Source organism: Jaculus jaculus, chromosome 20 (genome assembly GCF_020740685.1).
Source record: "Jaculus jaculus isolate mJacJac1 chromosome 20, mJacJac1.mat.Y.cur, whole genome shotgun sequence".
Classification (NCBI taxonomy): domain Eukaryota; kingdom Metazoa; phylum Chordata; class Mammalia; order Rodentia; family Dipodidae; genus Jaculus; species Jaculus jaculus.
The window spans coordinates 22,168,571-22,312,749 of record NC_059121.1 but is presented as its reverse complement, the minus strand read 5'-3'; the positions used below and the strand labels follow the sequence as shown (position 1 = coordinate 22,312,749).

General features: G+C 44.2%; 1 protein-coding gene and 1 pseudogene across 3 annotated transcripts; both read right to left on the bottom strand.

Moving 5' to 3' along the window:
* Positions 1-46,544: 46,544 nt before the first annotated feature.
* Positions 46,545-128,056, bottom strand: Slc38a9 (solute carrier family 38 member 9). Of its 3 annotated transcripts, none has more exons than XM_045138979.1 (15): positions 127,957-128,056; positions 119,987-120,133; positions 96,286-96,418; positions 94,027-94,148; positions 93,434-93,497; positions 92,470-92,563; positions 89,455-89,625; positions 82,442-82,501; positions 77,747-77,941; positions 74,951-75,058; positions 63,231-63,337; positions 57,010-57,123; positions 55,182-55,330; positions 51,987-52,076; positions 46,545-49,072 (listed from the first exon to the last, which is right to left on the bottom strand). In XM_045138979.1, the coding sequence occupies exons 2-15, from the start codon at positions 120,097-120,099 to the stop codon at positions 48,907-48,909; spliced, it is 1,686 nt and encodes a 561-aa protein (XP_044994914.1). In that variant the 5' UTR covers positions 120,100-120,133; positions 127,957-128,056; the 3' UTR covers positions 46,545-48,906. The 3 variants fall into 3 exon arrangements, with proteins under 3 accessions (XP_044994914.1, XP_044994913.1, XP_044994912.1); XM_045138978.1 differs by lacking the exon at positions 127,957-128,056 and adding an exon at positions 123,008-123,375 and having other exon boundaries at positions 55,182-55,261; XM_045138977.1 differs by lacking the exon at positions 127,957-128,056 and adding an exon at positions 123,008-123,373.
* On the bottom strand, positions 123,374-128,059 carry LOC101613264 (annotated as a pseudogene).
* Positions 128,060-144,179: the final 16,120 nt, after the last annotated feature.

Below are 144,179 nucleotides of genomic sequence, written 5' to 3'. Positions count from 1 at the left end.
GTGTTCATACAGGGAAGAAGAGCTCAAATAAATTAAGATGGAAAGTCACATAGCAGTGACTTCAGCTTAACCCTAGCATTCCCTAGTGGGATTCAGACATGTTCAGGGCCCTGAACTAGCAGCAGAAACTTCTTATTTATTTATTTTTTTCCCGAGGTAGGGTTTTACTCTATCCCAGGCTGGCCTTGAACTCATAGCGATCCTCCTACCTCTGCCTCCCAAGTCCTGGGATTAAAGATGTGCGTCACCATGCTTGGTAGAAATTAATTTTTTAAAAAAGTTTCTGTTTATTTTTATTTATTTATTTGAGAACGACAGACAGAGAGAAAGAGGCAGACAGAAAGAGAGAGAGAGAGAATGGGCTCATCAGGGCTTCCAGCCCCTGCAAACGAACTCCAGACGTGTGCGCCCCCTTGTGCATCTGGCTTATGTGGGACCTGGGGAATCGAGCCTCGAACCGGGGTCCGTAGGCTTCACAGGCAAGTGCTTAACCGCTACGCCATCTCTCCAGCCCCAGAAATTAATTTTTAAGAGGTGCAATGAGCTTGGGAGAGGGACAATTTAGTAGAAGAGAGGTTGGCTTCAGGCAGGAGGCACTGTCCTGAAGACAATGGCCTCCTCAGCCTGTAGATCCGCCTCCCCGTACCGGCACAGATGAAGTCCTGCTTCGGGAATCCGAAAGTGTTTTCATTAAACACAGCAAGGCACCGGACACCCTGGATGCATGGCCCCATTGCCTCAGCAAAGGCTGTTTCCCATGACCTCCGGAATACCCACCTGGATTCTGAGCATCAGGGTGGCAGAAATGGCTTTGAGAAGGCTGTTACTGAGGGGCATCAGAGACACTGCTAAAATACCTTCACAGAACCTATAGGCAATTGACATCACTGAAAAGGGACCCCTCAGAAGACAAGCATGGTAGCCATGGTGATCTTGAATGTCTTTCTTCTTTTTACTTGTTTTTGTTTGTTTGTTTATGGGAGAGAGAGTTGGTGCGCCAGGGCCTTAGCCACTGCAAATGAACACCTTGTGGGCATGTGCCACCTGTAAACATGCATCACTTTGTGCACCTGGCTTACCTGGGTTCTGGGGAGTTGAACCTGTGTCCTTAGATTTCACAGGCCAGTGCTCTTAACCGTTAAGCCTTCTCTCCAGCCCTTGAACTTTCTTTTTTTTGTAAGATGCTCCCTGGAGGCCCCCAGAAGTAACATTGATGGGGACTGTAGATCTCTGTCAATAAAAAAGACCGAATGGGGCTGGAGAAATGGCTCAGCAATTAAGGCACTTGCCTGCAAAGCCCAAGGACTCAGGTCCGGTTCCCCACACCCAAGCAAATCCAGATGCACAAAGTGGCCCGTGCTTCTGAAGTTCATTTGCAGTGGCAGGAGGCCCTGATGTACCCATTCTCTTTCTTTCTCTCTCCTTGTAAATTAATTAATTTTTTTTAAGAAAGAAAAAAAGAAGTAAAGAAAGGACAAAAGGAAGAAAGGGGGCTGGAGAGATGGTTTCATAGTCAAGGTGCTTGCTTGCAAAGTCTAAGGACCCAGGTTTGCATCCCCAGGACCCACATAAGTCAGATGCACAAGATAACTCATGCATCCTACATTCGTTTGCAGTGGCTGGAGTCCCTGACATACCCATCTCTCTCTCTCTCTCTCTCTCTCTCTCTATTTTCATCTTTCTCTCTCTCAAATAAATAGAAACAGATTTTAAAAAAATTAAAAAAGATAAAAGACCAAGAGACACACAGATCACTGCTGCTTGTTTTTTAACAACGCATAATCTCCTGGCTGGGAAAAGTTGTCTGTTAATGAACTAGAATGAAAAACAACTGGGTAGCAGAGGGATGAGCCAGAGAAACTTGAATTGAATGACCTAAAACATGTTGTTCCTTTTGGGATGAAGAGAAGGCCCATAAAATGAACTTTGTTTTCCATTTTCGCAGTCCCTGTTATTGTTACGGCTGATGTAATAAACCTGTTCTGTGGCCTTTCCCACCATAAGTTGCCAGGCAGGCCTCATAGTTAGGAACTTTCCGTAGCTTTAGAGATTTAATTTTCCCACAGTTTTCCATTCCTGTGAAGTTTTGGGGTTATAGAAGAATATGTATCTGATGGTTAATGGCAGGAAAAGTAAATAGCGGATACAGTGGGAACAATTAGAAAATAAATGATGCAAATTTAGCTGGATCCAAGAAGTTGAATGAACATAAAGCCATTGCAGAGGGCCTGAAATCGCAGCTGCATCTTGGGGGTTCTAACATCCCGTGTGTAAAGGGGGGGGTCGGTGAGAGCTGCCTTCTAAATATCACAAAAAATGAGACCGTACCTTTATTTTTCTAATAGGATGAAAGGCATTAATTCAGGCCAATACTCTTATTTTACTTTATTTTGGTATTTAGAGGCAGGGTTTCACTCTACCTCAGGCTGTCCTGGAATTAACTATGTAGTCTCGGGTGGCCTTGAATTCATGACGATTCTCCTACCTCTGCCTCCTGAGTGCTGGGATTAAAGGCATGCACCACATGCCCGGCCGGCTCCAATACTCTTTTTTTTTTAAAAAACTATTTTGTTTATTTATTTGACAGGGAGAGACAAAGAAAGAGGCAGATAGAAAGGAGACAGAATGGGTGCACCAGGGCCTCCAGCCACTGCAAACGAAGTTCAGATGCATGTGCCACCTTGTGCATCTGGCTTTACCTGGGTCCTGGGAAATCGAACCTGGATCATTAGGTTTTACAGGCAAGCATCTTAACTGCTAAGCTGTCTCTTCAGGCCCCAATGCTCTTCTTTTTAAAAAATAATTTATTGGAAACTTCCATAAGTGTAGACAATGTACCATGATCACAACCCCCTCAGGAACAAAACACCTTCCAATTTCCCCCTCCACTGGATTTCTTCTTCTCTCCAATTAGTCTTTCTTCTATTTTCATGCCATCATTTTTTTTTTTTTTTTTTTGGCTTCCTGTTATGTAGGACTTGAGTAGGTAGTGTCAGCCACTGTGAAGTCATGAATATCATGGCCACTTTGAGTCTGGAGGACAGCATTGTAAGCACTCCTTCCCTTCCTTTAGCCCTTACGTTCTTTCCGCCACCTCGTCCGTTATGGTCTCTGAACGCTCTTAGTTTGACCATATGAATTATGTATTCCTCATCAAAGGACTTTACATTTTTTAAAAAATTTATTTGAGAGCAACAGACAGAGAGTGTAAGAGGCAGAGAGAGAGAGAATGAGAATGGGTGTGCCAAGGCCTCCAGCCACTGCGAACGAACTCCTGACGCGTGCGCCCCCTTGTGCATCTGGCTAACATGGGTCCTGGGGAACTGAGCCTCGAACCAGGGTCCTTAGGCTTCACAGGCAAGCGCTTAACCACTAAGCCATCTCTCCAGCCCAGGACTTTACATTTTAAAAAATATTTTATTTATTTATTAGAGAGAGAGAGAGAATGGGCGCATCAAGGCCTCCAGCCACTGCATACAAACTCCAGACGCATGCACCACCTTGTGCGCCTGGCTTATGTGGGTCCTGGTGAACAGAACCTGGGTCTTTAGGCTTTGCAGGCAAGTACCTTAACTGGCTAAGCCATCTCTCTAGCCCAGCTTTCCAGATCTTTAAGGAAAACCTAGCAGACCTCATCTGATGAATTTTTGGTGTACATCGAAGCATCTAAAAAGCTTGGGTGGAGAACCATGGGAAGAACACACCATTTCCCTCTAGGTGTTGGAACAGAGCTTGAGACAACATCTTCAAACCCTGGTTCCTTAGTCATTTTTCTCTTGCCATGTATATAACCCACCCAGGTCCAAGTGCTTTATAAAGAAAAGAAGTTTATTTTAGAGTATTGGTGTCAGCAGTGGTTCAGCTCCGGTAAGGGTCTCATGGCGGGCGGAATCAAAACGGCAGGGGTGTGTGCAGAAGCCAAGATGACGAAGTCAAGAAGAAGCAGGCAGAACTGGGCGTACGCTCAGGAGGCAGGAGGATCACTGTGAGCTCAAGGCCAGCCTGAGACTTCGTAGAGAATTCCAGGTCAGTCTGGGTGCGAACAAGACCCTATTAAAAAAAAAAAAAAAGGAAAGAAAGAGAAAGAGAGAGAGAGAGAGAGAGGAAGGAAGGAAGGAAGGAAGGAAGGAAGGAAGGAAGGAAGGGAACAGGGAAAGCACCAGGCTCACTTTGCCAATTCTCACTGTTTCAGGAACTAATCCCATATCCATTTTTTCATGAGGATGGAGCCACCATAACTTAATTATCTTTAAGCCCCATCTGTTTTTATAAACTTATTATTAAAGATTTTTTTTTTAATTTTTCATTTATTTATTTGAGAGCGACAGACACAGAGAGAAAGACAGATAGAGGGAGAGAGAGAGAATGGGTTCGCCAGGGCCTCCAGCCTCTGCAAACGAACTCCAGACGCGTGCGCCCCCTTGTGCATCTGGCTAACGTGGGTCCTGGGGAACTGAGCCTCGAACCGGGGTCCTTAGGCTTCACAGGCAAGTGCTTAACCGCTAAGCCATCTCTCCAGCCCTATAAACTTATTATTGACAGGTTCCATAATTATAGACAATGAACCATGATAATTTCCTCTCTACTTTCCCCACCCCCACTTTCTCCCTCACAAATCCACCCTCCACTAAAGTCCCCTTCTCCAATCAGTCTCTCCTTCATTGTGATGTCAACTTTTCCTCCTATTATGACGGTCTCGTGTAGGTAGTGTCAGGCACTGAGAAGTCACGGATATCCAGGCCATTTTGTGTCTGGGGGGAGCACGTGTGAGGAGTCCTACCCTTCCTTTGACTCTTACATTCTTCCTGCCACCTCTTCCGCAATGGACCCTGAGCCTTGGAAGGTGTGAAAGAGATGTTCCAGTACTGAGCACTCCTCTGTCACTTCTTCTCAGCACTGTGGTGCCTTTTGAGTCATCTCAGTGGTCACTGCCATATGAAAAGAGAAGGTTCTCTAACAGAAAGTGAGAGCAGCATTAATATATGGACATTAAGAAAAATGCTTACAGGGCAGTTTGGTGTGCATAACATATACATTTAGCCAGACAACAGCAGGCTTTACTCCCCTAGAGCTCATGACCTCCCCAGCCATAGGCCTTTGACTAGGTTTTCAGCAACATGCATGTATTCTGTCCTGTGGAACAGGCCTCCTGTCCAATTAGAGTGGCTGGTTTCCTCCATACAGACATGCCACTATTGTACCCGTTGGCCCATTTGGCCTGGCTGGCCAACCTCAAGGCTTGCAATGTCCACTGCTATTTATCACTGTTGATGACTTCCCTGTCCCCCATAATGCTGCTTGCAGCATGGCTTTTTCCCAGCTTTCTGTCAGCTGCTCTACACGGAGGAGGTTTTCAGCTCGGCTCCAGCTTGATTTCTCAATGACCTTGCAGCCCAAGTGTGCGGAGTCTTCAGCAACGGGGCCTCACCATCTAGATCCGGTGTACGGCGCACCTCTCCGAGTGTCTACTGCCCCAGCCGAGGCACACTGGGATCTGAACTCCCAACACACATGCCTTTGAGTAACAAAACACCTTCCAATCATTGTGCCTGGATTCTGTTTGGGCCCTTATGATCCTTTTAAGTGTCCTAGGCTGGGGGGTTGGTGCTAGGAGGGACCACATAGATCCAGTGTCCCCACAAAAATATCATGCAAACTGAATTTTTTTAAAAAAAAATTCATTTATTCTTTCTTTATTTGCAAGCTGAGAGATAGAAGAGAAACAGACCAAGAGAGAATAGGTGCACCAGGACCTCCAGCCACTGCAGATGGACTCCTTTGTGCATCTGGCTTTATGTGGGTACTGGGGAATTAAACTCAGCTCGTTAGCCTTTGCAGGCAAGCACATTACCTGCTAAACCATTTCTCCAGCCTTGGTTGGTTGATTTTTTGAGACAAGTTCTCATGTTGCAAAGGCTAGCCACAGACTAGACAAACTGAATTTTGATCTCTCTCTCTCAATCTCTTTTTGGCTTTTCAAGGTGGGGTCTCACTCTAGCTCAGGCTAACCTGGAATTCACTATGTATGTAGTCTCAGGGTTGCCTCGAACTCACGGGGATCCTTCTATCTCTTCCTCCCGAGTGCTGGGATTAAAGGTGTGTGCCCGGCTTTAAATATTATATTTATTTATTTGAGAGAAGGGGGATGGTGGGAGAGAGAGAGAGGAAGATAGAGGTAGATAGAGAGAGAGAGAGAATGGGCATGCCAGGGCTTCCAGCTATGGCAAACAAACTCTAGAGGCATGTGTCACCTTGCTCATCTGGCTTACGTGGGTACCGGGGACTCGAACCTGGGTTCTTAGGCTTCGCAGGTAAGCGTCTTAACCAGTAAGCCATCTCCCCAGCCCTGATCTCTTTTGTATTAGCTCTATAACTTACATTTGAACATAGGAATCTGGGCTTGGTGGGGTAGGGGATGACCCTAGCATTTAGGAGGCAGAGCAGAAGGGTCTGGAATTCAAGGTCACCCTTGGCTACAATAGCAAGTTTGAGACCAGCCTGAGCTATGGAAGACCCTGTCCCAGACAAAACAAAACAAAGACTTGGGCTGGAGAGATGGTTTAGTGGCTAAGCGCTTGCCTGTGAAGCCTAAGGACCCTGGTTTGAGGCTCAGTTCCCCAGGACCCACGTTAGCCAGATGCACAAGGAGGCACACACGTCTGGAGTTTGTTTGCAGTGGCTGGAGACCCTGGCGTGCCCGTTCTCGCTCTCTCTCTAACTGCCTCTTTCTCTCTCTGTCACTCTCAAATAAATAAATGAAAATAAAAAATATTTAAAAAAAAAAAAAAAACAAAGACTCAACATAGACTGGGTGTGGTGGCGAAAGTCTTTAATCACAGCACTAGGGAGGGAGGCAGAGGTAGGTGGGTCGCTGTGAGTTCGAGAGCAGCCTGATACTATAGAGTGAATTCCAGGGCAGCCTGGGCTAGAGCAAAACCCTATCTCAAAAAACCAAAACCAAAACAAACAACAACAAACAAAAAAAAACCCCAAAACATGGGAATCAGAGAGACATTGACAGAGACAGAGAAGGGGTTGGAAAATCGAAACCAGCGGAGTCTGTTTGAATCCACTTCTGCCTAGGTTGTGATTTCTCCAGAGCAGCCATCCCCCGGCTGAACCCTGCACATTCCCCATCACAGCTGCGGCAAATTGGCGGAGTCGGTTGCTGTTTTCTTTGCTCGCCCAGGGAGTTCATCCGACCCTGGACTGCATCACAGGTCTTTTGGCACACTTGTCCCGGCTCCTTTGTTACTGAGCCACATGGCGGAAAGTGAACAGAACTCGGCTTTGCTGGATCTCCCATGGTACCCCCTGGCTGATCTCCTGCTCTGTACACCCCCATACAAGGGGGAGAAGAAACTCAGAAGCCCCAGAAACTGATGTCCTTTCCAGAACCCGGAAAGCTCTGCAGAGCTGGAAGAGTGACAGGAAGGAAAAGTCCACCAAGGGCCAGGCGACTTATGGAAGGGCCCAGAGTCTGACAAACACCATCAGGCTTGGAAGTTTGGTCCCCGTTAGCACTGGAGCTCCGTGACCTTTAGAAACTGCATGTCCCAAGCCAGCCCTGAGAGATTTTATTTCATCTCTGTGCTCAGGCATTTCTAAGACAGTGTAGAGAGGGCTCCTAATATTTTCCACACATCACAATAGAAGAAAAACCAGACGAGAAACACAGGGGCAAGCCAGAAACAATTACAAATAAGAGAACAGAAGACAGAAAAGGTGGAAACCGGTGACTTCTGTGGGCTCCATTGGTACCGTCACCTGGCAATGCAAACTTTGATCAGTTCAGGCGAACAAGCATCCAGCGAGGTCCCTGCCCCCCATCCCCCAGGAGCCCCCATCTCCACCTCAGGCAGAAGGCAGATGAATCAGTTCCTGCTGGCTCCAGGCCCGTCTGGCCTCTTGATCACTCAGCATTTCCCAAGCCTGGAGCCTTCCTCCCAAGGCCCCACGTGGCATGACTGGAGAGCCTTGCTTGTCAGTTTATTGGCACTTGCCTGCTGCCTGGAGCACCTGGTCCCCAGATGGGGGCCACTGACCGGAGGCTTCCAGGTGAGCTCCGAGCTGTAGACTCCCCGCGCTCCAGACGGCCTCCGCCTGGTTCTGCTTTTCCCCTGCATTGACTAGAACTAGCTGTTTGATTCCCCAGTACCCATGTCCCCAGTAGCCACATAAGCCAGGTATATAAGGTTGCACATGTGTGTGGAGTTTCTTTGCAGCGGCTAGAGGCCCTGGTGTGCCCATTCTCTCCTTCCCTCTCTCTCTCTCTCTCTCTCTCTCTCTCTCAAACAAATAAAACAATTTTTAAAGTTCTTATTTATGTATTTTCAAGCAGAGAGAGAGATGAGAGAGAGAGAGAATGGGTGAACTCCAGATGTATGTGCCACTGTGCATCTGACTTTACGTGGGTGCTGGGGAATCAAACCTGGGCTATCAGGCTTTCCAGGCAAGGGCCTTAAGCACTGAGCCATCTCTGCAGCCTGAATAAAAAAAAAAAAAATCCTTTCTGACTTAAAAAAAAGTGTGCGTGTTTGTGCAAGCGTGTGCATGTGTGGAAGTCAGAGGATGACTTCAAAGCGTCCTGTTTTTCCACTTTTTTTGAGACAGTGTCTCTTTTGTTTTGATATTTTTTTAATTTATATTTATTTATTTGAGAGAGAGAGAGAGAGGCACAAAGAGACAGAGAATGGGGGTGCCGGGGCCTTTAACCGCTGCAAATGAACTCCAGACACATGCGCATCTGGCTAACGTGGGTCCTGAGGAATCGAACCAGGGTCCTTAGGCTCTGTAGGCAAACGCCTTAACTGCTCAGCCACTTCCCCAACCCGACAGTGTCTCTCTCGATGTTGTTTTGCCACTGGAAAGGCCACACGAGCTGGTCCGCAGCTTTAGGATTCTTCTAGCTCTGGCCGCTGTCGCCCGGGGTGCGTTGGGATTACAGGCGAATGAGCGACGGCTGCCTGGCATGACGTGGAGCCTGGGTGGGTAGCTCTCGTGGGTTGGCAGGCTTCCAGACAAACACCTTCAGCTGACTCCCAGCCCCTACTGTTTTTGTTTCCTTGGGACTTTATTTATTTTATTGGTTTGATTTCTGAAGACAGAGCTTCCCGATGTAGCCGAATCAAGCCTTTAACTCTCTGTCCTCGGCCTCAGCCACACTGGTGATGGCATTGCAGCTGTGCACCACGCTTGCCCAGCAAGCACGCCTTTTTTTAAAAAAAATTATTTATTTATTTGAGAGCGACAGACACAGGGAGAAAGACAGATAGAGGGAGAGAGAGAGAATGGGTGCGCCAGGGCTTCCAGCCTCTGCAAACGAACTCCAGACGCGTGCGCCCCCCTGTGCATCTGGCTAACGTGGGACCTGGGGAACCGAGCCTTGAACCGGGGTCCTTAGGCTTCACAGGCGAGCGCTTAACCACTAAGCCATCTCTCCAGCCCAGCAAGCACGCCTTTGAAGAATCAGGCCAACTGTAGATAGAGCTCACATTTGAGTCTCTCCCCACAGTGGGAGTCCGGTTAGACGCTTGGACAGGAATACTCCAGAGGTATAATTGCGTCTTAGGTGTAGGCTATGCCCAGTGCAAATCGTTCCTCTGTTCATCGCGACAGTGAACACCCTCCGCGCCCCTTCTTCCATTCTCCTACTGTGATGAGGTAGCAGAGCACCAAGGTGGAGGGCTGCAGTTAGTTTGGGCAGACCTGAGCTTCCAGACTCCCCGACAAACAGGTCTGTTGCCACTGCTGACAATTCAGGCACTTGGATTGGCTGGAAAGAGAAGCAGCTGGGCTGGAGGGAGTGCTTCGAGGTTAAGGTGCTCGCCTCCAAAGCAGAGATCCAGGTTCGTCTTAGAGGCTCCATCAGCCCCAAGACTCTTGGACTTAACCTCCCCCTGTGGACAGCTTCCAAACTCCCACGGAAACTCCAGGCACACGCTTGGCCGGGCTTGGCTCTAGGCAGAAGCAGGGAGGATGGGGAGAAGACGGGACTGGAAGTCTGGTTGGAGACAGTGATTTGGCAGATAGGCCTGCTCTTTGTTAACAAGGAAGTCAAGTTCTTCCTTGAAAAGGAAGCAAGCATCAGGACTGCATGTGGAAAAAAAAAAAAAAAAAAAAAAAGTTAAGGTCAAAATGCAAGTCCAGAAGCCACCATGGACTGAGACAGTGGACCAGGAGTTCCTCTGAAGCAGGAAGCCCTTCCTGTGGTTTTGTGTGTCCCTGACTCACTGTGTTTGGTAGACGGGAGACAGGCAGTTCTTGCTTTTGAATGAATGGATATGGATTTCCAAAAGGTCAGCTTCGATATATCGCAGGGTCCTAAGCAGTCGAGGAACCAAGAGAAGATAGATGGGGAGAGAGAGCGAAACAGCACTCGGAGGTCCATAAATCAAGGCTAATCCAGCTGAGGGAGGGAGCTGAGCCATTGTACATTGTCCCATGTACTACAGTTCAGCCTCAGTCTGCTGACACCAGATTTTTCTTTCGTGATGAATTCATTAGCATTCTGGTTTTCTCTGCAGAAACCCTTTGTCCAGCTCTGCGTAGCCCTGGTGGGTCTTGAACTCTCGACCCTCTTGCCTCAGCCAGGAACGTTCCTGCCTTGTTGGGCACACATCTGGCAGCTGTGTGTGAAGCCTCTGTACTGCTGCAGGGTTGCAACAGAAGGAAAGAGTGCCCAGGCATCTCCAAACCCGGAGAGCAACAACGGGATCCATCGCTCACTCCTTAACATCCTAAAAGCTGGGAGTGAAATTCCAAAAGTGGGAATTTCTCCAAACTGTGTGGAAACAAAGCCAAGACACTCCTAATAAAACAGCTTAAAACATAAAGGTTTGGCACTTTTTTTTTTTTTTAAGGACAAGGAGGACGGTTGAGGTCAATGAGGGAGCTGTGCGCCCAGCACTTGCAACATGTGGAGGGCTGGAAGCTTCCAGCAAGATCTAATAGCCTGATGAAGTGGCTCTGGGAGACCCTTTACTGGCTTAGAAGCAGGCTTGTGGGGGGGGGGGGGGGAACGGACACTTGTCAGGTGATTCAGAGGAAAAGTATTTTAAGTTCAGAAAAGCACAATGGTATTACCATCTCTACATTTAGAGAGGTGAATTAAAAAAAGGCACAAAGAAAGGAAGTGGGCTGCTCTGGCCTCCAGTTAACTACAGCCCAGCGCTGCTTCCTTATATAGGTCTCTTAGGCGCACATGCTCTTTAAAGTTTCTAAAACCGATGGTTTTTATTTATAGGCAAGCAGACCCCAATGTTTCTGAATTCTCACTCAAGATGCTGCTGCCCAGACCTTAATTTGTGTCACCCACCAGACCTCTTCTCCCTCTCTCTTCCTGAGTCCCTTCAAACTATGGTTACCTCCTCAGGTCTATAAAGATTTCCTTCTTCTCCTTTCCTCCCTCCTTTCCTTCCCCTCTCCCTCTCTGCCTGGCCATCCGAGGCCTCCCAACCCCTGCTGGCTGCGAGGCGGGGCTCGATTCCAGTTCTGCCCTTTCCTGGCCGGACGACAGCCCCGTTACCGTCCTGCTGCTGCTGCTGATGAATCGGCCCTGGAGAACAGAATACCTCAGCTCTCCTGGAACTATTTTGTCATCTCCACTTGGAGTTCCTGAAACCTTGCACTGTGGAAAAGACCAAATGCCATTCCTGTTTGCTTATTTGCTTTAGGATGTCAGGACCCCTGCGACACCACACCCTGCTGTTTGTCCCATTACAGCTCTACTGCAAATGACAAAAAAGCTAAGGGAAAACTCCACCCTTGTAGCATTTCCTTACTCATTTCCCCTTGCTCCGGGACTAAGCTGGCAGGACCAAGGAAGGAAAATTCTTGTATTTAGAGCTGAGAGGATCACGGGGGCCAAACTTGGCAGCTGTAAAGGTCTGAGAAAAAAAAATCTTGGAACACTGGGGCTGAAAGAGCCAGCGTTCTCTCCTGTAACGATCAGAAAACCAAAGCCCGGAGAGATGACCTGGTGTTTAGGTTAAGTTGTGTCTCTTCAACGTGCATCTACTGAAGTCCTTCAGAGCATGACCCTGTTTGGAGACAGGGTCTTTACAGAGGCAAATTAAGTTAAAACGAAATAATCAGAGTGGCCTCTACTCCAGTAGTGGGAAGAGGGAAGTTGGACTCAAGGATGTGCACAGGCAGGTCACGACAGGAGCATGAAAATGCACATCTACCAGCTGGAAAAGGACCAGATCCTTCCTTCGCAGCCTTCGGAAACTCCAACCCTACCGACCACCAGCCACTCATCCTGGGTCAGTAGTTTGCGTTACCAAAGCCACCCAATGATGCTGTGTGGTAGCAGCCATAGTAAACAGATACCCATGACTTCTGAACTCTCGGGTGGTCAAGGATCCCTCCCTTTCCTTCCTCCTTCGTTCCCTCCTCTTATTCCTCACCTTCTCCTTCTCTTATCCACTGCTCCGTGCAGATCCCCTGCCCTGGACTAACCACGTATGGCATGATGGCAGAAAATGAGGGTGCTTTCTGGGCTGGAGAGATGGCTTAGTGGTTAAGCACATGCCTGTGAAGCCTGAGGACCCCGGTTCGAGGCTCGGTTCCCCAGGTCCCACGTTAGCCAGATGCACAAGGGGGCACACGCGTCTGGAGTTCTTTTGCAGTGGCTGGAAGCCCTGGCGCGCCCATTCTCTCTCTCTCCCTCTATCTGTCTTTCTCTCTGTGTCTGTTGCTGTCAAATAAATAAATAAACAAAAAAAAAAATGAGGGTGCTTTCTACGAGGGACTATCTGCCTAAGAGTTTGGAGCACAGCACCTCCATCTTGCATACTAGAATTTGAGTCTCTGGATAGAGGCCAGAGCTGCTCCCAAGAAGAAAGGGATCCGTGGGAATGGGAGAAGACATGGCAGTATATATATATGTATATATATATGGGGCTGGAGAGATAGCTCAGCAGTCAAAGGCACTGACTTGCAAAGCCTGATGACTTGGGTTTGATTCCCCAGGACCCACGCAAATTGAGACACACAAAGAGGGTCATGCATCTGGAATTTGTTTGCAGCTTCTGGAGGCCCTGGTGCACCCATTCTCACTCTCTGTTTGTCTCTTTCTCTGTCTCTCTCTCAAATAAATAAAAATTAAATTAGCAAAATTAAATAATAAACTGAAAAGAATAAAAATAGGTTTTGTTTTTTCTTCAGAGTTTAAAACTTTGAATTTGGCCTAAAGTCACTGGAAAAAAAATTAGGAATAGAGAGAGATGGACAGATGGCTTAGTGATTAAGGCATTTGCTTGCAAAGCCTAACAACCCAGGTTCTATTCCCCAGTACCCTTGTAAAGTCAGATACACAAAGTGACGCATGCATCTGGAGTTAGTTTGCAACATCTGGAGGCCCCGGGCATGCCCATTCTCTCTATCTCTCTAGCTCTCCCTGTCTCTCTTCTATCTCCCTCTGCTTGCAAATAAATAATTTTTTTTTAATTTTTATTTATTTATTTGAGAGCGACAGACACAGAGAGAAAGACAGGTAGAGGGAGAGAGAGAATGGGCATGCCAGGGCTTCCAGCCACTGCAAACGAACTCCAGACGCATTCGCCCCCTTGTGCATCTGGCTAACGTGGGACCTGGGGAACCGAGCCTCGAACCAGGTCCTTAGGCTTCACAGGCAAGCGCTTAACCGCTAAGCCATCTCTCCAGCCCAAATAAATAATTTTTTTAAATATCAGGAATTTAATATTCATATAACCCTTAATGCAAAAACAACAAAACCCTATTTGCAGGGAAAAATGGTTTTGTACATGAGATGAAACAATAAAAACTCAAAACTTACAGGTAAGGGTTTGTTCTCATCTATTTAAAAAAGTATATATGAATATATATATATATAAAAGTATATATGAATATCCCAGTCCAAAACACCAGAGTGTTGGGTGTGGGGGTACACCCTTTTAACCCCAGCACTCAGGAGGCAGAGGTAGGAGGATTACCATGAGTTTGAGGTGAGCCTGAGACTACATAGTGAATTCCAGGTCAGCCTGGGCTAGATCCTACCTCAAAAAAAAACCAAAACCAAATAACAATAAACAAACAAAAAAAGCACCGGAGTATCTTGTTTTGAAATGTTTTCCGTATGGATTCCAAGTGGACCGTAGGACTACATATCATCTTGGAATGTCTTAGGAATGTCCTTGAAGGGTCTGTCATTGAACAGGTGATAAAGTCTTTCTTACGTAAAAGAAAGGCTATGACGTCTACTTCGGCTTTTCTGGAGTCTGCCTTAGGGAAAGAATCACAGCTTGCAGGTGAAGTGCTAAACACTGGTTTTGACCATTGCCCAATGTGCACATCTGAGCACCGCCTTTTTCTCCGCACATGCACTATGTATCAATTAAAAATAAAGAAATCCTAAAAAAAAAAAAAAAAAAAAAAAGATGTTCCCATCCCTTTAGCTATTTTTTTTTTTTCTTTTAATGAAAGGGACAGTTGGTGCCAGGGCCTCCAGCCACTGCAATGCAGCTACAGACACATGTGCTGCCTTGTGCACATACGTCACTTTGTGCATTTGGCTTACGTGGGTTCTGGGGAGTAAAACCTAGGTCCTTAGGCTTCACAGGCAAGCACCTCAACTGCCAAGCCATCTCTGTAGCCCTCTTAAGTAATTTTGAAAACTATCCCCATTAAATCCACTCTCACAGAGCCCAGAAAACAGGCTGTCTCATTTATTTTCTGTGCTTAGAATCACATTTTTAGAACTTGCATTCAGTTTCTTTAAAATGTACCTTGGACTTTCATTATTTTGTAATTAATTATTATTTTTGGTTAATTTATTTTAAAAATGTTTTTATTTATCTATTTGCAAGCAGAAAGAGATAGAGAGAGAGAGAGAGAAGGAGAGACACAGAGAGAGAATGGTACAATAGCCTCTGCAAATGAACTCCAGATGCGTGCGCCATTTTGTGGGCATCTGGCTTTATGTGGGTACTTGGGAATTGAACCTGGGGTTGTTGGGCTTTGTGGGTAAGCGCCTTAACCTCTGAGTCATCTCTCCAGGCCCCTTTCATTCTTTTTTTCAAAAAAAATTTTTATTTATTTATTTGAGAGTTACACAGAAAGAGAATAGGTGTGCCAGGGCTTCCAGCCCACTGCAAACAAACTCCAGATGCATGTGCCATCTTGTGCATCTGGTTTACATGGATCCTGGGGAATTAAGCCTTGAACCAGGGTCCTTAGACTTCACAGGCAAGCACTTCACCACTAACCCATCTCTCCAGTACCCCCCTTTTTTTTTTGAGACAATGCTTAATGCATTTCAGGCTGGCCAGATCCTCATAGTGTTGCTGAATCTGGGCTGGAACTCGTCCCCCGCCCCCCGTGCCCACCTCCCCAGTGCCCGCATCACCCATGCGTGCCAACACAGCTAGCTCATCCTTTCAGCGGTCTCTCTGGGCGGGAATGTTCTCAGCCACTTTCACCTTCTGCTGCATCCAGAGCTGTGCGAATGGCGAATGGTCTCTGTGGTCTTCAGCAATTTAAAATTATGAATAGACTGAAATTTTATTTTTATGGAATAAAGAATGACTTAATTTTTTAAACTAGAGGCACTTTTTTTGTTTTGTTCGCTTTTGTCTTTTGAGACAAAGACTCACTGTTTTTCTCTTCCTTTTGTGGTTTTTTGAGGTAAGGTCTCACTCTAGCCCAGGCTGACCTGGAATTCACTATGGAGTCTCAGGGTGGCCTCGAACTCACGGTGATCCTCCCACCTCTGCCTCTCAAGTTCTTACTATATGTCATTTTTTTTAATTTAAAAAATACTTTTATTATTTGTTTTAGAGAAGTAGAGCAAAAGGCACAGAGACAGAGAGAGAACGGGAGCACCAAGGCCTCCAGCCACTGCACATGAACTTCAGACGCGTGCATCACCTTCTGCATCTGGTTTACCTGAGTTCTGGGGAATAGAACCTGGGTCCTTGGGCTAACCGCTGAGCCATTTCTCCAGCCCCGAGACTCACTATATGGTCTAGCGAGCCTAGAATGATACACAAGTGGGATGGCCTCAAACTTTGTCAATCCTTCTGCCTCCTTCTCAAGAGTGTTCAGATTAAGTGGGGTACAGTGGCTCATGCCTGTAATCCCAAGCACTCAGCTCAAGGCCAGCCTGGGCTACATAGTGAATGCCATGCCAGTCAGCCTAAAGAAAAAACAAAACAAACAAACAAGAAAAACAGGGCTGGGGAGATGGTTCAGTAGTTAAAGGTATTTTCCTGCCAAGTCTGGCTGCCTGGGGTCTATTCCCCAGGACCCACCTAAAGCCAGATACACAAAGTGGTACATGTGTCTATGGTTCATTTGCAGTGGCTAGAGGCCCTGGTGAGCTTATGTGTACTCTCTCTTTCTTCTCTACTTGCAAATTAAAAAAAAAAGAGTGCTAATATTATAGGCGTGTACCCCCATGCCCAGTTAGAAGAACATTTTTTTTTTGGTTGATGTTTTACAAAAATATATTTTTTAATTTATTTGAGAGAAAGAAAGAGAGAATGGGTGAACCAGGGCCTCTAGCCACTGCAAACGAACTCCAGTCATGTGCCATCGTGTGCATCTGGCTATGTGGGTACTGGGAAATCGAACCTGGGTCCTTAGGCTTCGCAGGCAAGTGCCTTAACCACTAAGCCATCTCTCCAACCTGGTTGTTGTTGCTTTTTTATTTTATTTTATATTAATTTATTTAAGAACAACAGATAGAGAGAGAGGCAGAGAGAGAGAGAGAGTGGGCACACCAGGGCCTCCAGCCACTGCAAGTGAACTCCAGACACATGCGCCCCCTTGTGCATCTGGCTTATGTGGGTCCTGGGGAATTGAGCCTTGAACCAAGGTCCTTAGGCTTCACAGGCAAGCGCTTAACTGGTAAGCCATCTCTCCAGCCCTGCTTTTTGGTCTTTGGAGGTAGGGTTTCACTCAGTACAGGCTGACCTGGAATTTGATATGTAGTCTCAGGGTGGCCTTGAGTGATCCTCCTACTTCTCACAGTGATCCTCCTCCTTCTGTCTCCCAAGTGCTGGGGTTAAAGGCATGCACCACCATGCCCAGCTAGAAGAACATGTTAAAAAAATTTTTTTTTTTAGAGATAGGTAAGAGAGAATTGGGGCACCAGCGCCTCAGCCACTGAAATCAAATGTCAAACATTTGCGCCACCTAGTGGGCATGTGTGACCTTGCGCTTGCCTCACCTTTGTGCATCTGGCTAACATGGGATCTGGAGAGTGGAACATGGGTCCTTAGGCTTCACCAGCAAGTGCTTTAACCACTAAGCCATCTCTCCAGCCCCAGAAGAACATTTTCGAGGTCTACAGGGATATGGATATTTGGCAATGACTGTCCAGTAGAAGGAAATTCTAACCTGAAGGACTTATATACACATCACCATCAAAGACAGCCTTTACCACTCAAGCAGGCTCTCTTCTGAAGTGAAGCCTTCTTGGGGGCACCAGGTAACTTTAGAAGGCTCCGTTACCCCTGCGTGTTGAAGGAATAGTAGGGACAGTAAAGCCTTCTATCTGCCTGGCACAGGCTTGGGAATTTTCCGGAGACATCCTAGTGGACAGGTGAAGAGTGGGGGCCAGCACTGGGCACCAGGGGACAGGGATTAGCCAGCTGGTCCTAGGAGGGCACCTCATGACCAGTCTATGCTTGTGCTAATGCCTCCAAAGCCTGTCACTCAGGCTGATTGATGTCCTACGCTGGCTTTCATCAGTGTAGCTTGTATGAACAAGTCACAGAAGGCTGTATCCGAGTGTGCTAGGATTTCATGACCCTTCTCACAAGAAGGGGGCACTGAAGGTAGTTGGCAGCTTGTCATTTTACTGAATAAAGATATTATTAAAAGCCAAGCATGGTGACACACGCCTTTAATCCCAGCACTCGGGAGGCAGAGATAGGAGGATCACTGTGAATTCAAGACCACCCTGAGACTCCATAGTGAATTCCAGGTCAGCCTGGGCTAGAGCGAGACTTTACTTCAAAAAAATTTTTTTATTAAAAGAATCCCAGAACTGGGAGGTTGAGGTAAGATGTTTGCTGTAAGTTCATAGCTAAGTGGGCTTTAGAGTAAGTTCCAGGTCAGCCTGGGTTATAGTGAGACCCAGCCTCAAAAACATATTATCTATTAACACATTTTCATAAAAATATGGACATGTTAATATTTTTTTTAAATATTTTTATTCGGAGCTAGATAGATGGCTTAGCAGTTAAACCACTTGCCTATGAAGCCTAAGGGCCCAGATTCAATTCCCCAGGACCCACATAAGCCAGATGCACAAGGTGGTGCATGTGTCTGGACTTTATTCGCAGTGGCTGGAAGCCCTGGCATGTCCATTCTATCTGCCTATCTTTCTCTCTCCAATAAATAAATAGAGTATTTTAATTTACTGAGCATGGTGGCATATGCCTTCAATCCCAGCAGAGGTAGGAGGATCACCATGAGTCTGAGGCCATCCTGAGACTACACAGTAAATTCCAGGTCAGCCTGGGCTAGAGCAAGATCTTACCTTGAAAAAAAAAAATTTAAAAAAGTGATGTTCCTCCTTGTCTCTGGTCACGTTCTCTGGGAGACAGACTCTGAGACAAGGACTGAGGTTCACAAAGGTTCTGTGGAAGAGATCCTAGGAGGGGCGCGCGGATGTGAGAGTGACAAGGGAAAGCAGGACAGGCCACAGTTGACGCAGTGGTGGACAGGCTATCCTTGGAGCAGCTGGGAGACCTGGGGGCTGCGGAGCACTCTGGGATTTGCACCATTGGAGGCTCACTCCAGGATTCTCACCTTTTTTTCACCTGAGTTCTGTTACTGAAGGCGTGGACCACCCAGAACTTTCCATGTGCTATGCACAAGCCAGGTAAGCACCTATAGCCAGCCCATCTGTAACAGCGTGGTGGAAGCCACTCTCAGGTAACCATGAGCACCTGCAAGACATGGCTGGTGCATCAAAGACATCTTCTGCAAGCCCCTTTGCTATCTCTGGAGTCTTGCTCTGAAGCTACATCGCAGAAACTGTCTACCACAGGGAGCCCTGCACCTCAGCTCTTTAATGGAAAAAGGAAGGGCTGATGGCCTCTTCCTTTGTCTCACCAAAAGTTAGAATTAAAAGAGTCTCATGTAGCCCAGGACGGCCTCGAATTCACTGTGTAGCCTAGGGCATCCTTGAACTTCTGACCCTCTTGCTGGGATTACAGGCCTGCATCACCATGACTGGTTATGGAGTGATGGGGTTCAAACCCAGGGCCTTGTGAACAACAGGCAAGCACTCTACCATCTGATTGATAACGCTAGCCCACATTTTACTTAAAAAGTAGAAAAATAGGGGGCTGGAGAGATGGCTTAGCAGATAAGGCATTTGCCTGCAAAGCCAAACCATCCTGGTTCGATTCTCTAGAACCCACATAAGCCTGATGCACAAGGGGATACATGTGTCTGAAGTTTGTTTGCAGTGGCTGGAGGTCCTGGTGTGCCCATTCTCTCCCTCCCTCCCTCTCTCTCAAATAAATAAAATAAAATAAAATAAATTCTTAAAAAATAGATAAATAAGGGCTTAGTGGTTAAGGCATTTGCATGCAAAGCTAAAGTACCCAGATTCAATTTACCAAGGACCCATGTATGTCAGAGGCCCTGATGCACCCATTCTTGCTTTCTATCTATCTCTTTCTCTCTCTCTAATAAATAAATAAAATATATTAAAAAAAAAACAGCTGGGTGTGGTGGCACACACCTTTAATCCCAGCACTCAGGAGGCAGAGGTAGGATTGCTGTGAGTTCGAGGCCACCCTGAGACTCCATAGTGAATTCCAGGTCGGCCTGGACTAGAGAAGGATCTTGCTATATAGCCAAGGATGGCTTTGAACTCACCATCTTCCTGCCTGAGTCACTCGTGTGCAGGGGTTACAGCGGCACATCACCACGCCTAGCTACTTTCTGCTGATCCACAGGGTGAGGTCACTTGCAGACTGGAGGAAGTGGACCATCCAGGGCATGTCCCCGAGGGATAGAGCTCCTTGTTTCTTTCTGGTTTATGCCCCCATGAGATGAGTGGCCTCGGCCACACGCTTCTGCCACTGAGATGCTCTGCCTCATCTTGGAACAACTGCCAATGGAGCCGACCACTCTGGACTGAGACCTCTGGAAACAGGAGTGAAAATACACCCTTCCTTGTTCAAGTTGCTATACATTTTTTTCCCATAGTGATGAAAAGTCTGACTGACACAACTCTTGCTGCTGAATGAGGAGTTCCCGAGACTGGGTTATTTTTAAAGACAAAGGCTTTGGAGTCTAGGAAGGCTCAGATCAGGAAACCCTGTCTGGGGAGGGTGGTGTGGCAGAAAAATGGAAAGGAAGGAAAAGAGGCAAAACACAAGGAGTGGCCTTGGTTAAATATTAAATTAATATTAATATTAAAATGGCGAGGCTGGGAACACCTGGAATGAGAAATTAAGAGGGCTTCGGCTGGAGGGATGGCTTAGCGGTTAAGGTGTTTGCCTGCAAAGCCAAAGGACCTTGGTTCGATTCCCCAGGACCCACGTTAGCTGGATGCACAAGGGGTGCATGCGTCTGCAGTTCGTTTGCTGAAGGCCCTGGTGTGCCCATTCTCTCTCTCTTTCCCTCTTTCTGTCAAATAAATACAGATAAAATTAAATATTAGAAATTTAGAGGGCTTGCAGCTGGGTATGAGATAACCAGGACAGAAGAGGGTCAAGGCTCTGGGAAAAAATCTGCCAAGCCCTGACTCAGAAGTTTCCAGCTTCCACAAAGCCCCTCCTTGAAGAGCTTGTGCAAGACACGACTGCCTTTTCCTCTTTCCCAACTTTACGACTAGTTACCTTTACCCACATTCCTGTATCTTTTGCATCAAACTGTTGGCTGGCTCAGTGAAGCTCTAGTCTACCCTGGGGGGTGGACTTTCCACTTTTCCTTCTCACCTGCTAGAATAAGCCCGAGGACTTCCTTATCTACCGTGTGTCACACCGTAAATTCCTTCGGGGATCACTAGAGACTGTTGGGGTTGGTGGGAACATGGGGAGAAGGTTTATCTCCCTATCTGGAACATTGACATATCACCTCTGAATGATAGCAGGGGCTGGAGAAATGGCTTAATGGTTGAGGCGCTTGCCTAAGGACCCAGGTTCGATGCCCCAGGACCCACGTAAGCCGGATGCGCAAGGTGGCGCATATGTCAGGAGTTCGTTTGGAGTGGCTGGAGGCCCTGGTGTGTTTTGTCTCTATCTGCCTTGCTCATATATATATATAAAATGTCTAAATGATAGCAAGATGAAACAAAATTCCAGCGGTATCATTCTCAAACCACAATATGAAGAAACGTGGAGAAGCCTGTATCTTGGAGGTCCTCTCAGGAACACAGGATATGTGCATGCATGTGATTGCCAGGACCCATTAGGGTCCACTATCATTGTGGAAGATAAGAAACACTATAGACAAATGGACATTTGAAAAATCTCTTATCATGTTCACCCTGCCAGCCTCTGGCTCTTAGGAGTATCAAAGCCAGACATCATCAAACCTCCAAATTAATCCAGCATATGTAACCCTACTGCGACCGTGTATGGTCCCCAAGAGCCACTGGCAGGCTAGTCACCTGGGGGGCTTTTATTTGCACGGTGGTTTTACAACCTTGGCCGTTCGGCCGGCTTCTTTAGTCCTCTGACCTGCAGGGCTCTGATCCTTCTACTAAACATTGGACGGAGAGAGAAGGTTGGTTCCTTTTAATAAACAACAGTAACTTTCAGATACATCAGTGAAAAAGATTTTTTTTTCCCCTTCTGGTGCTGAGATTAAAGCCCAGGCCTTGTGTATGTGAAATACACAGTCTCCCACTGACCAGTAGCTCCATTACCTGATCCCCAAAACTCAAGTGGGGCTAGAGTGATGGCTTAGTGGTTAAGGCGCTTGCCTTTGAAGCCTAAGGACCCAGGTCTGATTCCTCAGGACCCACCTAAGCCAGATGCACACGGGGTGCATGTATCTGGAGTTCATTTCAGCAGCTAGAGGCCCTGGCACATCCAATCTCCCTCCATCTGCCTCTTTCTCTCTCTCAAATAAATAAATAAAAATAAAATATTTTTTTAAAACTCCAGCAGAAAGACTAACGGGTGTTGGCAAGGACATAGGCCCACAAGCAGAATCTCACAGGAGAATTATTTCTACAACTAAGAAATTTTGACTTTATTCCTGGCGTTCATTCCGTAAGTGAATTGGAACATTGAGCTACATGCACACATAAAAGTCAGTCTGTTCAAACACTATTTGTAATAGTGAACACTGTACCCAGCCAAGATAGTCCTCTGAGAAAAACAGCTAAGTCAATTAAAGTCATCCTAATAGAATGTTATGCACCTGTTTAAAAGACAAGTTTATATCGCACAGCAACATGGAAGTGGCTCTTAGACATGTCACAACTTATTTGAATTTATTTTTTTTTCATCTATAAAGATAGGAAAAAAAAATCTCTTAAGATTTGGGTGAGAATTTAGTTCAGTGGTAGAATGCTTGTGTGGTTTGACTACCAGCATCTGAAAAGAAATTCCTAAAATTATTTAAAAAAATAAATATTTTTTTGTGGGGGGGAGGGGTCCGAGGTGGGTCTCACTGTAGCTCAGGCTGACCTGGAATTCACTATGTAGTCCCAGGGTGGCCTCAAACTCACGGCGATCCACCTACCTCTGCCTCCCAAGTGCTGGGATTAAAGGCGTGCGCCACCACGCCCGGCTAAAAAAAAAAATATTTTTATTTATTTATGAGTGAGACAGAAAGAGAGAAAGTATAGGTGTGCCAGGGTGCCCTGCCTCTGCAAATGAACTCTAGATACATGTACCACTTCGTACATCTGGATTTACCTAGGTAATGGGGTATTAAACTTGGCAGCAGGCCTCACAAGTATCTTTAACCACTGATCCATCTCACCCATCCCTAAAATTCTTTTTAATCTCATTGTATAAAAAAAAGAAGTATTGGGCTGGAGAGATGACTTAGCGGTTAAGCGCTTGCCTGTGAAGCCTAAGGACCCCGGTTCGAGGCTCGGTTCCCCAGGTCCCACGTTAGCCAGATGCACAAGGGGGCGCACGCGTCTGGAGTTCGTTTGCAGAGGCTGGAAGCCCTGGCGCGCCCATTCTCTCTCTCTCCCTCTATCTGTCTTTCTCTCTGTGTCTGTCGCTCTCAAATAAATAAATAAAAAATGAACAAAAAAAAATGCTTTTTAAAAAAGAAGTATTGTTGGGCATGGTTGTATGCCTGTAATCTCAGCATTAGGAAGGTAGAGCCTGAGCTACCTAGGGAGGTTGAGGCCAGCCTGGGCTACAAAAGACCCTGCCTCAAAAACAGTGAGGGCCAGAGAGATAGCTCCGTGGTTAAACGCACTTGCTTGCAAAGCCTGAGGACCCAGGTTCATTTTCCTAGTACCCATGTAAAGTACCCACAACGTGATATATGCATCTGTGGTTCATTTGCCCTGGCAGGAGGCCCTGATACTCCATTCTCTCTGTCTCTCTTCTAGCTCAAATAAAATTTAAAAACAAACACAGAATTCTCTGCTCTTAAAACATACAAATGTCGGGCTGGAGAGATGGCTTAGCGGTTAAGCGCTTGCCTGTGAAGCCTACGGACCCCGGTTCGAGGCTCGGTTCCCCAGGTCCCACGTTAGCCAGATGCACAAGGGGGCGCACGCGTCTGGAGTTCGTTTGCAGAGGCTGGAAGCCCTGGCGCGCCCATTCTCTCTCTCTCCCTCTATCTGTCTTTCTCTCTGTGTCTGTCGCTCTCAAATAAATAAATAAATAAATAAATAAATAAAACATACAAATGTCAAAAAAAAAAAGATATGTCTTTTTTCATCGTTGTATTCCCCTTAGGAAAACTGAAATAACACCAACAAACACCTTCTTTCTTTCCTCCTTCATCAAGGTTGAATCTGCTTCCTTTGCTAATTCAGATGATCAGCGTGTCTTGGAAGCTAAACCGACAGGAGCAAACTCCCCAGGTAAAAATGTTGAAACAGTTTTCCACCAAAGGAAAATGCCTGAATGCGCAGGTTTCCGAGATGGTATCTTTGGAGGCAGAAGTCCAGTGAAGGGTCCCTTTACTCTATCTACAGGACCACACTGCTGAAACCCACCGCCAGCCATTAGACCAGCCCGGGTGTGCTCATCACGACCCCTCCTGACTCCGTGACTGGCATCCTGCCCTGAACAGCTCCAAGTAGAGGGGATTCCCAGTTTGCCCGGGGTCAAAATTGAGAAGGAGGGGCGCGAGAGATGGCTTAGCCATTAAGGCGTTTGCCTGCAAAGCCAAAGGATCTTGGTTCGACTTTCCAGGACCCACGTAACCCAGATGCACAAGGGGGCACACGCATCTGGAGTTCATTTGCAGTGGCTGGAGGCCCTGGCGTGCCCATTCCCTCTCTCTCTCTCCCTCTCTCTCAAATAAATAAATAAATAAAATATAGTTTTTTAAAAATGAGAAGGAAGCCTGAGTGTAGTGGCCCACGCCTTTAATCCCAGCAGAGGTAGGAGGATGGCAGTGAGTTTGAGGCCACCCTAAGACTCCATAGTGAATTCCAGGCCAGCCTGAGCTAGAGTGAGACCCTACCTTGAAAAACAAAAGTGGTGGGGAAGGATTTCATTTCTAAACAAACTGGAAAGATCCCCCAGGGAGGAGGAAGTTGCAATCCCATGGTGACTAAATTTTGGTGACCGCTGGAGAACTTTGTGTTGGCAGCGTTGAGTAGGACATTTGCTTCTGCTCTGTGGGCCTCAGCTTCCCCATGTGGACGGCGGGTACAAAACTTTTTTTTTTAATTTTTTTGTTCATTTTTATTTATTTATTTGAGAGTGACACAGAGAGAAAGAGGCAGGTAGAGAGAGAGAGAGAGAATGAGCGCACCAGGGCTTCCAGCCGCTGCAAATGAACTCCAGACGCGTGCGCCCCCTTGTGCATCTGGCTAACATGGGTCCTGGGAAATCGGGCCTCGAACCGGGGTCCTTAGGCTTCACAGGCAAGTGCTTAACCGCTAAGCCATCTCTCCAGCCTGGTACAGAACTTTTGACTCACCTTTCAGGGTCACTTTAAAGAAAGGTGACTTTCAGAAAAACTTCCTGAACACAGAAGAATAACACCCCAGTTCCAGATGGACCGTGGCCCCAACAATAGATCATCTACCGTGGCCCCGGGGTCCTGGATCAGGTCTTACAACAGTTGGTTGAAGCCTCGGCCTCATCAAGAGGCTGCAATGACTTCATACGCTGGCCTGGAAATTTCGAAGGAAAATTTCAAAGCTGCTAGCTGGTTTGCTGTTCATTAGATGTTAACGAGACCCTTTTCTCTCTCCAGATCAGGCTGCATTTTTAGCACCAGCTGAGCCAAGTACTGCCACCGTCAATGTGGCTCTGTGTGTGAACGGAAGGGAACATGGCCCACGGTCCCACCAGACGCCAATGATGGGTCTGGTTCAACAAAAAACATCTGTCTCCCACATAAGGGAAAATAACAAGGGACTCTGAAGCCAGACTAATCTTTTGCGACACAGGTACCCTGTTCTTGCTGAAATTCACATTGTGGCTTGTGATTGGGGGAAAAAAAAGTCTCAGAGAGAATAAACCAATAGTTTAAAAAAATTTATTTTTGTTTATTTTTATTTATTTATTTGAGAGCAACAGACAGAGAAAGAAAGAGGCAGACAGAGAGAGAGAGAGAGTGGAGAGTGGGTGTGCCAGGGCTTCTAGCCACTGCAAATGAACTCCAGATGCGTGCGCTCCCTTGTGCATCTGGCTAACGTGGGTCCTGGGGAACCGAGCCTCGAACCAGGGTCCTCAGGCTTCACAGGCAAGCGCTTAACCGCTAAGCCATCTCTCCAACCCTTTCTTTTTAAAAGGTTGGGTCTAGCTCTAGCCAAGGCTGATCTGGAATTCATTTTGTAGTCTCAGGGTAGCCTTGAACTCACAGCGATCCTCCTACCTCTGCCTCCCGAGTGCTGGGATTAAAGGTGTGCTCCATGGCACCCAGCTCCAATAGTGTTTTTTTTTTTTTTTTGAAAGAAGGAAAGGATTTTGAAAATCTTTTATTTGTAGCTGTGTCTGTATATGATGAGGTTGATTGCTGTCTTTATTCTACATTTTCTCTGGGTTAGTGTGAGACCAATGCTCAGTCAAAAGCAGTATCAAAAAAAAAAAAACCAAAAAACACAAGTCAGGATTGGAGAGATGGCTCACTGGGTAAAGACGCTTGCTAAGTCTGACAGCTGGGGTTCTATTCCCATTTAGCCAGATGTGTAAAGCAGCACATGAATCTGAAATTCATTTGCAGTTGCAAATGTGTGAGACCCTACCTCAAAGAGAAAGAAACTTCAACAGATTATCATCAAAGTGTTATTCTATTACAAATAAGTAGAAATCCAATATGTGTGCCTATTCTCTTTCCTTGCAAATAAATAATAAACTTTTTTGTTTTATTTATTTATTTGACAAAGAAAGATGGAAAGGAGAGAGAGAGAGAGAGAATGGGCACACCAGGGCCTCCAGCCACTGCAAACAAACTCCAGACACTTGTGTCCCCTTGTGCATTTGGCTAACGTGGGTCCTGGGGAATCGAACCTGGGTCCTTTGGCTTTGCAGGTAAATGCCTTAATTGCTAAGCTATCCCTCCGGCCCCAATACAAATACTTTTTAGAAATATAAGTCATAGTTGGGCGTGGTGGTACACGCCAGCACTCAGGAGGCAGAGGTAGGAGGATCACTGTAAGTTCGAGGCCACCCTGAGACTTCATAGTGAATTCCAGGTTGGCCTGAGCTAGAGCGAGACCCTACCTCAAAACCCTCCCCGCCAAAAAAGTCATTACATCCTTTGCAGTCACTGAATTTCTTTGATCAAAGGCATGAGTGACTGAGATAAACTATGAAAATTACATACAGAACATAACCTTGATCATTTTCTTGTTCTCTTCCTCTTTTTATTATGAGGTAGGGTCTCATTTTAGCCCATTCTGACCTGGAACTCACTGCTATCTCTAGCACTGCCTCTGGGGTACTGGCATTAAAGGCGTGCGCAACCACGTCCAGCTCTCATTTTCTTTCTTCCTTTTTTTTTTTTTTTTTTTTTAATTGAGGTAGGGTTTTGCTGTAGCCCAGGCTGACCTGGAATTCACTCTGCAGTCTCAGAGTGGCCTCGAACTCATGGCGATCCTCCTACCTCTACCTCCTGAGTGCTGGGATTAAAGGGATGCACCACCTCTCCTGGCTCATTTTCTTTCTTTTTAAAAATTTTATTTATTTAGACAAGGTCTTACCCTGTAGCCCAGTCATGCCTCAAATCTACTGTGTAGTCCAGAGTGGCCTCAAACTGGTGGTGATCCCCTTGTCTCTCAGTCTCCCCAGCACTGGGTTTAAAAGCTTGAGGCAGCCGGGCGTGGTGGCACACGCCTTTAATCCCAGCACTTGGGAGGCAGAGATAGGAGGATTGCTGTGAGTTCGAGGCCACCCTGAGACTCCATAGTGAATTCCAGGTCAGTCTGGGCTAGAGTGAGACCCTATCTCGAAAAACCAAAAAAAAAAAAAAAAAAAAGCTTGAGCCAACATGTCTGTCTTGATTTATTTTTATTTTGAGAGGCAGAGGGTTTATCTTTTATACTAGATTTCTACTTACTTGTAATAGAATAATGCTTTAACGTTAATCTGTTGAAATTTCTTTTTTTTTCCTTCCTTCCTTTCTTTCTTTCTCTTTCTTTCCCCCTCCCTTCCTCTCTCCCTCCCTTCCTTCCTTCCTTCCTTCCTTCCTTCCTTTCTTTCTTTCTTTCTTTCTGAGGTAGGTTCTCACTCTAGTCCAGGCTGACTTGGAATTCACTCTGGAGTCTCATGCTGGCCTTTAACTCACTGTGATCCTTCTACCTCAGCCTCCTGAGAGCTGGGATTAAAGGCATGCACCACCACACCTGGCTGAAGTTTCTTTTCTTTTCTTTTCTTTTCTTTTCTTTTCTTTTCTTTTCTTTTCTTTTCTTTTCTTTTCTTTTCTTTTCTTTTCTTTTTCTTGTACTCCTCTCCCAGGGTTTTTGGTGTTGTTGAGGGCTTTTGTTACATACTACTTCTAAAGTAAGAAAACAGTTAAAACGTTAAAAAAAAAAAAACCAAAAAAAACAAGTGAACACCAAACTTGGAGTTTTTAAAGCTTACCTTTGAAGATGTTAAGCCAAATAAGGAATGTGTGTGTGTACCCAGCTCACCAGGCCCTAGTCAGCAATGAGTACTATAATTATATTCTTTTTGTTAATAACAGTCGTTAGAAAATGGTTTTTCTTTGTTATTGTAGAGCTGTTAGTCATCTGTGCTTGCTCATTTCTGAGCTGTCTGTTTTATGTTCTTTTTAGCTGGAATATCTTAGGTCACTCCTACTTATTTCCATATCAATATATCATATCCTATATATAGCAGATATTTTCTCAGTTTCATACTTCTCTTGTAATTGATTTATTTCTGATTTTTATTTTGCTGGGTTTTGACTCTGGGCTTTGTGTATACTAGGTGAGTGCTCTACTTCTGAGCTAAACTCCTTGCTTGGCTTCTACTTTTCTGCATCCATAGAGTTTAATATTTTCATGTGAACAGAGTTCAATATTTTGAATGGGTAATCCCCGCAACCCCCACCCCTGCATGGATTTCTGAAAGTTAAGAGAGTCAGCTTTTATTCATGTTCATTCATAGGGAGTTGAGAAAAGCATTCTCATACTTTTTTTTTTCCTATTTTGTTTGTACTTTGATTTTTTTTTTTTTTTTTTGGCAATAAAACATTCTGATCCGAAACTTAGTTCATTTGATGCCAGGCATGGTGGAGCACACCTTTAATCCCAACACTCTGCAGGCAGAGGTAGGAGGAGCTCTGTGAGTTTGAGGCTACCTTGAGACTGCATATTGAATTCCAGGTCAGCCTGGGCCAGAGTGAGACTCTACCTTGTAAAACTAAATAAAGGCTGGAGAGATGGCTTGGCAGTTAAGGGGCTTGCCTGTAAAGCCTAAGGACCCACGTTTGATCTCCAGATGCCAAGTAAGCCAGATGCACAAAGGTGAGGCAAGCGCAAGGTCGCACATGCCCATTAGGTGGCGCAAGCATCTGGAGTTCGATTGCAGTGGCTGAGGCCCTGGTGCACCAATTCTCTCTCTCTAAAAAAAAGAAACTGTTGATTTGATCAGTATTTCCTGACCACCTCTCATTGTCTGACCAAATGTAAATAAGTAAATAATAAAGGAAGCAAAATTATTTAGAGGGAGCCAGGCACGGTCGCGCATGCCTTTGATCCCAGCACTTGGGAGGCAGAGGTAAGAGATTTGCCATGAGTTCGAGGCCACTCGGAGACTACGTGGTGAGTTCCAGGTCAGCCTGGGGCTAGAGTGAGACCCTACAGCAAAACAAACATATATATATACACGTACATATATACATGCACACGTACGTGCGCGTACACACACAGAGTTTACAGAGAAAGATGAGTAACACCAGGCAATTCGCATCCAGTGGGTCAGGGTTGAGAGCCGCTGGGGTGGCTCTACAAGCTTTTGCTTTGCTCTGAGGATTCATGAGCCAGCTTGATAAACTAGGACAGTCCCTACAGCCGGCCGGATCTGGCTGACCACGGATTTCATGCTCTAGCTAGTAGGCAAAATGTCACCAGTACTAAGGAACCAAAAGAACTATCTTCAAAAGACTGAGAAACATAGAAAAACAACAAAATCTACCATTAGCAAGATTTCCTATCAGGATATGGAGGAGAAGTACTGCTGTTCAAGATGATTTCACCTTGGCTTTCTGCAACAAATAATTAAAGGAAACCTCAAAGTGACCAGTGAATGTGAGAATCAAAGAGCGCATCACAAGGAGTGGGACCCGCAACAAGAAGACTCCGTTATAATCGTATCAGGTCAGCAAGTTTTTTTTTTGTTGTTGTTTTTTGTTTTTTCCCTCAATACAAGATTTAGACAAATAGGTAAGTTTTTTTTTTTTCTTCAAGGTAGGGTCTTCCTCTATCCCAGGCTGATCTGGAATTCACTATGTAGTTTCAGGGTGGCCTCAAACTCATGGTGATCCTCCTACCTCTGCCTCCCGAGTGTTGGGATTAAAAGCATGTGCCACCACACCCGGCTTCAATAGGGATTCTTAAATTGCTATGAGTATAAATTATACTAATTTTATTTGTTGTTTTTTTTAATATCTTTTTAAATATTTATTTGCAAACAGAAAAAAGAGAGACAGACAGAGAGAATGGGTGTACCACAGCCTCCATCTACTGCAAACAAACTCCAGATGTACATACCACTTTGTAGATCTGGCTTCACGTGGGTACTGGGGAATTGACCCCAGGTTTTAGGCTTTGCAGGCAAGTGCCTTAACTGCTGAGCCATCTTTCCAGCTCCCTTTCTTTTTCTTTTTCTTTTTTTTTTTTTTTGTTTCTTGTAAAAATATTTTTTTTCTTTTCACAATTTTTATTAACATTTTCCATGATTATAAAAAATATCCCATGGTAATATTCTCCCTCCCCCCCCCACTTTTTCCTTTGAAATTCCATTCTCCATCATAATCCCCTCCCCCTCTCAATCAGTCTCTATTTTATTTTGATGTTATGATCTTTTCCTCCTCTTATGATAGTCTTGTGCAGGTAGTGTCAGGCACTGTGAGGTCATGGATCCCTTTCTTTTCGTAAAAGTAATTTTAAATTTTATTTATCTATTGTTTTATTTATTTAAGAGGGAGAGGCAGATAGACTGGGGGTGCCAAGGCCTTCATTTGCCGCAAATGAGCTCCAGATGTGTGCACCACATTGTACAACTGGCTTACATGGGTCCTGGGGAATCGAACCTGGGTCTTTTGGCTTTACAGGCAAGTGCCTAATGGCTAAGCCATCTCTCCAGCCACCAGCCCATTTTCATTCCTTTTCTTCCCACCCTTCCCCCTCTCTTCTACTCTCCTCTGTTCTTCTCTCTCCCCCTCCCACTTCTCTCTTTCATGAGAGGGTCTCATGTATCGCAGGCTGACCTTGAACTCATAGCCAAAGAGGATGATCTTAAGATTGTGCCTCCACCCTGGGTGCTAGAATTACCAATGTACACCATCACCCACAGTATATGCAGTGCGAGAGATCGAACTAAAGTCATCATGCATGTTAGGCAAGCACTCTACTAATTGAGCTACATCCTCAGCCCCTAAATTAGTAAGTATAATTTTCATGAAGACAATTTGGCCATGTTTATCAAAAGCTTCAAAAATACTTATAGTGTTTGAGCCATCAATTCTACTTTCTAGAATTTCTTTCATCTAAAAAATAGATATGTAAAGCTATGCTAACAAAAATCTAATCAAGGGCTGGAGAGATGGCTTAGTGGTTAAGGCACTTGCTTGCAAAGCCTAAAGACCCAGGTTCAAGTCCCCAGAACCCACGTCAACCAGATGTGCATGGTGGCACATGCATCTGGAGTTCGTTTGCAGTGGCTGGAGACCCTGGCATGCCCATTCTCTCTTTCTTTCTCTTTATCTGCCTCTCTCAAATAAATAAAAATAAAATGTTTTTTAAAAATCTAATTAAACTAGTCATGGTGGCGCATGCCTTTAACCCCAGCACTCAGGAGGCTGAGGAAGGTGTATGACCATGAGTTCAAGGGCAGTGTGAGACATGAAACAACATATATAGTGAATTCCAGGTCAGCCTGGGCTAGAGCGAGACCCTATCTCAAAAAACGAACAAACAAAAACAATCTAATCAAAATAGAAAACCTTGAAAAAAGTCAAAAAAGGGGACTGATTAAATGACAAAGCAGTACACAATCATTTAGACATCGAATACAGAGTAAATAACCACTTAAGACATAATATGCATTATTATTTGCTATGAGAATCATAGTATTTTTTTCCTTCCAAAATGTTAATCTGATAATGAATTATTCTTTGAGGCAAGATCTCACTCTAGCCTAGCCCAGACTGACCTAGAACTCAACTTTGTAGCCCAGGCTAGCCTCAAGCCCATGGTGATTTTCCTACCCCAGTCTCAGGGCTAGACTTAAAGGTGTTAGTCACCAAACTGGGCATTAAAAAAAAAAAAAATCTCTTGAGTTTTCTAGTTTTCCTTTTTCTTTAAAAAAAAAAATATTTTTGCAGGTTGGAGAGATGGCTTACTGGTTAAGTCTCTTGCCTGCAAAGCCAAAAGACCCCAGTTCGATTTCCCAGGACCCACATAAGCCAGATGTACAAGGTGGCACATGCATCTGGAGTTTGTTTGCAGTGGCTGGAGTCCCTGGTGCACCCATTCTTCCTCCTCCCCCCTCCATTCCTCTCTTTCTGCATCTGCCTCTCTCTCTCTAATAAATAAATAAATAATAAATTTTCTTTTTGAGAGAGAGAGAATGGGGACACCATGTCTCTCTCTCTCTTTTTCTCTCTCTCTTTCTCTCTCTCTTTCTCTCTCTCTTCCTCTCTCTCTTCCTCTCTCTCTTCCTCTCTCTCTTTCTCTCTCTCTCTCTCTCTCTTTCTCTCTCTCTCTTTCTCCCTCTCTCTCTTTCTCTCTCTCTTCTTCTCTCTCTCTCTCTCTCACTCTCTCTTTCTCCCTCTCTCTCTTTCTCTCTTTCTCCCTTTCTTTCTTTCTGTTTTGAAGTAGGGTCTCACTCTAGCCCAGGCTGACCTGGAACTCACAGCCATCCTCCTACATCTCTCCCGAGTGCTTGCACCAAAGGTGTGCAACGCCATGTCCTGAACCGAAGGCAGTGTTTTTTTGTTCCTGAGCAATGCTACACCAGAGGACCCCAGTAACTCCTGATCTTGGGACTGACTTCACCCACGAGCCTTTCAGATGCTTCTCTGCGGGTCCTGCCTTCCCAGTCTCTAACTGGCCTACCCAGCTCCGGGCTCAGTCTTTAGGAACTTCCTGGATAATTGACAGGAGGGTGGGAAAAACCCCCTTCCTGCTGCTGTGGCTCACAAGTTGGAGAACGTGATGGTGAATTTTATGTCAACTCAGTTAGGCCATGCTACTCAGAAGGATATATGGACATTGCTCTGAAGGTTTTATTTTGAGGTATGATAAGCATTTAAATCAGTAGGTTATATATACACATTTTTTTCTTTTTCCCAGTGCTGGGGATGAGACCCAGGACCCGTGCATGCTAGGCAAGCGATCCAGCAGAGTCCCAGCCCTGGATCAGAAGATTCTGAGCAGAGCTGACTACCCTCTCTCTATATGTGGGAGCACCTCATCCAATCAGAAATCTGGGGTGTCCCACAGAAGACAGAATATTGCCTGAAAACTGAGTACCTTAGTACTCAGGCGTAGCTTCAAGTTTTCCCTCATCTTCCACCTACCCTACATGGATTGGATTTTCAAGCCCCTACAATCATGACTCAGTTCTTAAAATAAGGACCCATAGGGCCTCCATTTCTACATCTTTTTTTTTTTCCTATTGGTTCAGCTGCTGTGATGAGTAAATACTTCAATTCTACTTAAGGCAGGAACGGGCAGTAGGGTGTGTCCTTTTTGCACGCATGGGATAGAATTATGGGTTTTCCAACAAGATTACGTCGAAATAGTCTTATTTGTGTGGTGTAAATACATGATGTTTTTGTGTTGCTCCGACTTCCACATGTTTCAGCACCTACTCACTTAAAATAAACGACTGAGCTAACTACAAGGGAGACAGGATTTCTTTCAATGTAATGCCCTGTCTGTCAAGGTTAACGCCCCTCAGGAGAAGTGGTCATATCTACGGAGTATTTTCCAAAACATGGTATAATGGGGCCTGGAGAGAGGGCTCAGTAATTAAGACACTTGCCTGTGAGCCTAAAATCCTGGGTCTGATTCCCCAGTACCCACATAGAGCCAGATGCACAAAGTATCACATACATCTGGAGTTTGTTTGCAGCGGTTAGAGACCCTGGCACACCCATTCCATTCTCTCTCTCTCTCTCTGTTTGCAAATAAATAAAAGGAATTTATAACTAATCCTCAAATAGTATTGGTATATCAGTTAATGAAGCACTTGTACACACAGTGGCTTCTAATTCTCCAGGTAAGAGGAGGTGTCATTACAACCACCTATACTTTGCAAAAAATAAAACGGAAGGTCAAGCAGAGTGTGGTGGCACATGCCTTTAATCCTAGCGCTTGGGAGGCAGAGGTAGGAGATTCACCATGAGTTCAAGGCCACCCTGAGACTACATAGTGAATTCCAGGTCAGCCTGGGCTAGAGTGAAACCCTACATCAAAAAACTAATAAAAATAATAATAATTGGGGCTGGAGAGATGACTTAGCACTTAAGGTACTTGCCTGGGAAGCCAAAGGACCCAGGTTCAATTCCCCAGGACCAATATAAGCCAGATACACACAAGGTGGCACATACATCTGGAATTCCTTTGCAGCAGCTAAAGGCCCTGGCACGCCCATTCTCTATCTGCTTCTTTCTCTCTCAAATAAAATGTTTACCCCCCCACAAAAAAAAGGTCAAGTAGTGATGTGTCATGCACCTATCTATTCAGCTAGCCTATGAGGGAACCAAGACCAGAAATAGTTTTTTCTTTTCTTTTTTTTGGTTTTGAAACCTTTTTTGGGGCTTTAAAATTTTAAATCTTTATATTATTATTATTTGGTTTTTCAAGGTAGGGACTCACTCTAGCTCAAGCTGACCTGGAATTTACTACATTGTCTCAGGGTGGCCTTGAACTCATGGTGATCCTCCTACCTCTGCCTCCCAAGTGCTAGGATTAAAGGTGCATGTCAGCACATCCGGCCTTATCATATTATTAAAAACATATTTTGTATGGTGTGGTGGTTTGATTCAGGTGTCCCCCCTAAACATAGGTGTTCTGAATGCTAGGCTCCCAGCTAATGGACATTTGGGAATTAACATCTCCTGGAGGCGGTGTATCATTGGGGGCGGGCTTATGGGCGTTATAGTCATGTCCCCTTGCCAGTGTTTGGCACACCCTCCTGTTGCTACTGTCCACCTTATGTTGTCCAGGAGATGATGTCCACCTCCTGCTCATGCCATCATTTCCCCTGACATCATGGAGCTTCCCCTGAAGTCTATAAGCCAAAATAAACCTTTCTTCCCACAAGCTGCTCTTGGTCAGGTGATTCCTGCCAGCAATGTGAACCTGACTGCGACATATGGACGCATCATATGTTGGGACCCTCTCTTCCCTCACCTCTGACTGCGGCATATGGATGCATCATGTGTTGGGACCCTCTTTTCTCTCTCACTTCTGCCCCTATTCCATTGGGGACCCTCCTCTGTGTGCTTGTTTTTCTACGTTTTCCTATCATTCAGACATCCCTCCTGTAAGGCTAGCAGGCTTTCTGCAAGAAGATGAGAATGCCAAGTCACCGTCCTAACAAGGATATTGGCGGACAGGAGCTTTGAACAGTGGGATGAGGAAAGAGAAGCCGGGGTGGGGAAGGTAAGTGGAGAGTTGAGGTTCAAGTGAAATGGTGACTCATTCTCATTTTTTTTTAAGACAGCAAACTCGAGTTCCTTCATTTTATTTATTTATTTGAGAGAGAGGTAGACAGAGGAGAGAGAGAGAATGGGCACACCAGGGCCCCTAGCCAGTGCAAACAAACTCTAGACCTATGCACCATCACGCACATCTGGCTTACATGGGTCCTGGGGAATCAGACCTGGGTTCCCTAGGCTTTGCAGACAGGCTCCTGAACTGCTAAGCCATTTTTTCCAGCCTGCCTTTCTTTCTTTCTTTTAAAAAAAATTATTTGAGAGAGACAGAAAGAGGGAGAGTGTGAGTTTGGGCATGCCAGGGCCTCCTGCCACTGCAGACAAACTCCAGATGCATATGCCAGTTTGTGCTTCTGGCTTTACGTGGGTACTAGAGAATTGAACCTGGGCCATCAGACTATGCAAGCAAGCACCTTTGCTGAGCCATCTCTCTGGCTCCAACTTTCTCAACTTGTCAAAATGAGTCTAATTCAAATAGGATTTAGTCTACGAAGTAGTTCTCAAGCAACTAGTGTTAAGTCTGCCTCTCCCCCTGCCTCCAGTGTACTTTTTTTTTTTTCCCCCGAGGTAGGGTCTCACTCTGGTCCAGGCTGACCTGGAATTAACTCTGTCATCTCAGGGTGGCCTTGAACTCATGGCAATCCTCCTACCTCTGCCTCCCGAGCGCTGGGATTAAAGGCGTGCGCCACCACGCCCGGCTCTTTCTTTTACTTTTATATATTTACTTCTATATCTATAGGACCAGCCATTATTAGCCATGCTTCAGGCTCCTTAACTAGCCTGAGGGGCGCTGAAGGGCAAGGGCAGGTCTTTCTCTGCGTGCTCACTAAGATTTATTGCAAGCGTGAAGCACTGGAAAGAAGAAAACGGAACATTTCAAGTGTCTGAAAAGCACTTTTGAAAGATACAGAGGAAAAAGGACACGCCAGGCCACAGCACACCAAACACAAAAGCAGATGGAATTAAGGACTGGGGCCAGAGTGAAGTTGGACGGCAGAGAGTCTAATAAAATCGAGCTTTGGATAACAAACTTAAAAAAAAAAAAAAAGACTTTATTCTTCCAGCCTTCAGACCACACAGTTACTTGAAAAGTGTTTTCTAATGTAGACTGGATAAATAAGGCAGAAATGTGTTTTAAATGTCTGTAATAATATACTGAAAGCCATATAAGTGCATAAAAATATTTTTATTTACTTATTTGCAAGGGGGGGGGGAGAGAGAAAATATAGGTGTTCCAGGGCTTCTAGCACTGCAAAAGAACCCCAGATGCATGTGCCACTTTGTGCATCTGGCTTTACGTGGGTAATGGGGAACTGAACTCAGGTTATTAGGCTTTGTAGGCTAGCACATTAACTGCTGAGCCTTCTCCCCAGTGTCTATGTAAGTTTTAATATCTTTATTATCACTATCATTGAGACAAGGTGACTCCCTGGCCCAGGTTGGCTTGGAACTTACTATGTAGAGCCCATATTGGCCTTGAGTTCACAGCAATCCTCCTGCCTCAGCCCTCTGAGGGGTGGAATTAAATGGGTGAACCACACATCCAGCTTATTGTCAGTACGATTATTCATCAAGAGAGAGAAGCTTCTTTTTGCAGTGGGTGGTGATCACTGGGGAGACTCAAAACTCATCAGAGGGGCTGGAGAGCTGACTCTGTAGTTAAGGTGCTTGCCTGCAAAGCCAAAGGACCCCAGTTCAATTCCCCAGTACCCACGTAAACTCAGATGCACAGCGGCGTCTGCGTCTGGAGTTTGCGTGCAGCTGTTGGAGGCCCTGGCACACCCATTCTCTCTTCTCTTTCTCTGTTTTGCAGTCCGGGTTTGCATTGCTGGTAGAAATCACCCAACCAAGAGGAGTTTCTGGGAAATAGAGGTTTATTTTGGCTTACAGGCTCGAGGGGAAGCTCCACGATGGCGGGGGAAAATGATGGCATGAGCAAAGGGTGGACATCACCTCCTGACCAACATAAGGTGGACTACAGCAACAGGAGGGTGTGCCAAACACTGGCAAGGGGAAACTGGCTATAAAGCCCATAAGCCCGCCCCCAACAATACACTCCCTCCAGGAGGCATTAATTCCCAAATCTCCATCAGCTGGGAACCTAGCATTCAGAACACCTAAGTTTATGGGAGACACCTGAATCAAACCACCACATTCCGCCCCTGGCCCCCATAAACTGACATCCATACAGGATGAAAAATACAATGCTTTCAGTCTGACTTTAAAAATCCCCATAGTTTTTATCAATTCCAATGATGTTCATACATTCTCATAGTCCAAGATCTTTTAACTAAGCCATAATACCAATAAATAACCTCAAAAAACCCATAATGGCACAGAATAAACATTCATGCTGCAAAAGATGGCTGGGCATAGCAAAGAAACATTCAACCAATACAAGATTTAAAACAACCAGGGCAAATATCAAACTGTAGCTTCAAGTCCAACAACTATAGCCAGTGACAAATCTCCAAGTCTGATAATTCTAACCAGCAACAAGTCTCTGACATTCCAATTCCGCCCCTCCAGCTAGGCTACTCACAGTCCTGGGAAACTTCATCAGGGCCGGCAGCTCCTCGGCAACCATCTCATGGTCTCGGCATCTCCACTGGGTCTCCACTGCAAGCCACGGTTCATCCTCATGGCCCCATGGGGTCTTCATGCAGGCAACCAGCAAACCCACTTCACACTGCCCATGGCCATTTCCAAAACACAAGACTGTGTTGCAAACTCAATGACCCTCTTTCCAGCATTTCTTATACTCCACGCTACCAGGTAGGGTGCCAATTTGTTAATCCAGGGGGGAATAAAGCAGACTTTGAAGAATAGGACACTCCTTGAGCACCGAGACCCCTTCAAAAAAGTCTACATTCTTGTTGCCCCAGCGCAGGTCAGCTAGCCCAGTCTCAAAGGTTGTAATCTCTCAGTTGAAGTTGAAGAGGCAGCAGTTCACCCAAAGATTTTTCTTTCTGTGCCATATCCCTCTGCACACACCAGTTCATTTCTACGCAAAGCAACCCTGCACAACTTCTCAGGACATGGGCATAGGAGCAAGCTTCTCCCACAAACTGCTAGCCCAGTTAAGCAAAGCTTTTTCTCATCCTCATAAGCCAAACCTCACAGTCCATAGTTCTTACTGCATTCAGGTTTTGCAGCTCAGACCAGAATAGTCCATCAAGCTGTACTTACAGCACTGCAAGGCATCTCTTAGGCCAAGGTTTCAACTCCTTTCACATTCCTCTTGAAAATCAGCTCCAAAAGGCCAAAGCCACAGTCAGGTGTCTAGCAGCAACCCCACTCCTCGGTACCACTTTACTGTTGCAGTCCGGTTCGTATTGCTGGTAGAAATCACCCAACCAAGAGCAGCTTCTGGGAAAAAGAGATTTATTTTGGCTTACAGGCTCGAGGGTAAGCTCCACGATGGCAGGGGAAAACGATGGCATGAGCAGAGGGTGGACATCAGCCCCTGGCCCACATAAGGTGGACCACAGCAACAGGAGGGTGTGCCAAACACTGGCATGGGGAAACTGGCTACAAAGTCCATAAGCCCACCCCCAACAATACACTCCCTCCAGGAGGCATTAATTCCCAAATATCCATCAGCTGGGAACCTATCATTCAGAGCACCTAAGTTTATGGGGGACACCTGAATCAAACCACCACACTGTGCTTACAAATAAGTTTTTTTTTTTTAAAGCAACTCATCAGAGTGCTGAGAATAAGAACTCCCGAGGGCTCTGCACTGAATAAGACCTCTCTACACACCCTGCGAGGCTCCCAGAACGCCGTGGAGGAGGGGGTGGGAAGCGTGTCACAGCTAGTGGATGGGGAGGAGTGCTGTGAGACCCAGTCTTCCGGACATGACGCGGCTGTTGTATTCATGACCTCACAGCAACCATTGCTACCAGCTCAAGACCTGCTCACTGCCATCAACATTTCATCACAAGTGTTCGAAGGCATGGGGCCCTCATCCCTCCTTGAGCACTTTCCCACAGTTTATGGTTGCTAGGGTGGGGAAGATATTTTCTCCAATGGTGTCATGCTCTTATAAATAACTGCCACCCAGACCCAAGCTCATGCAAAGAAACTCCATGGGGTGCACGCGTGTACACACACACACACCCTCTGTGGTGGTTTGATTCAGGTGTCCCCCATAAACTTAGGTGTTCTGAATGCTAGGTTCCCAGCTGATGGAGATTTGGGAATTCATGCCTCCTGGAGGGAGTATATTGTTGGGGGCGGGCTTATGGGCTTTATAGCCAGTTTCCCCTTGCCAGTGTTTGGCACACCCTCCTGTTGCTGTGGTCCACCTTATGTGGGCCAGGGGGTGATGTCCACCCTCTGCTCATGCCATCGTCTTCCCCTGCCATCGTGGAACTTTCCCTCGAGCCTGTAAGCCAAAATAAATCTCTTTTTCCCAGAAGCTGCTCTTGGTTGGGTGATTTCTACCAGCAATGCGAACTGGACTGCAACACCCTCCAAAGTAGAACAGTGACTAGCTGGGAAGAAGGGGTTCAGTGGGTGGGGAGAAGGGAGGGAAAAAAAAAAGAGAGGTAATGGGAAGTGATTATGATCAAAGTACGTTATATACATGTATAAAAACTGTCAATAAGTAAAACCAATAAACACTTCCACGCACGCAAGGACATGTGGGGTACACAGTGACTGTCTCGTAAGAAACCAAAGCAACCAACAATTGCTAAAGGTGGGCTGGAGAGTTGGCTTAGCAGTCAAGGCACTGGCTGCAACACCAGACGACCCAGGTTTGATCCCCAGGGACCAATGCAAAGGGAGATGCACAAGGTGGCACATGTGCCTGAGGTTAATTTGCAGTGGCTGGAGACTCTGGCCCCTCATTCTCTCTTCTCGCCACCCCTGACTGTTTCTTTCTCTCTCTCAAATACATCTTTAAAAATCGCTAAAAGTAGTTTCTATTGTATGAGTACAAAAAAATTTTGTTGTAAATAGCAAAAAGAGGTATTTATAGTTTTAAGTGATAAGCCAATGAATTTTTTTTTAATTTATTTATTTATTTATTTGAGAGCGACAGACACAGAGAGAAAGACAGATAGAGGGAGAGAGAGAGAATGGGCGCGCCAGGGCTTCCAGCCTCTGCAAACGAACTCCAGACGCGTGCGCCCCCTTGTGCATCTGGCTAACGTGGGACCTGGGGAACCGAGCCTCGAACCGGGGTCCTTAGGCTTCACAGGCAAGCGCTTAACCGCTAAGCCATCTCTCCAGCCCAAGCCAATGAATTTTTAAAGAAAAATCTTTTATTACCTTTTGGCCATAATACATATGACATTTTTCTTTAAAATTTTAGAAAATATGGATAAACAAGACAATAAAAAGATACACCCAGAAGTAACCAGAGTTCCCATTTGTTAAACGTCCAGCTCTTTCTCCATGAATGTTTAATCAAATATTTTAAATTCTATGCATATTTAATTATAATCTTTACTTAGAAACATCTTTTCTGAATATATATATATATATATATATATATATATATATATATATATATATAATTTGCACCATTGTTTTAAGCAGCTACACAGTATTCCACCAATAGGCACTTCTAATTCTATCTCTAACTACTGGAAATTTAGGTTACTTTAACTGTTTCCATTAAAATAGTAAAGACATCTTGATGAGTCCACATTATCCAATTATTTCATGAGGATTCACCTTTAGAAGTGGGTCAGGGCTTTTGAGTATTTTGAGTCTTTGATGCTTATTTCCAGATGACTGTCAGAAAATAGGCACCTACATTTCCACCTGTCAGTTGAGCACCAGAATTCACTTCCAGATGTTTGGGAAGTATTAGCATTATGAACCAACTAGAAAGCAAGACAAAAAATAATTACTGTTCGTTTTCCATTGAGGTTGAAATTTATGAAAAGCAGATTTGAGGGATAATTTGTATGCCATAAAATCCCCGCAAGACAGGTGTATAATTCGGTACTTTCAGGAAACGTGTTCTGGGTACTCAACATCACAGTCTTTCAGAACATTTCTGTTGGACTAGCAGAAAGTTCTCCACACGGGGCTGGAGAGATGGCTCAGCAGTTAAGTCACTCACCTGGGAAGACTTAAGGATCCAGGTTCAATTGCCCAGTACTCATGTAAACCAGAGACACAGGTGGTGCATGCATCTGGAGTTCGTTTGCAGTGGCCGGAGGCCCTGATATGCCCATTCTCTCCTTTCTCTCTCTGCTTCTTTCTCTTCTCTCTCAAATAAACAAAATATTGGAAAAAAAGAAAAAGAAAGTTAGGGCTGGAGAGATGTCTTAGCGGTTGAGGCACTTGCCTGCGTAGCCTAAGGACTAATGTTTGACTCTCCAGATCCCACGTTAGCCAGGGGCACAAAGGTGAGGGAAGTGCAAGGTCGCATATGACCACTAGGTGGCGATGCATCTGGAGTCTGATTGCAGTGACTGAGACCCTGGTGCACCAATTCTCTCTCCTCTCTAAAAAAAAAAGTTCCCCATGCCCATTTACATACCATCTATGCTCCTATCCCCAGCCCTAGATACCCACTGCTTTGCCTTATTATTATATTTTTTTCTTCACATACTTGTCCGTCCTAGGGATTTCATGTAAATACAGCCATGTAGTAGGCTGGAAGGAAAAAAAAAAAAAAAAACCAAACCAGACATCTGCTTTCATCTGGGTTGCATGTCCAGTTGTTTATTCTTGCACTTTCTTCATGTTAAATTTCAGTTTTCTCTTCGTCACCAAGTCTCTGCCCATTTTCCTATTAAGGTGGCTAAGGATTTCACACACCGTTTCATGCTTAATCAGCAGAATCCTGGCAGCGGTGGGAAGGATGACTCTGCTTTTCCAAGCCCAGAGCAATCTGTAGAAGCTTTCTGGCTGGCAAGGGCTTTGTCTGCCTAAGCACAGGCTGCAGTGTAACACTGAAGAGAAGTCAAGATTATTTATTAGACTTGGGTGTTAGGTTTCTCTTTTTCAAGGACTGTGACATATTTCCAATTTGTTTTCGAAAAACAAGACAACTTTCATGTTAATCCGTTAAGGTTGATCTTAACTTTTGTAAAGCAGAAATATTTTCTTTACTGAATGAGGCATCATATAAATACATAAACACTGCCTTACTTGAGTATTTCTCCTAGTTGATTGATGGTTAATATTGTCAGTTGAACGGGATTGAAAGTCACCCAGGAGACGAGCCCCTGAGTGTGTCTGTGAGGCAGTTTCTAGATTAGGTGAATGGGTCCTGAACTGAATAAAAGAGAGAAAGTGGAGGCGCACACCTTTGATCCCAGCACTTGGGAGGCAGAGGTAGGAGGATCGCCGTGAGTTTGAAGCCAGCCTGGGACTAGAGAGTATGTTCCAGGTCAGCCTGGGCTAGAGTGAGATCCCACCTCTAAAAACAAACAAAACAGCAAACAAACAAGAGAGAGCACATGGCCTTGCACATCTTTAATCCCAGCACTTGGGAGGCAGTGGTAGAAGGAGGATCACTGTGAGTTCAAGGTCAGCCTGGGACTACAGAGCGAATTTCAGGTCAGCCTGGCCTAGAGTGAGACCATGCTTACCTCAAGACCACCCTCACCCCTCTAAAGACAGAGAGTCACGGAGCATTTGTGACTCTGACTCCGACTGCAGACACAACGTGACCAGCCACTTCCTGCTCCCCCTGCCGTGTCTTGCCCGCCAGGGTGGACTGCCACCCGCCAGCCACAATCAACCCTTCTTTCACGTTGCTTTTTTTGTCACCGCAATGAGAGGAGTAAACCACCACACTTTGGTAGCCTGCGTTCTTCAAGAGTGCTGACAGGTCCCAAACAGACGCAGGCCAAGCACCGTTTTGGAAATCAGACAGGATTCTTTGCACACTCCCTCTGTAAAGATTAAGGGAAAGCTGGATGTGGTGACACACCTGGTACCCGGGCACTCTGTGGGCAGAGACAGAATTGCCACAGACTTGAGGCCAGCCTGGTCTATGTGTGGAGTTTAAGGCCAGCCAAGGCTACCCAGGGAAGACCCTGTCTCCAAGTAGCTTGGCAGACGCAGCCTCAGGAAAAAACACGCTCTAATCTGAAAAAGAAAAATGTCCTATCTGGGCTCCAAATCAACCGTGACTGAATTGGCACACAAGGTTGTATCACTAAATCCCGGAAATGAAAGTTCAGGCTTGGCAAAAACTGTTTTAAAGAAAAGCTCGAAGCCTAAACAAATCAAACAGGGTGGAGTGCCTGTTATTTCCTCCTTCAGTGTTTGCTTTGAGGTAGGGTCTCACTCTAGCCCAGGCTGATTTGGAAACTCACTCTGTAATCCCAGTCTGGCCTCAAACTCATAATGATCCTCCTACCTCTGCCTCTCAAGCAGGCCTTGTAAAAAACTACTGGATCATTTTGGATTGAGAGCACCGAAGGAGGAGGAAAGCCAGTGAACTCCTCATTGCTTTCCCAGGCCTTTGCTATATGGTGTGAGATAATGAGAAAAGAGGGTTGGAGAGATGGCTCAGCAGTTAAGACACTTGCCTGTGAAACCTAAAGACCCAAGTTTGATTCCCCAGGACTCATGTAAGCCAGATGCACAAGGTGGTGCATGTGTCTGGAGTTTGCAGTGGCTGTAGGCCCTGGTGTGCTCATTATCTATCTGCTTCTTTCTCTTTTCAAATAAATAAATATTAAAAAGACAGCCTTACTTTAGCTCTTTTTTTAAATTTTTTATTTTTGCTTTATTTATTTGAGAGCAACAGAGAGAGAAAGAAGCAGAGAGAGAGAATGGGAGCGCCAGGGCCTTCAGCCACTGCAATCGAACTCCAGATGCGTGCGCCCCCTTGTGCATCTGGCTAATGTGGGTCCTGGGGAATCGAGTCTCGAACCGTGGTCCTTAGGCTTCACAGGCAAGCGCTTGACTGCTAAGCCATCTTTCCAGCCCAAGCTCTTCTTTTTAAAAAATAATTGGGAAATCAAAGCTGGGCGTGGTGGTGCACGCCTTTAATCCCAGCACTCGGGAGGTACAGGTAGGAGGATCACCGTTTTTCGAGGCCACCCTGAGAATAGAGAGTGAATTCCAGGTCAGCTTGGGCTACAGTGAGACCCTACCTCAAAAAACCAAAAATAAATAAATAAAATAAGTGGGAAATCAAGAAAAATTATATTGCAGGGAGGAAGAATTTTACTTAAGGAAGCCCAGGAAATTATGGCTATTAGCTTACATGGTTCTGGAAACTGATGAGCTTTTACCAGATGTGGGGCTATACTTATCTCAAGTGTCACATTCACTTAAAGTCTTCTCAGAGGGAGACAACACACTGGTTTACTGTCTTGAGGGACTGCCAGTTTGTTTTCAGTTAACATTCTGTACTGTGTATGCTGTTCTAGAAGACCAGAACCCTAGGGAGGGATTCTGATGGTCACAGGCGCTGTCACTTGAGAAATTTGACCCCGCCCAGGGCCAGTGCTAGGAGGCTACGTTATTTCCCAGCCAAATTCCCCTAAACAAAATCCAAGAGATGCTTTTCTTTAAAAAAAAAAAAAATCTGATTTAATTTCTTCTTTTCCATATGAAAAAACAAATTACATTTCAGGGGAAACTGTTTAGGTTATGAGGCTCCTGTCAGCGCTGCTTTGCAGTTTATGTAATCTGAAGTGAAGTCAGCAACAGGCTGTGAAGCCAGGGCCAGCCAGGACAGCCCGTGTGCACACGGGGATCAGTTTCACCCTGGATCACACACTGATGGGACATGCTAATGTTCAGGTGTCAACTAGATTTGGATTTGGTTTGGGGTATTCAAGTGGGGCAAAACTGAGTTAAGAACAAAAACCAAATCCCTGGGTTCTGCGTTAAGAGAATATGCAGTATTAATGTTTCCTACCATTATTCATAAGCTCAAACATTCTGAATACTCATATTTCAGTAAGTTGAGTTTTTGGAGAGGAAGGTTTATAGGCTCTTTCTGTTTGTGGCCCCCAATGTGTTACTAATTATTGCCTCTATTGAGCAACGACGCTTTCCTGTCCAAGAGTCACAGAACATTGCAGTATGTTACTAACAGAGAAAATAATAACATAAAGGATCAAGTAAACACATGAAGTAGAGGAAGCTTATCCAGATAAAAGCATACACGCGTGACATACATGATTATACATGTTGATGAATATTTCAGATGTTTAAATTTTGGGGAGTTGTTAGAAGCTGAAAACGGGGTCCTTGGCAGTTTGACAATTCAGCTTTTTTCCAGAATACCACCACCACTTCCCTCTCCAGCAATCCTCAGTGTAAACTGTCTAGCTCACTGCTGTACACACACACAGACACACACACACACACACACAATTTTTTAACTATGACGAAGACTTCCTTTTAGATATGCATGATATCTTACACAGCTTTATCTCTTCCAAAACGATGAATATTGCAGTCTTTTCAATCACTTCAATAGAATAGTTCCAGGGATGGATAATGAAACACACAAATGAAAGCTCTTGGCAAACTCCAAGTGAAATCAAAAGACAACCATGCCATGGCCGCTAATGCTGCACAGTACTGGTCAATGTACTTTGATATATTCCTGACAGCGATTTCCCTTTAATGTAGTCCCTTCTAATGGACACCTCTATTTCTTATTCCAAAGCATTTTTGGAGTGTTCTGATATTGACCCTGTATGATCCTTCACAGGGATCAAACTTACCTATCTTTTCTCTTCCTTCCTGGCTTCCCACTTCAAATTTTATCGTGTCCTCAGTTGAGGGTTAAATGAGCTCAGTGCAGAGCAACTAAGGTTAACCACATCACAGCAAAAAGTGAAAGGAACTTAACTGGACGATTCAAAGGGATGACATTAGAGTTAAGTCTAAGACCGACTGTCATGTGAGCTCACACCTCGTCACTCTCACGTGACAGCCAGGATGTGTACTCACACGGAGTTCGCTGACCAAGTCCAAGTAGCTAACAGGCTGAAGGAGTCTCATGGAGAGAAACGAGATGACAAAGCCATCCAGCATGAGCTGACAGAGGGCATTAGGAAGTTGGAATGACCCAGTCTTTTAAAGAAAATGAAAACAAATACTCATAGTGGTTCTTGTTCAGAAAACAATGTGTATTGTCATACTTTCTGCATCCACCCATTCCACAGACAAAGTACATCAGGTCACCTTTACAGGTAGAAGCATTCAGGTACGTTACAGAAAAGAGGCACTGAAAGTCACGCAGGGACGAAGCCTAGAAAAGTCTCCAAGTATCCTGCTTGGAAGCTCTTGCCTGAATAAGATGCTCAAGCCATGACGCTCCCGAGGCTCTGGCACACAGGCACCCCCGTTCCCGGCGCTCCTAGATAGGTAAACGCGGGGTCAGCGTGGCTAGTGCAGAACGTTCCAGTTAACACCGCTTCCACCCGCAGTTTCTCCTAGCAAAAACTTCCAGCCGGGCGTGGTGGTGCACCCCTTTCATCCCAGCACTCGGGAGGCAGAGGTAGGAGGATCGCTGTGAGTTCGAGGCCACCCTGAGACTCCATAGTGAATTCCAGGTCAGCCTGGGCTAGAATGAGACCCTACCTTGAAAAACCAAAGGTGGGGGGATGGGAAACAACTTCTGAGACCATTTCCATAAAAACGCCACAAAGGTCAAAACTTGGGCCGTTGGCTGAATAGTAAGGTGTGTAGAAATGAAAACTGAAATGACAGCGTGTCTGAGATTGCCTCCAACATCTCTCATAAGTAAACACAGTGGGGGAACCAGGTGAGGCAAGTGCAGCAATGCTGTAATCACTCTACTCTATGTGTGTGTGTGGGGGGTCCACCATATTATTCTTATGGCTTTTGTGTGTGCTTGAAATTTTTTGTGAGACTCAAAGGAAGGAAGAACTTCGGAATTTGGGCTCCTTGTTCATACTGACCTATGACTGTGCAAACAGGATGGAAAGCTTTACTGAGAGGCTAAAGCAGTCTCAAACAGGGAGCTCCTTTCCTTGCTAGGTTTATAAAAATAGGATTTCATCTGTCTTTGTCAAAGGAAGGACATTCCCCAAATCGACATACTGGCCTGGGGTGGAGAAATCACTGACCACGATACGTTTTGAGCCTGACATTAAGAATCTAAATGTTGGTGGTCCTGGGCTGAACACTGAGGTTGTGCGCCATGGAAGACAGACTGGGACTCAGAGTGAGCTTTTAGTTTGGGAGTGCTGACTCGAGGTGACTAGATTCCTCAACGCTTTACTCAGATGTCAGCTTCTCTTACAGAGACGTTAACTCTGACCTGCCAGTGGTCGTGATTGGAGAAGGTGGAGGACAGAGGTGGAGGACAGGACATGTCCTTTGGGAGACGTCCAGAGGGGAGTGTATGTCTGAAGCAGAAGGAATCTTCTCCCCTGTGGTATGGGAACCACTTTCACGTGCTGAGGACTCCTCGGGGTACGATGGGAAGAAAGTCTCACCCTGCTTGGCCTATTCCCCTTCTCTTTCGGGGGTGGGGCAGTGGGGTACCTCATGTGCTTTCTCTTCCAAGGGGCTTATCATGACAGTCTATGCGATTCTCAAGGACCCCAGAAGCAAGAGTCGCCTTGGTCTATGGAGACAATCATTCTTGTTTTCTATCTAACAATCTGGCCTGGGGAATTGTAATTTCAACCTAAGCTGTTCGAAATGGATAAGAAATAGAACAGTCTGATAGTAAGCAGCTCTCCCACTTCATCTTATGTATAATTCTCTCTCTCTCTTTTTTTTTTTTAAACTTTCTGTACTTTGAGACAGAGCTTCATATAGCCCAGGCTGGCCCCAAACTTACTATGAAGCTAAGGTTGACCTTGAACTCCTGATCCTCTTGCCTCTACTTCCAAGTGTTGGGATTACAGCACATATCTTATACATGCCTTACTGCACAGGTATTTTTCTGGTCATAAAGCCTATATTGACCTTAGTTAAAAATTTTTGTTCTTCAAGTAGGTTAAAAATTCAGTTAAGAATCCATTCCACTAGCAACGATGCCATGAAAACTTCTTTTTAAAAAAATGAGGTATTTGGTTCACTGTTTCCAACAGTAGAGGTTCAGGCAAACTGGACCAATGGTCCAGCATGACAATGAGAGTGAAACAAAGTGGAAACGGGTCAGCAACACGCCACCGCAACACCCTGAGAATCCTTGCTGTAGGCAAAGCAACTCGGCCTACTGGAACAGAGGAAGATCCAGTATGACGCTTCCTATGTCTCGACTCAGACAGGACAAAGACGCACGAAGAGGCAAGGCAGGATGGAGAGAGGCTGGGTTCCTCCTCAGTGCCCCTGTGCCCACCCTAATACAAAAATACTTTTCCGGAGACCAATCATCCTAGAGGGACATGTAGATTTACAGCAAGAACTGCATTTCCAGTGTTTTGTTTTGTTTTTTATGCAGGGGTGTTGCCAAGGCTCAAAGTGCCATGAGAGATCTTGAGGAGACAGTTTTCACATAAAGAACTGAACGATCAGGTTAGCCAGGCCCAAAATAATGATGAAAACGTGGAAGACTAATTTGGGCCATGTCAGACGCTCTTCTTGGTGGAGGGAAATTATGTAGATCAGAGATGGGCAGATGAACACGAAAGCCAGGCCGCATGCCGCTCCGGAATACCTGGAAAATAAAAGCTTTGGGGGTTAATATTCACCTTGCATTTTTTCTTAAGAAAATACGATACAACTTAAGTTTTACTTTTATCTTGCAACAGAATTATTTTTGATTCACTTGGTGGTAAATTTGGAGTCAAAGCTCATTTTGCTTGTTAGTTAAGCATTTTCTGCCCAACCTTTGCGTGACTTGGAGTTTGCATTTGTTCCCTAGCTCTCCACAGCTCCTCTGGGTTTCGACTTCTTCAGAAACATCTGAAAACGAGCTTTCTACCTTTGTTTGATCTTTTTTTTTTTTTTTTTCCTTGAGACAGGGTCTCATGTAGCCCACACTGGTCTTGAACTCTCTCAGAAGAGGGTAACCATGAGCTTCTGATCCTCTAGTTTCCACCTTCCCACAGTTGGGATTTCAGACCTGCACCACCATGCCAGCTCACGAAGTCTGGGGACAGAATTAAGGGCTTTACACATATGCTAGGCAAGCACTCTACCTTGAGTTGCATCTCCAGCCCCATATTTGAGATATATGTGTGTATGTATGTGTATGTATGTATATATGTATATGTGTGTGTGTGTGTATATGTATGTGTGTGTGTGTATATGTATGTATGTATATATATATACATGTATATGTATATGTATATGTGACCTCAAACTCACGGTGGTGATCCTCCTACCTCTGCCTCCCCAGTGCTGGGATTAAAGGCGTGCACTTTATAAACTACATAGTCTGAGTTTGTGAGGGACTGTTAGCATATCTCTTTAAGAAGGTAGGCAGACTAGAATGCTTTTGGGGTAATTATCAAAGAGCACGAGAATACCTAAATGAGACGTGACAAATAGGTACTTTCCTCTTACCCCACATTCTCTTCTTCTTGTCGTTTTTTCAAGGTAGGGTCTCATTCTAGCCCAGGCTGGCCTGGGAATTCACTATGTCACCTCAAGGTGGCCTTGAACTGTGATTCTCCTACCTCTGCCTCCCAAGTGCTGGGATTAAAGGCTTATGCCACCATACCTGGCTGTCACTGCCAACTCTTAACAAGGTAGTTCTCCCTTCTTCCTTCTTTTTCTTTTTTGTTTTTTTTTATATATATTATTTGAGAGAAAGAGAAAGAGAGCCACTGCAAACAAACCTCAGACACATGCGGCCCCTTGTACATCTGGCTTACGTGGGTCCTGAGAGTAGAACCGGGATCCTTTGGCTTTGCAGGCAAACGCCTTAACTGCTGAGCCACCTCCCCAGCCCACATTCTCGAGGAAACATTTGATGGGAACTTGTAAGCCTATTATACTCAGTATGCACCAGGCTAACAATTCCCTCTTACTTTCTTTTATTTATTTATTTGAGACCGACAGACACAGAAAGAAAGACAGATAAAGGGAGAGAGAGAATGGGTGCGCCAGGGCCTCCAGCCTCTGCAAACGAACTCCAGACGCGTGCGCCCCCTTGTGCATCTGGCTAACGTGGGATCTGGGGATCCGAGCCTCGAACTGGGGTCCTTAGGCTTCACAGGCAAGCGCTTAACTGCCAACCCATCTCTACAGCCCAATTCTCTCTTACTTTCTGAGGTAAGGTTCTTCAATCTTCAAAGCAAGTGACTCCACCCCTGCTGGCAATATTGAGGAAATCCGATCATTCCCAGCACCTGGACGCCAGCTTCTCACGAGTCTGCCTTCCTCAATGTGCCACTCACTGCCTTTCAGGAAAGCATATTGAGGAAAGAGCCATGCCGGACTTAAAATCTCTGCTGACTACAATTGTGTGTTTTTTTGTTTTTTTTTAGCAGAAATGGATTGAGGTTAGGAAGACATATAAAGGACCTCCCAGGGCTGGAGGGATGGCTTAGTGGTTAAGGTGCTTGCCTGCAAAGCCAAAGGACCCAGGTTCAATTCCCTAGGACCCACGTTAACCAGATGCACAAGGAGGTGCATGTGTCTGGAGTTTGTTTGCAGTGGCTGGAGGCCCTGGTGCGCCCATTCTCTCTCTCCTCCTCTTTATCTGTCAAATGAATAAATAAATTTTTAAAAAAGGACCTTCTACATCATACACACCCAAAATATGTCATCTATTGGAAACAACTTTTTATTTTAGATGAAAAGAGCTACCATGGAATATGATGGAAAAAGACAGAGGATGGTAGGTGAGGCTGAGGTAATGGGCTTCTGGAGCCACTTCTCTGGCAAGAATGAGCAGTGCCAGAATTTAATGCACACCGTAAGTGGTACCTGGAAAAAGCACTTGAACGTTACCAGTTAAACTCAGCCAGCAGGGCGCAGTGGCTCAGGCCTGTGTGCCCAGCACTTGGGAGGCAGAGGCAGGAAGCAGGAAGATGACTAACCTGGTCTACGTAGCAAGTTTCAGGACAGACTGGGCTACACAGCCAGACCCTACCTCAACCCTAACAGCAAAAGGGCTGGGGAGATGGCTCAGTCAGTGAAACGCCTGAGCTTAGGTCCCCAGCATCTGCGTAAAAACTGCGCATGGCAGAGCACATCTGTAATCCCAGCCCTGGGAAGGCGCAGGCTGGAGGTTTGGTGAGAGACCTTGTCTCAAAAAATAAGGCAGAAGTGGGCATGGTGGTGCACGCCTTTAATCCCAGCACTCAGAGGCAGAGGTAGGAGGATCGCCGTGAGTTCAAGGTACCCTGAGACCAAAGACTGAATTATTGGTCAATCTAAGCTAGAGTGAGACCCTACCTCAAAAAATCAAAAAAAAAAAAAGAAAGGAAAAAAGGTAGAAAATGATTGAGGAAGACATTTGATGTTCTCTGGCTTCTCCATGCGTACACCTACACACGTGTGCCCATGCCCATACATCTACACAAATAACACACATGCGCGGCACACACACAAAACACAACAGAAAGGCCGAAAAATAAAAAGCAATAATGCCAAGAAGAATAATTTCTTATAGGTAATACCTTATGATCCCGCCTATGTTTGGGTAGAAACAGGCCATAATCACTCCAGCTCCCACAATAATTAAATTAAGAATCAGCACGTGGAAAATACTAGAAGAGGAGAGAAATTTAAAGGAAAGAAAAAAAATTAAATAGGTACATTAAATTCACTCTTATCATCTTCAAAATGAATCTTAAACTTGCCAGCAAAAACTAAAGGCAGCAATATTAATCAGTACTGCTATGAGACAGTGAAAGTGGCTCTTTTAAGCAATTGTATAAAACCAGCAATTTCACATTCTTCCATTAATAACTCCATTTGGAATACCTGAGAAAATTAAGCCATGAAAACAGCTATTAACATAAAGATACTTATGGAAAATTAGAACTGTAGTTATAAAAAGGCAATAATTTATCTGACAAAACAGTAAAACTATTAAAAAATATCATCATTATTATGTAGATGACCAGGAATTCTCTAAGCAATTTGGAAAAAAACCTAGCTGGATTTTTAATGAGAAAAGAAAAGCCGGGCGTGGTGGTGCACGCCTTTAATCCCAGCACTGGGAGGCAGAGGTGGAAGGATCACAGTGAGTTCAAGGCCACTCCGAGACTATATAGCGAATTCCAGGTCAGCCAGGGCTAGAGTGAGACCCTACCTCGAAAAACCAAACCAAACCAAAACAAAAAGAAATGAAAATCCAGAAACACTTGAACAAATATCAGAAGGAACCATGCTGAAAAGGTAGTAGGGACTGCATTACGGTTTGTGATTTTAGGTAATATTCACTCTTTCCTGTACTTAACAAACATTTTGTAAAGAGCTTATCTTACTTTTATAGTAGAAAAGCAAATTTATATTATTATTTTTTGTTTATTTTTTTTCAAGGTAGGGTCTTGCTGTAGGCCAGGCTGGCCTAAAATTCACTCTGCAGGGTGAGGGTGGTCAGGCACTCATGGTGATCTTCTTACCTCTGGCTTCCTAAGTGCTGGGATTAAAGGTGTGTGCCACCACGCCCGGCCCTTATATTATTAAGGAAAAGGTAAAGTGGGCAGATTTTTATTTTTCAGATTTACTCACTTAAAGCTACTCATTTTTCATCATGAGTAGAATACTTGCCAAATACGTTAACTAGATGTTAAAAATTACAGTTGGAGAGATGGTTCAGCAATTAGGGCACTTGCCTGCAAAGCCTAAGGACCCAGGTCCAGTTCCCCAGTACCCATGGACAGCTGGAGGCACCTGCTTCTGGAGCTCATTTGCAGCGACTAAAAGCCCTGGTGTGCCTGTTCTCCTTCTCTCTATCTGCCTCTTTCTCTCGCTCATAAATAAATAAATAATAAAAATTTAAAAAATTCAAGGTTTTGAAGTTAATTTTTGACATAAAGATAAATGTAGATAAACATGGATGTTCAAGAAATAATTCCAGGGGCTGGAGAGATGGCTTAGCAGTTAAGGCACATGCCTGTAAAGCCTAAGGATCCAAGTTTAATTCTCCAGGTCCCACATAAGCCAGATGCACATGGTGGCACATGCATCTGGAGTTCATTTGCAGTGGCTAGAGGTCCTGGCGTGCCCATTCTCCCTCCCTCCCTCTCTCCCTCCCTCTGTCTCTAATAAATAAATGAATGAAAATAAAATCTTAAAAAAAAAAGCTTTTTAAAAAAGAAATAATTCCATTTCCTCCAAAATAATTTTCATTTTTGAAAAAATGAATTCCTGAACAAAGAAGTCTACATAACAAAACAACCTTTTGGCCCAACCAGAGGTCAATTAATCCCATACAAATATTAAAGAGAATTAAAAGGAAAATTATTTATGCTACTTAGTGGTTAGTCACACTTCTGATAAATTACAAAGGTATTAAGCTTAATGATCTTACTTATCTAAGAAATTGACCTTAAAAGTACTGGACCTTTGTTTTTTCTCTTCTGTAAAAGGAAAAAAAAACTATGTATCTTCCACAGCAGCATTTCTCAAAGTCTGATCATGAAGCCCAGAGGCCTTCCTATAGCCTTTCAGGAAGGCTCTGAGGTAAAAATTGTTTCCACAGCAGTACAAGACATAATTTGCTTTACAAAAGCAAAGGGTGAGAAGAGCTATGCCTGTCTGTATTCAGCACACTTATTTTTACTGCCAAACACTTTCAAAAGAATAGAAAAGAAGTTTTATTTATTAAACACATCCATGAGAAGGCTGAGGATGTGATTCAGTGGTAGAATCCTTGCCTGGCAGGCTCAAGGCCCTGGATCTGACATCAGGTGTGGGACAGAAAGACCTTAATGAAGGGGTAAGACTTCCCCTTACTAACTTTCATATTTGGATTGTATACCACATGTACAGATGCAGTACCAGGGCCGCCCTGAAGATAAGAGGTAAAGCAGAGAGGCTGGAGGCTGACCTTGCTGTCTCTCCTAACAAAACCACCTCCCTTTACTTGAAACGCAGACCAAGGCCATGCCTACCTGGGTGCTGGACCAGGATGTTGTTGAAAATGAACAATCATAAACAAAAACCAAAACAAAAGCCAGGGGTGGTGGCACACGCCTCTAATCCCAGCACTTGGGAGGCAGAGGTAGGAGGACCACCACGAGTTTGAGGCCACCCTGAGACTATATAGTGAATTCCAGGTCAGCCTGAGCTAGAGTGAGACCCTACCTTGAGAAAAACAAAAACAAAACAAACAAACAAAAAACCAAAACAGGATAATCATGAGCTTTTCCCTTCAAGGAAAACAACCAGCATTATTTGTTGATGATGATAACTGATCTTTCAAATAAAAGCTAGAATTTTGGAGAACTTCAATTTTCCACCCTGTACTTGACAGTTTTCCTATATTTAGAGACTTTGAGGATGAAACTGGTGGTCACATTAATGAACGGATGTGGGTTTTGAAAATGTATAATGGGGTACGTTAACATTTGGGCCATCTACAGAAATCTCTGAACCAGTATTGGCCAATCATGATTGTGTAGGATCATGCATGAGTAAAGAATGGAAGTGCAGAAGGTACACACTGAGGACAGTCAAGAGTTACTCTGTGTCAAGATATAGCATGACATTTGAAGGGACTCTTGCGACCTATCCTTGCTAAGGATTTATTTCCATTAGCAATTTGTTCTATAGTAAAAAGGACCAGTCACACTTTAAACTGACCTGATTTCACAGTCATGTGTTGCTTGGCACATCCTGTGGGGCAAGAGAAGAGCCCTTACCTAGGATACACGTCACCGAAGATATGGCCCAACAGCTGGACACGAGCCAAGTAGCCGAGGAGTGGGTACACCGTCATCATCTGGAATAGCAGGAATATCCGTGCAATGAAGGACAGGGTGTCACTGCTAGGGAAGTTGTCTAAGAAATTCTAATCCGAGAAAGATAATGAGGTCAAGTTAAAACTCAAACTCAGCGCATACAAATTCATACAAACGGAATGTCTTCTGCTTATTTTGAATACAGGTGTTACTCAAACAGTGGTTTATGAATCAGCGTCTAGCTACCTAACTATTTGTTAGCTATTTGTCAATGAGTTAAGGTAACTGCTAAACTATCTGCCAAGGAGCTATGTACAGAACTTGAAGTTAGGCATTTACAAACTTTTATACAAATTTGACACTGGAATATTTTATTCTGTTTTATAAAAGTCCTGGTCTGCAACTGATATGACATTAAAACAACAATAAAGAAGATCTTGTTCTATAGCACAGGCGGACCAAGAAGCCCTGCTGTATGAGGTCCAAACAAAATATGTCAATCTATTTTTAATATGCTTAAATGGTAAATAAAATTCAATGATTTTTTTTTTTGTTGTTGTTGTTGTTTTTCAAGGTAGGGTCTCGCTCTAGCCCAGGCTGACCTGGAATTCACTATGTAGTCTCAGGGTGGCCTCAAACTCACGGTGATTCTCCTACCTCTGCCTCCCCCTCCCAAGTGCTGGGACTGAAGGTGTGTGCCACCACACCCAGCAAATTCAATGATATTTTATCTTAAATCTCGTGTTTTTCCTCCTTTGAAGCATTGCCATACTTTCCAAGAAAAACAGACTACAGAGTCAGGTGAGTGTACCTATCACCTGGTGTCATCAATGTTTACAGTCTATCACTAAGCAGAAAAAGATTTACTTCCACACTCATGACCTTTTTCAATTTAGTATATGGTATGTGAAAAAAATTAATCACTCAGAGCTAATTTTTTTTTTCTCTCTCAATTACAAATACCACAAATATTCTACTATTCCCAGGGGAGTGAGCAGGCTTTTTATGGGAGTGTTCAAATCAGGGAATTTTCAGCAAAATGTGGCTGCCAAAGAATTGCAAGTGCATTATTTATTTATTTTTCTTTTCTCTTACTATCTGTGGCTCTTCCTCTCTAATACTCAAAATTGTATGTCTTTGTTTTACTGCTTGCTCCTCAGTCTCTAAATGAGAGTCAGAGCCCCCATTAAAGACTGACAGTTTATCCAGGGCATGTTCAGATCTGGGCTTTGGAAAATAAGGGACAGTGGATTTCCTAGGGAGGTTTAAAAAATTTATAAATTGTGGTGGCACACGCCTTTAATCCCAGAACTCAAGAAGCTGAGGAAGGAGGACTGCTGTGAGTTCAAGGCCAGCCTGAGACTACACAGTGTATTCCAGGTCAGCATGAACTAGAACAAGCCCCTACCTTGAAAAAAACAAAATAAAGTGAAATAAAAGGCAAAGATATTCATAAGGATTCTTGGTAACAGTTTTCTGTACAAAGACAGATACATGCACATGACTATAATCATTTATTTGAACATCACAAGGCACCCAGAAGGTAGTAAATTGTTTCAGAGTCCATCTGAAAATAAGACACAGCATGCACTATATTATTTAATGAAAAACAAAATTAAGACTCAGAGGGGATTGGGAAGGTGTCGTGTCAAAATGCCCAGGCCTTGAGTGGGTGGTGGAGATGACATTCAGACCCAGGCTGACTGACAGTGTGTCTTGCTATCGCATCTTCCTGCCTGCGGTTCATAGGGAAGCATCAGCCCTCACATGGATAGTTACAGAGCCTTACCTGCTCAATACAATCTTTGGATAACGGAGGGGAAGGAAATGAAGCAAAGACCAGGACTCCGATGTAGAGGTAAGTTAACGTCACCAGCATGTAAGCAATGCACAAGTCTCTCACCTAGGTATAAATACAGAACAAAATGCCCATTAAACAGAAGGACAGGCCAGGCATGGTGGCGCACGCCTTCAATCCTAGCACTCGGGAGGCAGAGGTAAGAGGATCACTGAGAGTTCGAGGCCACCCTGAGACTACATAGTGAGTTCTAGGTCAGCCTGGGCTAGAGTGAAGCCCTACCTTGAAAACCCAAATTAACTAAATAAATAGGAAGACATTTATAGCAGGTCTACTTACACTAAATATAAAGACTATAGAAACCAAAACAAATTATTTTAGGTGGCATTTGTGTGCATAATTTCTATCCAATCTCCAAAGAAAGTAGTTAAGACAAAATGTACATATTTTATAGTTATTCTGCCAATAAAAAAAAACCAAACTTGTCTGGATTATGTAGACTAAGCTACCTATGAGTAGATTTAGTAAGTTAAATAAACTCTGGTTTAATGTGATCTAAATTCTGACTTAATTTCAAAAGGCAATTTATTTACCAAAGTATAAAATATTTAACTATAACTATAAAGTGGGGGACAAGAAGGAAGTGTAAACCACCTTCGGTATGACTTGCACATTTAAAAAAATTCTTCTTAAGTAAATTAATTATATCATTAAAGCGTGCCTAGGGAAGAAAGCATGCCTAGAGTGGGGTGGGAGATACTAAAATACACTTAAGCCGGGCGTGGTAGCTCACGCCTTTAATCCCAGCACTCGGGAGGCAGAGGTAGGAGGATTGCCATGAGTTCAAAGCCACCCTGAGATGAAAGAGTTAATTCCAGGTCAGCCTGGACCAGAGTGAGACCCTACCTCAAAAAACCAAAACCAAAACCAAAAACAAACAAACAAAAAACCACTTAATGGGGGCCTGGAGAGATGACTTAGCAGTTAAGCGCTTGCCTATGAAGACTAAGGACCCCGGTTCGAGGCTCGATTCCCCAGAACCCACGTGAGCCAGATGCACAAGGGGGCGCATGCGTCTGGAGTTCGTTTTCAGTGGCTGGAGGCCCTGGTGCGCCCATTCTCTCTCTCTCTCTATCTGCCTCTTTCTCTCTCTGTCTGTTGCTCTCAAATAAATAAATAAAAATGAACAAAAAAATTTAAAAAAATACACTTAATGAAGAAGGAATTGCTAGTCAAAGGGTACAAGTGCTAAGGACGAGCCTAAAACACACAACAGTAAACAAAGGCGACTAAAAAGCAGCTGTTCAAATATCTGTGCTGTGCTCTTACTGGAACCAGCAAACAGAGATCATTAAATGAAAACAAAGCCCAGAGCGCTAAGTGAAGTGGACTTTCTTTCCAAGCAAAGTCAAGAACTTCAAGACGCTGAATGCGCCAGCTGTCAGATCCCAAGAGCACATTCTGTAGCTTGCAAATTGTCTCCATCCCACTACAGCTACAGCCAGACAATTCTGCACAACAGAAGCTGTGGCGATAGGCCTGTTTGTTTTTTGTTTTAAGCACAAACTACTTGGAAAACTAAGAAAACAAGTTAGGAAAAAATATATATACTTTTTTTCTTTTAGTTGGATACATATTAAGAATGTTTGGATGCTTTGGAATTGGGGAACATTTCTGATTGATGATGCATCATGGGAAAAAGCAATAGCAGTATTGTATAGTTTATAAGTTCAGTTGAAAAGCAGGGAACAATCCATGAGAAACTTTAAGGTCAAGTCTAAATTGACACTCGGCTTGAAAACCAACCCAGGGGTTCCACGCCCTAAATTAGATGGGCAAGAGGCCTTGGGAGTAAAGGCCCATGCAAATTGGTCCCAGCTCTCTCAGACCTCTGCAAGAGCTGCTGTCCAGAGAGAGGCTTTAATGGCTTTCCTGAAGCTCTAGGGCCCAGGGCAGGAGAGCACTCAGTTACCCTGGGTTGCCTCAAGCTCTGATGGGAGAGGAATAAAAAGGAACCAGGCAACGCCTACTCCTATCAAAAGACAGTGGTCTCCAATTAGGTCTCAAAGTCATTCCATTCTCTGCCTACTCAAGCCACTCAAGAACAGAGCTAGCCTTGTTAAGGAAAATCATCTTGGGAGGCGAAAATGAGTGAGCGAGCGAGCGAAATGGCCATTCTGCTCTCTGATAACTTTTAACTTACATACCACTGACCCACATTACTTGAGGTGGACTTCCTACAAAACAGTGCACTTCAGAGAACAACTGGGGGACATCCGGTGAGGGCATGCAGGCTAAGGTGCCCCTCCCAATCAGACAGTGGGCCCTGTTTCCCTGGTCCTGTGTGCCCAAATTTGGCAATTGTTATACTGCATTATAACTGCCATTAACATTTATTTATTTAGTTAGTTAGTTTTCAAGGTAGGGTTTCATTCTAGCCCAGGCTGACCTGGAATTCACTTTATAGTCTCAGGCTGGCCTCGAGCTCATGGTGATCCTCCTGCCTCTCTGCCTCCAAGTGCTGGGATTAAAGGCGTGTGCCACCATGTGTGGCCAAGAATACTTTATAAAAGTTATTATAAATAAAAATTAAGCCAGGCATAGTGATGCACACCTTTAATCCCAGCACTTGGAAGGCAAAGAGGGAGGAGGATTGATGTGAGTTCAAGGCCAGCCTGAGACTACAATAGTGAATTCCAGGTCAGCCTGAGCTACAGTGAGACCCTACCTCAAACCCCCCCCCCAAAAAAGAAAAAGAAAAAGAAAAAGTGGATATTTATTAATTGCTCCTAGGTACCAAGATCTTGCTAAGCTACGTATGTGATTTGACTTAATCCTCATGACAGCTTATAATGTAGCTACAGTCAATTTCCTCTCTTTTATAGATGAGCGAAGTAAGTGAAGCAAGATTAGAAAAGTCGTTCATGCCTACAAGGTGAGTAGCTTGATGAAGCCAATACTCCAATCAAGGTCATCCTGGTTCCAAAATGTATGCACTTAGCGGCTGTGGCGGCTGGCTTGCCAGTATCCAATGTGTTTACACCACATTGAGTAACAGTGATAATGAGGAAACAGCCGAGGTAACTCAGCATGAGTAGCAGAAAAATACAATGTGAGTGCAATCAGAGGTGCGGGAGAAGTACTACGCGACAGCTGTGGTTCACAGAACTCTAGCATACGCTCGGTAGAATGGAAAAGGACAGAAAAAGCTCTTTTGGAAAATGAGGCTCACAAGGTATGACGCTGCATACACCCTTGTAAGGAGAGGTGGAGCACTTTGAGAGGTGGAGATAGGGTGATCAGGAGTTCAAGGGCAGCCTCAGTGACTCAGGCAAGCCTGGGCTATATAGGATCCTGTCCCCACAACAGCCCTCCCCCACCAAAAAAAAATAAAAAGGGAAAAGAAAATGAGGTTTGAAGTAAAAAGTATGTTTACAAACAAAGCAACAATGCGAACTGGTAATATGTCAAGAAGCCTATATAACATGGTAACCTACTCTGCTTCACAAGTAGGTCGCAGCCAGCAAGACTGGCGACGGCAGGGAAACGAAAGACAGGTGGAATGCCAACTCTGAGTGAGGACTAGGTTTACAGTAAGGCCACAAGGATGTCTGGAGCCCAATCCATGTGCTGTTCACCATGGAGCACTTACCAAGACAAATGACCCACACTGAACACAAGCCCATCCCAGACACTGTCAAGTTCCTGCTGGTGTATCACCAAGTGAGCGGCAGTCATATGAAATGAAAAATGTAAATCACAACTTACAGTATAAAGTGTCGCAAATCATTTCAAAGGACAAAGCAAGGTGCCGGGCGTGGTGGCGCACGCCTTTAATCCCAGCACTCAGGAGGCAGAGGCAGGAGGGTCACCATGAGTTCAAGGCTATCCTGAGACTACATAGTGAGTTCCAGGTCAGCCTGGGCTAGAGCAAGACCCTACCTTGGGGAAAAAAAAAAAAAAAGAACCAAGCAAGGCATTATAAGTCAATGAAGATGCACAAAACAAGACTAAGGCCAAAAAGCAGTGTACAAGTGCTGATTGAAACACAATGAAGAAGCATCAAGGTGTTGGTCCACAGATACAGAAGACCACGTGTTTTGATGGCAAGGAAGGACTCAATCTTCAATGCCCTAATGTTTTTCTGGTAAGCCATGTTTAGAATGGGGGATGGTCTGAGCAGAAACATCCTAAAGGGTTGGAGAAAGCTTTACCCTAAAACTATAGGCTGTTGCTGGTAAATTCCAGGGCCAAAGCTGGGTACCACCCACAGTGAGCTATTCGCCAGGGAGGCCAAATTCAAAGTATATGGTTACCTACCAGAGCTAGATGGTAAGACCCTATTGTTGAAGACACTGCAGGCTGTGTTTGCTGAACATACAGAGATCAGGCTGGAACTGAGATGGAAAGTGCTAGAAGAGCTACTGGGGGAGGTGGTCACCAACACTGTGAACAGGCAGGGGATCCTGCAAGCTACAAAACCAACCAGCGGGGCAGTATGTACACAGCTGTACAACAGGGGCACACAGGCTGTGGGGTGACCACTGCTCTCTGACTGCATGCGAAGCTTGCTCAATGGGAGGGAGTTCATACCTGGTTCTGAGAACCAAGTCCAAAGCCGATGGCTTGGAAGGTCACAGACTCTGGAGGAAAGCTCTCACTGTTCTTTGGCTGAGACAGAGCATGCCTATCAAAATGTCTTCTTCTATGCCTAGAGAGTCTGTTTGTTACACATGGCAGTGGACGCTGGGGAGACCCGAGATCCATCAGTATGACAAGAAAAGAAAGCTGACTGCTTAACATGAGATGAGTCACCCCTACCACAACTGCCAGGTCCCAGAGACATCGCGGAGGGGGGAGCTGATTAAGCAGGACTGCTCTTCTCCCTGCTGGCCTGACAGCCTCCAACAGGGAGATGGCGGTAGACACCGAGGAGACTCAAAACGCATCAAAGCAGAAAACCAGAGGCTGCAGACAGGTCAACACTAAAGGAGACCTATTACAAGCCCTGTGAGGCTCAGAGGGAACGTGGTGAAAGATGGGGCAGAACGACTGTAATAGCCACAGGGAGGAAAGGAGTATCCTGAGGCACTGCTCCCCACCCCCCAATACTGACTGGTGTATCCATGACCCCACCGTGAGCACTGATAGCCCCACCGAGGAGAGCCCTCTGGGGAATGAGGGTGGGCAGGGGAGAAGGAGCAGAAGAGTTTAACCCAAGGGACAACGACTAATAGGCAGTATGTTCCTGCAGAAAAGTTTACAATTTAAACAAGAGCTGAAGAAACGGTTGGCGATTAAAGGTGCTTGCTTGTAAAGCCTGATGGTCTGGGCTTGATTCCCCAGTACCGACCAGATGCACAAAGTTGTACATGGGTCTGGAGTTTGTTTACAGTGGCAGGAGGCCCTAGTGTACCTATTATCTCTGTCTCTTTTTCTCTCTCCTTATCTCAAAAATTTTTGGGGGAAGGGTTTGAGTTAAGAGTCTAACTCGAGCCCATGTTGACCAAGAACACACTTGAACTCATGGCGATCCTCCTACCTCTGCCTTCCTGGGATTAAAGGTGTGCACCACCATCCTTGGCACTCAAGTATTTTTTAAAAAGTCAGGCTTAGTGATAAAAATATAGAAAATGGGCTGGAGAGGTGGCTTAGCGGTTAAGCGCTTGCCTGTGAAGCCTAAGGACCCTGGTTCAAGGCTGGATTCCCCAGATGTTAGCCAGATGGACAAGGGGGCACATGTGTCTGGAGTTTGTTTGCAGTGGCTAGAAGCCCTGGCACGCCCATTCTCTCTCTATATATATCTGCCTCTTTCTCTCTCTCTCTCTCTGCTCTTTCTCTCTGTCTGTCACTCTCAAATAAATAAATAAAAATAAAAACAAAAAATTAAAAAAATATATAGAAAATGAAACTAAACAGGAGAAATCTGGAAAATTCAATTACTATACATGTCTAAGAACTTTACTATTTTTCACAAATGTCATTAGATTCAAGCCTAATTACAGCTATATGGAAGAGAAAGACTGGAATGTTTCTACTCTTTTGTCTTCGTTTCTACTTTCAAACATTTGTTTACTGATGTTGGGAAGTCTAACCCAATGTCAACACTGTCTGTGAATTCAGAGTCCTTGGACAGCCTTCACATTTTATGACTCCAAGAAAACACATGCAAATACAACAGAAAATTACAAAGACATCAGAAGATTACTCACATTGTTTTCTTGATTCTTATTGTTCTTCAAGAGTGTGATGATACAGTTATGAATGAAGAAAGCGAGTGTGAGCACTCCAGTCAGTTGTGGAAACTGAAGCCTTATCTCTAAGAGAGAAAAAGAGACAAAAACAAAAACTTTAACACTGACAGGTAGAAAATGAGTATCAGATGTCTTGGGCTGGAGAGATGGCTTAATGGTTGAGGTGCATGCCTGCGAAGCGTAAGGACCCTGGTTCCATTCTCCGGGTCCTGTGTAAGCCAGATGCACATGGTGGTGCACGTGTCTGGAGTTTGTTTGCAGTGGCTAGAGGCCCTGGCATGCTCATTCTCTCTCTCCCCACTTCTGTATTTAATAAATAAATAAAAATAAAATCTTTAAAAAAAATCAGATGTCTCGGGGCTGGAGAGATGGCTTAGCAGTTAAGGCGCTTGCCTGCAAAGCCAAAGGACCTTGGTTCCATTCCTCAGGTCCCACTTAAGCAAGATACACAAGGTGGTGCATGCTCTGGAGTTCATTTGCAGCGGATGGAAGGCCCTGGCGTGCCCATTCTCTCTGTCTCTCTCTCTCTTACAGTCTGCCTCTTTTCCCCTCTCAAATAAATAAATATTTTTTAAAATCAGATGTCTTAGCTGGGCATGGTGGCACATGCCTTTAATCCCAGTACTCGGGAGGCAGAGGTAGGAGGATCGCCATGAGCTTGAGGCCACCCTGAGACTCCATAGTGAATTCCATGTCAGACTGAGCTAGAGTGAGACTCTGCCTTGCAAATCAAAACAACAAAATAAATAAATAAATAACAAAAAATAACTGAAAATAAGTATTCAGATGTTCCACCTGAAAAGAAATAAAAAAAATACCAGAAAAAACAAAATCAGATATATTGGACTGGAGAGATGGCTTAGCAATTAAGGCACTTGCTTGCAAAGTCAAAGGACCTCGGTTCAATTTCCCAGGTCCCACATAAGCCAGATGCAGAAGGTGGCACATGCTTATGGAGTTTGTCTGCAGTGGCTGGAGGCCCTGATGTGCACATTCTTTTTCTCTCTCTCAAATAAATAAATAAAAACATTTTAAAATTTAAAAAAATCAGATGTCCTCGTGTGTCCAGGAAACAATACTGAAGTGCTTACCAAGTCCCTGAAGACCAACATTATACGTGGGCAAAGCACTTAAAAGAGAAACAGAAGGAAGAGAAGCCGTGGGAATGTGTGTTTTGTGTAGGCACTTTTGTTTTCTCTTTTTCTTTCTTTCTTTCTTTCTTTTTTTTTTTGTTTTTGAGGTAGGGTTTCGCTCTAGTCCAGGCTGACCTGGATGGAAGTCACTATGTGGTCTCAGGGTGGCCTCGAACTCACAGCCATCCTCCTACCTCTGCCTCCCAGTGCTGGGATTAAAGGCATGCACTACCACGCTTGGCTCTTTTTCTTTTCTTTTTTTTTCTTTTCCCCAAGACAGGGTCTCATGCATCCCAGGCTAGCCTTAAACTTGATATGCAGCTGAGGATGACCCTGAATCTCTGACTCTTGCTTCTGCCTCCTGAGTGCTTGTATTACAAGTATGTTGTCACCATGCCATTTACGTGGTGCTGGGGACCAAAGCCGGGGTCTGTGCATGCCAGGCAGGCACTCTGCCAACTGAGCAGCATCTCCCACATCCCCAACATTCTGATAGGATGCCCACTCCCTTTAAATTCTCTCTAAATTAATAATGGTTATCCCATTTAACCGGTGCTGAGTTCACTCTCTACTGGAGAATCTACTTCTCTTTTTCAGACGGGAGCTGGACCTGAGGAGATAAATGACCCAGTGCACTCCACCCCGGCCCCGGCTGAAACCACAGAGGAACTGGGAAAATGAGCAAGAGTGCTGCTTACCCGGTGAACCTGATATCAGCACAAGGGTGATGGAGATAGACACAGAGGACACTCCACACTACCAAAGCAGAGATCCAGAGGCTCCTAAGAGCCCATCACTGAAGTAGACTTAAAATGCACCTAACATGGCTCAGGGAATTTTGCAGAAAAGGGGCCGGAAAGATTGTTAGAGCCACAAGTTGCAACCTTATGCAAAGAGACATTGCCTCTTCCCCATAACTGACTGCTGCCCGCACAATGCACGATCCCCAGGCCCCATGGGGTTGACCTGCATTCCCAACGAGGAGGGCCTCTTTGGAAAAGAGGTAGGGATGAGGGAAAGGATGATACCAACACATGTTGTTTACATACTAAGTATGTCCATATGTAATTTAAAAAAATTAGGCTGCAGACATGGCTTAGTGGTTAAGGCACTTGCCTGCAAAACCTAAGGACCCAAGTTTGATTCCCCAGGACCCACATAAGCCAGATGCACAAGGTGGCACATGCATCTCTAGTTTGCTTATAGTGGCTGAAGGCCCTGGCGTTCCCTCCCTCCCTCCCTCCCTCCCTCCCTCCCTCCCTTCTTTCTTTCTTTCTTTCTTTCTTTCTTTCTTTCTTTCTCTCTCTCTCTCTCACACACACACACACTCTGTCTCTCATAAATAAATAAAAAATAAAAAAGAGTCTTAAAAAATCATTTATTTGCAATGAGGGAGGGAGGGAGGGAGAGAGAATGAATGAATGAATATGGGTGCACTAGGGCTTCCAGCCACTGCAAATGAACTCCAGATGCATGTCCCACTTTGTACATCTGGGTTTACCTGAGTACTGGGGAATCGAACTTGGATCATTAGGCACTGCAGGAAAGCACCTTAACCACTGAGCCAACTCTCCAGCCTGTATTCTCGTTGTTCTTGCTTTGCCAGATAAGTCTGTAGATTCAGAGTGACAAAAGAGGAACGGCACCCCTGACTTCGTCACCCCTGATTTCATCGTTGGCCTTTGGCCGTGGCAGCTTCATATGAGCTGTTTTGAAGCAGGGAACTATAGGACCATTCTTTACCCTCCTGGAGCACTGGAGACAGGGGAGGAGGCGCATGACTGGCCTCCTTGGTTATTTTTAGCTTAAAAGAGAAGCCTTTCACCACCCTGCTCCTGCCCTTCAATCTTTATTTCCTATCATCGACTTGACAAGCATTCTTTCACTGTAGCCATTCCAATTCTCATCATTTCCTATATGAGTCATATCACTGTGGGCTTTCACTGTGGACCTGACAGATTCTTGGGAGTTCTCTAAATGGATCTGAGCACTTCTGACCCTTACCCCACCACTTTCTGAGATCCCTTCTCTGCTGCTTCTTAGTTACAAGCGACTCTTCTCTGCATCTGCCTCTTGTGTGTAGCTTGGGACTATGACTGTTAACTCAGGAGACTGTTCTGACCGCTCAACTAACTATGGAGGGCACTGGGGCTGTGACTGTGGAACCCTTGTGTGGGGTGTGGTAGAGATGTTCATCATTTACAACACTGAAGGACTTGTAGCCATGGAAACGGTCAAAATTCTACTCATAACTGTTTTCAGAGTGATTTTTTTTCTTTGACTGAGATTTATTCGTTTTTAAGTAGACCAACCTTCTCTGTCTCTTAGAGCCATCAGCCATGGTCTATCTCTGACACCTTGTGAACATGATCCTTTTCTAATGAAGGCATGTAAGGTCACCGTTAGCAGGTGTCTAACTTGTCAAATCAGTGAGTATTCAGCTTTTTGCAGTTAATTGACATAATTTTTGAGTCAATTTCTAGGAAACCCAAGACTCTTTCAGTGTGATTGAAATATAATTCATACATTTAACTCATATACAGTGTATAATTAAGAACCTTTTGTATATTCACAGGGCTTTGTTACCATAACCACAGTAAGTTCATTACTTTCTATTGTTGCATAATACTTCAATGTGTGAATATATCACACTTTAAAATATACTCATCATGAGCTGGGTGTGGTGGCGCATACCTTTAATCCTAGCACTCAGGAGGTAGAGGTAGGAGAATCACTGTGAGTTCAAGGCCACCCTGAGACTACATAGTGAATTCCAGGTCAGCCTGGGCTAGCGCGAGACCCTATCTTGAAAAGCCAAAAATAAATAAATAAAATTAAATAAAAATACACTCATCAGTAACGGATATTGGATTGTTTCCATTTTGGGCTATCACGTAGTGCTACCTGTTATAAGGAAATATGCCTTTTTCAAAAACATGATATTTTTGCCATGATTATTACATAATACGAAGACAAGCAAGTTAACTGAGACACATATATCTGACAAGTCTTAGTAACCAGAATGTATAAGGAACTATAAATTAAGAAAAAAAAAACAGAGACAGTGACTTAAAGTAGCACTTAAAAAAAAAGGAAGGAAAGAAAGAAGGAAGGAAGGAAGGAAGGAAGGAAGGAGGAAGGAAGGAAATCCCATGTCCAATGAACACGTAAAAAGCTACAGCTGGGCTGGAGAGATGGCTTAGCAGTTAAGCGCTTGCCTGTGAAGCCTAAGGATCCTGGTTCGAGGCTCGATTCTCCAGGACCTACACGTTAGCCAGATGCATAAGGGGGCGCTAGCATCTGGAGTTCGTTTGCAGTGGCTGGAGGCCCTGGCACATCCATTCATATTCTCTCTCTCTCTCTCTCTCTCTCTCTCTGTCACTCTCAAATAAATAAATAAAACAAATGCAAAGAAAATTTAAAAGCTATGGCTTGCTGGACATGCCACATCCATGCCAGTAATTGTAGCGCTCAGGAGGAGGCAGAAGTATGAAGACTGCTGTGAGTTCTGTGAAAGAGAAACCCTGTCTTAAGCAAGCAAACAGAATGACAGACAGACAGACAGAATAGACGGATAATGCTAAGGTCCTTAGTCATCAGGGAAATGCACATGAAAACCACAGGGGAGTACAAGCGTGGACACCTCTGAAAAGCTGCATTTGGCAAGAAGACAAGTGTTGGTGACGAGCCACGCGGACGCCCCAGCCCCGCCGGTGGCCCTGTTGGGCAGCAGGACATCCTCACGCCTCTGATCGCTGATCGTGGGCCACTCCCAGCCGCGTGCTGTGACGCTCACTGGGAATTATGGGAGAATGGCCGGGGTGGAGTGGGGAGAGAGCTCAGCCAGCAAAGTGCTTGTCTTACAAGCATGAGGGTTTGATTTGAATCCCCCGAACCCAGGTAAAAGGAGAGCTAGTATAAAAAAAAAAATTAAAGAGCAGGGCAGGGGGATGCTGGAGAGGTGACTTAGCGGTCAAGGCGCTTGCCTGAGAAACTTAGGGACCCAGGTTCGATTCCCCAGTGCCCACGTAAAGCCAGATGCACAAGGTGGCATGTGCGTCTGGAGTTTGTTTGCAATGGCTACAGGCCCTGAGGTGCCCATTCATTCTCTCTCTCTGCCTCTTTTTTATCATAAATAATAATACTTTTTTTTTGGTTTGTTTGGTTTTTCGAGGCAGGGTTTCGCTTTCGCCCAGGCTGACCTTGAATTCTCTATGTATTCTCAGGTGGCCTCGAACTCACGGAGATCCTCCTACCTCTGCCTCCCGAGTGCTGGGATTAAAGGCATGCACCACCACACCCAGCTCATAAATAATTTTTTACAAGGACTAGAATTGTGGTGCACACTTACAATCCCAGTGCTGGGAGGCAGAGAAAGGAGGCCAGCCAGTCTAGGCTACTGAACCAGTGCCAGGCTGGGAGAGAAGATGCCTCAAAGAAAGATGCCTTTGGGCCGCCACGCGCCACATACATGCGTGCACATGCACGTGTGCACGCTCAAAATCTTTTGGAATGACAAGTGCTGCAGTGACCCTAATAGGGAAAAACTGGAGGGTACTCAAATGTCCATATATGGTGACAGATAAATTGTGGTAGACAATACAATGAAATATAAGACGTGTACCAATATAGATCCATCTCACAATATAATGCTGTGTGAAAAAAGTTGGACCTATAAGAATACACCGAATCTCAGTATGTTTAACATGATGTTACAAAAGCAAGCAAAATCTACTTTTGATGCCACTCTTGCAGGGAAACTACTATTATGCCCTCCATTCCTCCCCTCCCCTCCCCTCCTCCTTCCTTCCTTTTCTTTCTTTCTTTCTTTCTTCCCACTGAGTGTAACAGGGTTGCTTGCATGAGCATTCGTGGGGGTTATTCACTGAAGCATGGGTAACTCACTACTGATTCCTCCTCCCCAAGCAACCATCAATTGCCAAAGGCTCCTCTGGGAGGGGAGGGGCTCTTCTCCCACCCAGTTTTTTATTAGAATTATGTATTCATTCATGGTACAGCCATAAAATATATTGCAAGTCATTTCCTTTTATATAAAAATACTTTTTCTTGAGCTGTTTTTCTGGAGGAAGTGGCTTTTCCCTTGTTTTGGTTCCCTAATTATCGAGTTAATACTAGTTCTCCACACTTTCTGGAAGAATTGTAATCTGCCCTGACTCCTCTGTACAACCCAGCAAAAAATGCTTCTGCATTTGTTTCTCAGAATGACCCCCCCCGGGCATCTGTCCGTCTGCTCTGGGCTTGTTGCACAACCGTTCCTTAGGATTTCCCTTCATCAAGTCTCTTTACTGTTACTTTAGTGGGATTTAGAAGGGAGGAAAATAAACACATTTATTTATTTAGTAATCACTTACTCAGCTATGTGCCATGAAATATTACAGAACCTGGGAATACAATGGCAAGCCAGAAGTTTCAAAAACAAAACTAATTCTTTTCTCAGAGTTAGCATTCCAGTTAAAGGAGACGGTTGCCTACCTAAAACATGAATGCGTATTTATATTCCTCGCCAATATGAACTTTCACTGTCTAAATTCAAGAACCCAAAAGAGTTGGTGATGTTTTAGATAAACCCTTTGTCTTAAGTTTTGCTATTTTGTGAAGCTCACAAGCCAAGTAGATTAGAATAGGTGATATCTCGCAAAGACCTCTGTAATGCTACCAACTGTCAGGACGGCCGAGAAAGCAGAAAGTGCTTGCTTGGTACATGGGGAGCAACAATGGCCCCGTTCTAAAAGAGGTGTGTGTTTGGCATGTCCAGCGAACACCAAGGAAGCCAGTGTGGTCAGAGTAGAGTGGGAAGATGGGCAAGTCAGAGGGGGTTAAATCAGGAAGCATGCAAGGGGCCTGTTCAGCTTGGCCCATGGACTATGATAGGCTGGGCGCCATTCTGAATGCAATGGAAAAGCACTGGAGAATTTTGTGGGTTCCGGTTTTAGCTTTTGCTTTGAGACAGGGTCTCACTACGTAGTTCAGGATGGCCTTAAACTCTAGATCTTTCGAGGACTGCCATTACAGTCCTGGCCACTGTGCTGGCCTGGGTTGGGTTTTCAAGCTGTCACTCGCTACCACGAAGATTCTGGGTGTAGCACAGACAACAGCGGGGAAGTCAGACAATGAGAGTAGCCAGGATGCCAACAATAATCCAGCTGAAAGAGTAATGCTGTCACATCCGTTGTTATTCTGGCGGAGATAGTGACAAGTAGCCTCTCTCCCTCTCTCTCTCTTTTAAAGTAAAATAGACACTTTGCAGGTGGATTGGGTGTGAACGGTGGAGAATGGCTACCTACTGATAAGTTTTCCACTTGAGCTACTGGAAAATTGGAGCAACTACTTTTTTGTTGTCGTTGTTGTTTCAAGGTAGGGTCTCAATCTAGCCCAGGGTGACTTAGAATTCACTCCATAGTCCCAAACTGGCCTTGAACTCACAGGGATCCTCCTGCCTCTGTCTCCTGAGTACTGGGACTAAAGGCCTGTGCTACCATGCCTGGCTTGGATCTACTATTTTTAAGATAGAGAAGGCTGGGGGAAGTTTTAAGTAGGTGGATACACAGTAGACACTGAAAGAAGCAAGCATTTGGTCTTTGCTAATCTAACCTGAGACATCTACAGACATATATCCAAGTACAGGTGTAGAAGGGAATGGAGTTCAGTGAGGAATGCAGGCTAGAGATATAAAATTGGGACCAGTGACCATGGAGACTATACAAAGTTAGTTGACTACATGACATTACTTAGGGAATAAGGACAGAGTGGGGGAAAAAAGTTTGAATGCTAAATCTTTGATTACTATTTAGAAGTAAAACTTGAGAACTTCTAAAACCTTTCTATTCAGGGATACAATATACACCCACATCATTTCTTTTTCTCTTAAATTGGGAGCTACTCATGGGCACAGCCCAGTAGAGGAAAATTTTGATGGCACATGATTTGGAAAAAAGGGAATAAGCAGAAAAAGTCCTTGAGCTGGCAAGAAAGGATAGAATGAAATACTTTAGTAGAGATTTTTTTTTCCTCCTTTTTAAAAAATTTATTTTTTTGGTTTTTCGAGATAGGGTTTCACTCTAGTCCAGGCTGACCTAAAATTCACTGTGTAGTCTCAGGGTGGCCTCGAACTCATGGTGATCCTCCTACTTCTGCCTTTGAAGTGCTGGGATTAAATGTATGTGCCACCATGACTGGGTAGTAGAGGCTTTTTTGTTGTTTTTTAAATTGTTTTCATTAAACTTTTTTTAAACCCATTTACCTGGGAGGAAGGTTAATGATAGGAAATGAAGTCAAATTTTAGAAATAAGAATATGTAAGCAAGGATTCAGTCAGAAATACAAGTTTATGTGAATTCTCAACAGGGCAGTAAAGGTTCATCCTCTCCAATGTCCTCTGAGTTTCAGTCAGTCACAATATAGACATTTCTAAATCATACATATGAAAATAAACCCTGTTTAATTCTTATTATTCCCCCCTCCAACCACTTAAATAAGAAACAGCATGAAAAGATGTGCTACCAACTTTTTTTTTTCTTTTGTTTCCCAAGTAACTGTTCACCCCTCCCCTCTCCCTGGCTATCTATTTACAACATGCAGCATTTGCATGAACCTTCATCACCAAGGGTTAATAAACTGCAGTGGACTAATTTTAGAAACTATTTTTATCAATCAAAAGAAGTAGGGCTGGAGAGATGGCTTAGCGGTTAAGGTGCTTGCCTGCAAAGCCAAAGGACCCAGGTTCGATTCCACAGGACCCATGTAAGCCAGGTGCACAAGATGGCAGATGCATCTGGAGTTTGTCTGCAGCAGCTGGAGCTCCTGACATGTCCATTTTCTCACTGTCTCTGCCTCTCTCAAGTAAATAGAATATATGCTTGTTTTTTGGAGGTAGGGTCTCATTCTGGCTCAGGCTGACTTGGAATTCACTATGTAGTCTCAGGGTGGCATCCAATTTACAGTGATCCTCCTACCTCTGCCTCCCGAGGGCAGGGATTAAAGGTGACTGCCACCACACCCAGATGAAATACAGCAGCAGCAGCAGCAGCAGCATAAGATCATTTTCATCAGTGCCCAATTTTAGTATTTTATTTATTTGGAGAGAGAAAGAGGCAGATAGAGAGAATGGGCATGCCAGGGCCTTCAGCCACTGCAAACGAACTCCAGATGCAAGCACCCCCTTATGCATCTGGCTTATATGGGTCCTGGGGGAATGGAACTGGGTTCCTTTGGCTCTGCAGGCAAGTGCCTTAACTGCTGAGCCATCCCTCCATCTCAGTGTCCAATTTTAAATGCAATCTTAGCGAGAAGGAGCTCTTTCAAGGCCCAGTAGTACTTCCTTTATCTTGGATCTACAACACTGACTTTGAGTCTTAGTAGTGTTTTTTTTTTTTTTTCTTTTCCGAGGTAGGGTCTCGCTCTAGCCCAGGCTGACCTGGGATTCACTATGTAGTCTCAAGGCAGCCTGGAACTCACAGCAATCCTCCTGCCTCTGCCTCCTGGGTACTGGGATTGAAAGTGTGCGCCACCACACCTGGTTTAGGCTTCTGATATAAATGGAAAAGTAAAAGCTAATACAGTTGAATAGTTTGAAGACAAGTAGTCACGGTATCATGGACAACTTCTGATATCTACCTGCTCCACACATGCGGAAAACCCAGCAATGCTGCAACAACGAAATGCGGCGGTGGACGACTACAATGACCTGTTTGTGAAGGTGCCGCTAAGTACTGACGTGGACTCCGAGCGGAGATGAGGCCGTGTCTCCAGAACAGACGACACTGAGCACCGTCAGCCCCCAGAGGCCCACGTGGGAGCCCCTCCCAGCTTCCACTGTCATCTCACCTGCCATCACTCATTGACTCGCTCGCTGCCTCACAGGGCTTTTATCATGTCACACGCTTCCCCAGTTTGAGTGAAACTAAAGAAACTGCCAAACTGTACTTGTGACAAAAAGGGGGGGGGGAGATTATTAAATGGAAATAATCCCAATTTTAACGTGAAAAACATACTAAAAAAAAAAAAAGAAAAAAAGAAAAACCCCTATGAGGAACAATGATTTTTTTGTTTGTTTGTTTGTTTGTTTTTGAGGCAGGGTCTCACTCTAGCTCAGGTTAACCTGGAATTCACTACGTTTGTAATCTCAGCGTGGCCTCAAACTCACAACGATCTTCCTATCTCTGCCTCCTAAATGTGGGGATTAAAGGCATATATCACCACACCCAGCTATTAAAAAATTTTTTTTTTATTTGTTTGCAAGTAGAGAGAGAGAGAAAGAATGAGACTGAGAATGGGCATGCCAGGGCCTCCAGCTACTACAAACTCCAGATGCATGTGTCACTTTGTACATCTGGCTTTACATGGGTAATGGGGAATCAAACCAGGGCCATTATGCTTTGTAAGCAAGTGCCTTAACTACTGAGCTGTCTCTCTAGTCTGAAGCAATATATATACATATACATATACATATACATATACATATACATATACATACATACATATATATATATATATATATATATATATATATATATATATATATATATTTTTTTTTTTTTTGGTTTCTTGAGGTAGGGTCAGACTGTAGTTCAGGGAGACCTTGAATTCACTATGTAGTTTCAAAGTGGGTTTGAACTCACAGTGATCCTCCTACCTCTGCCTCTTGAGCTGGAGCAAGAATTTTGTTTTTTGTTTTTTTGTTTTTTTTCTAGGTAGGGTCTCACTCTCTCTAGCCCAGGCTGACCTGGAATTCACTATGTAGTCTCAGGGTGGTCTTGAACTCCCAGTGATCCTCCTACCTCTGCCTCCCAAGAGGGCTGGAATTAAAGGCTTGCATCACCACACCCAGCTGGAGCAGGAATTTTAATGAGCAGTGTAACCTCATACAGCACTGTGATTCAAGTAGAATTCTAGGAGCAGGTTCCTTAGGAACGACTAAAGAGTGAGTTCTTGACTTTGCAACTGTACTGTAAATGGAATGAACTTCAAGTGCTAAACTGAAATGACAAAGGGTCCTGGTTATCCCTACCCTAAATCCCAACTACAGCTCTGATATTTTTTTTAGCTTAATAGGATTAATACATATGTACAGCATAGGGCTGGAGAGATGGCTCAGTAGTTAAGGTGTGTACCTGCAAAGCCTAAGGACCCATGTTCAATTCCCCAGGACTACATAAGCCAGATGCACAAGATGGCGCATGTGTTTGGAGTTTGTTTGCAGCGGCTGGAGGCCCTGGCATGCCTATTTTCTCTCTGTCTGTTTCTCTCTCACACATATAAATAAAAAATAGATAATATAAATAACAATATTTTAAATATTCAGCATAAAAAACAATATTACTTGTTTGGTTTATTTGTTTTGAGACAGGGTCTCTCACTCTGTAGCTCAGGTGGCCTCCACTCTCTTGCCTCAGTTCATGAGTGATGGGATTATGGTAAGAGCTATCCTGCTCAATTTGCATTACCTGGTTTAGAATAGCATGTAATAAGAGTTACAGAACACAATATTGTAATTTACTAATCTTTTTGTTTTGTCAAAACAACTTACCTGGTACAAAAAATTCTGTTGACACAAACCAGTGAAACTCCAAATGAAATCCTAAGCGAATAGCCTTCAAGGTGACAAGAAAAATCAAATAGAGAACAGATACTGTGCCTGTAAGAAAACAAAAACAAAATCAAAAGCAAAAACCCAGAAGCCACATATCTTGTGTGCTTTACAGACTGAGCATCAAGCTTTGTTTCCATACTGGGAGAATGATCACGCCCACTGCTAATCCGAACTGAAAGCCAGCTGGGCTTGAAAGAGAAAGTGTGTTTTGTGTTAACACAAAACGAAACGGCAACTAGGAAGCAAGCCTACGAAGGCACGTATCAAGGTTCCTCACATGGTGTTGAACTGAAAATACCTGATTTATTTATGAATTTGGTAAAACAAGCAAAGCCCACCACAAAACTGTCAGGAGAAGCAAAAGAAAAACCCATCACGAAACACACTTTTATCCTCTCTTTTGGGAGTGAGAGATGAGTAATAAGGCAGAAAAGTGTTACGATATTAAGCCAGTATCTGTATGAGATTCTGGGCACACAAGTATTTACTTATTTTCTGAGGTAGGCTCTTGCTCTAGCCCAGGCTGACCTGGAAGTCACTCTGTCGTCCAAGGAAGTCACTCTGTCGTCCAAGGTTGGCCTTGAACTCACAGCAATCCTCCTCCCTCTGCCTCCCGAGTGCTGGGACCGAATACCACACCCAGCTCTAGTTCCTTGTTTGAATGGCTCTGCGTCTGTGTGGGTGAAGGCTGCTGGGTGGGCGCCTCAGGGAGTGTGGAGGTCAGAGGACAATATGCTAAGGTGTCCTCTCCTGCCACCTTGTTTGAGGCAGGGTCTCTTCCTTGTTCACCCGAGCCCTTCCCGACTCTCCTGTCCGTACCTCCCATCTCAGTGTGGGGGGCGGGGGGTCCCGACTCTGGCTGCTGCGTCCAGCTCTTACGTGAGTTCTGAGAAGCTGAACGCAGGTTGTCACGCTTGCAAGCGCTTTCACCCACTGAACCATCTCCCCAGCCTGATTATTGTTCTTTTCAAAAAACACTTTAGGGGCTAGAGAGATGGCTCAGCATTTAAGGTGCTTGATTGCAAAGCCTAATGACCTGGGTTCAATTCCCCAGTGCCCACAGAAAAGCTAGACGTGCAAAGTGGCACATGTGTCTAGAGTGCGTTGGCAGTGGCAAGAGGCCCTAGCGTGCCCTTTTCCTCGCTCTCTGCCTTGTTCTCGCTCTTTCTCATATAAATAAATAATTTAAAAATATATTTTATTTATTTGCAAACGGGCAAGCACATTCACTGCTGAGCCACCTCTCCAGTCTCCTATTATTGTTTTTAACATTTTCTTGTTTTTCCAATGCTGGGAATCAAACTCAGGGCACTGTTAGCCCTGGCCTAGTCCTCTTGAGGAAGTAAATGTAGTCATTATGGAGAAGAGTTAGCAAGCTCCTTCTCAGCGTCCTTGGGGGCCAATGCCCCTCACGAAGGCCTAGCTGCAAAAGACGGAGAAATTGAGAAAAAGACAAAGGCAGAACATTCTCATGGAGCTGTAGTACAGTCCCTCTGGTTGTAAGTCTGGTGATGGTTTTGCCCAACTGAGCAAATCCTTCTATAAGTTTCTACACTTTTAAAAGATCTGTTCCACTGGAAAGTGGGTGAGCAATTCAGGAAACCACAAATGGGCTATATAAGCTCCGCTGCGGCTTTAGAGATGAGCTGCTTCAGACAGGATGAAAACAGGAGGCTGCGCTTATGCAACACAACTCATTCTCTTCTCGCTGTCTTTCTGCTGGCTTAGAGCAAACACGGGCAGGCTCAGAGAAACGTCTGCCCATCCGAGAGAAGGGAAAATCCCACAGTCACCTGGGCTCTAACAGTTCTTTACAAACGACATCCATGTGTCTCTTTAAGTTACACAGATCGAAGCTTTCACTGGGGGCTCCTTATGCCACCTTAAATGGGGGTGACATGTCCCTTTATTGATTTCTGAAAAGTGGGGCTCACCAAAAGATATTTAATTTTTTAAGGAGGCAACAGCGTGCTAAGAAAGGGGGAGAGAGAGAGAGAGGGAGAGCGTGCATGAGAGTGAGCACGAAACAAGATAAACCCGAGAAGCGCGATCCAGGGCTGGGAGTGAAGCCCAGCATGACAGGCCCCTCCCCTGCCACTTCAGAGGTTTCAGCCCTAGGACCAGAAAACAACAATAAGCAGCCAATCCTATCTGAGCTCAAGAATGGTCTAGGTTCAAAGCCAGGTAATAATTCTATGCAATATGTTGTTTTTTATTTTTCTTTTCCTTTTGAGACAAGGTTTCATGCAGCCCAGACTAGCCTCAAATTCTGTGTCACTGAGGATGGTCTTGAACCCCTGATCACTTCAAGTGCTAGGATTACTAGGGCGTGACACCATGCCTGTTATGCAATACTCTTAAATGGAGCATAGGAAAAAAATCTGTAACTTCCTTTAGTACGTCTCAAATGTTTCCACTTGGACCTCTCCTCTTGAAATTTTAGTCTATCTCCTCTAGCTATTCCTTAGAAGAAATAAGATGAGTTATTTAGGAAAGTTAGGATGGGAAACCAAATAACTCATGTTAAAAAAAAAAAAACAAACCCAAACCAAAAAGGGACTTATCTGTATTTTTCTGTGCCTAAATTCGCAGAAAACAAAAGCAATAAAAAGCAGGGTATCATATCAGTGAACAAATTAAACATAAACAAACAGGCCAGAAAGCTTATGGTTTTATAGAGCTTGCCATGTAGTCTGTGACACAGAAGTTCTCCAAGTCAGCATCACGTCTTACCTAGGATATTAAATTTTGAAAAAAATGAAGGCGACTTGAAATTGAGCAACGGCAGAAGCAGCCCTATCAGGTAGAAGGGCACGGTCCTCGACTTGTTCCACCACCTGCCGAACTGCTGGGCTTCTGTATCGTTGGGATAGAAGATCATGGAGCTGTTGTCCGGGTGACCGCCACTCCCAGCACTGGGACAAATGACTGCAATGAGTAAGGTGCACGTTAGGAATGACCACAAAGACCCCAAATCCGCTCTGCTGGAGACTGACACTCACTCAGCTGGTACCATCGACTCTCTCTCCTTTCTGGGAAAAAAGGATCGAGGGATATATGTAGGTACATAAGAAATCTTTCCCCTAAAAATAAATAATGAAAGGAGAGGGGAATCTTAGAAATGTTTGAAATACAGCCTTAAAGTATACTAGAAACGAAGCCTTAAGTTTGACCAGCCAGGCCAAATGATCCAACAGGTGCAATAGTGGCACGTCTGCTATGGGGAAAGCCAACTGCTCTCTAATTGGACTGGAGGCCCGCTCCATGGGAGGAATACATCCCTGATACTGAAAGCCTATGATGAGGGAAGTCATGAGCCCTAGGGGTGTAATGTCTGCTGGTGTCTGGCTACTATGCTCACCAAACTGCCCTGTAAGCACTTTTCTTAATGTTCATACTCATATATTAATGCTACTCTCACTTTTGGTTAGAGACGCTTCTCTTTTTAGATGGCAGAGACCTTGCAATGACTCAGAAGGCACCATGGTGCTGAGAAGAAGTGACAGAGGAGTGCTCAGCACTGAAACATCTCTATCACACCTTCTAAGGCTCAGGGTCCACTGTGGAAGAGGTGGCAGAAAGAATGTAAGAGCCAAAGGAAGGGTAGGACTGCTTACAATGTGCTCCCTCCAGACACAAAATGGCCTGGATATCCATGACCTCACAGTGCCTGACACTACCTATGCAAGTAGGAAAAGTTGATGACATAAAAATAAAAGAGAGACTGATTGGGAGGGGAAGGGGCATGATGGAGAGCGGAGTTGCAAAGGGGAAAGTGGGGGAAGGGAGGGAATTACCATGGTTTATTGTCTATAATTATGGAAGCTGTCAATAAAAATAAAATAAAATAAAAAGTATGCTAGAAACAGCGCAAAGATCTCATCCACATTCTTTGGTTCTGTGTGCTGGGGAGGAAACACTGGGCTGGAGGGGATTTGGTTGCATTTATACAATAATGTAAGTAATTCAGAGTCATTATTGCGCTAATAACTTGTACAAAGGCCAGATGGCACACTTTTTCTTCTTTTAATAACAGACAAAAATGGATGGGTTAGGAATAAAAAGTAGGAAATTGCTACAAAAGTTGCCATGGTACCACTGAAACTCAATCCCGATGAAAACCTGAGAACCGTGGACTTGGCACTTCAAGTGATTCTGGATGTTGGCCACATGAGAGAGGAGCCTGAGAGCCACGTGATCTCCTGAGAACTGGGAATTCTAGAGAATGATTACTTTAAAAAACAAATTTATTTGAAAGAGAGAGAATATGAAAATGTGTGTCAGGGCCTTTTGCCACTGCAAACAAATTCCAGAAATATGTGCCACTTTGTGCATCCAGCTTTATGCGCATACTGGGGAACAGAACCTGGGCTGGCAGCAAGCACTTTTAACCACTGAGCAATCTCTCCAGTCTCCCTGCCTCTTCCTTCCTGCGTGCCTGCCTTTCTCCCTTCCCCTCCCTCCTGTTTTCTTTTCTTTTTTTTCCTTCCTTTCTGTTTGTTTTTAATTTAAAATTACTTATTTATTTGAGAGAGAGAGAGAGAATAGGCGCACCAGGGCTCCAGCCACTGCAAACGAACTCCAGATGCACATGCCCCCTCATGCATCTGGCTCATGTGGGTCCTGGAGAATCAAACCGGGATCTTTTGGCTTTGCAGGCAAACACCTTAACCGCTAAGCCATCTCTCCAGCCCATCTTTCTGTTTTTTTTTTTTTAAGATTTTATGTGTTAGAGACAGAAGGAAAGAGAGAGAGAGTGACACACAAGGAGAGGGAGTGAGAGTGAGAATGGGCACGCCAGGACCTCTAGCCACCACAAACAAACTCCAGACGCGTGTGCCATCTTGTGCATGTGGCTTACGTGGGACCTGGAGAATCGAACCTGAGTCCTTAGGCTTCGCAGGCATGAGCCTTTAACTGCTAAGCCATCTCTCCAGACCTCTATCTGTTTTTTGAGGTAGGGTTTCACTCTAGCCCAGGCTGACCTGGAATTCATTATGTACTCTCAGGGCAGACTCAAACTCACAGCAATCCTCCTACCCTTGCTGGTATTAGAGGTGTATGCCACCATACCCAGCTTCCCTGCTTTATAAGGCAGGGTCTCATGTTGGCCTTGAACTCAGTATGGAGCTGATGATGACCTTGACCTGGCACCCCTCCATCCTCTTGCCTCTACTTCTCAAAGGCTGGCATGATAGACATGTGTCATCGTGCATGACGAGAATGTATTTTCCTGAACACTGACCAAAAGACAGCAGTCTCTTCTGCTATCAAACAGAGTACACACATCATTTTAATTTCTGGGTTCACAACAGAGCTTTTGCCAATAGATGGGGCTCTGCACAGAACTCCGTCCTAGTGAACACGCCCCCGTTAAGCAAGTGCCGCCCTGACTGCCTGCCACCGAGGACACTTGGTGGCAGTTCTATTGTGGATTCTATTCTCTAGCTATTACGTGACACCCCACAAAGCCAAACATTTTTCTTTCTCATCCCTTCTTAGCATGTTAATGCATACTCTTTTCTCCTGTGCTCTGGTCAGAAATCTGGAGCAGAGGAACATGTCTCATTCCTGACCCATGATGAGCTAAATCAATGCAACCCAACACCTATAGGTGATATTCAAGGTTAAGAGTGTAGCTGCTTGCAAGGTTACATTAGTGCCCAGGTACACTTTCCCTATGACTTCCATATTGAATTAAGCCCATTGGACACAAAGGTTTATTTTTTTTTATGATTTAAAATTTAACTTAATTAATTAAAAAAAATTTTTTTTTGGTTGTTCGAGGTAGGGTCTCAATCTAGCCCAGGCTGACCTGGAATTCACTATGTAGTCTCAGGGTGGCCTTGAACTCACAGCGATCCTCCTACCTCTGCCTCCCGAGTGCTAGGATTAAAGGCGTGCGCCACCACGCCATGCCAGCTTAAATTTAAATTTTTTTTGTGGTGCCAGGGATCAAACCCAGGGTCTCCCCCATGCTTGCCATGTGCTCTAGCACTGAATCATACCCAAGGACTCATTGTTAAATAAATGTAGGAAACTTTACTAAGAAATTAGGTTATTTCGGAGGTAAGTCCTCCATTTATTTTTTCCATATACAACTGGCCTCTGTTATTACCAGGAGACAAATTATTTTATATGTCGTAAGTCAGTGAAGCCTACCTCTTAGTAAATTACAGCACGACATATCTAAAGCTAAGTCAACCACCTGGAGGAGAGGGACGCCGCTCGGTTGGAGAGAGCTCGTGTGGCGCGTGCAAGGCTCTGGTGGGACGCCGGCACTGCCAGCGGCACGGCCGCCCCGCAGCTGTACCCGAGCCTAAGAACTGCGCTTCTAGACGGCGGCACCGTTACAAGTGCTGTGAGTTTACGGGCCTCGTGATTACTCAGAAAAGCATGGAAACTGTGGGTCCAGTTGAGCTGTGAGACAGTCTGAGCATCCCTCACCCAGAAGGCTTGAATTCCAAGTGTTTCAGATTTGGGAATATTTTCAGACACCTTACTGCTCACGCCGCTCCAAGGCACTTCTGGCCTGGCTTTGTGGGACGGTGCCGGGGATCAAACCCGGGGCCTTGTGCATGCCAGACAAATGCGGTAGCACGAACTTTGAGCTCCAGAGACCCTCACTTGATTTTTGTTTCCCTTTTCTTGGTTTTCCGAGGTAGGGTCTCACTCTCTAGCCCAGGCTGACCTGGAATTCACTATGGAGTCTCAGGGTGGCCTCGAATTCACAACCAATCCACCTACTTCTGCCTCTCAAGTGCTAGGATTAAAGGCATGCGCCATCACGCTTGGCCTAATTTGATTTGGAGTATTTCAGATTTCAGATATATTGTGCCTAGCTCACATAAAAGCAACCATTTTGAGGGGTGGTTGGAGAGATGGCTTAAGGGTTAAGGCACTTGCCTGCAAAGCCCAGGATGCAAGTTCGATTCCCCAGGACCCACGTAAGCCAGATGCCCAAGGTGGCACATGTGTCTGGAGTTCATTTGCGGTGGCTGGAGGTCCTGGTGTACCCGTTCTCTTTCTATCTACCTCTTTTTCCCTCTCAAATAAATAAATTAAATATTTAAAAAAAAACAGTCATTTTGGACTTTATTTATCTTTTTTTTTTTTTTTTTTTTGCTTTTTGTTTTTTGAGGTAGGGTCTCACTGTAGTCCAGGCTGACCTGGAATTCATGTATTCTCAGGTAGCCTCAAACTCATGGAGAACCACCTACCTCTGCCTCCCAAGTGCTGGGATTAAAGGTGTGTACCACCATGCCCGGCTGTTTATCATTTTTTAATTACCAACAATAGGAGCAGTTCAGTAACATAACAGTAATCATTTTTTCACTGACCGCTTATCTAAACGAGGGTCCACATTAAACCCTTTTGAGAGTGAGACAGTGAACAAAGACGAAACAAACTGACTTTCAAACCACTTACCTGGGTTGCTATCATTGGTCTCCAGTATTGTGTCTGTATCATTAATTTGATGAATAAAATCTAAAAAAACAAGGACAAAGATGTAGTTTAACAATGGATAAAAGACACCAACTCCTACCATCCTCTAAAGTCTTTTGTTTATAAAATTGTTTAAATTATCACCAAATGTGAATCTGAACTGATGCCACTGAACTGAAACTATTTTACTGTTAACCCACAGCTTCGCTTTCTGAAGTTTTCTTTGCCTGAAGGAATGATAATGTTATCGGTTTCAGTCCCACTGTGGAAAAATTTTAAGACTTCAAGATTTGTTTAGCATTTTATTTATTTGACAGACAGAGAGAGAATGGTCACACCAGGGCCTCTAGCCACTGCAAACGATCTGCAGATGCATGTGCCACCCTATGCGTCTGGCTTACATGGGCCCTGGGGAATCAAACCTGGATCTTTAGGTTTTGCAGGCAAGTGCTTTAACCACCGAGCCATCTCTCTAGCCCATACTTCAAGATTTAAAAAACTTATTCATACTGGGCATGGTGGTTTACGCCTTTAATCTCAGCACTTGGGAGGCAGAGGTAGGAGGATCACCATGAGTTTGAGGCCACCCTGAGACTCCATAGTGAATTCCAGGTCAGCCTGGGCTACAGCGAGACCCTACCTCGAAAAACCAAAAGCCAAAAACTAAAAGACAAGACAAAACAAAACAACCTACTCATAAGGCTGAATTAATGGTAGTTAAAAGGCCAGAAGGAAGATGAAGTGTATAGTTCTTTCCTATGCTCACATTAATTTATGTAAGTTCAGCTGCATTTTGTATAGTTCTCAAGTATGCCAAAAAGGAAAACCAACAATCACATATAACCAACCCTACTTCAGAAATCACCTAAAGTTTTCATCAAGTCCATTATGTACTTGTAGAGACCCAGGGCGGTACAGTTGTTATGTGCTCCCAAGAAGCACTAAGAAGCCGGGCGTGGTAGCTCACGCCTTTAATCCCAGCACTCGGGAGGCAGAGGTAGGAGGATTGCCATGAGTTCAAGACCACCCTGAGACTACATAGTGAGTTCCAGGTCAGCCTGGGCTAGAGTGAGACCCTACCTCAGAGAAAAAAAAAAAAAAAAGAAGCACTAAGACTGCAGGACATACCAAAAGAAAGTAAGGTCATGGAGGAAGATACCTGATCACTCATGTCATTCTATAGTGAATAACAGAATGTACTGGAGCAGATAGAGTGTGTACTTCTTTTGTTCTGAGACAAGGTCTTGCTCTGCACACAAAAGAAAACTATATGTATAGCAGCTGAATGGACATAGAGAGTGGGTACAATAGCTCACGCTTTCTCCGTAGATGATCGCTTCCAAGAAGAAGAAATTCATGCTCAAGGGGGGAAAATGTACTCTTTTTACATATAAAACACGGACAGCACACAGTTCACAAAATACAGGACATTACAGTACATCTGTGACATTAAAATCTCATGGAAGGGCAAATAAAAATGTCTAAAGAGACTTTTTTTTTTTTTTTTTTTGAGGTAGAGTCTCACTGTAGCCCAGGCTGACCTGGAATTCACTATGGAGTCTCAGGGCGGCCTTGAACTCATGGCGATCCTCCTACCTCTGCCTCTGGAGTGCTGGTATTAAAGGCGTGCGCCACCACGCCCAGCTAAAGAGACTTCTTAAGGGAACAGTAATGAAAAAAGAGATGGCTGGGGCGTCTACAATACAATTTCTAGATCAGCAGCACACTGACAATGTGGACGCTCCATGAGAGGACCATGTGGGTTCTGACAGTGTTATTTACCTTGCCTATGTTTGAAATTCCTTTATGACCAAAGTGTATTTTGTACATAAAGTTAAGGCTATATTTACAGAAACATTAAGGTATTAAATAAAAAGTATGTTTAAAATATGCAAATCTTTTTACCAACAATAATGTATTTATTTATTTTCTGGTTTTTGGCTTTTTTAGGTAGGGTCTTGATCTAGCCCAGGGTGACCTAGAATGTATTGTGCAGTCTCAGGCTGGCCTTGAACTCACAGCAATCTGCTTCACAAGTGCTGGGATTAAAGGCATGCACTACCATGCCTGGAGAGTACTTTAATTTTTTTTATAAGAAAAACCTAAGAGACATTAAATAGACTGTGAAAGCATCCTAATGACATAATATTAGCATTTTCCATGATTATAAAAAAAATATCCCATGATAATTCCTCCCCCGCCCACACTTTCCCCTTTGAAATTCCATTCTCCATCATATTACCTCCCCATCATCAATGCAATTTTAATCAAACTCTAATCGGACTACAGTGGAACTTTATAAATTGACTGATTCTAAAATGTATATGAAAGAGTTACAGGCCATATTAAAAAAAAAAACTGAGTATTTTTAAAGTTAAAAAAAAAACCTGGGCTGGAGGGATAGCTTAGTGGTCAAGGCATTTGCCTGCGAAGCCAAAGGACACAGGTTCTATTCCCTAGGACCCACATTAGCCAGATGTACAAGGGGACGCACGCATCTGGAATTTGTTTGCAGTGGCTGGAAGCCCTGGCATGCCCATTCTCTGTCTCCCTCTTTCTCTGTCAAATAAATAAATAAAAACCTTCTGCATAAAGTCACCATACACAAAGTGAAGACAAGCTATTAAGATGGTTATAGCATAATAATGGATAAATGTACATAACCTTTACAAGGAATCCCTAAAAACAAGCAAATTACTAACAACCCAATAGAAACATTGACAAAAAAATATAAGTAGCTAGTTAATAGTTAATAGGATCAAGAGAGGAAGGCTGGAGATATGGCTCAGTGGTTAAGGTTCGGAGTCCCCAGGTAAAGCCAGAGGCACAAGGTGGCACATGTGTCTGGAGTTCGCCTGCAGTGGCTAAAGGCCCTGGTGCACTCATTTTCTCTCTCTGTCTCTTTCTCTCTCAAATAAATAAATAAAATACTGAAAAGAAAAAAGAAAAAAAGAAAGCTGTCCAATGTCACTTTCTAAGCAGGAGTACAAACGGAAACCATGTTCTTGTCGGCATGCTGCTCGGTGGGAGAGCGCTTGCTGCCTGGCGCATGCTCGGCCCTCGGGGTTGACTGCTGGTACCGCGAAGGTGTTGCAGTCAGGTTCGCATTGCTGGTACCAACCACCCAACCAAGAGCAGCTTGTGGGAAAAAAGAGGTTTATTTTGGTTTATTTTTATTACAGGCTCGAGGGGAAGCTCCATGGCAGGGAAAACGATGGCATGAGCAGAGGGTGGACATCACCCCCTGGTCAACATAAGGTGGATAATAGCAACAGGAGAGTGTGCCAAACACTGGCATGGGGACACTGGCTATAACACCCATAAGCCCACCCTCAACAATAGATTCCCTCCAGGAGGTATTAATTCCCAAATCTCCATTAGCTGGGAACCTAGCATCCAGACCACCTAAGTTTATGGGGGACACCAGAATCAAACCACCACATTCCACCCCAGACACCCATAAAAGGATAACCATACATGATTTAAAATGCAATGCATTCATCTAACTTTAAAAGTCCCCATAGTTTTTATCAATCTCAATGATGTTCAAGCATCCCCATAATCCAAGTTCTTTTAAATGAGCCATAATATCAAAAAATAACCTCAAAAAGCCCATAATGGCACAGAATAAACATTCACACTGCAAAAAATGGCATTGAACATAGCTAAGAAATATTCAACCAATACAAGATTTAAAACAACCAGGCCAAATATCAAACTCTGTAGCTTCAAGTCCAACAACTCTAACCAGTGACAAATCTCCAAGTACAATAATTCTAACTAGCAACAAGCCTCTGGCATTCCAACTTTGCCCCTCCAGCTAGGCTACTCACAGTCTTGGAAAACATCGGGGCTGGCAGCTCTCCTTAGCAAGCATCTCGTGGTTCCAGCATCTCCACTGCAATCCATGATTCATCCTCATGGCCCCAAGGGGTCTCCATGCAGGCATAGAGCAAACTTGTTTCACACTGCCCATGGCCATTTCCAAAACACAAGTTGCAAACCCAATGACCCTCTCTTTCCTGCATTTCTTATACTCCACAATACCAGGTAGGGTGCCAATTTGTTAATCCAGGGAGGAATAAAGCAGACTTTGAAGAACAGGGCACTCCTTGAGCATTCAGGCCCCTTCAAAAGAGTCTACATTCTTCCTGTTGTCCCAATGCAGGTCAGCTGGCCCAATCTCAAAGATTGTAATCTCTCAATTATAGCTGAACTGGCAGTAGTTCACCCCAAAATTTTTCTTTCTGGGCCATATCCCTCTGCTCACACCAGTTCATTTCTACACAAAGCAGCCCTGCACAACTTCTCAGGACCTGGGCATAACAGCAAGCCTCACACCAACTGCTAGCCCAGTCCAAGCAAAGCTCTTTTGCACCCTCATAAGCCAAACCTCACAGTCCATAGATCTTACTGCATTCAGGTCTTTCAACTCTGACCAGAATAGTCCATCAAGCTGTATTTACAGCTCTCTTAGGCCAAGGTTTCAAATCCTTTCACATCCCTCTTAAAAATCAGCTCCAAAAGGCCAAAGCCACACAGTCAGGTGTCTAGCAGCAATCCCACTCCTCGGTACCACTTTACTGTTGCAGTCCAGTTCGCATTGCTGATACAAATCACCCAACCAAGAGCAGCTTCTGGGAAAACAGAGGTTTATTTTGGCTTACAGTCTGGAGGGGGAACCTCCAATATGACAGGGGGAAACGATGGCATGAGCAGAGGGTGGACATCACCCCCTGGCCAACATAAGGTGGACAATAGCAACAGGAGAGTGTGCCAAACACTGGCGTGGGGAAAGTGGCTATAATACCCATAAGCCCGCCCCCAACAATACACTCCTTCCAGGAGGTGTTAATTCCCAAATCTCCATTAGCTAGGAATCTAGCATTCAGAACACCTGAGTTTATGGGGGACACCTGAATCCAACCACCACAGAAAGCTAACAGACAACCACCCCACCCAGACTGACAAGACTTGTTTGAATACATCATGTACAGAGAGGATGTGGAATGAGGGAAACTTTTTCTAAACTTGGTACAAGTGTAACTGGAATAAACAAGATAAGGAATTTGGCAATTCTTGAGAAATTTCAAAAAGTAAATAATCTAAATTCCAGAAATGTTTCTTACTAGACACATAGCCTGGAGAAAATCCCGTATGAATACAATGAGGCAGAAATGAGGACATTTCATAAAGGTTTTTCCCATAATTACACAATAAAGAGATGAAACTGACCAAAAAGAGAAAAGATTAAAAAAAAAGCTATAGTACATTTATATTAATGAATACTATAAAGCAACTAAAATGAGCTATGTCAATTAAATTACAACACAGAGCAAGTTGCAAAGGTATTTACATAGATTAAAATCATGCAGCCAAGTGTGGTGGCGTGAGTTCGAACCCACCTTGAGACTACATAGTGAATTCCAGGTTAGCCTGGGCTACAGTGAGACCCTACCTGAAGGAAAAAAAAAGCATAAAACAAAAAGCAAACAAACAAAAAAACCCACATAAGACAACAGTACATGTTTACATACTATACATAAAAGTTATGTGGTAAAAATATAAAAAAATGTATGAAAATGATAAATACCAAATTTAGGAAGAAGGAAAATGAGATCCAGAAGGAATACATGTGGAGTTTGAGTTTCAATATCTCTGAAATATTTATTTTTTGTTTGTTTGAGGTAGGGTCTCACTCTAGCTCAGGCTAACCTGGAATTCAGTATGTAGTCTCAGGGTGGCCTCAAACTCACAGTGATCCTCCTATGTCTGCCTCTCAAGTGCTGGGATTAAGGGCGTAGACCACCATGCCCAGCTCTGTAATATTTTATTTTTATAACAATAAGAACTAATGTAAATATGGTAAATTGTTAAAACATTAAAGCTTATTAGCAAATACCCTGATGTTTTGTTTACTTATAATGGTATCTGCATATTTATGTATCTTTAAATATTTCCTGTTTCTTTTCTTTTTTAAAAGATATTTTTATTTGTTTGAGAGAAAAATGGGAAGAGAAAGGGAGATAGATATTGAGAAAATGGGCACACCAGGGCCTCCAGCTGCTGCAAACAAACTCCAGATGTATGTGCCACCTTGTGCACCTGACTTATGTGAGTTCTGGAGAATCAAACCTGGGTCCTTTGGCTTTGCAGGCAAGCTCCGTAACTGCTAAGCCTTCTTTCCAGCCTGCTTCTTTTCTTTTTGAGACAGGGTCTCATATAGCCCAGGCTGGCCTTGAGTTTCTGATTCTCCTGCCTCTGCCTCTCTAATGGAGTTAAGGCATGTTTATCTTAAACCTTAGGTCTATCAAACATCAGGGGAAAATTTTGAAATTTTTTATAATATGAAATGGACCTTTTATTCAAGAAATATTATCAAAAAGAATGTAGGGGCTGGAGAGATGGCTTAGTGGTTAAGGCACTTGCCTGCAAAGCCAAAGGACCCAGGTTTAATTCCCAAGTACCCACATAAGCCAGATGTACAAGATGGAGCATGCGCCTGAAGTTACTCTGCAGTGGCTAGAAGCCCTGGCATGTCCATTCTCTCTCTCTGCCTCATAAATTAGTATTAATGAATTTCATAAGCTTTTCTACTTACAGTACTAAAATTTTGTAGTAAACACTGAAATAATGCCTGAATTAGAGAAATATTTTGGAGATTTTGAAGGATGTAATTAAAGTTGATGTTAATTAATTTTAGAAAAGATTTTGTTTGTTTGAGAGAGAAGAGGGCATGAGCTTGTCAGGGCTCTTTCAATTGCAAAGGAACTCCAGACACACCTGGCTTTATGTGGGTACTTGGGAATTGAACTGAGATCATCTTTAAAAGCAAGTGCTTTTAACCACTGAGTCATCTCCCCAGTCCCAATTACTGTAAATGGTTTTGAATCCAGAATATTTTTCAAAATGACATTCTGTACACATCTCAGTTTAAGGCTGGAACAATTCAGTGGCATTTGGAGTGACTGCTAAACAATGACACTGATACTTACTGAAAATAAACTTCCCAGTATTGAAAAGGAAATTAGACATAAGCACCCAATAAACTATCATTGCTCCAATGAGAGACACCAGTGAGAAAACGAGACTTGACCACTGCCCAAAGGCACCAAAGTAATGTCTGCAGACATCTGGATATTCCCAGGTAGTCGTATCTGAGGAACCTGGATGAGAATGAGAGAGAGAACACAGGTACATGCTGGTCGGTCCTTAATTTACAATTTTCATCCTTCTAATTAGCTCAAAATTGTCAAAAGCTTACGGATATTTCATCTCCAAATACTAGAGCATATTATGAAAAAAAAACCAGCAACTGGCAAAATATTACGAGAGCAAAATACAGAAACTATATGGAATCAATAAGATATTAAAGTCTTAGAAACATTATAACATTGTAAGCCTGTATAATAAGTTAAAACATGTGGTAACTAAGGCTAGACAAAAATACTAGGAAAGGGTTTATAAACAGGCGACATGATTTATTAGCTATGTAAAACACTATAGATGATAGATAGCGAGATAAGAGATAGAGATAGATAGATAGATAGATAGACAGACAGACAGACAGACAGACAGACAGACAGACAGGTAGGTAGATAAAGGACACATTTGAAAGAGACCGTTGATCTCTTTCCATGGTGATTCTAAATCCTGTCATGGTAACAACCACAGGTTAGCCATCACAGAAGAAAAGCAGGCTTTGGGATGTGCTTATTTATTTATTATTTATTTGTTTGCAGACAAAGAGAGACAGAGAGAATAGAGGCAGAGAGAGAGAGAACAGGTGTGCCAGGGCCTCCAGCTGCTGCAAACAAACTCCAGATGTAAGCACTGCTTTGTGCATCTGGCTCTATGTGGGAACTAGGGACGTGAACCCTGGTTGTTAGGTTTTGAAGGCAAATGCCTTAACTGCTGAGCCATCATTCCAGGCCTGACTTTAATATGTTTAAGTAGTGTTTTTCACTTACGAGTTTAATCAGAGATGGATGCTGAACTCTGAAATACCTTTCTTTTGGTTATCTATTGATATAATTGTGGATTTTACCTTTATTTTGTTAGTATAGTGAATTATGTTGGATTTAAAAAAAATATTTTATTTATTTTTATTTATTAGAGAAGCAGATAGAAAGAGAGAGAATGAAAAAAAAAGAGAGAGAGGAAGAGACAATGAGTGCACCAGGGCCTCCAGCCTCTGCAGATGAAACTCTGGATGCCTGCAGCACCTTGTGCATCTGGCTTACATGGGTCCTGGGAAGTTGAACCTGGGTCCTGAGGCTTTGCACTTTAATGGCTAAGCCATCTCTCCAGTCCTATGTTGGGTCTCTTAACAAAATATCTTTCTTGCCTTAATGGAATAAACACAGGCTATTATTATGTTTTGATTCATTTGTGATTCTATATGATGATATTTTATGAGGAAGTTTATGACAATGTATCTCTGTGTCTTTTTGGTATGGTCAGACTTTGCAGCAGTGTTACCTTGTCAAATGAGCTGATCTGGGTTCATCCTTGTAAACTGTGTGCAAGCAGTGTAAGAAACACAAGCACTGAGCACTCTTGACTAGTTGTAGAGAAAACTCCATGGGGGCAGTGTGCTCATCTTAAGGAACTGAGTTAAGATATGCACGCACTGCATTTGTTTACGGAGCTCTTCTGATCTCAGCACAGTGAAACCACAGACGCCAAAGGCGAAGTAAACTCAACCGGGAACTTGAGTGGCCAAAGCAAGATTTCTCTTCAGACTTTCAAACAGTTCTTCCCAAGGGACCACAGCATATTTAGTTAAAGAAAGGAGCTACTTAGTTGAGAGAGAAAATACCAGAGTACAATCCTGCTCTCTGGGTTTGTTCCCACTGAGTGAAAAGAATGCATGCCAACTTATATCTTAAAATATTTTATTTTTCTATTTTATTTTTTTTGAGGTAGGGTCTCGCTCTAAGCCTAGGCTGACCTGGAATTCACTCTGCACTCTCAGGGTGGCCTTGAACTCACAAAGATACTCCTGTCTCTGCCTCCTGAATGCTGGGATTAAAGGCGTACACCCACCATGCCTGGCTCAATATTTCATTTTATTTTTTGTGAGACAGGTATCATATATAGCCCAGGCTGGTCTTGAACTTGGTAAGTACCTGAGTATGACCTTAAATTCCTGATTCTCCTGCTTATACCTCCAAAGTACTGGATTATAGATGTGTCCCATAATACTCAGCTTAAAATACTTCAAAATGACGTTTCCCTGACCTGCTGGGCAGATGTGGTGGTGTACCCTAATAGTTCTAGCCTTGAGAGACAGAGTTGGAAAGATTACTTGTGCTCAGGAGTTTAAGACCATTCTGGGAAGTATAGTAAAGACCCCCATCTAAACAAACAAAAACCAAACAAAAGTATTGTTTTTCTGATATTGTTTCCTGATCTAGAATTTATAGAGATGAGTAGAGATAACTTTAAGAATTATTCGTATTTTCACATTTCTCTACTTAGAAATTTTACTTTTAGGAGATTCCAACATTTAGATCTGTGACGGGTAGGTCAAAACAAATCATTAATAATTGATAAGAATCAGAATATCAATTTTGTTTTGACAAAGGCTATGTTTTTCTTTTTATTATTCTTATATGGAAATCGACACCAATGTGAATGTATTCTGCAAAGAAGTTCCAGTCTTTCTGAATTTCAAAGGGAGCCACCAGTGCATTAATAAGTCAGTTATCTGTCGGGCGTGGTGGCGCACGCCTTTAATCCCAGCACTCGGGAGGCAGAGGTAGGAGGATCGCCGTGAGTTCGAGGCCACCCTGAAACTACATGGTGAATTCCAGGTCAGCCTGAGCCAGAGTGAGACCCTACCTCGAAAAACCAAAAAAAAAAAGTCAGTTATCTAAGAGCTATACATTAAAAGAACAAATCTTTAAGTACAAAGCAGACAGTTGTCACACATGTGGAATATATACTAGGATCTGCTTCACAGGAGCTAATGTATAAATTCCCGTATCAATAATCTAAAGCCTTACATATCATCGTCCTTGACTGCACCACTCTGTAGCAGCAATAAAGTGTCAAGAAACCCATCAACACGATGACACACATCCCAGTAGTAAATCCAGCCTGTTGAGAAATCAAAGTACAGGATATGGTCATCATGCAAGAGTAAGTCCATCTGCAATCATATTGGTACTCTAAAAAAATCATAAGAAAAAGGTTGGAAAGATGGCTCAGGCCTTAAAAGTGCTTGCTTGCAAAGCTGACAGACCTGGTTCGATTCCCCAGGACCCACATAAAGCCAGAAGCACAAAGTGGCACATGAGTATCGAGTTTGTTTGCAGTGGCGGGAGGCCTTTGTGTGCCTATACTCTCTGTCTTTCAAACACATAAAATTTACATACATACATACATACATATTTTTTTTCAAGGTAGGGTCTCACTCTAGTCCAGGCTGACCTGTAATTCACTCTGCAGTCTCAGAGTGGCCCCAAACTCACGATGACCCTCCTACCTCTGCCTCCCCAGTGCTGGGATTAAAGGCATGCGCCACCATGCCTGGCAAAATATGTCTTTTTAAATCATGAGAAAAATCAAATAATTAATGGAAAGCCAAACAGAACCATCTGTTCTCTTTGAGAAATTTTAGTTACCAAAGGTTAAAAATATAGTGGCAATTTTTCTCCCTAGTTTACAGTGCTGGGAATTGAACCCAATGCCTCATGCATGATAAAAAACACTATATACCCAGTCTTAAACTTAACTTAAAACGTAAAAAGAAAAAAAGCAAAGCTATTATTGTTACTATATTTATTTATTATTAGTACTATTATGATTATGATGATGAAAGTTTTTTAAAAGCCCAAGCTGACTTAAAACTCACTATGTAGCCCAATTGGCCCTGAATTCATGGTCCTTTTGCTTTAGCCTCCTGAGTGTTGGGACTATAAGTTTAGAAAATGATTCAAATGAAAGCGTGCTCAAGAGTCACATTACCTGTTTTATGCCCCAAGGAATACTTAGTATAGATGTTCCCATCATGGTATTCCAAATCATAAAACTAAAAGAGAAATGCATAAAAATATAAATTTAGACTATTCAAACTTTTAAAAATATTTATTTATTTAATTATTTGAGAGATACAGAGAGAGGGGCAGATAGAGGGAGAGAGAATAGGTGCGCCAGGGCCTCCAGCTACTGCAAAGGACCTCCAGAAGCATGTGCCACCTTGTGCATCTGACTTTATGTGGTACTGGAGAACTGAACCTGGGGCCTTAGGTTTTGCAGACAAGTGCCTTAACTGATTAGCCATCTCTCCAGCCCCGAACATTTTAATTAAGTCAAAAGTCAAAAGAGAGCCGGGTGTGGTGGTGCACGCCTTTAATCCCAGCACTCAGGAGGCTGAAGTAGGTGGATCGCTGAGAGTTTGAGGCCACCCTGAGACTACATAGGGAATTTCAGGTCAGCCTGGACTGGAATAAGATCCTACCTCATTAAAAAAAAAAAAAAAAAAAAGATCAAAACAATCAGTGACTTCATTCATATATAATTTGTTATGCTCCAAAAAGTAGTTTTACTCACATACTCACATAGTTACTAAACTGGTGTTCTTCCCGTGTCCCTCCGCGTAACTCTGCAGTTTATAAGCAGAGCCCAGTGGGCTGTACACATAGCACTCCTCTGGCGCCGGCACGACGTGGTCTGGGGCAATCTGGTGAAAAAGAGACACAGAGAAACGTCAGAGCCACCAAATGTACACAGCAGGGTATTTCCTACATACCACAGAACCCGGCTAGGCTCAGTTCTAGGATTTTATGTTCAAGTAAAGCGGTTGTGAGGCTCTGGCAAGCAGGAAAGTTTCCAGATAAGAGAGATACTTGACTACTGAACACCTGGGCTTCTATTTTTCTTCCCTCCCTCACTTCTTTACCTACATTCCTCCTAGATTTGGGTTCTCCAGTCTTTTGCCATGAGTGAAAAATCAAACAAACAAAAAACCCCCCAAAAAACAAAAACAACCCAGGGCTGTGTTATATCAGGTTAGAGAAAAACTGCTACAGCTAGCAAAGCAAACTTAGAAGAAAAGTAAAACAAAAACTTACAGGAGCTGGGCGCTGTGGCGCACGCCTTTAAGCCCAGCACTTGGAGGGCAGAGGTAGGAGGGTCACTGTGAGTTCGAGGCCACCCTGAGACTACAGAGTCTCTAGGTCAGACTGGACTACAAGACCCTACCTGGAAAAACAAAACAAAACAAACAAAAATACATATATAGAAAATTCTGAGCCAGGTGTGGTGACGCACACCTTTAATCCCAGCACTCGGGAGGCAGAGGTAGGAGGATCACCGTGAGTTCGAGGCCACCCTGAGACTCCACAGTGAATTCTAAGTCAGCCTGGCTGGAGTGAGACCCTACCTCAAAAAAACAAAATAAAAAAGAAAGAAAATTCTGGCAATATTCTCACTTCAGTTATACAGAGAACACCTCAGACCTGACCCCGTGCCTGGTCTCTGGCTTTGTACTGTGTGAGAAAACACGGGAAACAGGACAGAGGTTGGAGACAGGACTCGGGTCAGAGAGCAAAGGGCTTCAACTCAGTGCATGATGCTGACGTGATTTCCAGGCAAGCAGTATTCGCTCAGGCCTAGGCAGACTAGCTGGTATCTCTGAAGTATGCTTCTAGGAGTTTCTGTGAGAGACTGGATTACCTTCACTCCCCAAAGGACTGCGATAATTCTACGATGGAACTGAGGATCCACCACTACTGATAGGGAGAACAAAAAAGTTTGACATTATCCCACGGAGAACATTCTGGAAGTCCTTGCTTTGGCTATAGAAAAGGAGATTTTACAGTGGTGTAGATCTGTAATCCTAGCACTTGGGTGGCGGAGGTAGGAAGATCGGGAGTTTTATGGTTCCCTCTGGCCACATGGTGAGTTTGTGGGCAGCCTGGGTTACGTGAGACCCTGTCTGAAAAACAAGAGATGCTAACTAACAACCAAACAAGACAAAGGAAATCTTACGGCTTGCTTCACAACCGTCGCTGTGAGGGCCTTTGGCTTTGTAGGCAAGTGCCTTAATCATTAAGCCATCTCTCCAGCCCCAAGCATATGTTTTTATCCTGAAATGCTCCTACTTTTCTTTCAGCTTTCAAAAATCTGAATGCATCACATGCAATCACTCTTATTTTATTCTCTTTCACTACATACTTGTATTATTTCATCATATACTTACAGATTCTATTCTAAAATGATATGATAGGCTTTAAACAACCTAAGGTCCATAAGTGGTGGGCCATGGACCAGTTCTGCCTTCAATATCCTTACAGCCCTTTCCCTAAGAATTTGTTTTCATGCTTTTAACATTATGAGAGAAAACAAAAGAATTTGTGGTGGCATGTGCTCTGCACAGCCCAAGTCTGCAGAGTCTTAATTTCAGTTTCTTAGTCTCATAGAAAGTTTGTGAAAACATTGTTTTTTTTTCTTTGTAGCTTCAGGCTCAGAAACTGGAACAGAGTGAGCAGAATCTTCTGTTTGTAAAATAGGATCTTAGCTGCTACTTTAAAAAAGTAAGCCACCTCCCTCAAAGCTGATGGGACTGAGGATCAGCAGAATTTAATTTAAAAAAAAAAATCCAGGCTACTGTTAACAAGCATCTCTGTACCCCCGGCCAGGCTAGATAGAAGACAGGGGCCGGGCCTGAGACATGGTTTGCTACTCTGACCCGCATGATGCTGCCCTTAGGAAGGCAGCCAGCAGCAAGCCCATACCCTGGGGGCTGCCTTGGTTTACGCAGTTCGCTGTGCATTTCGACTCAGCTCTAGACAATCGAGCAAGGCTGCGCCTCTTACCAGGGCCTTGTCGGCAGGCGTGGTGAGCCGGCTGTAGTAGTGGATCCTCTTGTTCATGGCAGAGGCATGGTCACTGACCCTCTGAATGACATCATGCACACCGACGATGTTTGTGGGCTCTATATAGAAAGGCCTAAAGAAGGGAATATACACTTGACAGAAAACATTGTGGAAAAAATTCTGGAAGTCAGCCATTGAAGAAAATAACTTCTTGTCCGCCATTTGAAACGGGAAGCACGAAGGCGTTCACTTCTCGCTTGTGGTGGGAAAAGAAAGCATTACAAAAGAAGTATTACCCCCGTGCACAGCATGCAGCGTTTCTCACAATGCTTGTACTTTAAACACCCTTAAACAGTAAATGAACTTAGCAACATAGGAGAGAGAACAGGGAAAGTTTAAATCGGCTATTAAAAAGAAATGCAGCAAAGAAAAAAAAAGTTGGCAGCTGTCAATTTCTAACAACGAAACTTAAGATAGAAACAGCTTTGACTACGCTCTCAAAAAACTTCTGGCACTAAATCTGATGAATTATAGACCAAAAAAAAAAAAAAAAGTCCCTTTACTGAACAGACTCTAACTGCTTCCTTCATAGGTCAAAGTTACTTTCTATGATAAACAAAATCCCTATTTCTCAGCTCATGGAGTAATGACTAGTGATCTCAACCACTTCCTGGGTGAGATTACCACAACGGGTCAAATGGAACACCAGGGCACTAAGCACACTTTTTTTTTTTTAAATTTTGCTAACATACTCTGTTATCCTATTATTTATGTATTTTGCTTCCTTCCCATGACTAACCTGATGAACTAAAAATAAAGGTTCTGGTTTTCAATCATCATTGCATATCAAGCCCTTCCGTGCCTTCCTGAAATTCCCTTATTTGTCCGAAATGGGAAGGCGACGTAGGACCACCTGGAGCAATGCATTCCTCTGCCAAATCCCAGACCCTTTGAAGACACGTATCAGTCACACTGTGTTCCCAGTAGTAACTGACCCCTTCACATGACACCCAGGTCAAAATCATGGCAAACAACCCAGGGGATTCATCAATGGCTTCATGTAACTCCTGTCCACTTAGGGCTCTAAAAAAAGCTTCCAATATTTTAAGGTATGGCAATCAATTCTAGAATCATTGTTAGTCTAATCTTGTAGGAAACAATGAAAAAAAATCAAGTGATTGACATTTTGATTTTTGCTATTTTTCCTATTAGATCTGTGGTTTTTTAAAAATGGAGGATAGATGTTGATTTTAGTCTTCTCTGTAATTGGTACAGAGAATTTTAAAATCATTTATTCCCAGCATATAAAGCTGGTGGGTACCAAGTAATTCAATTTAATGAATATGTAAACAGGGCACTTGCTCAAGCTCATACATGGATAGAGAGATCACGATGATATTATATACATATATATGTACGTAGATAGATATCAAATTGTTAAATGCATTAAGCACTACCAGTTAAGTTTTAAGGGGATATAGTGAAAATAAATGTGTCAGTGGCTGAATAAGCAATTGCTTCTGCATTTGGATGTCTAACATAACTGTCAATCCCCCCAAAGCACTGCAACGTGCCATTGGAGCGAGGGTCTCCTGTGACCCTCTGTGGCGGCAGTAGAAGGCTACTGAACATACTGCCTGCTGCCTGGAAGACAGCTCACTCGTACCCGAGCTCACAATCTCCACACTCAGCTCCTTCTTTGCAGACACAAAGTCCGACACAACTCGAGGCCGGCATAAAGCGGGTGGACGTCGAAGCTAACCGTGGGTTATTAAAAGACCTAACAGTGGCACCAACGACATGCAGATGGCCTACGTGGGGCCGTTCACTCTCCGATTCAATGGTATCACTATGGACCACTCGGTTGGTTTGAAGGCCTGCTGAAAAGCGCTAACTTTCTTGGCCTCGGACAGCAGCGTTTGCTGCACCAGCTCAATCGGCCGGGGAGCTCTGAGAGCAGAGTGACTCGGATAGTTTTTCTTTTCCAACTGTTTTCATAGAGATGTTGAGGGCCTGTTCAAACAAATATTTTGGAATCTTTTCAAAACAGATTCTCTTAAAAAATATACAGCTCAGCATATTCTTCACTGAATTATTAGAAACACATGCTTAAACCTTCATCTGAGAGAGTGAAAATACATTTCTAAAGTGAACTGTACTTGGATCTCAGAATATTTTTTAAGTTAGGAATGCTGTACAAAGGCTAATATTCGGAATTAGAGACTTCTGAACGTTTCCAGTTTCTGATTAGTGTGCCATGACTGTTCCCTATCAGTGGTCCTTCCCATCTGACATGTAGGTTAGCTGTACAGGCTCACTGAAAATAGAGAAGCTATATTTGTCTCACCCTGTAAATATTTATGGTCATGCCACAGGAAAAATGTTTTAATATTAAGCATAATTTACAAAATATTTTAAAATGTGACTCAAACCTTGTGTGTCCATTTAAGACACTCCTAAACAGAGAAACCTTATTTCTACTAACACCTTTTCTAAGTTCCACTCCTTAAATTCCTTAAAAATTTTTTGGCTTTTAAATCTGTCTCCACCCTTCTGCTGACCAGTTATGCTTCTCTGAGGTTTAATAACAATCCCATGACTCGCAGGAAGGCTGGCGGCCAGTGTGGAGACCTCAGCTTCAAGCCGCTCATTTCTTCGCATGCCTCTGAAAGCCGAAGCGCTCCAGCACTTGACAGGCTGCGGTAATTTGCTAAAATTCAAAAGGCAATCAGGTATTCCAAAAAATGTCATGCAAATAAATATTCAAAGAACGAACCCACTGTACTTGCTTCAACCTGCGTGGTAAAACATTTTATGTCTGCCAGACAGCTTTTCAATAAAGAGGACAGGAAAAGAAGTTAATCAAGCCATTGCACCTAGAAACTCCTTAGGCTACTAGGAAACTGTAGGTAATCGCTGGCTTGTTGACACGTGTCTCACTCCCTCTGATGTCTACACGACACCCGCTTCCACAAAAGCCCTACTGTGCACGTCTCACTCCTCTGATGTCTACACACCATCCACTTCCACAAAAGCCCTACTGTGCACATGTCTCACTCCTCTGATGTCTACATGGCACCCACTTCCACAAAAGCCCTACTGTGCACTCCATCTTTAATCACTGTTGCCCACGGCTGAGCCTATACAAGGTTCTTCTTTATTTTGGCTAGTCATCTGGTGCTAGTTATCAAATGTATTATATATTATTTAAGTTCCAACAAAATATTAAGCATTATGTGAAACATTAAACATTGCCTAAGTCCCAGACCTCAAGGATTACACAGTAATCTGATGAAGAGAGGGGTAAATAAGCAATCCCAAGAAAAGAAGGAGAAAGGGAGAGAGCAAGTTCTTGTGTGCAACAGTGGAAACAGGACACAGCGAGGGCTGTGGGCTGCTCTGCATACTTGAGGAATGGGGGTCACACGTGGGGTACTCTGCATACTTGAGGAATGGGGTCACACATGGGGTACTTTGCATACTTAAGGAATGGGGGTCACACAGAAGGAGGAACTGGACCCTACCTGGTAGACCTCTGGGGAAGTTATAGGTGAGTTTCATCTTCTTGGTGGTGCTGTGTGTGTAAGGGCACACATGTGCGTGCATCTCTTCAGCAGATTATTATGCAATCTTTGAGGGTCTCAGTCTTACCCACTGGTTAATGTTTCACAATTCTTAATATTTGGCTCAAACGTAACTAATATATAATAAACTTGAGAAGCAGTACCCATTAGCCAGCCAAAGGCCAGAGGTGACCTCACTGCCCTCCTGGACCTCTCTTCCTTATTTACTGAGGTGGGGTCTCTCACTGGACCTGGCCTTGCCACTGTGGCTAGTCTAGCAGGTCAGCTTGCCCTGGGGACCCTGTCTCCATTTCCTGGGTGCTGGGGTGATAGGCAGGCCACCATGGCCTGCTGGGTCTCTTGAAGTGTGCTGGGGTTCCAAACTCTGGTCCTCATACCTGTACAGTCGGCACTTTTCCCGTGTAGCCCCTAAAGAAGTTGGTGAGATACGGGCAAAGGGAGGAGAGTGCTTTGTAACGCAGAGGACTAGGGGTACGGCTCAATGGGGGAGCACACTGTAGCATATGCAAGGCCTTCGGTTGGAGCCCTAATGTGCCGCACGCATCCACACACAAATGCAGAAGAGCACAAACAAAACCAGAAAGTCAAGGTACAAGATAAACTTCTAAAACTCTAAGTGACAGGAGAGAGCTAAGCTCTGTCTGGACCATCGTATAGAGGAGCTCACACACTCACACAGGACTTGATCCTAAACGAAAGCCTTCCTTCCGGTTTCTCTGACTGATTGCTTCTCAGGTCTCTAACTTCAATGTCAGAGTACTCCAGAGCTCAGAGACTTAAAAAAAAATTTTTTTTTGTTTATTTATTTATTTGAGAGTGACAGAGAAAGAGGCAGAGAGAGAGAGATAGAGAATGGGTGCGCCAGGGCCCCCAGCCACTGCAAATGAACTCCAGACACGGGCGCCCCCTTGTGCATCTGGCTAATGTGGGTCCTGGGGAACGTAGCCTCGAACCAGGGTCTTTAGGCTTCACAGGCAAGCACTTAACCGCTAAGCCATCTCTCCAGCCCTCATAGACCTTTTATCTTCTCTGTGCTTGCGGGTGACACGGGAGCTATTATCTCCAGACTGAATGTCTGACTCAAGCATCCAACGGCTCCCAGCTGTGCCTGCTTTATCCCATCGGGTGGACTCTACTGCCCAGCACACGAACCTGCTCACCATTCCTGAAACCCTACAAGCCTCACACCTTTTCCAGTACCTTTGCTCTTCATTTCTAGTAAGAACAAAGTCTACAGGGCTAGAAAGATGGCTCAGTGGCACGGGCACCTGCTGCCCAACTCTGAGTACCTGGGTTCAGATTTCCAGACCCCATGTTAACAGCCAGAAGTTTGCTGGGCGTGGCGGTGCACGCCTTTAATCCCAGCACTCGGGAGGCAGAGGTAGGAGGATCACCGTGAGTTCGAGGCCATCCTGAGACTACACAGTGAATTCCAGGTCAGCCTGGGCTAGAGCGAGACCCTACCTTGAAAATCCAAAAAGGAAAAAAAAAAAGATGAGGTGGAAGGTGGGACCCAGGCTGAAATATGATAACCCACACACGCCGTGCGCCACCCCACCCCACCGCGTCCCACCATAAATAAAAAGTCTACGAGTGTCTTCCATGCAGACACCCACGCTGCTTGCTTCTGCATTTCTTTCCACTCGTTCTTCAATTGCCCCTTTCTCAACAGGGCATTTTGTTACTACGGTCGCCACGCCTAAATTTTCGACACCTTTTCTCCACTCTCGCTACTTTCTGGCCACCTTATCTGCTTGACATTGTGTCCTTAGCATCTGCATCACCTAGCGCGGTACATACACTCGTTGGTTTGGGCCACCTCTGGTGAACTACAGGCTCCCCAAGGACAGGGACCTCTGTCGGCTTGGTTCTTGGCCCATTCCCAGGGTCTGGAACAGGTCTTAACATGCCACCAGAGGCTCAGTACAATCTGGTGCATAAACAAAGTTCACACCTGTAGTTTTGTCTACTTATTATTTATTTGTGAGCAGAAACAGAGAGTCAGACATGCACACACAGAGGAGGGCAAGCACGCCAGGGCCTCCAGCCACTGCCAACGAATGCCAGACACACGTGCCACCTCGTGCATGTGGCTTATGTGGGTCCTGGGGAACTGAACCTGGGTCGTTGGGCTTTGCAGGCTAGCGTCTTAACTGCTCGACCATCTCTCCAGCCTGTAAACTTGTCGTTTTGAAATAACTTTAGGTTGCCACCCAGAAGTCAGAAAAGCAGTACTGCTGAGAGTTCCCATCAACTTAGATTTCCCCAATGGGGACATCTTAAATAATCAGGAAAAAAAAAGCTAATTAAATACTATGGGATAAATCTTACAACTTCTCTGTAGGCAGTGGTTAAGATTCTTGCCTATAAAACCCTAGGTTACAGGTTCAATTCTCCAGAACCCACGTAAGCCAAGATGCATAAGATGGTGCATGCTTCTGGAGTTTGGTTGCAGTGGCAGGGGCCCCTGGCGTGCCCATTCTCTCTCTCTCTAAAATAAATTTCAAAAATTAGGAGAGAAATGATAGAGGAAATAAAATATCAAACGCTGCAGAAAATGAAAAGAAGCAACCTATGAGAAAATTAGTGCAACATGGCAGGCTCAGGTCTTCCTCACACCGTAAACCTCCCCAGTGTCCCGCAAGTGAAGTGGATAAACGAACTGCGGCTATTTAGAAGAACATACCAGAAAGCACTGGGAATGAAAGGAAAATGCCAGCTATTGCAGCTAATGCTGTGATTCCAATACGTGAGAGGCTGGGCAAGAGGAGGGCCATGAGTTTGAGGCCAGCCTGGGTTACACAGTGGGTTCCAGGCCAGCTTGGGCTAAAGCGAGACACTGTTTCAAAAAAAAAAAAAAATTAAATAAATGGGGCTGCAGAAATGGCTTAGCAGTTAAGGTCTTAGCCTACAAAGCCAAAGGACCCACGTAAGCCGGATGTACAAGGTGGCACATGTCTGGAGTTTGTTTACAATGGCTACAGGCTCTGGCACACCCATTCTCTTTCTGCCTTTCTCAAATAAATAAATAAAAGCATTTAAAAATAAATAAATAAACCAAAACAAATAAACAACAACAAAAGAAAACAGAAAAAAAATGTATAGAGTGCTGGAATATACAAAATAGCATTGCAATCACTAAGTCTACAAAAACTTACCAACAAATTTCAACACAACTACATACTGTTGGAATGAGACTGAAATGAATGTCAAGTGAGTCCAAATTTCTATGTTACAGTGCCATAATTTATTTATTTATTTATTTATTTTTGGTTTTTCGAAATAGGGTCTCGCTCTAGCTCATGCTGACCTGGAATTCACTATGAAGTCTCAGGGTGGCCTCAAACTCACAGCGATCTCTTACCATTGCCTCCCAAGTGCTGGGATTATACCGCTGCCTCCCACGTGCTGGGATTAAAGGCATGTGCCACCATGCCCGGCTTTCAGACTTTTTTTTTAAAAAGCATAGTGATTTCTTACTATCATAAAGTAAAATGTCTTTTACTATATTGCTAATAAATACAACTTTTAAAAAATTATCATTATTATTTTTTTTGGTTTTTCGAGGTAGGGTCTCACTCTGGTCCAGGCTGACCTGGAATTAACTATGGAGTCTCAGGGTGGCCTCGAACTCACGGTGATCCTCCTACGTCTGCCTCCCGAGTGCTGGGATTAAAGGCGTGCGCCACCATGCCCGGCTCTGAATACAACTTTATTTTATCAAGATTGATTCTTTGTTATAATCAGAATTTTCTAGGCTGGGGATGCAGCTCCGTTGGCAGAGTGCTTGCCTCACATGCACAGGCCTTGGGCGTGAAGCCGAGCACTGCGTGAACTGGGTGTGGTGGCACATGCGTGTCACATCTGCACTTGGGAGGACCGGATCCAAGTCATTTTTGGCTACATAAGAATTCTAGTTTGAGGCCAGCCTGGGCTTTATAAGACCCGATCACAAAAAGTTTATATTATGTATGCTTTATATGATATACAATATAAAAATAAGCATACGGATATTTTGCAAATGAATATATGCATGCATGCACACGTGCAGTTCCCTTTTATTAAACGTGTTATTATTTTTTAACTGATAAAAGAGGTAGAATAAAAAAAGGCCTGGAGAAAAGCAAATGCTGATAAACACTTGGTTGAAGGTTATAAAATTTCCTATTTTAAAATTCTAAACTGTGACTTAGCTACAAGTAGACGTCTTCATCAAAAACATATGGGCAAAAAACTTGACCTGAAAATTAGCTCTCAGGCCCATGTATCTTAATTAAATGCAGATTCTACCAAGAATGACTTTCAAAATTCTTTTCAATGCAATTCGTGCTTCAAATTTTGGTTTTCAAAACTGCCATAAATTATTGTTTTAATTCTTTTGTGCTGATTGCAGATCATCTCTTATGGGCAAAAGTGATTCAAAACAGAAATGCAAGGCTTCAGTTTTTTCTTGTCCAGTATCGGCACAAGGGGCTCACACACCAGGACCCCTGTGACCAAGCTGAATGCAGATGCACTTCAAGTCAACCCCACCAAAGCAGCTTTCCCCTTGTCGCTCAGCGATACGAACAGTGACCACCCCTCCTTCCCATCTGGGAGTCAGAGCAACACCAGTGGAAGATGGTCAGCGACTTTCCACGAAAGGAGACCAGGAATGTGGGGGAAATTCCCGGAAGGTCACAGTCCTTCATGGAGCTCCTCCTCATCCATTTAATGCAAGTAGCAAAATAAATCAAAATTGACTCAATTTACTTGATGGCAATAATTAAGAATGGTATTAGCTGAGTATTTTGAAACAAAATGCCTGTTTCAATTATAAATGAAAAGTACTTTCAGGCAGCAATGTCCACAGTTACTCTCCAAATCTTATACAAATCTACCAAGAGGGTTTACGGAAAACAGGCAAAATAAATAAAAATTGACTTGATTTACTTGAGTGAAATAATTAAGCAGGGTATTAGCTCAGAATTTTAAAACAAAGTGACTATTTCAATTACAAATGAAGAGGAGCTTCAGGCAACAAAGTCATGGCAATTGTTACTCTCCAAATCTTATTCAAATCTACCAAGAGGGTTTATGGAAAAAAGATAAAATTTCCAGTGTTGTGACCTAACTAGTCTGTATGGGGGAGGGGAAATAAAAAATTGATGGGAGGCTAGCATTTTAATTAAAACTTAACCAGGGCTGGAGAGATGGCTTAGTGGTTAAGGCATTTGCCTGGAAAGCCAAAAGATCCTGGTTCAATGCTCCCAGACCCATGTAAGCCAGATGCCCAAGGGGGCACATGCATCTGGAGTTTGTTTACAGTGGCTAGATGCCCTGGTGTGTGCGCTCTCTCTCTCTGTTTCTCATAAATAAATAAAATATATTTAAACAAATAATTAAAGAGCCGGGCGTGGTGGTGCACACCTTTAATCCCAGCACTCGGGAGGCAGAGGTAGGAGGATCACCATGAGTTCGAGGCCAGCCTGAGCTAGGGTGAGACCCTATTTTGAAAAACCAAAACCAGGGCTGGAGAGATGGCTTAGCGGTTAAGCTCTTGCCTGTGAAGCCTAAGGACCCTGGTTCAAGGCTCGGTTCCCCAGGACCCACGTTAGCCAGATGCACAAGGGGGCGCACTCATCTGGAGTTGGTTTACAGTGGCTGGAAGCCCTGGCGCGCCCATTCTCTCTCTCTCTCTCTCTCTACCTGCCTCTTTCTCTCTCTGTCTGTTGCTCTCAAATAAATAAAAATGAACAAAAATAAAAAAAAGAAAAACCAAAAATCAAAATACTACTACTAATAATAATAATAAAATAAAAACTTAACCAAATTTGAACAATTAAAATTTTCTTCCTTAGAAACTAGGAAGACATTGAAAGAATGTATTCAAATATGTAATTATAAAAAATATGTAATTATGGGGCTGGAGAGATGGCTTAGCGGTTAAACGCTTGCCTATGAAGACTAAGGACCCCGGTTCGAGGCTCGGTTCCCCAGGTCCCACGTTAGCCAGATGCACAAGGGGGCGCACACATCTGGAGTTCGTTTGCAGAGGCTGGAAGCCCTGGCGCGCCCATTCTCTCTCTCTCTCTCTCTCTCTCTCTCTCCCTCTATCTGTCTTTCTGTGTCTGTAGCTCTCAAATAAATAAATAAATAAATAATTTAAAAAATATGTAATTATGTAAATTGGAATCCTGTTTTCTTCTTTGTTTGAGAGCGAGGTAGAAAGAGAGAAGTAGCCAGTGTAAACTAACTTGCGTATGGGCGCTGCCATGAGAAGTTGGGATTGTAGATAACATGGGCTACCACACTTGGCCTGCTTTTGTTACCTTGATCATCTAGACACTGAACACCCCCAAACACAGCCCACCTACTCTTTAGGCAGATGTCTAAAGAAAAAGAGTCTCTTTTGTTTCCATTTATTTGCACGTATGTATGTGTGTGTGTGCATGCGCATGCGCAAGGTCTCTTGCTGCTACAAGACTCAGTGGCTAAGGCCAGAGACCAGGCAAAACCTGTCCGGGTAACTAACTTATGCACAGGAGTTTTATAAGCAAAATACAAAATATACTTTACGATAAAAAGGAGTGCTAGAAAGGGCATATTCCACACATAAGGAGTGTGGGTATAATCTTTTTAAAAAAATATTTATTTGAGAGAGAGAGAGGGAGAGAACAGGTGCACAAGGGACTCCAACCACTGCAAATGAACTCCAGATGCAAGCGCCACCCACTGGAGGGAAGTGAGCTTGGGTCCTTAGGTTTCACAGGCAAGCACCTTAACCACTAGGAAATCTCTCCAGCCTCATGATAACCTTCCTAAAAACAAAGTTGGGCGTGGTAGCCCAAGTCCTTAATCCCAGCACTCAGGAGGCAGAGGCAGGAGGATCGCTTTGAGTTCGAGGCCACCCTGAAACTAAAGAGTGAATTCCAGGTGAGTCTGGGCTAGAGCAAGACCGTACCTCGACAAACCAAAACCAAAACCAAACAAACAAAAAAACCCATTTATTTTTATTTATTTATTTATTTTTGCTTTAAGGTGCCAAGAGCCTAAGCTAGGTATATCCTCTGTTGTGACTTGAATATCTAATGTCTCCTGTAGGCCTATGCGTTTGAACACTTGTCCCCTAGCAGATGACACTGTTAAGAGAGGTTAGGGAACCTTTAAGAGGTGCAGCCTTGTTGGAGGAAGTGAGCTAGTGGGTGGGCTTTTATAACTTCTGGTGTAAGATTTTCTGCTTCGTAACTCAATGTGACTAGCTGGCCAGTGGTGAGCTCCCTCCCGTGATGGAATGTGCCTCCCTGGAAACATAGGGCGAATTAAACCCTTTCCTCCTTCAAGTTCCTTCTGGTCAGATACTTGTTCACAACAATCAGAAAGTAATTAAAACAGAACCTTTACTCTAGAAAGTACACTTTGAGATGCTCCTGGGGGATCAAAATATGGCATTATGTAGAAACCAAACCTCAGAGGTTTGCTTTCTTTTCTTTTCGTTTGTTTGTTTTTAGTACTGTGGTAGTACCCAGGATCTCACATGCATTAGGGAAATGCTCTACCACTAAGCTCCACTCCCAGTCTTTGCACTCTTCAGGACAATTTGTACTCTACACATTGGACTATTTTGTTTGTTTTTGAAAACACCTTATCAACATTAGCCTCAGTTTTTATATACTTTTTACTTATTTATTTATGAGATAAAGATAAATGATCAGAGAGAGAAGAGAGAATGCAGTGGGTAGAGGTCCTGGTGCACCCAAACAATCTCTAGACGCATGGACTACCATGAGCATCTGGCTTATGTGGGTCCTGGGGAATCGAACCTGAGTCCTTAGGCTTTGCAGGTAAGAGTCTTAACTGCTAAGCCATCTCTCCAGCCCATCCTCAGTTTTTATAAATATATATATATATATATTTTTAATTTTTATTTACTTGAGAGCGACAGAGAGAGAGAGAGAATGGGCGTGCCAGGACCTCCAGCCACTGCAAACGAACTCCAGACGAGTGCGCCCCCTTATGCATCTGGCTTACGTGGGTCCTGGGGAAACAAGCCTCGAACTGGGGTCCTTAGGCTTCACAGGCAGGCACTTCACTGATAAGCCATCTCTCCAGCCCCCATCCTCAGTTTTTATGTTCAGGGCTCATGGCAGTGAAAATCGGTGGGTAAACTTGCCTAAAGATGCTTCAGGGGCATGCAGGTTGGGGAGAAGCTCGAGACTGTTTTGTTGCCCAAAAGGCAATGGGATCAGAATGTTTAGAAGCAATTGAGGGGTGGGAAACTTGGGGTGAGGGAGCCCTCCGGAGGTCGGACAGTGCAGAGCAAGAAAGCCCATGCTGCCACACTTGAGCCCTGGGGCTCTTCCTGGCAGACTGTGTCGGCAGTCTGTAGTCCGCTGGACATAGTTGGGTTTTGGGCTTATTTCTGTAAGTAAAACTTTATTTCAACACGGCGAAGCCCGTGGAATGATGTTTTATTTGTGCTGCTTACACCCTACAATGGCAAAGTTACAGGAGCGGTGAGAGTGTTCAGAAAGGGCCCACTGAGAGAGAGTGCGTCCTGGAACAGTTTATTACGAAAGGAAAAAAAGGGGGGGCTGGAGAGATGGCTTAGCAGTTACGGTGTTTGCCTGTGAAGCCCAAGGACTCAGATGCAACTCGCCAGGTCCCACGTAAGCCAGGTGCAAAGAGACATAAGCACGCAAGGCCGCACATGCGCACAGGGGGTGTCTGGTGTTCAACTGCAGTGGGTGGATGCCCTGGCATGCCAATTCTCTCTCTTGCATTAAAAAAAAAAAAAAAAGCCAGAGCTGGAGAGACAGCTTAGCGATTAAGCGCTTGCCTGTGAAGCCTAAGGACTCCGGTTCAAGACTCGATTCCCCAGGACCCACGTTAGCCAGATGCACAAGAGGGCGCACATGTCTGGGGTTTGTTTGCAGTGGCTGGAGGCCCTGGCACGCCCATTCTCTCTCTCTCTCTGCCTCTTTCTCTCTCAGTCTGTCACTCTCAAATAAATAAATAAAAATAAAAAAATTAAAAAGCCAGGCATGGTGGCGCACGCCTTTAATCCCAGCACTCGGAGGCAGAGGTAGGAGGATCTCAGTGACTTTGAGGCCACCCTGAGACTATATAGTGAATTCAAGGTCAGTCTGGACTAGGCTGAGACCCTACCTTGAAAAACCAAAAAAAAAAAAAAAAAAAAGCCAGTCTGCTGGGCTTGCGAAAGAAAGAAAAGAAAAGGCACTCTGAAGGTAGACGTAGGCTACAGTGGGCTGGGAAATGTCTGCCAGAAAGCCCGGTACCCAGGGCTCCATATGAGCAAGAGCTCATCCTTCCTAGATCATTTATGGGGCACCCCCCCCCCCTTGTTGTCACAAGTTAGGAAGGGTTTCGAAGCCTTTGCCAACTGGCTCTTTCCAATGTTAATCTCATGTCTTTGGAATCACCCTTTTCTGATTTACTACTCCTTACTCTCCAAGCTCATGGACACATAGCCTGAAACATCAGGGCTCTACCTCCATCTGCCTTTTCATGGGCAGGAGCTCTCTTTACTTTGTCTTCTTTCCTTCCCCTAATCTTATAAAGTCTCTCTAAACCTTAAAAAAGAAATATCTACTATCTAGCCCTTCGTAGTGGAAAACTGCTTAACCCATGTCCTAGACCCCTAAGGCCCTGAGGGATGGAGAGGAGAGCCGTACAGAGGCATCCTTCAAGCCCTTACCAGATTGAGGTCGGGGATCATGAAGGTAGGTTTCTCTTCTGGGCCTCATTCAGCTCAATCCCTTGCAAAACTCTGCATTAAGAACAAAGCAGGGGCTGGACAGATGGCTTAACAGATAGGCGCTTGCCTGTGAAGCCTAATGACCCCAGGTCGAGGTTCCATTCCCCAGGACCCACCTAAGCCAGATATACAAGGGGGCACATGCATCTGGAGTTCGTCTGCAGTGGCTGGAGGCCCTGGCACGCCCATTCTCTCTCTGCCTCTTTCTGTCTCTGTCTGTCGCTCTCAAATAAATAAAAATAAACAAAATTTAAAAAAAAGAACAACAACAAAGCAAACATCTAATGAAGGCAAGACAACCTAAGCCAAGGCAAGTGACAGCCGCCACTGGGGCAGAGCCAGCGCGCTGCCCTCTCTCCGCAAGGCACCAGCCCTCCGCACAAGGCTCCCTGGGTATTGATTCCACGGGGTTCTTGGGAATACTGGCTCAGAACGGGCTCAACTAGTATTTTCCTGATGAAAAAACATTAGTTCTAAAGATGTATGTTCTGTCAATTATTAACTCCTCATCATAGTGCTCTTAATATTTTGGCGGAAGGAAGGTCCATGTTTGAGCAAAGTACCTGGCATGCAGTCGGAGCGAAACGAGTGTTTCTGACAAAAGAAAGTAATGGAGGAAAGGGAGATGGGGAAGGGGAAAAAGTAGGGAAAGAGGACAAAGGGAGGAAGACAGAAAAGGGAAGCCCAGAAGGAGAGAGAAAAGAGGCAGACAGAAAACTAGAGAATAACTTTACAAGCAACAACGTGTAATGTGAAGTTAAATCAACAAGCAGCACATTCAATTGTATAAGCTTATGATTTCATCTAAAAACATCACAGAAAAGGCAGCCAAGAGGAGAACCTTTAGCAATGCTTTCTTCTGTGTAATGGGATCATATAGTTCTTCATTCTTCCAGGTTTTTTTTTTTTTTCTCTCCAGAAACATTTATTTTAAAGATACTTCTTGGGGCTGGGGAAATGGCTCAGCAGTTAAGGCCCTTGCCTGCAAAGCTTTATGGCCCATATTCAATTCCTCAGGACCCACACAACGCCAGATGCACAAAGTGGACGGTGCATCGGGAGTTCTTTTGCAGTGGCTATAGGCCCTGGTACACCCATTCATTCTCTCTCTCCTTGAGAAAAAATAAATAAAAATTTTAAAAAGATAATCCTCTCAAATTATCCTTAACTTAAAAGTGAAAGACTTGGGCTGGAGAGTTGGCTTAGCAGTTAAGGCACTTGCCTATGAAGCCAAAGGACCCAGGTTCAATTCCCCAGTACCCACATCAGCCAGATGCACAAGGGGGCGCATGCTCCTGGAGTTCATTTGCAGTGGCTGGAGGCCCTGGCACGCCCATTCTCCCTCGGTCTCCTCTCTATCTCGCTCTCTGCTTGCAAATAAAATTTTAAAAAACTAAAAAAAATGTTTTTTAAAGGTGAAAGACTTGCACCATCTATTAGGAGCACAAGCGGTTCAGATAAAATTTTGAAGAAAAGGAGCTTATCATATTGTATATATTCTTTGTACCTTAAATTATATGAATGCTTTGTTTTAAGAACAACTGCTCTCACGGAAGAAGAGCTGTACCGCCTGCGCTGCAGGGGCAGAGCACGGAAGGCGCTGGACACAGCCCTGGCGGGGCGGGGCTGGGCAGGACAGGACGCGGCAGCGGAGCACCTGTCAGCGTGCACGGGGCCCCAGGTCCCGTCCCCACCACTGCGAGACCACCCGGATCAATGACATGAGCACTGGGAGCTCTCCCTAGACGCACAGACACACACGAGCAGCACTATTTTTACTCCCTTTTTACACACAACAGAATCCTACATGCACCTTTCTATTTAGCTTCTTTATTTTAGTTTAGTTTTAGTTTCTCAAGGAAGGGCCTCACTGTAGCCCAGGTTGACCTGGAGTTCACTATGGAGTCTCAAAGTGGTGTGCGCCGCCACGCCCTTATCTTCTACTTATAAGACCTGATAACCATATGTCATCACAAGGGAATAGAGACGAGATTAGAAGAACAAATAATACATGAAGTCATAGAAAAGTTATATAATAGACTTTTAGGCACACTTTCAGGATAAGACTATGAACAGGCAAGCCAAAGATATTTAATCCAAACACATGATTCTTACATCCATTTCTTGTCATTTACTTGGCTGTACTTAGCTACCAGGCTCTGGCAAGACCCTTGCATTTTAAATGTCATGTGACTTTAAAACTGTTAAAAGATGCCTCAACTCCTTGCTAGGTATTTCCAGTAGGCTTCACTGCATTTGCAGTGCTATTACACAGCTGCATTACAACTCTGTGACTGAATAAATACTTGATTGTGTTATAATACTGAGCAGACAGAACGATGATACCTAAACCCTTCTTACCTTTTCTGTCCAACTAAACACACTTATTTATTTATTTTTATTTTATTTTATTTATTTGTTTATTTACATATTTGGTTTTTCGAGGTAGGGTCTCACTCTAGCCCAGGTTGACCCGGAATTCACTATGGAGTCTCAGGGTGGCCTCAAACTCTCGGCAATCCTTCTACCTCTGCCTCCCGAGTGCTAGGATTAAAGGCAATGAGCCACCATGCCCAGCTTTAATCACACTTAAAAAAAAAAAATTTGTCTGTACTCTTTTATGACAGAGAGAGAGAGAGAGAAAGAGAGAGACAGAGAGAGGGAGAATTGGTGCACCAGAGCTTCCAGCCACTGCAATGGAACTCCAGATGCTTGTGTCACCTAATGGGCATGTGCGGCCTTGTGCATGTTTCACCTTTCGCTGTCTGGCTTACGTGGGATCTGGGGAGTAGAACATGGGGCCTTAGGCTTTGCAGACAAGTGCCTTAACCACTAAGCCATCTCTCCAGCTCCAAATACACTTTTGATTTGGCCCTGAAGAATACCCACCAACCCCCAGAGGGCTCCCTCCATCTCCAGGCTTCTGTAAATGTGTCAGTGACGGAAGGAGAAAGGATGATAGAGCACAACCAGTGTCCAGGTAAATGACCCAAAAGTCAAACCAGGGCTGACAGAAGTAGGACAGAGAGGCGGTGCAGGCACACACGCTTGGGAGGGCGTCAGCTTGGCCAATGATCTGGAAGGAGAAGGACACACTGAGGACAAAGAATGAATTTGGGAGTATAAGAGTATTCCAATGGGACTAGAAATAAGATCCTAATCTAGCAAGGTCATGTGTAAATTTAAGGTAACTAATTCTAAGGTCAACATCATTCTTTTTTTAAGCATTTTGCAAAAAGATAGGAATTTTGAGAAAAAAAGACAGTGGACACTGCAAGCCTTATATTTGGCCAGCCAGGCCAAATTAGCCAATGGGTGCAATAGTGGCATGTCTGTTATGGGGGAAACCAACCACTCTCTAATTGGACTAGAGGCCTGCTCCATGGGAGAGAATACATCCCTGATACTGAAAACTTAAGACAGGGGTAGTCATGAGCCCTAGGGGTGTAACGTCTGCTGCTGTCTGGCTAAATGTATATACCATGCTTATCAAACTGCCCAGTAAACACTTCTCTTAATGTTCATACCCTTATATTAATGCTACTCTCACTTTTGGTTAGAGAATCTTCTCTTTTCACATGGCAGTGACCTTGGGACGACTCAAAACACATCATGGTGGTGGAAAGAAGTGACAGGAGTGCTCAGCACTGCGATATCTCTATCACTCCTTCCAAGGCTCAGGGTCCAATGTGGAAGTGGTGGCAGAAATAATGTAAGAGCCAAAGGAAGGGAAGGACTTCTTACAATGTGCTCCCCTGAAATACAAACTGGCCTGGATATCCATGACCTCACAGTCCCGGACACTACCTACACAAGACCATCATAAGAGGAGGAAAAGATCATGGCATCAAATCAAAATAAAAGAGTGACTGATTGAGATGGGGAGGGGAGATGATGGAGAGTGGAGTTTTAAAGAGGAAAGTGGGGGGGGGGGGAGGGAAGGTATTACCATGGGATATTTTTTATAATCCTGGAAGTTGTTAATAAAAATTTGAAAAAAAATGTAAACAGCCCCATGAAGATAACAGATGAGGTCTCTGACATACCAGATTCCTTTTCGTGCTACTGCCAAAGGGCTGGACAGCCCTGCAAGAACACGGGAGGGGAGCGCTGATGAGTGAGTGGTCAGAGCATGTGCGCGATCACTCTCAGCAAGGTCAAAGCTGAGTGAGCTCCTGCTTAGGGCAGAGCTGGGCCTGCAGCGGAGGCCATGAAGGCTCTAGGTGGGAGAACAAGGGGAAGAGGAGCAGAGAAAGACCGACAGAGAAGAAGAAGGCTCAAGAACAGGGCAACTATTGTACAGCCATTGCCTGGCACATACAGGCCCTGCACTCAAGCACCAGCCTGGCACCGCGATGGTAAGACAACCCCTTCAACAGTCTGGCTGTAGGCTGTCTGCAATGGCCAACTTCCCCAGGGCGCAGACCCAGGGCAGCAGCAAAGCAGGAAGCAACCGTGCCACCAGCCCCGTCTTCGGCTCCCAGGCAGTCTGGGAGGAGCAGGGCAATGGGGCTTGGACCGACAGCCGCCACTGGAACATTTCAAAGAGAACTCGGGCCACCTCCCAACCTGTCTGTCCTTTCAATCTCCACCCACAGGCTCTCCCTCCATCCCAAGCAGGTGAAACACTGGTGAAGGGGGAGGGCATGCAGAGTAAAAAGTGTATCCAATTTTTTAAAAAAGTATCCCAGGGGTGGAGAGATGGCTTAGCGGTTAAGCGCTTGCCTGTGAAGCCTAAGGACCCCGGTTCGAGGCTCGGTTCCCCAGGTCCCACGTTAGCCAGATGCACAAGGGGGCGCACGTGTCTGGAGTTCGTTTGCAGTGGCTAGAGGCCCTGGCGTGCCAATTCTTTCCCTCTCCCTCTATCTGTCTTTCTCTCTGTGTCTGTCGCTCTCAAATAAATAAATAAAAAATGAACAAAAAATATTAAAAAAAGTATCCCAAATGATCCAACTGTTTATGACATGTCTCCTTCCCCTATAAATTCCAACTCCATCCTCGACCCAAGTTTAGATCCAGCAGACTACAGCAGTTCAAATTCTTATATTTGAACTAATATAAGTTGATTATATTTGATTGCCACCTAGTGGAAGAGAGAAAAAGCCACATGCTACCAGAGGATAAGTAATTCACAAGGACACTCTCAGGGCCACATGGTTTAGCAAAGTGTGGTGATATGTAAGGCAATTTTAGACAGCACAAGCATGACTGTTAACTAGTCAGGATCTGTGACAATGTGCATTAGAAAAGAGTATACACAACACTTCAAATCCAACATCTCAGAAACATGAGACAGGGCGAAATTAATCCTAATTTTAAAAGTAAACAGACATTTAAGAAACATTGAATTGTAGTATACACATGGTACTCAGATATCACCTAAGTCGTAAGGATGACTCTACAATGACTGAAGTGCTGGAAATCGTTGTAAGCTTATTCTTCTAACGTACAACACTTTGTCCTCAGTGCCTGTGGGTTTTATTTACATATATAAAGTCAAACAATTCACATCTCAACAGAAATAATGTTTCATAGTACTTACGTGCCTTTTTCTCATCAAATCAGTTTCTATTTTTTTAATCGGAAATTACTTCATGAGAAAATAAGTGGTGAGAAACTTGCTAAATTCTTACAAACACGTACCTCCCCTAAAACAGGCTTACGTAGGCGGCTAGGCCATGGTTGTTAACAGCGGATTCCAGCTTGCTTTTATAAATTTCATTACAGAAACATATTTCTCTTTAATCTACCTTGTAAAATTTGCAGAGAACTCTCTGACCCCTTGCCAACTTACTGCAGTGGAATGTACTTTCATGACCTATGTCCTGCAGTCACAGTGGTCAATTATCATCATAGAACTCAGAGGCTTCGAGGAAGCCCCAGGCATCTGGCCAGCATTTGCTAGTGCCCACGCCCACCAGTGCTGGAACGCACAGGGAGCCTCACAAGATTAATTTCTCTCTGTTTTGGGGAATGACTAATTTCTTATGTGACAAATTTCAACACTGGCATCTGTACCTACAAAAAAAGGTATCTGGCAAATGAAAGAAGATTGTCAGATTAGCTCATGCCAATCTTTCTTCATCTCTTGGGCTGGAATTGCTACAAGTCTTGTCAAATTAAGATTCTGCAGATAAGGGGAACGGGAGAGGTTACTGAGTACTTGTTGAATATCTACCTACAACTTTCCACCAAACTATCCTACCTCAACAACTGCTGCTCTCTAAGGGGGTGATCACTCTTAGTTTTCTAATTATTTCTCCAGACTTTTATTTTTCTTTCTCTCTCCATATATCATAAGTAATTGCTTCATTTTTACCCGAGTGTTGGCATAAGATACATACTGCTCTATAGTCCACGTTTTTTCACTTAATAAAATAAATGTTCTATTTTGATAGAACATTTAAATAATGTTTTATGTTTTAATAATGCCACCTCCTTCTTATTAGATGAAAACATTTCACTGTATGAACATGCCAAGATTCTTTATCCAGTCCTACAAGAAAGGATGTTTCAGTTGCTTTCAGCCTTGGTATTTTATACAACCCAGCACATACATTGTTTGATATTGTGAATCAATATCAAACTGGTCCACAGAAACTCTGGAGTTGGCTGCCAGCATTCGAGGGTGGGGGAATCACACTGAATATATGGGTTGAAGTTTAAACACCACAACTTTCGTTCTTTTAACCTGGAGTAGAATATGATTTTCATTCTGTTATGATTTAGTGATTCTCTTTTAAAATATTTTGATTTTTAATTTTTGAACTATATTTACTTATCTGCAAGGAGAGACAAAGTATAGGCCCCCAGGCTCTTTCCACTATGAACAAACTAGTAACAAAGACATACGTGCCACTTTGTGCATCTGGCTTTATGTGGTACTGGGGAACAGAAACGTGGCCAGTGGACATTGCAACTGAGCACCTTAACCACTTAGCCATCTCCACCGCCCTATTTTACCGATTCTTATGCATACCTTTTGACACTTCTAAATGGGGAGAGCTCATAACCTTGACATTCAAATCACAGTCAGCCAGCTGGTAGTGTGGCAACAGTGATTCCTGGCAGCATGGCAGGAAAGTGCAATCCTTGGTCATTTCAATCCAAACACTGACGGAACGTTTCAGGAAAATATGAATCATAAACCGAAAAAGAAAGAGGGGGGATGCCTTCTGGTAAAATCAGCAAAGTGGCCATGTGATTATTAGCAAGTGTCACTAGTGCTCTGGAAGATGACCAAAACATGCTACATTGCTGTGCATGCTGGTGCATGCCTCAAATTCCAGCATTCAGGAGAAAGAGGAAGGAGGATCACTGTGAGTAAGGCCAGCCTAGGCTACCTAGTGAATTCCAGGTCAGCCTGGACTAGAGCAAGACCCTATCTTTAAAAACCAAAAAGGCCAGGCTGGTAGCACATACCTTTAATCCCAGCACTCGGGAGGCAGACGTAGGAGGATCGCCATGAGTTCAAGGCCACCCTGAGACTACATAGTGAATTTCAGGTCAGCCTGAGCCAGAGTGAGACCCTACCTCAAAAAAAAAACAGAAATGCTATATCTCCAATGTTCCTTACTAAGGCAAAAAGAACAATTCTTCATGGCAAACACACACCCGTTTTGAAGTGTGGTTCAGAAGGATCAGGTTCTAAGTGTGAGGTGTCAATAATATCCTAATGGACAGACTATGTTTATATTTTTATTTTAAAAAATATTTTATTTGGGGATGGAAAGATGGCTTAATGGTTAAGGCGCTTTCTTGCAAAGCCAAAGGACCAAGGTTTGATTGTCCAGGACCCACATAAGCCAGATGCACAAGGAGGCACATGCATAGGGAGTTCACCTGCAACAGCTGGAGGCCTTGGTGTGCCCATTCTCTCTCTCAAATAAATAAATAAAAATAAAATATTAGGGCTGAAGAGATGGCTTAGCAGTTAAGGTACTTGCTTGCAAAGCCAAAGTATTCATGTTCAAGTCTCCAGGTCCCACGTAAGCCAGACACAGTGATGCAAGGGCACAATGTTGCACACACACACACAGTGGATGCATGCATCTGGAGTGTCTTTGCAGTGGCTGAAGGCCCTGGCACACCGATTCTCTCTCTCTCTCTCTCTCTCAAATAAATAAAAATAAAATATTAAAATAATAGACTTAAGCCTAAATCAATTTAAAATTTTATTTCACTTTTACTTATTTATTGAGAGAGAGGGAAAGAGTGAGAATTGGCATGCCAGGGCCTCTAGCCACTGCAAACGAACTTCAGACACATGTGCCACGTTGTGCATCTGGCTTATGTGGGCTCTGGGGAGTTGAACCTAGGTCCTTTGACTTTGCAGGCAAGCTCCTTAAGCACTAAGCCATCTCTCCAGCCCCTAAAAAAAAACCAAAAACATTTCATTTCTCTACTTACTTATGAGAAAGGGAGAGAATATTGGGTGTACCAGGGTCTCTAGCCACTACAAACAAACTCCAGATACATGTGCCACCATATGCATCTGGCTTATGTGGGCTCTGGGAAATCAAACCTGGCTCCTTAGGCTTCACAGGCAAACACTAACTGGTAAGCCATCTCTCCAGCCCAAATTTTTAATTTTATAACTTCATAAAAGTAGTAAGATATCAAATATGGCCAATAGCTATTTTAGCAAACTATAGAGTTTTAAGAGATTATTACATCAGAAGTACTAGCAGCAGTTTTCCTCATACATATAATTTAATTTTCTGAGAAAATGTCATGTATATTTTAAAAAAATTTTTACTTATTTGCACGTGTGTGTGGGGGGGAAGGGGGGGCATGCCAGAGTCTCTTGCCACTGGAAATGAATTCCTGTCTGGGTTTATGTGGGTGACTGGGGAATTGAACCCAGGCCAGCAGATTTTGCAAGCAAGCACTTTTAACTGCTGAGCTATCTCCCCAGTCCCTCACTGTAAATTTTTGAGAAGTCAGTAAATAGTATATCTAATTCCATGGAATACTATGAATCTTATTTTATACATCTCGGAAGCTAATGTTTTAGTTCTCTCAGATTGTACACATTCCTGCTAAGACTATTTCAATGTATGTGACCATTTTTTTTTTCTACTGCACTTTTTCACTGGAAGACTATTTATTTTTGTCTTATTTGTTTGCTTTTGATGGACAGGGTTTGACTATGTAGCTTAAGTTGGCCTCAGACCCATGAGCCTCCTGCTTCTGCCTCCTGGGAGATGAGATTACAGGAGCACACCACCAAAGCTGGCCTTACTGCTGCCTAGTTTGTAATTAATAACATCATTAAATTTGCTTACTTTTTTTTTTTCCCCAGGGGGCTTTTTGGGTTTTCTAGTTCTAAGCTAGAAGAATTTAATCCTAAATTATTAAAAAACTCTCTGTTGGCATTTAAGTTCGAAGACAGCAGTCAGCTAGTTCCACTGCATCTGGCTTATTATTTTGCAAGAAGCAGATAACCAATGCATAGTAAATGAATGACACTGAATGCATTTCATTTTGTAAAACTTACCCCCACCTTTTTTTTTTTTTCTGACAGAAATGTTCAGTTCAAAAACAAAAATATATAAATGAAAGCTGGGTGTGGTGGCGCACGTCTTTCATCCCAGCACTTGGGGGGCAGAGGTAGGAGGATCACTTGAGAGTTTGAGGCCACCCTGAGACCACGTCGTGAATTCCAGGTCAGCCTGGATCAGAGTGAGACCCTACCACGAAAAACCAAAAGAACAAGAAAAAGAAAGAGGGCTGGAGAGGTGGCTCAGCGATTAAGAGCTTGCCTGTGAAGCCTGAGGACCCTGGTTTGAGGCTCAGTTCCCCAGGACCCACGTAAGTCAGATGCACAAGGGGACTACGCATGCGTCTGGAGTTCGTTTGCAGTGGCTGGAGGCCCTGGCATGCCCATTCTCTCTCTATCTGCCTCTTTCTCTCTGTTATTCTCAAATAAATAAAATTAAAAAAAAATTTAAGCCTGGAGTGGTGGTGCACGCCTTTAATCCCAGCACTTTGGAGGCAGGGGTAGGAAGATCGCTGTGAGTTCGAGGCCACCCTGAGAATACAGAGTGAGTTCCAGGTCAGCCTGGGCTAGAGTGAGACCCTACCTTGAAAAACCAAAAAAAATTTTTTTAAGTAATAATAATAACATATGTATGTATATATAATATATATATATATATATATATATATATTGTATACATACATACACATACATAAATGAGGAAATTGTATTCATATCCATATACTTATATGTACATATAAATACTATTTACATATCCTATAAGAAATTAGATATTTCAGAAGTCTATACATGTTTGGAATTTATTATACTTTAATCATGAAAAGCTGTAATTATAAGATAAACATTTTCAATCCTTACCTTTTGGATCTTAGATCTGATGAATCAAACTGGATGTTCATAGGTCCAGAACCTACTTCCTGCTCCAGCTCAGGGGTGAGGAGACACCTGGAATCATGATCCATGTTTGCCATTTCCCTCAGATCCAAAGGACTGAGGAAGTTGGTCCTATATAAATCAGGAAAGATAATTTTTAAAGTTTTCACTATTTTTACATAATACATATGCATGCAAATGAAATAGAAAAGTATGGGATTTGCTGAAGATAGCTTGCTTTGGACATGGCTGTCTAATTCCCGAGTTTAAGCAAAACTCCTACCTTTTTTTCCTTTTTGGTTTTTTGAGGTAGGGCTTACTCTAATACAGGCTGACCTAGAATTCACTCTGTAGTCTCAGGGTGATCCTCCTACCTCAGCCTCCCAAGTGCTGGGATTAAAGGCGTGCGCCACCACGCCCGGCTGACCCTTCTATCTCGATCTCCTAAACATCATCCTAAACAAGTATAAGGCTACCTTCCATGACTTCTAAGGATATCTTCAATGAGGCATACAACAACAGTATTTATCAGAAATATCACTACCTTGAAATAGTTACTTGTTTTTTTCAGCTTGATTGAAAAGGGCTGAAGAGATAAGTTACTTGCCTTAGGCTCTTGCCTGCAAAGCCAAAGGACCCAGGTTCAATTCCCCAAGACCCACGTAAGCCAGATGCATAAGGCAGTGCATGCATCTGGAATTCAGTTGCAGTGGCTGGAGGCCTTGGCATGCCTATTCTCTCATTCTCTTTCTCTCTCCCTATCTGCCCCCACCCAATAAATAAATAAATATAAAAATAAAAATTTAAAAATATGAGATAATCCATTTCCAGAAATAAAAGATTAGGTTATTTGGACCCAACAATGAAAAAATAATTTCAAAAATCTTTTGAAGAGGATTAAAAAGTGGGGGGGACTTGAGGGATGGCTTAGCAGTTAAGGCATTTACCTGCATAGCCAAAGGACCCAGATTTGATTATCCAGGACCCACATTAGCCAGATGCACAAAGGGGTACATGCGTCTGGAGTTCGTCTGCAGTGGCTGGAGGCCCTGGCATGCCCATTCTCTCTCTCTTTCTCTGTCAAATAAATAAATACATTTAAAAAAAAACTGAGGAAAATCAGGTGATTTGTGGGCAAGTCAATGAACCTAGAGATGGCAGCTGCTGCCTGGACAGTATTTTCTATATCAGAACAATTTGAGTGGATGTTTATAAAGTCGTTTTGAACATTTTCATTTATTTATTGCAAAAAGAGAGAGTGCAGAGAACATGTACCAGGGCCTCCTGCTACTGCAAGTGAACTCCAGATGCATGTGGTACTTTGTACATCTGGCTTTACACTGGTACTGGGGAATTGAACCCAGGCCATCAGGCAAAAATGTGCCTTTAGATTGGGCTTGGTGGCCCATGCCTTTATATTCAGAAGGCAGAGCCGGGTGTGGTGGTGCACACATTTAATCCCAGCACTTGGGAGGCAGAGGTAGTAGGATTACTGTGAGTTCGAGGCCACAGTGAGACTACAGAGTGAATTCCAGGCCAGCCTGGGCTAGAGTGAGATCTTACCTAAAAAAAAAAGCACCTTTAACAACTGAACCATCTCTCCAACCCTGTTTTCAGAGTCCTAAGACTTAGGGAAGTAGAAGATAAAGCCCAGGGTCTTAGTCCCACCCCTAGCACCACCGAAAGGAAAAAATGTAGAACCCAAATATTAACATCTCCAAAGAATGACTTCCTTCTACACGCTATAAGTTATAATGGTAGGAATGACTACTTTAACATAACCAAAATATCAAATAGTGGTAAACAATATATTCATTCATTAAGTTCTCAACAAATCCCTACAATGTAAGGAGGTATTATAAGAAAAACAATCAGAAAAAAAATGAAGCCACATTCCCTACCATCAATAAACTTTATAAAATATAATTCATGAAGCTGAGAGAAGTCAAGTAACATGTTCCAAATTCCTTAAAGAACCAATCCTAAAGCATGCGTATCCAAATCTGCTGTTTAGTTCATAATTACATTTTGGTTCAAACCTACACCAATTCCTGGCTACAACTTCCAAGTCAAATTAGTAAGAGACCAGTTCAAGATTTATTCCAAATTACAACTTGACTATTGTGCATAATACTGCAATAACCATGGATGTGAAAGCTGAAGAAAAAGATGTATTCCAAGTTCAAAGGTTAGCTGTAGGAATTTTGTTATAGCCTTTACAACTTTAAATCATTCTTTCAAAAAGTACTTTAGAAACTGGAAGATGGTATCAAGGAAAATAGTTATCATTTGCTCAAAAAGAATAACATTGACTGGGAGTCTATTTCAGTGTTAGGACATCTGGTTTGCCTAGCATGGCCTTTGGAACTTTGACCTAGACGTCCCTAGAATTCTATAGGCAGAGCTTCATGGGCTATTCTGGTCAGAGTTTGGAAGACCAGAAGGTCAAGAGAAATGCAGATGGTGGAGGCCCAGCTTCTATGGGTCCAGAGGGAAGCAAAGGAGCTGAGCTGGAGCCACACTTGTTACCTCCTGGGGGAAAATACCTGGCTATGTTCTGCCATGGCCTGAGAGGGTAAGGGGAATGGACTCGAAAATAATGGACACAGGAAACTTTCAGCAGAGGAAACTTTCAAGACAGTGCAGCAGTCAGGCTGTGGCAAGGTTACTGCTCACTGCTTTCATCCAGGTCTACAGGAAAATAAATGGAGTAGAAACGTATGAAGAGTATCCTATTGGGTGAGAAAAGGCATGGGTTTAAGTTATGGGCAATGCATGTGTGAGAGCAGCTGTACTGATTAGAAGGGTTGGCCCCATCAGAGAGAAACCCAGTGCTCTACACTAGGACAACAGGAAAGATGAATCCTGAGGGCAAGATCTCATTTGTGGTAGGCCCCCAACTTACGAGGCTCAAATTCATTTGAAAGAAGAGAGTTTGGACTGAGGAAGCAGAAGTACCCTGCTCAAAACAAAAGCACAGGAAAATATTTTCCCTGATTCAGCTACCAAGGCATAAAGAGGTCACTGCAGCTGTGGTCTAAGGGAGCCGGGCTACACGTCAACCTCGCAGAGGACTTAGCAGCATTGTCCCAGCTATCATCCTGCCTTTGCCCATTCATGGACGGGATAATAGGCATGCACGACCAGGGCAGGTTCCAGGGATAAAACTCAGGCTCTCATGCTGGTGTCCCTTGTTGATAGCTCTTTGAGCCAATAATTTCCAAGTAAAGGTGTATGGAATTTGGTAGTTTACAGTTAAATCTTTTTTAAAATTTTATCTAGTTATTCATTTGAGAGAGCAAAAGAGGCAGAGAGAAAGAGAGGTGGAGAGAATGGACACGCCACGGTCTCCAGCCACTGCAAATGAACTCCAGATGCGTGCGCCCCCTTGGGCATCCGGTTTACGTGGGTCCTGGGGGCGTCAAACCGGGATCTTCTGGCTTTGTAGGCAAATGCCGTAACTGCTAAGCCATCTCTCCAGTCCCGTTTACAGTTATCTTAACCAATAAGCTTCAACCTCAAATTTCCCTGAAACATTGAAACAAGAGCAATTTAATGCTTTTTTTGAATGTCTTATCAGTAAAATGATAAGCTATTCTGAAAACTGATAAATAGGATTGAGAAGTGAATCAGAGTCCTATAGCTATAAATAATGCAGAATAGTCTATTGGTGACTACAATGCATCACGGGCAGATGGGGTGATCGGCTCCCGAGATGGTGAAACCAGAAGTTTCCATCTTTCTGCGGAACCCACGGGCTTTGGCAGCCAGACTGAACAATGGAATTGCTGTCCATGAGCAGGTCCAGGGCCTTGGAGGCACAGCCAACAATGGCCGGGGCAGACTGTCAGAGAAGATGCACGGGTGAGAGCGCGCCGTAGCAAGGCCACACGGGGCTCAGGCCCTGTGACGTAGACCCCTGCCATGCTCCACCTAGCGCCTTCCCCAGAGTGACCTGGTCCATCCTGCCCAGCAGTTCATCCGTGCTGGTCCTGTGAGCCCCAGAAAGCCAGTGGCATGGCACTCATCCACCAAGACCAGGGCTCCGTTCTGAGAGGCGAGGCGGCAGATCTGCAAAGGTGCGGTGTTGCCGTCCGTGGAAAGGGCTCCATCGGTGGCCACCAGGCACAGCCGGTGCTTTTGGATCTCCTGCAGCTCAGCTTCTAGCTCGGCCATGTCCATCGATGACGGAGGCGTGGTTCAGCCCGTCTGACACGAGCTATCTTGGCTTCTAGATTCCTGTGGATAGATACTCTGGGGCTCACAGATGAAGCGCGTAGAGCTTAAGCCAGCTCCAAACGCCTCCACAGCCTGCAGACTAGCCTGGATCACCTCGAGGTGGCTGCTCAGGTCCAGGCAGTTACTGGCACAGAAGATGAGCACTTCTCTGGACATGCCATCCAGGTGGACGCACAGCACCTGGCGGGACGTGATGACTCACTCACTCACTCTTCCGGTTTCTGCCCGTGGATGGCTTCCAGCTTGTGCTCCACCATGAGCCCCTGGGAGGGAGTCACAAGGAAGATGCCCGCGAACTATTTATTTTTAACATCTTATTTATTTATTTGACAGAGAAAAAGGGAAAAAGAGAGCGAGAATGGTGTGCCGGGGCTTCCAGCCATTGTAAACCAACTCCAGATGCATGTGCCCCCTTGTGCATCTGGCTTACGTGGGTCCTGGGGAATCGAATCTGGGTCCCTTGGCTTTGCAGGCAAACACCTTAACCGCTAAGCCATCCCTCCAGCCCTGGTTTATTTATTTTTATTCATGGCAGAATGAGAAAGATTTATCAGGGCCACTAGCCACTGCAAACAAGCTCCAGACATATGCGCCACCTTGTGCATCTGGCTTTAAGTAGGTACTGGGGAATCAAACCCAGGTCTTTAGGCTGTTCAGGCAAGTACCTTAAACACTGAGCCATCTCTCCAACCTGATGACATAGAATTTAAGATACTTTATATTCAGTTTACTAAGCCTGGAGGTGGGGGTGGGGAATGTTTTCTATAAAGGGCCAGGTATTAATTATTTTAGGATTGTCTGGATGTTGGGTCTCTATAATTACTCAGCTTTTTTAGAATGAAAGATAATATGAAAATGAGTATGCATGTCTGTTTTCCAAAGCTTTTTTTTTTTTTTCCTGAGGTAGGGTCTCACTCTAGCTCACACTGACCTGGGGTTCACTATGAGTCTCAGGCTGTCCTCGAACTCACGGCGATCCTCCTACTTCAGCCTCCCCAGTGCTGGGATTAAAGGTGTGCGCCACCACGCCCAGGACAACAACGCTTTTTTTGTTGTTGTTGTTAAATCCATTAGCAGGTGACATTTGGTTTTAATTTGCCATCCTTTGTCATAAAAAGCAAAGGAATGCTGCCATTTCACAAAGGCAGCCTGGGGGAAGCAATCATGGTACACCTATTTGTTTTCTCTTACACAAATCTTCTATAAAGTCCACTGACAAGATTACCTAAATTCCTTCCCTATCAAGAATTTACTGGACAACTAGTAACAGCTCAAATATGCTGATTCTGATGTCACAGCTGGAACATACTTCTAATCTGATCAATCAAAGCTTCAGAGACTATTAAAACCTGACAAGAAGCCGGGCATGGTGGCACAAGCCTTTAATCCCAGCACTTGGGAGGCAGAGGTAGGAGGATTGCCGTGAGTTCAAGGCCAACCTGAGACTCCATAGTGAGTTCCAGCTCAGCCTGGGCTAGAGAGAGACTCTACCTAGGGGAAAAAAAAAAAGTCTGACAAGTGTTGGAGGGCACTGTGGTCTGGTAACAAAATTACAAACGCAATGCTATGGCACTGAAGAGCCACTCTTCCTACACCGGGAACACCAAATGCTTAGAGGTTAAGTTTAGGCAGGGAACAGACAGTATGTGTGCCTATACACATACACACAAACACGCATACACATCCAAAAAACAAAACACCACCTCTGAGGATTTGCCTATTATTCTGCATGTCAGCTCATTGTCATAACTGAAGGTGTTGGAAAGACAAAAAAAGGCGTCATCAGATTTACTAACATCAAGAGCAGAAAAGGCACTGCCAAGGAATCCTTTCAATCCGGTTTTGGTCAAGTGTTGGTAATGAACCGTGGCTCTAACCCAGGAGACCTCGGCTTCCTGATTTGTCAAGTGAGGCAGAAGTGTCTGACTAGCCGCTCCACAACTCCAGGGCTGCTGCACTTTGGGATTCTGAGAGCAGTGGAGCCTTTCTTGGCACAGATGGGCTGGACTCTAGTGGCTAAGGAAGGCTCTCCAGGGCATGTCCCCCTCCAAAGAATTAAAGAATGCAGAGGAGGAGGTGAGGAGGGCACAAGTACGCTTCATTTAGGACAATACAGAAAGAGATTCCTGAGTGTGGGAGCTTTTCCCATAAGAAAGAGAGAGGGTTACTGGATCAGGGGCTTGAAGCTGGGGAAAAGCCCAAAGCGGCAGGGCAAGCATGCTTAAGATTTCTGCTGGCATCCAAAGAAGAGAAAGAAAAGGAAAAGAGAAAGTTACACTTCAAAAAAAAAAAAAAAAAAAAATATATATATATATATATATAAAACCGCTGAGCCATTTCTCCAACCACCACCCCCCAAAACATTATTTATTTTGAGAAAGAGAAAGAGAGAGAGAGAGAGAGAAGGAGGGAGGGAGGGAGGGGGAGGGAGGGAGGGAGGAAGAATGGGCATGTCAGGGCTTCTAGCCAGTGCAAATGAACTCCAGATGCATGCTCCACCTTGTGAATCTGTCTTATGTGGGTCTTGGGGAATCAAACCTGGGTCCTTTGGATTTGCAGGCAAATGCTAAGCCATCTCTCCAGCTCAAGTTACGCTTTTTGAATCAGAACTCAGAAAAGCAGGCAGACTCTGGAATAAGTGCTCCAAGGGAGCGTTTTCTGCAGGTTTTAGTGCATGATGTCATCAAAGGGGTAACTTTTCTCATCTCTTCAGCAAGTGTGTAGGAGAGGGGTGGTTTCTAGACTAGCCAGTGGTAAGTTTGGTCAGATGGAAGTGTCTCTTCCCATTTTAATGTTACTGCGGAAACAAGAGATGAGGTCCTTCCTGCAGCGATCTTTAAGGCTTTTATTTTGGTGGTTGTTTATTTTCGTTTTTTTGTTGTTGTTGAGGTAGGGCCTCACTGTAACCCAGTCTGATCTGGAATTCACTATGTAGTCTCAGGCTGGCCTCGAACTTACAGCGATCCTCCTACCTCTACTTTTACTTCCTGAATGCTGGGATTAAAGGCCTGTACCACCACGCCAGCGATGTTTAAGTTTAATGTCCACCTATCTCCAACATTCTCCCCCCCCCCATTTGAGAGTTAAGATGCTTAAAATCATTTAGGAAGTGGCCAGCAACTCAATCTATCTTCTTCAGGCTGAAGTGGGGACAAAGAGGGGTTCTGTAATGTCCACTTAATCTCACGGGGTGGGTCAGCATCTGTATTCTTCTGAGCCAGTGTCCCTCTTTACATCAGCCGGACAGCTGGCACATCAAAGCCACCCACTAATAACACAGCCTCTCCGGGAAGTGCTCTAGTGGGGACTTAGGACGCGCCTGTCTTGCATGCACAAGGCCCTGGGTTGGATCTCCGACATGGGCACTAGGACAAGTGACGGCCCTTGGCATCAGTGCCCCAGCATCTCCAGTGGCCGTAGCTCAGGATGCCAAAGGCCTTCCTCCCTCAAGTCCCCCACCTCTCCCCTGAGCCTGGGTTCAAGGAGGGTGGCGCTTAACGGTGGTCACCTGCCTTTTCCAGGGCTGCAGTAGATGGCGACCCTCCGCCCCCGCAGTGACCCCAGGGTGGACCTCACCGCTTGCCCAAGAACCATCCCCGGTGGCGGCCGCCTCGCCCGCCAGCTCTGCCCTTCCCCATCGCCTTCCCCGGGCTCCCTCCCTTGCCTTCTGGATGGGGTGTGGGTCGGGGAGAGGGTCTGCAAGAACCTCGCTTTACCTGAGCTGTCCAAGAGCGTTTCCCAAACCTTGCAATTCGCCGCCGCCGGGATGCTCTTTCCCCCTACCCCCACCCCAAACAGGAAGAGGCCATGGCCTAGACCTCGGGGGCCGGCGGGAGATGGAGTCCTGGGCCGGCTGGGCGGGCGGTCTCTGTCAAGCCCCGCCCCAGACGCCCGGAACTACAACTCCCAGAAGACTCGGCGGCGGCCGACGCGCCTCCCCGCGGATCCCCGCCTTCCCATGCGCAAACAGGAAGAGGTCGTGGCCTATACCGCGGGGGCCGGCGGGAGATGGAGTCCTGGGCAGGCTGGGCGGGTGGCCTCTGTCAAATTCCGGCCCCAGCCACCCGGAACTACAACTCCCAGAAGACTCGGCGGCGGCCGACGCTCCCCTCGCGGATTCCCGCCTTCCCATGCGCAAACAGAAAGAGGTCGTGGCCTATACCGCGGGGGCCGGCGGGAGATGGAGTCCTGGGCCGGCTAGGCGGGCGGTCTCTGTCAAGCCCCGCCCCAGACGCCTGGAACTACAACTCCCAGAAGACTCGGCGGGGGCCGACGATCCTCCCGCGGAGCCCCGCTCCCCCGCACGCAAACCTAAGAGCGGGCCTGGGGTGTGCTGGGACAGTTCGCGGCCGCTGCGGTCTTGCCTGAGGCACCGCGTGAGGAATCCTTGATACGTCTCTGCTGAGCCTTTCCTGGATGTCCCGTGGTGCGGTCACGCGCTCGGATGCTGTGTACTCCAGGAGGAGCCCGGGGTGGGAGGCTGTCAGCTCGTGCTCCTTCCTCCCTCCATATTTGACTATATATATGTACATATATATACTTATATATATATATATTTGTTTATTTAATGTTGATAAATTAAAATCCAGAGGAAAACAGGGACCTTTTATGGCTTTAGCCCACTTCTTCCCAGGACTCTTCCCAGAACCCGTGCAAATACATACACTTGTTAGGGAATGTCAGTTCTAGGTTAAGTCCCTAAAAACCATGTGGTATTTTTTAAGCCAGAGCTTTAAAATAAAATTTAAAAAAAATGTTCTGGGCCCTGGAAAGATGGCTGAGTGGTGAAGGCACTTGCCTGCAAAGCCAAAAGGACTCCCCAGGACCCATGTAAGCCAGATGCACGAGGGGGCCCAGTGTCTGCAGTTTGTTTGCAGTGGGTGGAGTCCCTGGTGTGCCCATTCTTTCTATTTGCCTCTATCTCTCTCTCAAATAAATAAATAATATAATATAATATAAATTTTAAGGTAGGGCTGGAGAGATGGCTCAGGCATTAAGGAGCTTGTCTGCAGAGCCTAAGGAACCAGGTTCAATCCCTCAGTACCCCATGAAGCCATATGCACAGATGGCCAATGCATCTGGAGTTCGTTTTCAGTGGCACATGGCCCCGTGGCACCTATTCTGTCTATCTGCCTGTCTCATAAAATAAATTTTAAAAATTCTAAATAAGATTCAAATTTAACCAATAGCAATGAATGCCAAGTACTTTACATATATCTCTAAGTCCACTGTAATTCTGTAACTGTTTCTTTTACTTGTTTTATACATAAGCAAAGAACTCCAGTGACTTGGCAAGACGAAACAACTTTCAAATGACCAAAAAGAAAAAAAAAAAAATTAAAAACTGAGGTTTTTATTCCAAGGTCTGTGCTTTCAGACCCCACCAAACATCCCTTTATTAGTTGAGGGCTTGACAAATGCAAATATGTGATTTAGAGAGTATTGCTTTTAAGAGAGATAAGAGTGATTTACAAGTGCTCTTTGTCCCCGTTTTCCCATTAGCAGTGCATTCTTTTGATAGCTACAGGGACAGCAAAAGTTTCTTCTTTCTCTGCCTTTCAATCTTACAAGCAATTTTAAGCAAGGCTGGAGTACACAAAAGTAAAAAATACAACCAGAAAGATACTTAAAAAAAAAGAAAAAAGAAAAAAAAAAACTTGGGGCCTGGAGAGATGGCTCCGTGCTTGCCTGCGTACCTTGATGGCCCGGGGTTTGATTCCCCAAGGACCCATGTAAAATCAGATGCACAAAGTGGCACATGCATCTGGAGTTCGTGTGCAGAGGCTGCAGGGTAAGAGTTGGGACAGCAGCAGAACTGTCTTTGCCCACCAAGATGCACTGGACCTTTGAAGTAACCCCTGATGTTCAGCCTTACCACAGCACCCCAGTTCTGTGGAGCAAATGACTGGATTTTTCCAGGTTGAGTTGGTTAGAGGAATACCCAGGACCCAGCTGGAAGAATGCATTTGATGCAGCTATACAGAGAAGATTCTCAGGGGTAGTTAGAGTCAGCCTTTCCCACCTGAGCTTCAGTTTCTCCACCCCCACCATGGGTATACAGCCTGCTTGCTTTTTGAGACAAAAACCTCACTTTGTAGCTCAAGCAGTCTGGAATTCACTCTAGGCCAGACAGCCTCAGTCTTTGCAGACATGTGCCACCATATTCAGCTTTTTGCATCCCTTTTGGTGGGAACTTTTAGATATATACTAAGTAGGGAGTATGAGGTACCCCCATGTATCTATTATAAAGTAACACAGGGCCAAGTCTTGTCTTATCTTATAGCCACATCCTGCTGTATATTTCTAAAGTATAAAGACTGCTTTTAAAAATAAAATACATAGTATTGAATCTATATCTGTGGTGCAACTTAGTACTCTGTCCCTTCAGTTTGCCATAGATAGGCACCCAAGTAAAGAAACAAAATTAAAAGTTTAAAGGGGGCTGGAGAGATGCCTTAGTAGTTAAGGGCGCTTGCTGCAAAGCCAAAGGACCCAGGTTCCATTCCCCAGGACCCACATAAGCCAGATGCACAAGTGTGGGGGGGAGCATACATTTGGAGCTTGTTTGCAGTGGCTAGAGGCCCTGGCCCATCCTCTCTCTGTCTGTCTCCCCTCTCCTTCTCTCTCTGCTTGCAAATAAATGAATAAACTTAGAAATTAAAAAAAATCACAGCACCCAAGCTAGGCATGGTGGCTTATACCTTTAATCCCAGCACTTGGGAGGCAGAGGTAGGAGGATCACTGTGAATTTGAAGCTACCCTGAGACTACATAGTAAATTCCAAGTCAGCCTGGGCTAAAGTGACATCCTACCTCAAAAAATAAAAAATAAAAAGAAAGAAAGAAAGAAAAGCAAGCACAACTCCCACACTATATCTAAAATAATACTGGCTTAACATCACTTAGTATTAGTTTATAAATTTCCTGTAATGTTAATTTTTTACATTTAGTTTGAGTCAGGATCCAAAAAAGGTGCACACATGGCATTTGGTTATGTCTCAAATCTTTTTGTCTTTAACATTATTATCATTGTTGAGCCAGGGTATCACTCTAGCCCAGACCTACCTGGAACTCACTCTGTAACCCAGGCTGGCCTCACACTCAATGGTGATTTTCTGACTTTAGCCTCCCCAGTGCTGTGATTAAAGGGATGAATTACCATTACTTTTTTAAAATTTTGGTTTGTTTTTGAGGTAGAGTCTCACTCTAGCCCAGGCTGACCTGGAATTTGCTCTGTAGTTTCAGGGTGGCCTCAAACTCACAGAGATCCTCCTACCTCTGTTCTCCAAGTGCTAGGATTAAATGACATGTGCCACAATGCCTGGCTATTACTTTTTTTTCTTAAAGAGAAGAAGTGGCAGTACTTTTTCCAGTAAAATTTCAGCATTCTAGATAATATTGAGGGCTAGAGGGATTGCTTAGTAGTTATGGAATTTGCCTGCAAAGCCAAAGGACCCAGGTTCAACTCCCTAGGACCCACGTTAGCCAGATGCACAAGGGGGTACATGCATCTGGAGTTCATTTGCAGTGACTGGAGTCCCTGGTGTGCCCATTCTCTCTCTCTCGCTTTTTTCTTTTTCTGTCAAATAACTAAATAAAAAAAAATAGTATTGAATCTATATCTGTGGTGCAACTTAGCACTCTATCCCTTCAGTTTGCCATAGATAGGCAGTTAAGTGATTATACTTAACTTTTAAAATCAAGCCTCTCAAGCTAGGTGTGTTGGTGCACGCCTTTAATCCCAGCACTCGGGAGGCAGAGGTAGGAGGATTGCCTTGAGTTCAAGGCCACCCTGAGCCTACAGAGCAAATTCCAGGTCAGCCTGGGCTAGAGTGAGACTCTACCTCGAAAAAAAAAAAAATCAAGCTTCTCTATGTAGTGCTTTGTTTCCCATTGTACCATGGAAAGTGTATGATTTCTGGGGTTCTTTGTTTTGAGATATCAAGACTGGTGAGTGGTCCAAAGATTTTCTATTATAAAGGTTCCTCTTTGAGGAGGCAGAACAAGATGGCAGCCAAGATCCTATAGTAGCTACCTCCCACACTCATATTAATTTGAAGATCCATTTCACATACCAAACAACCTTACTAGGGAAACAAAGTGAAAGACAATTGTACAATAAACACAAGATGTTGAAAGTAAGGACATTGAAAGCAATAGATGCCTGTTACTCCTACCCCAAGCGTCATGGAAACACCTGAGAAACGAAGCATAGAACCCCATTAACCCTGTGTCCTAGGCCTATACCTATAGATGGAGCTGCTGGGCTGCATAAGTCAGATGGTTGAGACTGCTCTTACAACCCCTCCACCAACAGCAAGCAGCAGAGTAGGGGGCAAAACCTCAAAAACAAAACAAAACAAAATATGTTAAAAGTAATAATTTTAGCTGGGCATGGTAAGTCATCCCTTTAATCCCAGCACTGGGGAGGCTAAAGTCAGAAAATCACCATGAGTCTGAGGCCAGCCTGGGTTACAGAGTGAGTTTCAGATAGGTCTGGGGATAAAGTGATACCTTGGCTCAATAATGATAATTTTAAAGAAAAAAAAGATTTCAACTGGGGGTGGTGGCACGTGCCTTTAATTCCAGCACTTGGACGACAGAGGTAGGTGGATCATCATGAGTTCGAGGCCACACTGAGACTACATACTGAATTCCACATCAGCCTGGGCTAGAGTGAAACCCTACCTTGAGAGGGGTGGATTTTTTTTTAATGGTAGGATGCCTTTGACCTCAGGGCTGGGCTCGAGTACCCCAACACTGAGCAGAAAGATCCTAAGGACCTCTATCCCCAGACCTGTCTGCCTCTTGGGACAGTTCTGTGCAAGGGGGAGACCTATAGCCCCAGGCGAGAAGGTGCATCTCCAGCAGGATCGCCAGGGCCGCTTGTAGGTGATTCACTGAGTCCACCTCAGCAGTTGGCAAACCAATGCAGTACGGGCCCTGGTCCTACCTCAGTGTTCTGCTGGTTCTGATGGATTGTGGGGACTCGGCGCCTGGCATAGCATGTGGCATTCACAGCCACGGGTGTAGAATAGGAGCCTGGCTCTGTGGAATTCTGCCTTCAGCTGGGTGGAGTTGGGTAAGTCCTGACCATAGACTAGTGACTTTGGATGAAGCATTTTGGCCCCGGGAGACATGATCGTGAGAATAAACTACCCGCTTTGTAGGCTCTCCCCAGTTCTGAGTCAAGAGAAAACAAATTAACAACAAAAAAGTAAAACAGCTGCCGATTTGGGATAAACGTGAGCTTTTACAGCTTCCTAGTTATTGTCATTACTGGACTTAGGCCACCATCTAGTGTTGACATAGTGAAAGTGTCTACACACACGGATGACACAGAAGATGCATCCTCATAGGAGTGCATAAATCAGTAACAATCAATGATACTCAAGGAGCCGTGACCTTATTCAGTGATCACAATAAGATGCCAGAAAGCCCCACAAAAACCCTATCTAACACCCAGTCCTAACCTGTGCACGCTCAGGGGTGTGTACCTCCAAGTTCAGACGCCGATGAACTTGTGGCTGGGGTCTAATCCATCGTACAGACTTCTTCCTTACTATCCAGTATATTCTTCATAGTTCCGTGGATCCTGGCAATCAGAGAGACGTGGTATCTTGTTAAATGTGCCTCTTAAAAACAATAATTTTGGGCTGGAGAGATGGCTTAGCAGTTAAGCGCTTGCCTGTGAAGCTTAAGAACCCCGGTTTAAGGCTCAAGTCCCCAGGACCCATGTTAGCCAGATGCACAAGGGGGCGCACGCGTCTGGAGTTTGTTTGCAGTGGCTGGAGGCCCTGGCGCGCCCATTCTCTCTATATACCTGCTTCTTTCTCTCTCTGTCTGTCGCTCTCAAATTAATATATAAAAATAAACAAAAAAAAAATTTAAAAACTTCTTTAAAAAAATCATTTTGACTTTTTTTCTGTGTAGCAAGTCACTAGTATGCTACCATGTAAGTGAGAAAAAGGGGGCTGAAATGTATGGAAACCATGAGCGTGGCTTTAAACGTAAAATCCCACTGCCTTCTGTGATATCAAACAGAGTCACCAGTATAGACTGTTGTTGACAGCCTGCTTTTTCTTGCAACAGAGACAAGGTCCAAGGAGAACAAAACTGGACAAACAGCTCTGGATAAGGTGTCTGAACCCCTGTGAAAAGAGTAGACAAGATGCCCGCTTAATGCGGGACCCAAGAGACACTGCAAAGGAGTTGGTGGGATGAAGACCAGTGCTCCTTGTAGGGAGATTTTAAAACACACACCAGTGTGATGGGGAGATTCACAAAACATACTAAAGCAGATTTTCTAGAAGTCGCTAAGAAATCAATGTAAGAACAGACTTAAAGCACAGCCACGAATACCCAGGGAATTATGCAGAAGACTAGGCAGAAATGTCAGAGGAGGTGGGGAAGTGATATCCCTATGCTCTTGGGCTCTCCATCAACTGACTGTGGTGCCCAAAATTAGAAACCATAGCAACTCGGTGAATGGCCACAACCCCACCATTAAGGTCCTTCCATCGCGTGGTGCAAAGGGAGACGGATATGATGGTACCTGCATGCAATGTGTACTTACAAAGTTTCATGTGAAATAAAATCAGCAAATAAGATTAAAAACAAGTAAATAGGGGGCTGGAGAGATGGCTTAGCAGTTAAGGCGCTTGCCCGCAAAGCCAAAGGAGCCTGGTTCGATTCCCCAGTACCCACATAAGCCAGATGCACAACATGGTGCATGTGTCTGGAGTTTGTTTGCATTGGCTAGAAGAAGCCTTGGTGTGCCCATCCTCTCTCTTCCTCTCTCTCTGCCTCAAATAAATAAATAAATAAATAAATTAAAGCAAGTAATTCCGGGCATGGTGGCACACGCCTTTGATCCTAGCACTCAGGAGGCAGAGGTAGGAGGATTGCCATGAGTTCAAGGCCATCCTGAGACTACATAGTGAATTCCAGGTCAGCCTGGGCTAGAGTGAGACCCTACCTCAAAAAACAAAAAAACAAAACAAAACAAAAAACCCCAAGTAAATAAATAAGGTATTGAATCCCCCAATGTGATTGTGGTTCAACCTACAAATGAGAGTTCTACTGACCTGTGTCAGCATGGAGATATAAAACACTGTTCCCTGTACATCATGGAGTCTTGCTTCTCTTTCAAAAATTCTCCACCAACATCTGTGCACATTTCAGAAACATTGACTCATTGTCATCATCAAAAACAATGATAAATGAATAATCTGGGTAACTGAACTCAAACCTCTTCTAAGATTTTTTTAAAATATTTTTTGTCATTATTTATTTGAGAGCAACAGACACAGGGAGAAAGACAGATAGAGGGAGAGAGAGAGAATGGGCGTGCCAGGGCTTCCAGCCACTGCAAACGAACTCCAGACGCGTGCGCCCCCTTGTGCATCTGGCTAACGTGGACCTGGGGAACCGAGCCTCGAACCGGGGTCCTTAGGCTTCACAGGCAAGCGCTTAACTGCTAAACTATCTCTCCAGCCCAGTCTTCTAAGATTTTTAAATATCTATTTTTTTAAATATTTGAGGCAGGGTCTCAGTGTCTACCAGCACGATTTGAACTCCCAGTGGTCCTCCTCCCTCAGCTTGACGGCATCTTCTTTGTTGACATGTGTTATTCTTGAGAAAAACACCCTTCGTTTTCTGTTCACTCATATATCAGACATCCCTGTTACAGCAGGCTTGAAATTTGTAAGTGGAGGAATGAAGTCTTAGATGTTGCTCACTTTTAAAAAAAAAGGGGAGGGCTGGAGAGATGGTTTGCAGTGGCTGGAGGCCCTGGGTCGTCTATTCTTTCTCTCTCCCTTTCCCTCTCTCAAATAAATAAATAAAAATTTAAAAAGATGAAACATCTGAAAATCACATGAGGCAGAACCTCATTCTCTCCCATTATCAATACCTGCAGCATTTACATTTTATCTGTGAAAAGTGTAAGAAGCATTCCTCTAGGTCATACATGAAATTTCGTCTAATTTTTATTTAATTACTTACTGTTTCTTTATCGGATTTCAGTAGAGGTTTTGTAAGGACCCATCATATGTTGACACCATCGTTCCCTTATTTCTGCCACCATCCCAAGGCTTAAAGCTCTCATCCTAGGTTGGAGAGTCTGCCCTTTTCAGATAAATTGTCAGACTCATCATCTGAAAATAGCCACTGACCATGTGCTAGACAGAATCATTTTCTTGGAAAGGGAGCAACATCTTAGACCTCATCCCATTACTTAGAAGTTTCATGCTTACTGTGATGGGGATGTCTGAAATACGAGTGAACAGAAAATGAAAGTTTTTTTTTCCCTAGGAATAACAATGCCAACAAAGAAGATGCCATCAGGTGGAGGGAGCAGACCAGTGGAAGTTCAAATCGAGCTGGGACACAGTGAGACCCTGCCTCAAATATAAAAAAAATATGGATATTTAGAAATCTTAGAGGAGGTCTGAGTTCAGTCACCTGGAGTATTCACTTATCACTGTTTTTGATGATGAGCACCACTCAACGTTTCTGACGTGTGCATGGATGTTGGTGGTTAGTGAATCTGCTCTTTCCAGATAAGTTGCCAAGGTGGGAGCGGAGAGGGTGGGGTGGACACACAAGGCGGACACATTGTTCTTGTCACTTGTCGCTTCAGTTCTTCACCTTCAGAAGCGGGGAGCTCTCTAGATCTGAACTGATGCTGATGTTTTGCCTCTGTTGCCCACAGAGAACAGAAATAGAGCCGCTCTTCCTGGGGGTCAATGTAAACCTGCGTCGTCCACGGAGGAAGAGTTTGGGATTTGCACGGTTGTCTCCGTGAGCACAGACCCCTCCAGTGATTCACTCTTAATTGCAGAGACACAGGCTTATCCTAGACCCATCACTGCCACGGGTGACCTTCTTGCAATACATACCTCTTCACTTCTAGGGTTTAGTTTGTGAACACCCAAAGCAGCTCCCTAGAAGGAGCCCTCCCAAAAACCGAGCATGTAGCTCTTAGTGCATTTGCGTGAATCTCCTCTTGACTTCATTTTATTTAATTTACTTATTTATTGTTTGGTTTTTCCTGGTAAGGTCTCACTCTAGCCCAGGCTGACCTGGAATTCACTACGTAGTCTCAGGGTGGCCTCGAACTCACGGCGATCCTCCTACCTCTGCCTCCCGAGTACTGGGATTAAAGGTGTGCACCACCACACCCGGCTTTGAGTCATTTTTCTTTTTTTTAAAAACAAAACATCTTTAAGCTGAAATACGTAGCATAAGTAGGTTACAGACAATGATTTTATTCCACTCTCTCAGAACTTGGGCTTCGTGTTTGCACTGAACTTTTAAATTTTTTTCTTTCCGAGGTAGGGTCTTACTCTAGCCCAGGCTGACCTGGAAGTCACTATGTACTCTCAGGGTGGCCTTGAACTCACAGTGATCCTCCTCCTACCTCTGCCTCCCAAGTGCTGGGACTAAAGGCGTGAGCCACCAAACTCTGCCATTTTATTTAATTTGATTTTGAATGGAGGCAAGGGGCTCCTCTGGGCACCAGGTAGAATAAAAGGGATCTATAGGCAGAGCTGGAGTTCTGGGGAGCAGAAGAGACCTGGGAAAGACACCTGTGTGTTTTTTGGGGGGGAGTTGTGGAGTGCCAGACCCCACCCTTCCCACAAGCATACACCACACCCACTACCGACTCTGTCCCCCAAGATGACCCTGTCCTGTGCTGCTCCTCAAGTGTCCTGTAGCCCTAAGCTGTTCCCTGAAGCGCTGTCTTGTCTGAGCTCTGGTCCCTTCAGATAAAAGAGCTCTACTTGGGCTGCAGGGATAGCTTAGCGGTTAAGGTGTTTGACTGCAAAGCCAAAGGACCCTGGTTCGATTCCCCAGGACCCAGGTTAGCCAGATGCACAAGGGGGCGCACGCGTCTGGAGTTCGTTTGCAGTGGCTGGAGGCCCTGGTGCCCCCATTCTCTCTCTCTCTCTCCCCCTCTTTCTCTGTCATATAAACAAATAAAAATAAAATATTTTAAAAAGCTCTACTCTTGGTCCCCTAGTCTGCCATTGTAATGGTCCATTAGTCCTCTGGTCTGTTGGTCCATTCGTCTATTGATGTGGAAGCCTATGTCCCCCACTGCCTGTGGTTTGACCTCTGTGATGGCCTATTTTGATTAAATTTGCAGGCTTTTCCCTCTGCCTCCCCCCGCCATGTCTCCTCACTGGCTCCCCATCCCATGTCATGCTGCTCACTGTGTTAAGTGTGTTCCTGGACCCAAAGGAATGCATGACACATGTTGATGTCACGGAGCCCGGCTCTGAGTAGCAGCATGTTCTGTGGAACTGCGTGTCTTCAATGGGAGCCTTTCCATTCAGGCCCCACCCAGACTTACCCACTCAGGGTAAGTAAGTGGGCCTGACCCATCATCTCATGCACCCCAGCCTGAATCCTCATGAGTGGGATGAAGTGAGAGCTGCAACCCGCTCCCCAACCCCTGCCTTATGGCCTTTCTGGAGCCCCGAGTTATTGTTCAAATGTACCCAGAGAGCACAAAGCTGCTTGACCCCTGTGGGGCGCTACTTACTTAGCGTCTGGTCCATTTATTCCCATTTTAGAAGGTTTTCAACTGTCTCCGATTCTTGCCCTTTGCTCCCAGTCTCAGTTGCTCAGCTTAGGGCACCGCTTGAACTCTGCAGCCCGTAGTGGAGACTATTGAAAAGTTTCTCAAAACCAGGCTTAACTGAGCTGGCTCATCAACTTTTTTTTTTTTAATTCCTGGAAGGTGTAGAGGGTGCCTGGGGTTTTCGCATCCATCTGGTGACAATAATGCTACCTTGAGCCACATGCCAAGTATGGATGAAGATTAGTCCAGGCTTGGAAGTGCCACACAGGCCTTTGGGTGCCTTGCTCTGGATTTCTCCTTCACCGAGAAAATGAAGCATTCTGTACAGCTGCAGAGATCTTTTCTATTACTTCCCTCCCTCCTCCCCTCCTTCCTTCCCTTCCTTCTCTGTGTGTGTAGCTGGCCGAGATTCCCAACAGAGAGGTGGAACATGGTGGAAGTTTTCCTATACTTTCTTTTCCTTTTCAGCGAAACCAGGAGGAGGTGTCATTAAGTAAGGGTAAGTATTGGATATGGAATGTGGGAGGTTTGAGGATAAACAAGTGAAATAATCATTATTAAATCTGAGAGGGAATTAAGGAAATGTAGCATTTCCAGGTGCTGATGAAGGCATACTACATCCTTCAGGTTCTTGTAGCTGAAAACATAAACCAAGAGCTGGGTGTCGTGGCTCGTGCCTTTAATCCCAGCATTTAAGAGGCAGAGGCAGGAGGATCACTGAGACCACCCTGAGACTACATGGTGAATTCCAGCTCAGCCGGGGCTAGAGAGTCTCTACCTAAAAAAAAAAAATGTATATATATATGTGCCGCAGACTGGCAAAGCCGGGACCACCAGTCTGAGGGAGAACAGGGCCTTGGGAGGTGGGCAAGGAGTTGGCAAAGTGACAAAACAGACACACACACAAGGTGAATGTATCTGAGTGTATTTTACTGAAGTAGGGCATCAGGTTATATTCAATTCTGGCTGTATAAGCTTAGCCTTTGTTTATTTAAGCGGTACAATTTCTATGAATAGCCTGTTCCAGGAGTGGCACAAATACATTGAGTAAAGATTACAATCACAAATTTAATAGTTAATATCTCACCAAAATCAGTGTTAGACAGTCAGTGGTTACAAATGAAGTTTGGTTTTTAGCCTGCTTCAATCATCAAGTATTTTTAACAAAAGTTCTAACAGGGTGACTTCATAACTCTAGTATGGTTTTTTTTCTTGAACCATGCCATAAAAATGTAGGTGTATTAAAGCCTTCCTTCTCATAATTTGATCCCAGTTGTTTTCTCTTTGTGCTTTCGTAAGCAAGCACCAAGGTGGCTTCGACCTAGCAAGTCTGTCCACAAAAGTTTAAGATTACCAAGAAACATGCTTACCTCCATTGTTTGCTAGCGTATCCCCATTCCTATACACTCCTGTATAAGGTAATGGTTCATCAATTGGTTCTGGTCCTCGGAATTCTGACTGTGGCTTGAAACAACAGCAGGGTCTTTGGAGGAAGCGTCACACCACCAGGTGACTCAATTTTATGGAAACTTGTTCCAGATCTAACTTTTACTAAATTTTGAAAGAACATCATGCTGCTGTCATATGTCAGGAACAGAACAGTAGTAAAGAAGAAAACGGCTATTAGAGAGCAGCAAAAGGCGCTACAAGCCTGGAGAATGTATGTCCTTCCAGGAGGCTTTCTTCCTTGAAGCTTTCACCTCGGCCTGGTGAACAAGTCACACAGACTGCACTGGAGTTGGTGTGGCATGTATGTGTGTGTGTGTATATGTGTGTATATATATATATAAATATAATATATTTTATAAAATAAAAAAATAAAAAATATATATAAAATGAGATCACTCATCTTGTTTTTCTCTAGTGAGTCAAAAGTACAACACAGATAGAAAATTGGATTTACCCAAGAGAAGTGTATTGCTAAAGCAGTTTTCCCATTTGTGAAGTAGAGGACTAAATAGTTAGGAATCACTGAGATGCTATTAGAATACCTGAATGCGTTTACAAAACCAATAAAACACACAAACTTGCAAGCAAAACAAACCATTTTGTACTGTACTGGCTAAGCACACATTTCATCACTGAATGTACCCAACCTCACTTTATTGTTGTGTTGATGATAGAACCCAGCACTTCATATGTGTGAGTCAAGTGTTCTGCCAGACCCCAAGGCTCAGCCACACCTTTTAAGTTTGTAGGAACTCATGTGATTCAAACATTTCAGAGGGGAACACAGATGTATCTCTCCTTTCTCCCATACATCTCATTCCTCCCTATTGTCCCAGAGAGATGAGCATTTGTGTCAGTTTAGGACTCCTGAGTGACTGTGATAGCAAAAACATTGAATAGTTGACCTTTTCTTTTTCTTCTTCAAGGTAGAGTCTCACTCTAGGAATTCACTATGGAGTCTCAGGGTGGCCTTGAACTCACAGTGATCCTCTTACCGCTGCCTCCCGAGTGCTGGGATTAAGGGTGTGCGCCACCATGCCAGGCCTAGTTGACCCTTTTAAAAACTATTTTTGTTTATTTATTTGAAAGCAGAAAGAGAGAATTGGCATGTCAGGACCTCTAGGTGCTGCAAGTGAACTCCAGATGCATATACTTCTTTGTACATCTGGCTTGGGCGCTGGGGAATCAAACCTAGGTCGTTAGGCTTTGCATGCAAGTGTCTTATCTTTTGAGCCATCTCCCCAGCCCAACTGACCCCTTTTGAAAAAAACTTATTGAAAACTTTCACAATTACAGACAATAAACCATGATAATTCCTCCCTTTCTCTACTTTTCCCTTCACAAATCCACACTCCATTGTATCCCCTCCTTCTCTCCATTAGTCTTTTATTTTAATGTCATCATCTTTTCCTCCTATTATGAGGGTCTTGTGAAGGTAGTGCTAGGCATTGTGAGGTCACGGATATGGAGGCCAATTTCTGTCTGAACCATTGCATGGTAACAAGTCCTACCCTTCCTTTGTCTCTTATATTATTTCAGCCACCTGTTCTGTAATGGACCCTGAGCCTTGGAGAGTGTGATAGAGATATTTTAGTGCTGAATACACCTCTGTCAGCACTATGGTGCCTGTTGGGTCATCCTAGGGGTCACCACCACCTGAAAAGAGAATGTTTAGACTTGTATGCGAGTTGGGAGTAAAAATCAGTAGCAGAGGCCAGTAGGCTATAAAAGGGCGATAAGGGAGGAAAGAGGGAGGATTTAAGGGGTTGGCAATGTATGTATGTAAGCAGAAGAACAAATTATTGGGGGTGCAATGGCCTAAGTGAGGTCAGGGGAAGAGATAGAGTAAAAGAAAGGTGGAGGGAGGGTTAATCAAAATTCAAAATGTTGTGAATAAACCACATGGAAACCGACTTTTTTGGATAATGGCACAGCCAGAAGCCATAGAGTATGAACTAGAAAAAATTCAGTGCCAGGAATGGGATACCTTCCCAAGGAGTTGTTGGCCAGGGAGGTCCCTGTTGCCCCCAAAACATTACAGGCCATTTGCCAAGACTCTTGGTTTCCCACCAGACATAGATGGTAAAGCCCTATTGCAGAAGAATCTATATGCTTGGCTGCAAGGTCTGTGGGAAATCAAGGTAGAGCTATGCTGAAAACCTCCTTCCTGTAGACCAGCTGACAGAAAGCTGGAAAAAGATGCACTGCATGCAGCCATATGGAAGAGAAGTCATCAGTGGAGATAAACAACAGTGGACACTGTAAGCCTTAAGTTGGACCAGCCAGGCCAAATGAGCCAATGGGTACAATAGTGGCATGTCTGTTATGGGGGAAACCAACTGCTCTCTAACTGGACTGGAGTCTCACTCTATGGGAGGGAATACATGCCTGATACTGGAAAACCTATGATGGGGGAAGTCTTGAGCCTTAGGGGTGTAGCGCCTGCTGTTGTCTGGGTAAATGCATATATTATGCTCACCAAAGTACCCTGTAAGCACTTTTATTAACTTCATATATATATATATATATATATATATATATATATACATATATATATATATATACATATATATATATATATATATATACACACACACACACACACACACACACATATACATACATATATATATATGTGTATATATATATATATATATATATGTTAATGCTACTGTCATTTTTGGTTAGGAAAACTTCTCTTCAGATGGGGCTGATCTAAAAGGCATTGGTGTTGAGAAGTAGTGACATAAGAGTGTTCAGCACTGAAACATCTCTATCACATGTTTCAAGGCTCAGGGTCCATTGTATAAGAGGTGGAAGAAATAATGTATGAGCCAAAGGAAGGGTGGGACTGCATACAATGCATTGTCCAGACACACATGGTCTCAATATCCATGACCTTTCAGTGCCTAGTACTACGCACACAAGACCATGACAATAGGAGGAAAAGATGATTACACCAAAATAAAAGAGAAGGCTGGAGAGATGGCTTAGTGATTTAGTTGCCTGCAAAGCCAAAGGACCTAGTTTTGATGCCCCGGGATCCACGTAAGCCAGATGCACAGTGGTGCATGTATCTGGAGTTTGTTTGCAGTAGCTGAAGGTCCTTACATGCCCATTTTCTATCTGCCTCTTTATCTCTCAAGCAAATAAAAAAGATTTTAAAATAAGAGACTACTTGGGGAGGGGATATGATGGAGAGTGGATTTGTGAATGGGAAAGTGGGGAGGAAATAATCATGCTTTATTGTCTATACTTATGGAAGTTGTCAATAAAAAAGTTAAAAAAAAATCTACGGATATCACTGGGCATAGTGGTACACACCTTTAATTCCAGCCCTCGGGAAGCAGAGGTAGGAGTGTCACCGTAAGTTCAAGGCCAGACTGGGTCTACATAGTGAATTGCAGGTCAGCCTGGGCTAGAGTTAAGTCCCTGCCTCTAAGAACAAACAAACAAACAAAAACTATGGTTGTTGCAGAAAGGGAACCATGGCACATGATGCGTGACAATATAAATTTAGTGCAGTCATTTTTAATAAGTTTTAGTAATTTTTAATAATCTTCAAAATACTAAACAGACCTACCATGTGACCAAACAGTCACAATCATGGGAATGTTCACAAAAGAACTAAAATCAGTGCTGAAAATATGTCTATTCCATCATGGTCACTGCATACTGGTTACAGGAGCCAAGATACAGAACAGCTAAAGTGCCTCTTAGATGCAGGTCCACTACCTTCAGGGAATCTAGCTGCTCTTCAACTGGATCCCATACTTCAGGTTGCCCTGTAGGAGAGAACCCAGGGTCCAAGACTTTAGATGTCACAGCTGTGGGCACACGGCGTCAGGAAAGGGCACACTACTCGTAGACTCTGTCCAAAAACATTCTGACAAGGAACCTG

Excerpts from the sequence above, each read along its gene's own strand:
- Slc38a9 (XM_045138977.1), bottom strand. The coding sequence starts at position 123,138 with ATGCCTATTATCCCGTCCATGAATGGGCAAAGGCAGGATGATAGCTGG. Across the intron at positions 96,419-119,986 it reads TCAGATCTAAGATCCAAAAG|GCCTTTCTATATAGAGCCCA; the intron begins GTAAGGATTGAA and ends TCCCTTCTTTAG. Across the intron at positions 82,502-89,454 it reads TACTGGGAAGTTTATTTTCA|ATTTTATTCATCAAATTAAT; the intron begins GTAAGTATCAGT and ends TTGTTTTTTTAG.